At 39.9% G+C, this 121896-nt stretch overlaps 3 protein-coding genes and 1 long non-coding RNA gene across 7 annotated transcripts; 2 read left to right on the top strand and 2 right to left on the bottom strand.

The window, feature by feature from the left end:
- Positions 1–19995: 19995 nt before the first annotated feature.
- IER5 (immediate early response 5) lies at positions 19996–30196 on the bottom strand. The gene is made up of 2 exons (XM_083360709.1): positions 30056–30196; positions 19996–21428 (listed from the first exon to the last, which is right to left on the bottom strand). The coding sequence occupies exon 2, from the start codon at positions 21347–21349 to the stop codon at positions 20552–20554; it is 798 nt and encodes a 265-aa protein (XP_083216835.1). The 5' UTR covers positions 21350–21428; positions 30056–30196; the 3' UTR covers positions 19996–20551.
- Positions 30197–44135: 13939 nt separating this feature from the next.
- On the top strand, positions 44136–70195 carry STX6 (syntaxin 6). 3 transcript variants are annotated; one of them, XR_014491886.1, is made up of 10 exons: positions 44136–44380; positions 48480–48649; positions 49203–49297; positions 51520–51582; positions 54026–54142; positions 54648–54754; positions 56552–56646; positions 57379–61849; positions 63494–63612; positions 68153–70195. XR_014491886.1 is itself a non-coding variant. In XM_083357518.1 (9 exons), exons 1-9 carry the CDS (start codon positions 44346–44348, stop codon positions 68159–68161), a joined length of 738 nt encoding a protein of 245 aa, XP_083213644.1. In that variant the 5' UTR covers positions 44136–44345; the 3' UTR covers positions 68162–70195. The 3 variants fall into 3 exon arrangements, 2 of the variants coding, with proteins under 2 accessions (XP_083213644.1, XP_083213643.1); XM_083357518.1 differs by lacking the exon at positions 63494–63612 and having other exon boundaries at positions 57379–57425; XM_083357517.1 differs by lacking the exons at positions 63494–63612; positions 68153–70195 and having other exon boundaries at positions 57379–61932.
- Positions 70196–77212: 7017 nt separating this feature from the next.
- On the top strand, positions 77213–90908 carry LOC310637901. 2 transcript variants are annotated; one of them, XR_014491990.1, is made up of 3 exons: positions 77213–77320; positions 77738–77787; positions 90260–90908. It is a non-coding gene; the product is annotated as an uncharacterized lncRNA (long non-coding RNA). The 2 variants fall into 2 exon arrangements; XR_014491991.1 differs by lacking the exon at positions 90260–90908 and adding an exon at positions 89518–89582.
- Positions 82277–121574, bottom strand: KIAA1614. The gene is made up of 9 exons (XM_083358507.1): positions 120605–121574; positions 118437–118500; positions 107336–107479; positions 104064–105652; positions 99306–99492; positions 94057–94315; positions 91570–91697; positions 89946–90130; positions 82277–83871 (listed from the first exon to the last, which is right to left on the bottom strand). The coding sequence occupies exons 1-9, from the start codon at positions 121557–121559 to the stop codon at positions 83678–83680; spliced, it is 3705 nt and encodes a 1234-aa protein (XP_083214633.1). The 5' UTR covers positions 121560–121574; the 3' UTR covers positions 82277–83677.
- Between the last annotated feature and the right edge of the window lie 322 nt (positions 121575–121896).

Below are 121896 nucleotides of genomic sequence, written 5' to 3' on the forward strand. Positions count from 1 at the left end.
CACAAACTGAGGGTCACATTTTTTTAATTCATCAGTACACTAAAGCCTTCCTGCAAATAGCAGCATGGGAGATGCAGTTTTTCTCCCCTAATGTGTGAGTCATCCATCTGCAGGAAGGATAATCGGTGAAGCTGGCTTTCAATACAGAAGAGTGTTTAGTCCTGCTTTTGGTGGGATTCATTTATCACCTCAGGACTCCGCCATCTCACATTACAAAACAATTTTTGCTACCTTGCTCGGCTTTCTGAGGTCTCATTCAAAGGGCATTTTCTCACAACACTTGGTGATAATCCTGGGTTCACTTTGTAGGAAGCATTTTAGCTCTGAGTTGCAAAGATGCAGCCCAAATGAACAAAGGCTGATTATCCTTCCTCTCTTCGAGGCTCTTTCCTTTAGTGGCTTCAGCTGCTGGCTTGGAGAGGTTCTGGGTTCCTCCCTGCCCTGGAGAGAAATGCTTAGTTCTGGGCCATGCCTGGCACTTCTCCCAGCCCTGTGTTGGCTTCCCACGGCAACAGTACCCAGACAAAACAACAACTCCTCCTTTTTCCACACCCAGCCAGCCTGGCGGGCCAGCCCTGATCTCCTCTTCCTGCATGCCTTGACCTGCTCTGATCTGCTTCAAAAGTCTGGCTCCCAGGTTTCCCTGGTAATAGACTGTCAGCAGCCAGCGAGGGAAACTGGAAATGGAAAATAGAGGAGCATGGTGGATGACACCAAAGAAGCAGTCCCTGAGGCCTAACACCGGAGCCAAAAGCCAGGAAGGGCAAGACGAGGTGCCACTTGGGATGTGGACAGGAAATTCTACTCTTGCACCAGCCAGCAGGCTAGCCCCAGCTCACGGCTGCAGGGAGCCAGAGCAAGTGAGGGAGACAGTTGGAATAATATTGTTTCTTCCAGCAGCTATACCTCATCCTTCCTCTCAAACCTGCATGAGAACCAAAGACCAAGATGAGCTGTGGCCAAGGGTACACAAAGCTATCTGAGGCTGCATGTGAGCCTTGCGTGCCAGGTTAATTTGTCCAGAATAACATTTTTCTGTAGTGGCATTACTATACATACTGCATTCAAGCCACTAAACTGTTGTTGTTGTTTTTTAACACATACTCAGCACTGAATGAGCGTTCAGATTTATATCAGTCACACTGGATTTGCCCCATTTGCCCCATCAGTACTCCCGTGTTATTTGTTTTATTTGTTGTACCTGCTAAATTTGTTGTTGTTAGCTGCGAAGTCGTATCCAACCCATCGCGACCCTATGGACAATGTTCCTCCAGGCCTTCCTGTCCTCTACCATCTTCTGGAGTCCTTTTAAGCTCACGCCTACTGCTTCAGTGACTCCATCCAGCCACCACATTCTCTGTCATCCCCTTCTTCTCTTGCCCTCAATCTTTCCCAGCATTAGGCTCTTCTCCAGTGAGTCCTTCCTTCTCATTAGGTGGCCAAAGTATTTGAGTTTCAACTTCAGGATCTGGCCTTCTAAAGAGCAGTCAGGGTTGATCTCCTCTAGGACTGACCGGTTTGATCGCCTTGCAGTCCAAGGGACTTGCAGGAGTCTTCTCCAGCACCATAGCTCAAAGGCCTCAATTCTTTGGCACTCGGCCTTTCTTTATGGTCCAACTTTCACTGCCATACATTGCAACTGGGAAGACCATAGCCTTGACTATATGCACTTTTGTTGACAGAGTGATGTCTCTGCTTTTTAGTGTGCTGTCTAGATTTGTCATGGCTTTCCTCCCCAGGAGCAAGCATCTTTTAATTTCTTGGCTACAGTCTCCACCTGCAGTGATCTTGGAGCCCAGGAAAATAAAATCTGTCACTACCTTCATTTCTTCCCCATCTATTTGCCATGAATTGAGAGGGGCGGATGCCATGATCTTAGTTTTCTTAATGTTGAGTTTCAACCCAACTTTTGCACTCTCCTTCACCCTCAACAAGAGGCTCTTTAGTTCTTCTTCACTTTCTGCCATTAGAGTGGTATCATCTGCATATCTTAGGTTGTTGATATTTCTTCCGGCAATCTTAATTCCAACTTTTGATTCATCTAGCCTTGCCTTTCTCATGATGTGCTCTGCATATAAGTTAAATAGGCAAGGCGACAATATACAGCCTTGCCGGACTCCTTTCCCAATTTTGAACCAATCAGTGGTTCCGTGTCCAGTTCTCACTGTTGCTTCTTGGCCCGCATATAGGTTTCTCAAGAGACAAATAAGATGGTCTGGTACTCCTATCTCTTTAAGAACTTGCCACAGTTTGTTGTGATCCACACAATCAAAGTCTTTAGCATAGTCAATGAAGCAGAAGTAGATGTTTTTTCTGGAACTCTCTAGCTTTCTCCATGAGCCAGTGTATGTTGTCAATTTGATCTCTAGTTCCTCTGCCTCTTTGAAATCCTGCCTGTACTTCTGGTAGTTCTCGATCCACATACTGCCAGAGTCTAGCTTGTAGGATTTTAAGCATAACTTTACTAGCATGAGAAATGAGTGCAATGGTGCGATAGTTTGAACATTCTTTGGCACTGCCTTTCTTTGGAATTGGAATGTAAACTGATCTTTTCCAATCCTGTGGCCACTGTTGAGTTTTCCAAATTTGCTGGCAAATTGAATGTAGCACTTTTACTGCATCGTCTTTTAAGATTTTGAATAGCTCAGCTGGAACACTGTCACCTCCACTAGCTTTGTTGTTGCTCAGCTTTTCTAAAGTCCACTTCACTTCACATTCTAGGATGTCTGGCTCGAGGTCAGTGACCACCTCATTGTGATTATCAGGGACGTTAAGCTCATTCTTGTATAGTTCTTCTGTGTAATTTTGCCACCTCTTCTTAATCTCTTCTGCCTCTGTTAGGTCCCTGCCGTTTTGGTCCTTTATCATGCCCATTTTTGCATGAAATGTCCCCTTTATCTCTCCAATTTTCTTGAAAAGATCTCTGGTCCTCCCTATTCTATTGTTTTCTTCTATTTCTTTGCACTGTTCATTTAAGAAGGCATTCTTATCTCTTCTAGCTATTCTGCATTCAATTGGGCATATCTTTCTTTTTCTTCCTTGCCTTTTGCTTTCCTCCTTTCCTCAGCTATTTGCAAAGCTTCCTCAGCCATTTTGCTTTCTTGCATTTCTTTTTCTTCAGGATGGTTTTGGTTCCTACCTGTTGTACAATGTTGTGAACCTCTGTCCATAGTTCTTCAGGCACTCTGTCTATCAAATCTAGTTCCTTAAATCTATTTGTCACCTCTACTGTATATTCAACAGGGATATGATTTAATTCATACCTGAGTGGCCTACTGCTTTTCCCTACTTTCTTCAGTTTAAGCCTAAACTTTGCAATGAGAAGCTCATGGTCTGAGCCACAGTCAGCTCCTGGTCTTGTTTTTACTGACTGTATAGAGGTTCTCCATCTTTGGCTGCAGAGCACATAGTCAATCTGATTTCTGTGTTGACCGTCTGGTGATGTCCATGTGTAGAGCCATCTCTTGGGTTGTTGGAAAAGAGTGTTTGCTATGATCATCGTATTCTCTTGGCAAAATTCTATCAACCTGTGCCCTGCTTCATTTTGTACTCCAAGGCCAAACTTGCCTGTTATTTGGGTTATCTTTTGGTTTCCTACTTTAGCATTCCAATCCCCCATGATGATAAGGTCATCATTTTTGGGTGTTAGTTCTATAAGGTGCTGTAGGGCTTCATAGAACCGGTCAATTTCATCCTCCTCAGCACTGGTGGTTGGGGCATAGACTTGGACTACTGTAATATTGAATGGTTTGCCTTGGATTCGAACTGAGATCATTCTGTCATTTTGGGGATTGTATCCCAGTATTGCTTTTCCTACTCTTTTATTGACTATGAAGGCTACTCCATTTCTTCTGAGGGATTCTTCCCCACAGTAGTATACCTGATGGTCATCTGAATTCACCCATTCCTGTCCATCTTAGTTTGCTGATTCCTAAGATGTCGATGTTCAGTCTTGTCATCTCTTGTTTGACCACGTCCAGCTTTCCTTGATTCATGGATCTTACATTCCAGGTTCCTATGGAGAAAAAATCTTTATAGCATCAGACTTTCCTTTCACCACCAGACACATCCACAGCTGAGCGTCCTTTCGGCTTTGGCCCAGTCGCTTCATTCTTTCTGGCGCTACTAGTACTAGCCCTCTGCTCTTCCCCAGTAGCATATTGGACGCCTTCCGACCTGAGGGGCTCATCTTCCAGCATCATATCGTTTTGCCTTTTGGTACTGTCCATAGGGTTTTCATGGCAAAGATACTGGAGTGGGTTGCCATTTCCTTCTCCAGTGGATCACGTTTTGTCAGAACTCTCTGCTATGACCTGTCCATCTTGGGTGGCCCTGCACAGCATAGCTCATAGCTTCATTGAATTACGCAAGCCCCTTCACCACGACAAGGCAGTAATCCATGAAGGGGACCTGCTAAATTACAGGACTCTTATATTGGTGACTTTATGACAATAATATACAATATATTGTCCTCATGAATTCAGTTTGGATGTTATCAAAGGATTTCTAAGAGTAATTCTGTCTTTATTACTTTCATGATACTACCACGTGTATTATCTGAAAAATTAGCAATTTACTGTCAGTTATTTTGGAAGTTGCTTGAATGCACAAGTACTGTAGGAGTTCTATAATTGAGGCAGTAGACTTCAGTGACTGCCTGAACAAGACCCTGCAGTTTTCTTGGCATGATTTCAGAAGTGGTTTGTTATTGCCTGCTTCCCAGGTCTGAGAGAGGGTGACTGGCCCAAGATCCTCCAACTGGCTTTATGCCTAATGCAGGACTAGAATTCACAGTCTCCCAGTTTCTAACCTGCCTTAACCACATCGTCAAAATTTAAGTAGGGTGAAATTAACATACAGCATTCATCCTTAATCTATAGCTACTCAGCCCCCTAAGCCAGTGGGAAAGGATTAAATATTACGGAGTTGTCATATAATTTAAATGAAGAAATCCCACTGTGGAGTGCAAAACCGTCAGGCAGAAAGAAACTCACCATCCAAGTCGCTGTACATTTACTCAGAGTAAATCTCACTGAAGTCATTGGGGCTTACTCCTGGCTTAGGGTGAATAAAATTAGAGCAGTCTGTCCCAGAGACATGTGGCTTCTTCCAGTAAACCTCATCTAGGACAAGTCATCTGCTGTAGCCCAGCCTTGGGAGGCTCTTGGAAGAATTCCAGTCACACTACTGTACATCCATCTGACTATGAGAGATTGGAAAATTAATTTGCCTGCTGGAAATTCAAACGGAATCTGAGTTGCAGCCTTCAGGCAAAGGAGCTCTGTTTCATATTCCAGTGCAGAAGATACAGACCCTTCCAATCAGCTGGAAACTAGGGGGAAAACAACTAGCAAGGAAAAGGAATAAAGAGAGATGCATAAGGAGGTGGCACTGAAAGTATTTCTTCCTTTAAGTGAAATCATAGGCTGCTTTTCCATTAGGGACTTATACCAACTTCAAGTGTCATCTCTCTCTCTCTCTCTCTCTCTCTCTCTCTCTCTCTCTCTCTCTCTCTCTCTCTCCCCCTCCCATCACTGTATATGGCCACCCACTCACCAAGCAACCCTGGATTGCTAAAAAGAGCATCCAGCACAAGGATAACAATAACAAAACCTAATAATGCAAAACATACTGCACCAGCAACCAGACGCACAAATTGGTATTCTACAGGCAGCGCATCCAATTTCCTGGCCCAGAGCCTGGGGGAAGAATCAGATTTCCAGGGCCTTGTTAAAGGCCAGCAGGGACAAGGCCAACAACATTACAAGGAAGAGGTTCTTCATAGGGGAGGTACTATGACAAAGAAGGCATACTCACTGGGTCTCATAAAGTGGTAATGTTTAAATGATGGGAACCTGAGCATCCCAACCCCGTCATTTCATATTAGAAGAGACTATTGGAATCTAATGGTCCCACAAATAACCAGGGTCACTGAAGGCCTTTATAGGTGATCACCAGCACTTTAAATGATACCAAAGCCCATCAGTAACCAGTGCAGCTCATTCAGAATTGGTATTACATGGGCATTGAAAGATGTGCCCATAACTACTCACGCCATTGCATTGGGGACCAGCTACAGCTTCTCAGGGGGCTTCAAAGGCAGTCCTATGTGCAGCACATTGCACTAATCCAGGCCCAAGGTGACTAAAATATAAGTAACTACCGTATGCCCCCCTCAATCCAGTAATAGCTGCAATTGGTGCAAAAGATGAATTGGGCAAAGGTCATCTAGTCACAGATGCTACTTGCTCTTCCAACAGGAGCCATATCTGAATTGTGCACCATTTGCAGCTGCAATAGTGCCATTCCACCCAGAATTATTGATGGAAGGTCGCAAAGATTGTTGGCACCAGAACCCACAGCCTTGTCTTGCTGTGGTTGAGACTAAACCTATTCATCCCCATCCAGACTTTCATAGCCTCCAAAATCTGAGGGAGAATCTACAGTAGCAGCATTGCTTAGTCAATCTGGGCTGAGATATATGCAATAACTGGGTGTTAATAGCATATGGATATCAGCTCCATGCTGCTGGATAACCTTGCCAAAAGCATTTTCCTCCTACCATCTCAAATAGAACTGGCCCCAGAGAAAGGAGGAAAATCACCGCAACTCTATGTACGCAGAGCTATTGAGCTAACCCTAGCTCCCTGAGCCGGTCCAGAAGGATACCATGATTGATGGTATCAAAAGTCTCCAAGAGACCAAGAAGGATCTGTACAGATACACTAACATCAATGCTACTGCCGAGTGTGTCCAGCACTGACTCCTGACTAAAATGAGTTCAAATAACCCAATTCCTCCAGGACTCTGGGAAACTACAGCCCAACTGTATTCTAACAGCATGGTTTCAGCAAATCCCACCTGTGATGGTTTCTTGAGCAGGAAACAGATTACCACCTCTTCAAGAATAAATTTGCCCCCATTTGAACAAAGCTGAAATAGGACGATTTCTGAATATAATCTTGGGATTATAAAACCTGCCTTAGCATCCTAGGCTCATAGGGAGTGTGAAGATAACTCCAGGGCAATTATGGCGTAAGCCCTTTAGAGATATGGTTCCTTTGAAATCTGAAGGTCTCAAGTCATTAATTGCTGGAAACCAATAGAGTGTTTTTTCCTGCCTGGGATCATGAGAAGCAGATGTAGAAAATATATTTTCCAAGGAGCCATGGGAGCTGGCAATCTTAGTAAGAAGCTGGAGAAGCAAGTAGAAAGCTACTGCCAGCGTATTTTGTGCATCAAATCAAGCTCCTTGTATATATGCTAATTCTGGCCAATCTCAGCAGTCACAAAGTCTTTCCATGTGAGGACTCAAAAGCAGCTCCATACCTCTGGGGCCCCATGCCAGTGGCCTCCAGCTGCAGGGTAATACAATGTTATATTTGAAAAGGTGAAGCAGTGCAGAATTTATGGGCAGCCCCTTTTCTCTGAGCCTCTACCTCCCAAAAGGTAGAAAAGAAGACATTCCTCTCTCTCTCTCTCTCTCTCTCTCTCTCTCTCTCTCTCTCTCTCTCTCTCTCTCTCTCTCTCTCTTCCCCCCCTGTGTGTGTGTGTGTGTGTGTGTGTGTGTGTGTGTGTGTATGTTTGCTTCTTCCATTCTGTAGCGCAGGTGCAAAGCTCCAGGCTGCATGTGTTTTTATTTCCCTTCCTTTTGTGTGGAGTGAAAGGATTGGGGTTACCTCCGCAGAGTCTAAGAGTGCCCTTGCAATAAGTTCTGATTTCTGTGTAATCCAAAAAACTATGCATTTTGTTCCACTTTGAGAGTGGGCAACTAAATTTCATTTTTGATATGTGCCATTGTGCCCACAGTAAAAAAAAAATGACAATAAAGGTTATCTTATCTCTTATCTTATCTAACTTGCCTGTTCTTCCCCATTTCAGTTGCTCCTCCACTCTGCAGATATAATTAAAAGCACTAGGGACAATGTCTGGTGCAGAACTGTGGACACGTTATCATAACACCTTCAGGACTTGGGAGCCAGACAGCATTGCCCTGCTCCAAATTTTCAGAGGGGGGGGGCTGTTAAATGAATGCACCAGAAAGGTACTGAAAACCTTGGCTGAGGCAAGGTACCAATTTATTTCATTTCTTTTCTGGATGGAGTGCAGCTGTTGCTGCCGCTGTTGTAGCTGTTGCTCAGGTCTTGCAATTATACAAGTCAGGGCACTGACTAAATGCCCTTTTTTGCGGGCTTCTATTAGCCAACTGGAGAGCAAACACTGTTTGGCCCACTACATTTTCAGTGTTCTAAGGTCTACAAGAGAGACAGGTCAGTTTCAAACTGTCTGAATAGGACTGATAAGTGGAAAAGATGTGCCCATAATGGCAGTTCTTGCATATCCGTATCTTTTCTTGTTTCCACAGAAAATCCTGCTATCCAAAAATATCTGGTTTGGGAATCTCATCTTCAGATAAGCACCAGTTCTGGCAGTGAATGATGCACCCCAGACAAAAAAATTGAATTTTGAATTATGCTTAACCCTAGAAAGCTTATGCATTCTTTTATTTTTAAGTGAGTACAGACATCCCTGAATGTTCAAAGGTCTAAGAATTAATTGCAGAAAATATCATGCAGATGTTCTATGTCAGGGGTGTCAAACTCAATTTCATTGAGGGTCGCATCAGCATTGCGGTTGCCCTCAAGGGGCCAGGTGGGTATGGCCAGGGTGGGCGTGGCCTACTGGGTGGGTGTGGCTAGAGTGCATATGGCCTACTTGGTAGGCGTGGCCAGCTCTACATCATTCGCATCAAGGGTGCCTATGGGGGCAGGAGTGGGACAGATCTGAGGGTCTCTGGCAGAAGGAGGGTCTCTGGGCCAGGGCCAAGGCAGTGGGGGCCATTCCCTCACTGTTTCCAGGATGGCTTCACAGGCCACATGAAACCACTTTGTGGGCCAGATTCGGCCCCCGGGCCTTGTGTTTGACAAGTCTGTTCTATGTCGTTATACTTGGCTACTTGTCCTACCCCGTCCTTATAGATGTCACTAAGGGATATGTGTGCTGATAAACAAGACATTACAGGTGCAGGCAGTAGCATAAACTTCACTGTCCCCTTTTCCAAACATGAAAAGCATCTGAACAGGACCTTCCCACCTGCAGGGTTTTGCACATTTTTCAAAGTATCAATTTATGTAATGCATTTCCACCAATCAACACTTACACTATAATCCTCTTTTTAAAAACACTCTGTGCCAGGCAAGATTATTATCCACATATTTCAGATGGAGAAAGGGGAAACTGAAGACCAAAAGCTAGTTTTTGTTAACCTGCACCTCCAGATGTGTTGGAAATTCAGCTCCCAGAATTCCCAGTCATGATGGCTAGGCATTCTGGTCCACAGACTGGGGGTTGGGGACCCCTGGGTTAAAGCACCAGGCTAGAAACTGGGACACCCTGAATTTTAGTCTTGTATTAGGCACAGAATCAGCTGGGTGACTTTGGGCTAGTCGCTTTCTGTCTCTCAGGTCTAGGAAGGAAGAAATGGCAAACTACTTCTGAAATCTTGCTAAGAACAGTGGCGTAGCGTGGGTTGTCAGCACCCGGGGCAAGGCAACCGGAAGCGGAAATAGAGGGGCGGGCAGGCGGTGACGTCACGGCACTGCTGAAAAGACGCGCCCCGCAGCGGCGTAGACTTTCCAAGAAGAGTCGCGCGCATGCGGGATGCTTCCGGGTCCCTCTCGAGGGCGGCTGGGCGGGGCTCCGACCTGCAAGAGCCGCTGCATTCAAGCTCGCACATGAGCCCCGCTAAATAAAGCCACGCATGCGCACGAAGCTAGGCCGGCCGGCCAGCGGGTCCGTCTTCGCTCAGCCAAACCTGCCAGGGCGCCTGCGGGGCGCTTGCGGTTGGCCTGAGCCTGGGCGGAGAGTTGGCCGCTTCTATTTATTTTATTCAGTTTATGTGGCCGCCCATCTCACCTGCCGGACTCATTTCGCTTTGCAAGAAAGAGCAGCTCGAGAGCGGAGCCAAGCCAACTCTGTGCAGCCCTTGGGGCTCCCTGAGCAGCTCAGTGCGAGCGCGCCCCCCCAGATGTTGCGCCCGGTGCGGCCGGCCCCCCCTGCACCCCCCACGCTACGCCACTGGCTAAGAAAACTGCAAGGACTTGTCCAAGCAATCATTTGGAGTCAAGACTGATTTGAAGGCAACTCCCACCTTCAAAGGGAGGTAAACTTGGTGAGGGGCAAAATTATAGCCTTTCCTCTTCCTCAGATATCCTCCTTTTAATTTCTTACCTTCGTGCACACTTCCACACTTAACTATAGTTAAAATTAGATTTAACTATAAAGATCCGTCTGATCTGAGAGCGGAGGCTACATCTGCCTTCTAGCCCACACTATGTCTCATCACCCATATCCCCTTTGCTGACAGCAGTTTGTGCAGTTGCAATAAAATGCTCCATTGTTCTTCCAATCTCAGTAGTCTTTCCTTCACATTAGACATGTCCGAACCTATCCCTAGGCTCAAGATTAATCCCCTCCAAAAACAGATGACAGCTGAGGTCAGACAATGTTGGCAGAAAGTGTGTGTGTGTGTGTGTGTGTGTGTGCGTGCACGCGCAGTGTGGATGGAGAAGGGGAAAAAATCCCCAGGAAGCTTCGCGTGTTCCCCAAGCTAGAACCATAGCTGCAAAGAGCAGATGGCCGGGTGGGTTGTTGTTTTTTTATGGCTGTCTTATTAACTGTTGGCAACAGAGCAAAAACCTCACTCGGCCCCAGCACAAATGTGAAGGCAGGGGATACACAGTGCCAGTGTGTGCCAAAATATAGTATCTTTGCTTTTGAACCAAAAAAGGGGGGGAGGGGACTACAGAGCTATTGTTTTCTTGGCATCTGAGGTCACTTTGAAAGCTGGAAAGGAACCTGTCAGGAGTACCCCTGGGTGGCATTAACTTGAGGGTTAAAATCATCACTGTTGGCAATAACAAACAGGTGTAGATGGATGCTGCTGTGTCTTAGAACTGTTTGTTTCACAAAGATTAAAATTGGGGACAGGGGCTAAAGTGTTTCTTTCCCAGAGATATAAGCAGTGCAACCTGGAATACTGTGAAAATACAATTTCTCACTATTTATTGGATCTGTAGAGGTCATGTTTTGGGAGTATTGAGGGGTGTGGGGGGGTTCCACTATTTTAACAGGAATTCAATAATGTTTAATTGGCCCTACCATGTGGCTGATCCTATCTGCTCTTTGTCAGTTAATGGGATTTTTGCTTGTATGCATTATTTGTTTCTAAGGCAGAACTACGTGCTGCAGGATTATGCCGCTGAAATGGGGTGAAAAAAATGGCAATTTGGGTAGCACATTTTTTCCTGCTCCAATTTAAGGCTTTCAATCATCACCTACTTTATCTGAAGAAAAAAGTCAGCTCCAATGACATCAGTCTTTAGCTGTCCATATCCCTGTTTCTTAGAAGCCAGCCAAGAAAATGTAGTCCCTGACCACAAATGTTTGCCCACCTATTTTGTGTGAATCTAATCATATGTGGCTAATTCTATAAACTGATTTCGCACTAAGAGTGAGCTCAGACACTAATTCCCTATCAAAATTTCTTCTCCAAATTAGTCTTTGCCATGCATTCTTCTCATGTGGAACAGGATTTGGATAATGACTAAATAATAGACTATTTTCATGATCAGCTGCTGTTTGATGTAATATACTCCTTGATTAAAAGACAATCTACTGCAGAAAAAATCCTGATAACTCAACTTTTGGGTTGAGCAAGTCATAACCATTGCAGGCATCTGCAAGGAGAGTCCCAGGGACAATGGCTTTGTTAAAGCTGACAGATGCCTCCTATGCATTTTCATCAAACGTGGCTCCCTTTTAGAGCTCCTCCCTTTTCCATTTCTGATTCCAGCTGTTTCCAGGCTAAAATCTGGCACATGCTCTCCAAAGAAAGGAGGAACCTTGCTTTGGGATTCCATATGTGCAATGCTCCGTGTACTTGGGGAAAAAAACCCACCCACCCACCCACTGACATTGTTGAGCAATTTTTTAGAAGTTTACTCCATCTGGTTCATATAGAACTAGAACAGACAGAGGAACTATGGCAAAATCCAGATTGCTTGTGTAGCAAAATCAGAGTCAATCTCATTCTGTTCTCAAGCAACATCCTGGAAAAAGAAGCACTTTCTTCCCTCCTCTCTGCTCTATTCCATTCTACCTGACTCCCGCACTATTTCATGGTTCTTAAGCACATGATCTCATTCTGCTTCCATCTGAGCCGGTTTTACAGTTCCATCCTAGATTTCAATTCAGAATAAGTTCTGCTGAGTTTAACAAGCATCACTCCTTCCCAGAGAATTCAGTGGAGGACTTCATCCTTACTTGTTTTTACTTCCAAAGCCCATATTTAGTAAATTGCCTTTTTGCAAATGAACAGCAGCTGGTTGGAGAGAGGGGAAGATGGAAATGTTTTGACCTGCTCAACCAAGGATTTCTGTTTCTTATTACAATGCTTTGCAGAGTGGATGGGTTCTAAATTGTCAGAGTAGAACTGAGATTATCAGTAGAAGCAAGATCCTCTTTTCTTACTATCCTATCCTAGGTCATTATTCCTTCCTAGGCTGGTACAGAGACTGGCCCAGTTTGTCTTATAGGAGCTTAATCCAGCATCCAAACATAAAAGAAAAGGCTCCCACATCCTGAATTGTTGCAGAAAAGGGAGAGGTTCAGTTATCAGAACTTGGAAGCTACTCCCTAATATTCTGAAAAGCACAGCGGGTCAGGAAAAATCTTCCATTACTACACTTAGGAGTGCTACTCAAAGTACAACCATACCTTTTTTAAAAATGGCAGATCAGTTCTATCACAAATATCACCTCCTCTTCAGTAGCTAAGATTTGCCAGGGATGGTGTTAAATCCTAAAGTGCTCTGAATTTATCTGATCTCTCAGGGAACTCAAATGTGTGTCCCATTGATAATAATGCAAAATAATTGCCACAAATTAGCATTCCTGGGGCAGGGAGGCAAACAGTATTAAGTTAATGAGTCAAAACTCAATGACGGGTATCTCTATGGATGTAATATGTAGATTTCTAGTACTTCTGGAAATCCCATGTCTTTGGACTACCTCTTGTTATTTTTAGCAAATTGGTTAAAAAAATTCCCTAATCCTAATTTTTCTTGTACAAAATTGCCCTCAAGATGATTAATAATAGTACTACAAAATAAAAGAAAAATTAAAAAGAAAAATTTAATTAAAAATTAAATTTAATTAAAAATTAAAAAATTAAAAATATTAAAAACTATAGAATATAGCATTTGGAGCACATTTACCACAGCTTTCATAAATTTCTTAATGAGATCAAGGACGTACTGCTAATAGATTCATTAGTTTCAGTCTTCCCTTGGTGGGGAGTTCCAGATACGGAGAAGATCTTTGAACTTTGCTTAATAATTACACAGAAGTAAGAGGCTTTCTAAAGGTCTTAAAACCTGGCTTATATAGGAGAATATAGTAGGACCTCATGTGGAATAAAGCTAAACATTCAGGTCAAGACTAATCATGGGGCTGAAACCAAATACAGACAAAACTGTATCGATCAGAGACCGTTCTATTTTATGTGAATTGAGCTTCAGTTTGCTGTTATTCTACCAAAGGCACTAATTCATTAAATTCTCTGCATTTACCTGGAAAGAACAAAAAGTATATTCCTGACATTTTGGGAACACCTCAAACACAAACATTAACGGAACAATTTCAGAAAATGGAATGGATTTGATGACACCTTTATATATTAGTGTGATGGATATGGAAAATAATACAAATGTATTTCACATCATGGGGTTAAAAATCTACCTTCCCCTTTTTATTTATTTTATTTATTTATTTTATTTTAATTCCATTTATATCCCGCCTTTCTCCGAAGACTCAGGGCGGCTTACAAGCTTAGCAGTAGCCTTCATTCTATGTATATGCCTGCTTATTAGGGCTTTCATACACCCCCCAAGCGGCATTATTACAAAGTCAGCTTATTGCCCCCAACAATCTGGGTCCTCATTTTACCTACCTCGGAAGGATGGAAGGCTGAGTCAACCTTGAGCCTGGTGGGACGCGAACCTGCACTAATTGCAGGCAGCTGGTGTTACTTAAGGAGGCATCAGCCCACTGCTCCACCATTTTCTCTGGCCAGAAAATGTTTTGCTCCGAAGAACAAAAAGGATGCTACAGAGCAAAGTGACAATATGCTAATATTCCAACTTGATGTCCTTCAAATGTATTAGGCCACAAAACAGACTACCCTGGGAAATGGTGGACTTTCATTCCTTGGAAGGATTTAAACAAAGGCTGGATGGCTGTCTGTTGGGGTTTGCATTCTTCCAAGGTCCCATCCACCATTTACATTTTATGATTCTAGGAACATCTGTTATCCTTAACTAGCACTGTGCCTGGGTGATATCAGGCTGGGAAACTCTCATTTATAACATGCCAAGTAGAGCATACATTAAGCCTAATGTGGGCCCACATAGCACACTGTGCATTTCTGGAGAAGGGTATTTCTTTCCCTCTTTGCTGCACACCACTACAAAGCTCTTGTGCCAAGCTAGCTGAAACCCCAAAGAGAAGCAACTATCCTGCAGAATAGAGATACATCCCAAACTTTTGTTGCCAGGTCAGATTTAATCTTTTCATTTAGAGTGGCCAAAGAACCAAACCACAAACTGATTCCTGTTCAGACAACCCACTAAGTTAACTCTCCATCTCACCAGTGATTCTGAAAGTGGCAGCAACTTAACATTTAACCACAGCCAGAGATATGGCCACCTTCTTAACCCACCAGTAGCTTTACTGTCATTCTCATACCTCTAAAGTGGACAGCCAGCTGTTTTTCAGTAAACTGCAGAAAGGTTGCATAAGGAATGCAGGCCCCTGAAGTTTTGTTTTTTCCCCCCTCTTCAAGAGACTCACAACATTCCAGGCTGCTGAGATAAGCCATAGAGATTTGTATAGATAATGTTTACATTTTCCCAAGCTGGTCACCTAAGGTCATGTCTTTCCCAATAATTGTCCCTAAATAAAGCTTAGCTACATTTTGTGTAATTCCTTGCTAATTTTCTAGCTTCGAGCTCTGGGGAAATTTGTCAGAGGGGATGGGAATGCTTATTCATAACCGCTATCTAGAGATACACTTCTTCAGAACATGGAAGTTCTGCATGTGTAAATTTGATATGGGGGCACCTTTTTCTTAAGACAGGCTGTTGATTCATGAGGGGGGGGGAGGGAGGTTGAAGACCACAGCAAAAGCAACCCAAGAACCATTTGGAACACGTGTGAAAAATCTACGGTTCCTTTCCATGCTGGTTTCTCCTCTTGAAAAATCAGAAAGCATTGCAGTGTCTCCCACAATAAGAGTATAACACGGGGGATGGGGGGGGTGTCTTCCCTTGCTTCACACATAAAAGGAAGACTCCTCAAAGTTGCCAGGGCCTTGATGACTACATGGACACATCCATGAATTTTTGTTGGTAACAGAGCCAGTTTGGTCTACTCTAGTGGTTAGGGAACTAGGCTAGAAAGTTAGAGATTATGAGCCTTAGCCTTGAAAGCCAGTTGGATGACTTTGGGCTAGTCATTCATTCTCAGCCCAACCCACTTCACAAGGTTGTTGTCATGGGAAAAATAGGAAGAGGAAAATAAGTTGGATATGTTTGCCGCCTTGGCTTGTTTTAAAAAGTAATAAAGATGGGATATAAGTAAACAAACACACAGCGTGGAAATAAGTTGCTTCTGTCATCTTTAGGGATATTTGCAGTTACTCATGCAAATAGGTGTGTCTTACTGGATTCCCAAGTGCTAATCAGAATCTGCCCCTGTTTAGCAGTCACCTGATCATAGGTCTGGGCATAGCCTGTGCCTAGTACACATTTATTTTGTTCATCCAAAGTATTTTTAATCTATCTCTACATTAGGCATTCAGGTCTTTTTGTAGTTAATAATTAAGTCTAGTTCAAAGATTTGAAAATCTTAAATAGAAATGGTTTTTGATTTTCTGGACATCAAAGACGCTTGGGGTACTTCCAGGCACAAAACCACCATAGCAGAAAAGCTGAAATGGAAGCAATATCTCAGCCCAAGTTCTTTCAGCCTTCAGTCACAAACTTTCTTAAAGAAATATAAGCAGGGGCCGTTTAATCTGAAGACATTTTTCTTAGCCTAACAGCACTCTTATTTCTGAAAAAAGTAGGCTTGTTGTAATTAACCTGGAAGACAGTCATAATTCACTTTTTGTCATTTTAATTTTACTCACTCTAAGAGACTTTCTTTGTTCAGTTGCAATTCTGTTGATTTTGTTTACCTCTCATGGGGAAGTAATTTCTAGGTCATACTGTAATGAAAGATTTGTTTGCTGTTTCCTTTATACTTTATTTATAATAACCCAATTCTGATCTTAAACCAAATCAGTATTTTTTGAATCAGGGTTGTCCAACCTTGGCAGCTTTTAGACCTGTGGACTTCAACTTCCAGAATCCTCAGCCATCCATGCTGGCTGGGAAATTCTGGGAGTTGAAGTACACAAGTCTTAAAGTTGCCAAGAATGGACCTATCTGCTTTAGATGAAGACTATGGATCACATCATTCCCACCCATAATAATCAGGGATATTTTGGAGGTGGTGTCCAATGTAACTGGAAAACAGCAGGTTAGGAAATCCTTCTTTGCCTTACAAAAAGAAGTATTTTATTCCACAGCTGGAGGAAAATGTTCAATCAAAGATAATTTGCATCCATGTGCTTTCCAGGCATATTGTATTATAGATCCTATCATCCACAACCAGCAGAATCATGAACCTGGGAGTGACAGCTAAGGAATCCATTTGTCATAGGCAGGGGAAGTTTAAACTGAAAGCAGTCGTTAAAGCTAAATGGCACTAATAATACTAATATTCGACATTTTGTGTCAATTGACATCCCCAGATTTCAGCACACACACATACAAATTAGAAAGTCAATTATAGCAAGAGCAGCTAAACCTATTTTGGTGGAATGACATTTACACATAGTAATTGGGTGTACCCTTTTATTTCCTCAGTATCCTTGGTCATTTCCACAGAAGACTCCACCTTTCCCATAGTTATTGTTAGCCTTCCCCCCCCCCCCCATATTCACAGCTGAATAAGAAACCTGATTGAGAACTGTTACTATAGCAGCTTAGCCTACTTCTCACTGAGGTGATTAACTAATATTCTATTACAGATGGGAGCCTACGTGAAGTTCCAGATCTCAACATTTTTAGTCAATAAGGCATTCCTGAGAAAACCAGCTACCCTCTCCTGCACCACTACTAAACAAGACAATAACACAAAAGCAGAACCTTAGAAGCAAACCTGCAAGCCATTTTCTTTTCTCCTCCAAAAAGAACAGGATGCAAAATATCCTGAGATGTAAATTACCTACAATGTCCTTTCATTCAGTCCTCCCTGTTTCAGAGCTAGTAAAATATCAAATGGGCACATTAAAAGATCTCACGTTTACCTAATTACTTTTTTTTAAAGTAACCCTCCACAACATCACACTCTTAGTACAGCTTTCTCCACACAGTTGCTGCCCAGATGTTTTAGATTACAAACTCTACCATTCCCGGCCAATTTGTCCATTAGCATGGTGGAATAAGATTTCTGAACATGATCTGGAATCCCACTTGGTTTCCATGATATTCCACCTTTAACGGAAGCAGCAACCATCCAACTTTTCTTTCTTTCCTGATGTTAGGGAAGAGTGTAAGCAAATCATTAGCTCAATTTGGAATAGAAAACATTTTGCTTCTACTCCTTTCCATTAAGGTATTCCATCAATAGACATGCTAGAATGAAATATACGCTACATCGCTTTCTTTTTCTAAAAGCAAAGGCAGCAATTAAAGATACATAGTTTACAACTTTTTGTTCTATAGTGATAAAAATTACTTTACAAACATCACATAATCAGCCAGCTACACATATTCAATATTCTAAGGCTTAAAATCTCTTATGGTTCTTATGGCTGTCACTAATTTTTCAATCTAATTGCACCCTTAATGGCGGTCTGGCATGGAAAGATGCAGAGAAGGGAAGCTTGGGAAGGAAAATAGTGAAGCTAAAATGTTATTTTCTAAGTAACGTGTCTAGCTTCAGGGTAGAAGTTAAGAAGAGGGAAAATAAAAGTACCGGTATATGGGGCTAACCTACCTTGACTGTCAATGAAAATTATTACTCTCTGAAATCTGAGTTAATTTCAATGGCACAGAGTATATTGAAATCATTGAGTATTGGACCATGACTAACTTAAAACCCTACTAGTCTCTTCTGTCTGAACTTTTTCCCCATAACTTTTACTAAAAGTTTTTGAAATAGAAAAAACAAATACAACTTAAATTCAGACAAATAGAGAATAACGAGTGCAAAAAAAGTATATAAAGTGGGTTCCGATCTTCATCACAAGTATAAATGAATTTGATAACTTCACTCTCCACCATAAGGATACAGATAAATCACTCTTCTTACCATAATCCATCGTTAAAATCCATAAATTACCAACTTTTCAGTCTCAGCAAAGTCAATAAATGGTTACTGTCCGCACTTTTGACTTCTCTCTAGTCCCTGTGCCCAATATAGTGAAATGTAAGTGCATTTACAGACTATTTAGGCAGTTGTTGAATTGTCTTTTTTCTGAGCTTACATATGAAGGAAGGGGTCAAGGAAACACAGCCAAGAATAACCTACACCTGACATAACTTCAAAAAGTTGCCATGGCAATGAGACACCCTGTTAGTCTCTAGGCCACCATTTCAGATAGAGGTTTACATAAAAGGATATTTCCCTCATATATATTTCTGCTCAAAAGAAAAATTCTAGAAAGTATGCCTAATTTCTCAAGAGTTTTGCTTTTATTCTTTGTAATAAATATTAAATAAAAATGAAATGTTCCCAAGTGAGTACAAACTAGTCATTTTGCCTAGTCTACAGTATAGTTAGCCTATTCAAAGCAAGCACTTTTTTCAAGGTACATGTTTCAGGGATGTGTAAAACTTTTCTAAGTAGTGAGAATTCACAATGAAATCCTTGGGTTTACATTGGAATTTATTTTGGTGAGGAAGCCTAGGAGGTAGTTTTACAAGCTTTAAATCCCTCAGGCAGAGATGAGAATTAGTATGAACAGTATTCACTTTCAACTTACACACAACGCAAAGGTTCTTCATTAGCCACATTTAAGATGATGCTGACAGCCTATCCTGTGTCTAAGTTTGCAGCTCTCAGACAGGTATCCCAAGTGGGAAATATTTATGCTTTTCTTTGACTAAAGCCGTCCATGGTACCAATCTGGCCTTCATCCGTTATGCCACACATCAAGAAAGGGTAGCCATTCTCTTGACATAAATGAGAAACTGGCAATGATTAAAACAGCAATCCCATAAGGGACTTTTGAGCAGTGGATGGGGAATTCTGGGAGTTGAAGTCCACATAATTTTCAGGTTGCCAAGATTGCAAAATAGTACTTTGGAGTACCAGACTCTTCATGGACAGAGGTATCCAAGATAGCATCTATCAGTCAGATATAATTCCTTCCTATGAAGTGATTACTTGCATGTAATCAAGGCTTATCAGCAAAGAAATTTTATCTATCACATTACACTCTGAGGCAGGCAATTCAGTCAGTTTCAGTTATGGCTTCTGAAACATAATTCACATATTAAATTTTCCCTTCTTCATCAGATTTGCAAAATGGGTAAGTCAAGGGCTATCATTTTCCAATTCGACCTAAACTATCCTTAAAAAAGGGTTCATCCTAAATTGCCTTTTCCTAGCTGGATGCTCTCCTGATAGTGGGTCTGTCATCAATCCAGTCAGCATGGAGAAGTCTGTTCAACGCCTCTGCTCCCAATCCTTGCCCAACTCCCCATCCCAGATTGCAGAAACACAAGTGTAATGTAACAATGTCAAAATATTTTAATACGTGTCACACACGCAGTTACATTTTCATACAAAACACAACCAGAGAAAGAGCTTACTATACAAAACATCCATTAAGACCCACTTTCTTTCAAGGGCCTTTATATAACAAAGACCAGGAGCAACAAAATGTCCCAGACCCAGAGAACTCCAAACCATCAATTTGTTAACACACCTCAGCAGGACCCATCATCAACACAGCCTACCAGGGTAAGAAAACTCTTCCCCCCCCCACTAAATGTCATTTGAAGACACTTGCAACTCACAGAACATGTTCTGCATGGTAGGATAGCAAGAGATCTACTCTAATCTTTCCAAAAGTTTGCAGGTGGTGGAGAGAGAAAGGGGGAAAGGGAACTTCTGAGCAGATGGAAACAAGCTGAAATACTTTCATGCAGAATGAAACACTGGCCACCAAGGGCATCCAGAAAAGAAGTGTGAAGGGCATCTGGGGGTTTGCTCCAGAACCATCATCGCGACCCCCCCCCCTTTTTTCCAGGACGACAGCACTGGAACCACGAACCCCCATTCCTATCCTACGGGCCCCCGGCGCCTACTCCGTCTGTGTCTGAATCAAAGCTGTCCCACATTGTGTCAGCGGGATCAGTGGGGGAGGAAGGAGAAGTTCAGAAAGCCACAATAGCCGTACTCCAAGGGTTGAGGTTCCGCAGCACCGATTCATCGCAACAGATTTGTCCGGGCTCTGCCTCAGCCGCTCCTGCCTCCTCCTTCTCTTGCCGCCTTCCCCGTTGATCGCTGCCCTCCCTCTCGCCCCCGCAGGACTTTTTGCTGAGTAGTCCCGAGAAACTGGAGCCGAAGATGCTGATGAGGCTGGCCACATTGCCCGTCTCCATGTCCTCCTCTTCCTCCCTGCGGACCTTTTTGATCGGAGCGCTCCCCGGAGACGTTTCCTCAGTCCCGCCGTCGGGCTGCACGGCAGCGTTCCGCTTTCGGGAGCAGCAGAGCGCAGGAGGAGCCTCGGCCGGCCGTTTGCCAGCTTCGCTCACGAAAGAGGAGCAGCCGCCGCCGCCGCAGCAGCAGCAGCGTGGCAACCGCGGAACTTCCCTCTCCGACGACGGCAGCTTCCGGCACCACGCAGAAGTCTGGGGATCAGACGGCAACGTCGCCCGCGCCGGCTGCGGAAAGGCGCGAGGAGAGAAGGGCAGCGGCGGGCGCCTTCCTTCCTCCCCACCATCTCGGAGGGGATTCAGCGCAGCGGCTGCTGGCGAGGAAGAAGCAGCAGCAGCGAGAGGAGGCGAAGGTGAGCAATCGAGTTCACTCAGGTAGGCTTGCCGGGCGCTGCGCAGGACCAGCGACACGAGAAGATTTTTGTGCAATTTCACGCCGCCCCGTTGACCTCGCGCGCTGTACATCTTGCCTAGCGAGATGCTGACGATACGGTGAGCTTCCACCTTGCACTCCATGCCGCCTTTCTGCAGGACACTTGCAGGGAATCGCCGCCAGTGGACACCCACTTCAACGCAGAGGCGAAGGAAGCCTTTCCTAAAAAAAAAAAATACGTTGCTCGAGACACACGCGCGAAAATCGGAGGCGTTTCTCGTTTTTTAAAATTAGCGAGAACAAAAATCACAGCATCGTGACACAGAGACACCCACCTACGTTCCACCGGCCCCAAATGCAAGCCTTGTTCGGGACGCGCGCTTTTTATAGCGCCCCTTTGCGTTCCGACCAATCAGAGCGCGCGGCCGTACCCGCCGTGCTTGAATTGTGTTTCCGCCAACCCCAGTGAGTCTCCGGCGCGCGCCTCCTTGCGCGCTCCTATTCCCGGCCTTTGGCCAATGAGGGAGGTTGCAAAGGAAAAGGTCCAGCGCTGGCTGGTTGTTTTTAAAAGAGCAACGCTAAACCTCGTGGGTTCTTGATTAGACGTTGCGGTTCGCTGCTATGGGAAATTGTGGCGATACCGGGGTTTATCTGGACACGAGTGTTCCCAGTTTTATCCTGGCGACAAAGGCAAAAATATTCGTAAATCCCGCGGCCATCGCATAGAGTTCTTTAATGAAGATTGGATGCGTTGATTTTCACGTTTCTTTTTCAATTAGGCACACTGAACGTGATCCAGAGTTTGTTTACCAATAGAGCGGCGTGGACGGACGGTTGAGGACAAAACTATAATAATTGCAGAATGATTACTGAAGAGTTTGCCACGAAGCTAGAGGAATATTCCTTTATTTCACATGCGCAGTGCTGGTTACTTCTTGTTAGTCCAACCGTCTCCCAGGTTTTCGCTCTAAAGCCGCCTTGTGAATATGGAAGTGGCAAGTTAAAGCCTTTACTCTCACTGTAACAAAAGAATAATAATTCCTTTCCACGGAGATTATTCAGAAGAACAATACTGGTTTTGCATCATTCTGGGAGGAGCTTATTCAAAAAGTTTTGAGTATATTTTGTAATTCTTGGGCAAGCAAAATATGAATAATAAAGTTGGTTGCATTTAACAATACAGTCTGAATTATTTATTTATTTTATTTAGTTATATTTATATACCGCCCTATTCCCTGAGGACTCAGGGCGGTTTACAGGAAATTAAAAAATCCAAAATACAAAAATTAAGAACCAAATTAAAAAATATTAAATTAACCCTGTAGTCAATTAAAAAGAACCCCAAATTAAAAATTCCTCCTCAGTCTGGGCCCGAGAGCTCGAAGAGCCAGGTCTTCAGGCCCCGGCGGAATGATCGAAGGTCGGGGGCAGTTCTCAGCTCCACCGGCAGCTGGTTCCAGAGGGCAGGCGCTCCCACCGCGAAGGCCCTATCCCTGGGTGTCACCCGCCGGCAGTCTCTTACCGGCGGGACCCTGAGCAGACCCTCCCTGTGGGAGCGCACTGGGCGAAGGGCATTTGATGCCGGCAGCAGGTGTTCCCTCAGATATCCCGGACCCAGGCCATGTAGGGCTTTATAGGTGATAACCAGCACCTTGAATTTCACCCGGAGGGCAACCGGAAGCCAATGCAGCTCGCGGAGTAGAGGTGTAGAATGTAGAATGTATCTACTAAAGGCTCAAGAATATATGGAAATCAATAGATTCCTGATTGCTTCAGTTATTTTTGCTTGATTTCATTTTGGATTGCCTCACTTAAGCTTGGGGGGGAGGGGAGAGGTTGTTATAGAATGCATGTTCCACTTACGGGAAGCAAAGTAGCAGAGAGCACTGGATGACCATTTTCTGCATAACGCTATTCCAATTTCTATGGAGCCTCCAAAGCAGATTTGGACCACTTTGTGCTGATAATGCAGGTAGTCCTCAACTTACAACAGTTTAGTGACTGTTGAAATTTCACTGAAGAAAGTGACTTATAACCACTTTTCACACTTATGACCTCTGCAGCATCCTCATGCTCACATGAACAAAATTCAGATGCATGGCAACTGACTCATTTATGACAGTTGCAGTGTCCTGAGATCATGTGATCATCTTTTGTGATCTGATGAGCAAAGTCAATGCAGAATCCAGATTTATATTTGGACTGCAAAGCATAGTTAGTGCAAAATGCAGCATCAATATACTGAAGCAATGTGATAAAATTGAATTTCATATCAATTTTGTATATTGTCTAGGGAAGCACTTCATGACTATATTATACATACATACTCATAAACAAGATTGATAAATTTTCCTAGTTTAAGTAATAAAGCAAACAATGTGTCAATGACTTAATGGACTTTACACCAAAACTCCCTCCCAACCCAGATTTAAATCTATTTTTAAAAAGTGGTCTTAAGAAGAATTTCTGCTTTTATCTGTAGTCAAGTTTCATTGAAATCATTTAACTATTTTTTTCTTATTAAATATTCCAGTGCCATCTATAAAGTGCAAGCCTAGCTGCTTGCTGTCCAGATAATTCATTGCAAAAACCTATATGTATTTACCCAGCGGTTCAGTGGCAATTAAATCCAAATATGTGAGCACAGAATTACACTCTAAATGGAGTTTAGTATTCTTCTTGCTGACCAATACCACATTTCCTCACACATCTTGATATTTTAGCCACAACATTGATTTATTTTTCTAATCAGATTTTATTTCTGATTTGACAAATGTACATAAACAACAGTAGTAAAGCTGGACATAACTTGAAAATAAGAACATAACCGAACTGAGAAGAGATGCCACCTTAAGTTATTTATAAAAAATAAGATTCATTTTCAAGCTTCCTTTTAAATCCCTTCACTCATGCTCAGAAGAATAATCATAAAAGGATACCAGGCTAGAAAGCAGAAGACTGTAAGTTCTAGTTTTGCTTTGGTCATGAAAGCTGGGTTCCTTTAGTTTAGTCACTCTCAGCTCCATTCACCTCACAGGATTGTGGGGAAAACAGAAGGAGGAAGGAGTATTAGGTGTGTTCACTACTTAAGTTAGTTATAAAAATAATAAAGGTGAGGTAAAAATCTAATAAATAAGTTTCATTGGATTCATGACTTAGGGAAGGTGTTTGAACTGCATTTGGGGCCCTGATTGGATCTCCATCGCTTTTCAGCAGAATTTCAGTTGTTCAGAGCTGCTGGGAAGTGCTACATGCTGTAAGTTTTGGAAGGGCTGCACCAAAAAAGTAGCTAGAGCTCTGATTGGTTTGCATTGTATTTGAACTGCATTTGGGGCCCTGATTGGATCTCCATCACTTTTCAGCAGAATTTCAGTTGTTCAGAGCTGCTGGGGAGTGCTACATGCTGTAAGTTTTGGAAGGGCTGCACCAAAAAAGTAGCTAGAGCCCTGATTGGTTTGCATTGTATTTGAACTGCATTTGGGGCCCTGACTATAACTAAAAACCAAAAGCAGCAGCGGTACATTCAGGGCAAGTGCATCTGAGATTTGTTGTAACTCAACATGTCTGACTTAGTTCAGTGCAACACTTGTTTTGCAGCTGTCTTTCGCAGTACCCTTTTCAAACTTGGAAACTGTCCTATCTGTAAACAAATCACTCGTCTACAAGGACAGATTATTTATCTAGGGTCTGTAATCTTTGCTCTTCAGGCAGAAATTAGGTGTCCAGTTCAGCCCTTCTACCCTATTGAGCCTCCGTGCTATGAGCCCCCTCTATCACAAAGATCCTGCAGGAGAAGGACAGTGTGGACAACCGTGGGATCTGGCAGGGTGAGATCTGTGAACCATAAACCCAATGCTTTCGCTGTGTCCCTGCACAACAGATACAGTGCCCTTTCTGACCTTAATAGGGACATTAAGGAGACAGGTAAAGTTATCTGTGATAATAACTCAAATAAGCAGGGGATCGTGGTCCAAGATGAAAAACTTGTTTTCGACAGGGAGAAGTGTGAATCTGGTATTACACACCAGTCATGCAAGAACAGAAAGGCATCCAAAAAGAGAAGCCACCTTCTGGTTGGTGATTCAATTATAAGGGATGTAAATTTAGGAAAGGACACAGAGGTTTTGAAAGAGGTCAGGTGTCTTCCAGGTGCTACTGCCAGTAGGGACAAGAAGCGTATTTCTAAAATAATCAAGAATGCCAGCAAGGACTGTGATGTGGAGGCTATTGTACATCTTGACACTAATGATCTGTCCCAAAAAGATGTACTCTCTGTGCAGAATGATTTCCAGAGCTTGGGGCAGGAACTTAGCAGAATAGGCTGTAGGCTTACTTTTTCAGAGGTTTTACCAGTGTATAAGGAGCAAATTGGAAAAGGCCAGCGTATAGCAGAATTTAATATGTGGCTAAAGGAGTGGTGTAAAGGAGAAGGCTTTGGTTATATTAATCACAATGTCTGTAGCTGGTCCAATGAAAAAATGTATAAAAAGAGATGGTCTGCATCCATCCAAGAAAGGGACTGAGTTACTTAGCAATAAAATCACAGCTTTTTTGGAGGAACATTTAAACTAAATAATGGGGATAGTGAGTTAATTGATACAGAACATCACTGTCCCCGGCAACCTAAGAAAATAGGGGAAGCCAGGCACCACACAAGTTATGCAGCAAGTAAACACAGGGTCAGTCATAAAGGACTCAAATGTCTGTACACCAATGCGCAGAGTATGAACAGTAAGCAGGTTGAACTAGAAATTCAGGTAAATGAGGGCAGATATGATATTGTTGCCATTACGGAAACATGGTGGGACGAAACCTACAAATGGAACACACAGCTAGAGGGATTTAAACTATTTAAAAGAAACACACTAAACAAAAGAGGAGGTGGAGTTGCTCTATATATAAGAAATAACTTTATCTCTACAGAAATAGAGCACAACAATGACGAAAACTGTAAACTTGAATGCATTTGGGTCAATATAAAAGGGGGGGGGAAATGACATTGCCATAGGTGTATACTATAGGCCGCCCAACCAAGCAGAGGAAATAGATGAACTTTTTTCTAGTCAGCTAAGGTATGTAAGAAGCACATCACAATAGTAATGGGGGACTTTAATTACCCTGATATCAACTGGGAAACAAACTCTGCACCAAGTGGAAGATCAAACAGATTCCTGTCAAACCTAGCAGACAACTTTCTCTCCCAAAAAGTAGAGAAGGGAACTAGGGGATTAGCCATGTTGGATTTAATTCTCACAAACAGAGGTGAAATGATAGAAGGTGTCAAAGCCACAGGAACCTTGGGGTGAAGTGATCATGCAATATTGGAATTCAACATTTATTTTTTATTTATTTATTTATTTTAATTCCATTTATATCCCGCCCTTCTCCGAAGACTCAGGGCGGCTTACAAACTTAGCAGTAGCCTTCATTCTATGTATAAGCCTGCTTATTAGGGCTTTCACGCCTCCCCCAAGCGGCATTATTACAAAGTCAGCTTAATTGCCCCCAACAATCTGGGTCCTCATTTTACCTACCTAGGAAGGATGGAAGGCTGAGTCAACCTTGAGCCTGGTGGGATGCGAACCTGCACTAATTGCAGGCAGCTGGTGTTACTTAAGGAGGCATTAGCCCACTGCTACACCAAGGCTCATTCTGGAGGCACAAGCAATAGAACACAGCCAAACTAGAGTCTTGGACTTTAAAAGAGCTAATTTCAATAAACTTAGAGAGACCATGGGAAGAATTCCATGGATGAGAATCCTAAAGGGGAAAACAACTCAAGAAGCTTGGGAAATTTTGAAAAGTGAGATAATAAAGGCCCAGTCTAGTACAATACCAACAAAGAAGAAAAATAACAGCTCTCAAAAGAAACCAGCATGGCTGTATAAAGAACTCTCTGCTAAATTGAAAGATAAAAAGGACAAGTATAAGAATTGGAAAGAGGGGCACATAACTAAGTCAGAATATCAGCAAATAGCCCGTGCCTGCAAAGATGAAATGAGGAAAGCTAAGGCTCAAAATGAACTAAGGCTTGCGACCAAAGTCAAAAATAACAAAAAATGTTTCTTTCATCATATAAAAAACAAGGAAAAAATTAAGGAAATGATTGGTCCATTAGTGGGGGAAAGTGGCAAGAAGGTGACAAGCAATAGGGAGAAAGCAGAACTATTTAACTCGTTTTTTGCATCTGTCTTTACACAAAGGGAAAAAACAGTCCAACCTACCAAAAACAGTGCCATAAAAAACAATAGAAATGCAAGTTAAGATAGGCAAAAAAATGGTAAGTGAACACCTGTCCAGCCTAGACTAGTTCAAATCACCAGGACCAGATGGATTACACCCCAAAGTTCTCAAGGAACTGGCAGACGTGATCTCAGAACCACTGAGCTATATTTTTCATAGATCCTGGAGCACTGGGGAACTACCAGAGGACTGGAAGAGAGCTGATGTAGTTCCCATATTCAAAAAAGGGAAAAAAATAGATCCAGGAAACTACAGACCTATCAGCCTGACCTCAATACCTGGGAAGATTCTGGAAAAGATAATCAAACAACAAATCAGCAAACACCTTGATACAAACAAAGTCATCACTAAAAGTCAACATGGGTTTGTCAAAAACAGATCATGCCAGACAAATCTTATTACATTCTTTGACCAAGTGACAAAATTAGTGGACCAGAGGAATGCTGTAGATATAATTTACCGTACTTGGACTTCAGTAAGGCATTTGATAAAGTAGATCACAACCTACTACTTGATAAGATAGAAAAATGTGGGTTAGATAGCATCACCACCAGATGGATTCGCAGCTGACTGACAGGCTGTACTCAGCGTGTGGTCCTCAATGGAACTACATCTACATGGAAGGAAGTGTGTAGTGGGGTGCCCCAGGGCTCTGTTCTGGGCCCAGTGCTCTTCAATATCTTCATTTACGATTTGGATGAGGGGATAGATGGGGAACTCATCAAATTTGCAGACGACACCAAGCTGGCAGGAATAGCCAATACTCCAGAAGATAGGCTTAAGATACAGAAGGATCTGGACAGATTCAAACACTGGGCACTATCTAACAAAATGAAATTCAATGGTGAAAAAAGTAAGGTTCTACATTTAGGCAGGAAAAATCAAATGCACAGTTATAGTATAGGTGGTACCTTGCTCAATAGTAGTAACTGTGAGAGGGATCTCAGAGTCCTAGTGGACAATCATTTAAATATGAGCCAGCAGTGTGCTGCAGCTGCCAAAAAAGCCAACACAGTGCTAGGCTGCATTAACAGAGGGATAGAATCAAGATCAAGTGAAGTACTAATACCACTTTACAATGTTTTGGTAAGGCCACACCTGGAATACTGCATCCAGTTTTGGTCACCACAATGTAAAAAAGATGTCGAGACTCTAGAAAGGGTACAGAGAAGAGCAACAAAGATGATTAGGGGGCTGGAGGCTAAAACATATAGGGAACGGTTGCTGGAATTGGGTATGTGTAGTTTAACGAAGAGAAGAGTGAGGGGGTGACATGATAGCAGTGTTCCAATATCTAAGGGGCTGCCACAAAGAAGAGGGAGTCAAGCTATTCTCCAAAGCACCTGAAAGCAGGACAAGAAGCAATGGATGGAAACTAGTCAAGGAGAGAAGCAACCTAGAACTAAGGAGAAACTTCCTGACAGTAAGAACAATTAACCAGTGGAACAACCTGCCTCCAGAGGTGGTGAATGCTGCAACACTGGAGGTTTTTAAGAAGAGACTGGACAGCCATTTGCCTGAAATGGTATAAGGTTTCCTGCCTGAGCAGGGGGTTGGACTAGATGACCTCCAAGGTCCCTTCCAACTTCTTCTTATTATTATTATTATTATTATTATTATTATTATTATTATTATTATTATTATTATTATTATTATTGCAGTAGAGAATTGCACTGTTGCTCAGTTAGGAAAGACTAATCGTGTTCAAAATAATCACGAGCCATGAGAAATGTTTATTTTAAGGCACAAGAATCCTTTTCCCAAACCAGATTCTGGGTTCTTTGCATTAAACAGGGCAAGAAAGCATGGAAATACTGTAAGCCATCATGATATTTTCTACTTATAAAAAACAAAACCAATTCACTAAGAAAACAGAATAGAAATTTTTCTATCAATATAGTCTATAAGATAAATAAACTTAGTGGGAAAATGTAATGACAGAATGTGCTAGATAACATCAAATGTATCTAAGATGCGTTTTATATGTACAGTATATATATAAAAAAATTAAAATAAACATATTAGTAATCAAGAAACAAATTCCATGAAAATGGCAAAAAGGCAGTGGTGGGATTCAGCTGGTTCGCACCAGTTTGGCAGAACCGGTAGCCAGGGCTTTTTTTCTCATAGAACGCTCAGAACGGAGTTCCAGCACCTTTTTTGGATGGAACCTTGTAGGGTAGGCAAGGCGGGTTCTATGATGTGTGTGAGTTCCGGCACCTTTTTCTTTTACAAAAAAAGCACTGCTGGTAGCTAATTTTTTTGTTGCCCAGGCCCAGAACAGACTTCCAGAAGTGGCATCCACACAGAGAACAAGTTGTTCACATATTCGAATCCCACCACTGCAAAAAGGTAACAGGTAACATTGAAAGGGCAGAAATGCCCCTATATTGGCTGTTTTCTTTGAAGCGATTGTAAATGGGAAAATGTTAAAAATTGATTGAAGGAACAAGATTCTAGCTTGCATTTAATGTACATGTAATCAGGAAATACCAGAGACAGATAGATTGCATCCTAAAATAAAAGAGAGAAGTTGCTGGACCTAATGCTGTTGCTTAATCTCTATTATTCTAAAGAAATCCTGAAGGATGAGTGAAATAGCCTACCTTGTGACTAAAGATGGCAAATATTCCTTTCTTCAAAAATTGGAGAGGGAAGGAAATGTTTGGGAGGTATAGAATACTCAGTTTGGCTCCATAGTTGGGGCGATTCTACAGAAGATAGATCTGTGAGCACCTTGGGAAAAATGCAATTATTACCAGAAACAATCAATTTGAAAAGAACAATTCTTGGCAAATTAATATTTTTAAATAAATAGTATGAATGCTGTTTGCATAATTTATATTGATTATAAGTCACATATGTTGATTTTAGCAAACATGTAGATATTCTGACTGGTGAAATAGTTAAATCCAGTAGGTTGGTTGGCATGTCTATATGAATCTAGAATAATTGGAAATTCACACTCAAAGAGTACTCATAAAAGTGAAGTGATATGCCACAAGGTTTGGTTGTAGGCCCAATATGCTTCAATATTTTTATCAATGACTTGAATGAAGAGCTGCAGGCAGTGTTTATCAGATCAGCAGATGAAACGAAACTGCGAAGGATACCAAATATTCTAGAAAATAAAAGCACAATTTGACATAACATTGACATATTTAGAGAAATAAGCTAAAAATAACAGACGAATATAAACATTCTTCAGTCAGGTAATAAAAGGCTCAGATATAGCCTGAGTATAACTGATTTGATAATAGTATATGAGAAAAAGAATTTTGGAACTGTAGTTGATCACAACCAGAATATAAATTAGCAATAAAGCGCCTGCCAAAAAACACGTAGTTTCCAGCTGTATCAGTGTAACTGAAAAATTTCAAATCATGGGAAGGAATATTTCACTCTATTCTATAGTGGTCAGACTGCATCACAAGTGTGTCCAGTACGGAGTTCCATATTGTAATAAAAATTCAGACAAACATGAATAGGTGCAAAGAATGACAATGAGGATGATTAGGGGATTGAAAACATTTTGCAGGAAGACAGTGAGCTAAGTTGTTAACTTTAGCTTTAAGAAAAGACAGCTCACAAGGTATATGATAGCTGTTTCCATGTACCTGAAAAAATATGATACAGATGATGGTCAACATCTGTTCTCTTTCATTCCATTGTGGAGGACTCAGAATATAGAAGATGGATGTTGGTTGACTATTAGGAACACTTCTAATTAACAACAGTGGGTCCAATTACTGAAAAGAGAGGTGAGTTCACTGGTTATGTTCAAATAGAGAATGGAAAAACATCTGTCAGGGATACTTTAATTTGGATTCCAGTATGCACCAGAGGTTAGGCAAACAGGCTCAATTACTATGCTCTTCCAGTTTTGCTATTCTTTTCTTCTTAATAAATATGCCTAACAATGCATTACAGTACAGGAAAAAATGATAATAGGGGAGTCCAACAGTCAAAAACAAAAGAAAATGCAAAAAGACTGTGACATATACAGTATATGCAAACTTCAACCACTAGAACCTGTGGAAAGGGTTAGCAGCTTTAAGGAGTTACATCCAGGTACTCCCACAGTCCCCACATATGTAAGGTTCTGCTTCTTCTTCACCCCATCATTGTAACAATCAGCTTTGTTTTCTAAGACTAAGGGACAATAGGCAACCAATGCGGCACCTTTCAGATCCTTAAGACTGAAATTCCCTCCTAGCATCTTGAAGGAACTATGCTGAATATCTGACAGACATGAAGTGCTCTAAACAATTGCAGAAAGGAATAAAAAGGGAAGATAAATATTGCAGAAAACAGGCTGTGACATTACCCTTTTAAGAAGACAAATGTTTTTGTTCTAGATCCTGCTCCTCTCCCCTGTGATTTCATCCTCCTCCTTCCTTCTCCCCCCCCCCACCTTCCCAGACTGATGTAATTCTTTAGTAAATTTCAAACAGAGGCAGGCAGTCACATGGCTGCTTGTGAGGCCAACATCCTCTTAGGCGGCTGCATTGCCTTCCCACTTTCTTGCCCCTGTGTGACAACCTGCTTTGATTTCCAGGGTGTGCACAAAAGGGTTGTGGTTGCAGGCACACATGTGCCAGTGTTGCTCTTAAACAGCGGCTATGATTGGTTGTAGACTGTTTTTGTCCCTGTACCATGATTGGCTAAGATGGCTTACCACACACAGACCCGCAGGGGAATGTTGGAGATGAGTAATCAGACTGTCACCGTATCATAATTCTTCTCTTTCTGGTTGCTTGTTTTATTCTATGGGGTCTCTCTGGATGCCTCTATTTTCCCATAAAAATGGCCCCCACCCACCACCCTTGCTTAGCTGGGGTCACAGAGCAACACAGAGAGAGAACAGGCTGTGAGAAAGGATGTATATGTGTGCTAATCTTGCTGGTCTGGAAAGATTTGACAAACAATTAACAACAGCCTTTCTCTCCAGCAGCTCAGTGCTGATTCCGAAGACAGCTCCTTGGCAGAGGGAGGAAAGCAAATCAAATCTGATTTAAGAGATGGCTTCTATGTATTCATTTTCAATTCCATTTGATTTTTAGGGGGTGACTGCAGAACAGGTGATGATGGAGAAGGGAAAACCTTTTCAAAGATGGGCTACATCAAACCTGTAGGGAACCATTCCCTTTTAGGAAGGGGAAACAGACAACCCTGCAAAAAACAGGGAACAGGAAACAGCTTGTGAAAGTCATTTACAATTGTCAAAGGTGTGCCTGCTGCCCAAGAATGATTTGTTGTTCTGAGTTTATATTTATCACACACTGGGAAAGCCCTGAGTATAACTATTACGGAGTGGATATGGCTTGGTAGAACTGTGCAGCATCATATCCTGGCTGCTCAATAACCAAAGTTCACAGATAAAGCCTGTGAATTAATGCAAATGGGTGGATGCAAACTATAATTCAAGATGGGCAGTTCTATTCAGCAACGTGTTGAGTGCTTTATATACAAAGCTTCCACAATACTGTACTTACGCTGTTAGGACTAGATTTAAATTCCCACACCGATGAAGCCCAACAACATACTGTTCCATCTACTTACAAATCAAATTTACAGGATTAAGGAGGTCAGGTCTGAGTTGAGATGGTTGCTTTGACCATATAGCTCTCTTGGCAACAATACATAAATGATTTGACATACCTTCTGGGGTATCTTTTCAATTTCCCTGTCTAGCCCACTATGTTCATATTTCTTACTAGTCTGTCACACCTACACTCAGTTTGGTGGGTTCAAGGTTGGACATGTCCTGGGCAGCCCACTTTCTCACACTTTTCAGATTGGACCCTAATTCAGCTTGCTGACATCAACCAAAGTTAGCTAAGTGCTGCTATGAAGATACAAAGGATGATTATAAGAGTCTTATAAGAACAAATTTTAAGCAGCCCTCCCAATGAGAGTGATGATAGAGAGGAGGGCCATCACTGGCCAAAATGGCTTAGAATTTTAGGATTTCACATGGAGGGCTACTTCCTTAATTTAAATTGGCCCCTCCCAAATATTTGTCCCTTTGAGACATATACAGGTGAAACTCGAAAAATTAGAATATTGTGCAAAAGTTCATTTATTTCAGTAATGCAACTTAAAAGGGGAAACTAATATATGAGATAGACTCATTACATGCAAAGCAAGATAGTTCAAGCTGTGATTTGTCATAATTGTGATGATTATGGCTTACAGCTCATGAAAACCCCAAATCCACAATCTCAGTAAATTAGAATATTGTGAAAAGGTGCAATATTCTAGGCTCAAAGTGTCCCACTCTAAACAGCTAATTAAGCCATAACACCTGCAAAGGGTTCCTGAGCCTTTAAATGGTCTCTCAGTCTGGTTCAGTAGGAATCACAATCATAGGGAAGACTGCTGACTTGACAGTTGTGCAGAAAACCATCATTGACACCCTCCATAAGGAGGGAAAGCCTCAAAAGGTAATTGCAAAAGAAGTTGGATGTTCCCAAAATGCTGTATCAAAGCACATTAATAGAAAGTTATGTGGAAGGGAAAAGTGTGGAAGAAAAAGGTGCACAAGCAGCAGGGATGACCGCAGCCTGGAGAGGATTGTCAGGAAAAGGCCATTCAAAAGTGTTGGGGACTTTCACAAGGAGTGGACTGAGGCTGGAGTCAGTGCATCAAGAGCTACCACACAGAGATGGATCCTGGACATGGGTTTCAAATGTTGTATTCCTCTTGTCAAGCCGCTCCTGAACAACAAACAACGTCAGACGCGTCTTACCTGGGCTAAAGAAAAACAGACCTGGTCTGTTGCTCAGTGGTTCAAAATCCTCTTTTCTGATGAGAGCAACTTTTGCATCTCATTTGGGAACCAAGGACCCAGAGTCTGGAGGAAGAATGGAGAGGCACACACTGCAAGATGCTTGAAGTCCAGTGTGAAGTTTCCACAGTCTGTGTTGATTTGGGGAGCCATGTCATCTGCTGGTGTTGGTCCACTGTGCTTCATTAAGTCCAGGGTCAACGCAGCCGTCTACGAGATTTTGGAGCACTTCATGCTTCCTTCCGCAGACGAGCTTTATGGGGATGCTGACTTCATTTTCCAGCAGGACCTGCCCACACTGCCAAAAGCACCAAAACCTGGTTCAATGACCGTGGGATTACTGTACTTGATTGGCCAGCAAACTCGCCTGACCTGAACCCCATAGAGAATCTATGGGGCATTGCCAAGAGAAAGATGAGAGACATGAGACCGAACAATGCAGAAGAGCTGAAGGCCGCTATTGAAGTATCCTGGTCTTTCATAACACCTCAGCAGTGCCACAGGCTGATAGCTTCCATGCCACGCTGCATTGAGGCAGTAATTGCTGCAAAAGGGGCCCAAACCAAGTACTGAGTACATATGCATGCTTATACTTTTCAGAGGTCCGCTATTGTTCTATGTACACTCCTTGTTTTATTGATTGCATGTAATATTCTAATTTACTGAGATTGTGGATTTGGGGTTTTCATGAGCTGTAAGCCATAATCATCACAATTATGACAAATCACAGCTTGAACTATCTTGCTTTGCATGTAATGAGTCTATCTCATATATTAGTTTCCCCGTTTTAAGTTGCATTACTGAAATAAATGAACTTTTGCACAATATTCTAATTTTTCGAGTTTCAACTGTATGCACAAATCTGTCCTGCCGGAAAGTCCCTGTTACTTATTCATTTCTACTTAAATGGAGTAAAGTAAATGTTCTGCAATATTAGCAATGCTCTGCATAGTTTAAAAAACAGCTTTGGGATGGATAAGATGCCACTCCGTTGTATCCAGTCTTCTTAAATGTGGTTGGATTATCTTTGGTGGACAAAGATCTTCTACAAGATACAGTATGAAATTCACTGTTAATTTGTTTGTTTTTTTAAAAAAAGGATTAAACTGCTTTGGATTTTTGAAGTTATTTTGCATGGATGATTGTCAGATTTGCATGTATTCTTAAATCCATTCCACCTTGTTTCCACCTCTAGCTGCAAACTTTTATTGTTTTAAAAAAGATACTCAAAGACTGCATTAAGATACAAAATACATAGGACATATTTTATCCTAAACATTTTTATTAGGGTGATCCTTAAACATGAATTTTTGTATGCCATTTTGCATTCTCTTCCATATATTAATCAAGGAAACATAAATCCAATCAATCTACTTAACAATGTATCCTAAATGAATTATTGAAGTTCTACACTCATAATAGCATGAAACTTCTATCTGTGGAAGTATTCTCTCACTGTTTACTAAAGCAGGGAGCAACATCAGTTCTTATTTTTTTGCATTTTTCAGAGGCCTTTTTTTGGCTGCTGTCGATGGCAGAATATTATATAGAGCACCTAACAGTTGAGCAGAATGAAAATTTTGTCTGCAAGGGTTCACTCTTGCATTAAAATATCACGTTCTATTAGGACTAAAGTCACAACTTCAATATTGTATCCAAGAGTGTCAGTGATGTATTGATGCCCAGAAGGCCCAGAACAATCTTCTTATAAATCTTCTCTCAAGGTTTGCTCACAGGTTTTAGTTACTTGGTCAGTGGGTTTCAAAGTTTCAATTTATTGATGTTGCTGCCAAAATAGATCCTCCTCTTCTCTCTATAAAACCCACTAGAATCAACCAGAAATTAAATATGTCTTAAAACCAGCATGAACTGCATAACACCACAATGTTAGTAATCTAGATATATTGGATTTCAGTTCCTATAGTTGCTCTCCTGCAGGCTTGTGGTTATTTAAAATAAACTGAAGTAGCCGAAGGACCACTCGGGACGACAGGCTAGTAACAACAGGTTTATTAAGAGCAAGGCAAACATAGAATAACTTGTCCGGCTTTTATAGCCGGCAGCTGGTAGCGAGGACCAATCAGAGGTGTTTATTTTGGCGCCGTGTCAGGCAGGGACCAATCCGCGTCGTCTTCCGTTGACAGCTCCGGCTTCCGCGTGGCTTGGTGTTTTGACAGCCGCGAGCTGTCAGTGGTCGCGCCTGCGCTGTGCGGTGGATGTTTTGACAGCTCAGGCTTCCTCGTAGTCCGGAGTTTGACAGCCGCGAGCTGTCAGTGGTGGCGCCTGCGCTGTGCGGGGAACTTTGACAGCTGTCAAAGTTCCCGCGTGTTTTTCTGTCAGGAGGCTTTTTAGTTTATACACTTTGCTGCTGCAGTATTATTTGAACTGTTAACATATCTACATATCTATTATGGGACTGTTTACAAATATAACACACCCCTTACCCCTCCCCTGGTGCGTTTCTTTCCTCTTGGATGTTTGAACCAGCCCACTGATAGTCTTTTAGGTAGGTGGGTGGTCTCCGATTCCTGGTTGAGCGGCGAAGGGGTGGAGGGTGGTCTGGTTCTGGATCCTCGTTTTGGTGTTCTTCTTCCTGGTTTGGGATAGGCAGCATTTCCGGTGGTGGTTGTATGTCGGGATTGGTTGGTTGCTCAGAATTGTGTGGTGGTTGTCTGGGTCTGAGCTGATCAATATGGCGGCGTATGATGCCCTGTGTTTGCGTAGCTATAAGGTATGAGATGGGCCCTGTTTGTTTTATTACTGTCCCTTGGGCCCACTTGTTTTTATCTGTGTATGATCGTGCCCAAATCAATTGACCTGGGTTGAGCGTGCGGGCGGGGTGGGGGTGCTGTTTTTCTTCTGGATATGTATCGGGGTGTAGTCTGTCCAGACGTGTTATTAGCCTTCTCCCCCATCTCAATTCCGCCGGTGATTTGCCAGTTGTAGAGCATGGAGTTGTGTGTTGTGCTAAGAGGAACTGGCTGAGGCGCCTCTGCCAGTTCCCTTTAACGAATTTTTTTAACGCTTCTTTTGTGGATCGTACCATAATTTCAGCCATTCCGTTCGACGATGGGTGGAACGGCGCCGACGTGACCAGCCTAATACAATTCTTCATAGCGAAGATCTGAAATTCACGAGAGGTGAATTGAGGTCCGTTGTCAGAAACTATGGTATCAGGTAGGCCGTGCGTAGCGAATATTTTTCGTAAAGCTTGAATAGTGGCTTGGGACGTTGTTTTTCTAAGGGGTGTGACTTCCAGCCATTTAGAGTGGCTGTCTACTACAATTAAGAAACTTTGGCCCTGGATGGGTCCAGCAAAATCTATATGTATACGTGACCAAGGGTTCCTTGTAGTCTCCCATTTATGGATTGGTGCCTGGGGTGGTTCATTCCTGGTCTCTTGACAGGTATAACACCCACCCACATACTTTTCTATTTGTTTATCTATGCCTGGCCACCACACATAACTTCTAGCCATCGCCTTCATTTTTACAATTCCAGGGTGACCTTCGTGTAATATTTGTAATGTTTGGTCAATGTTTTTCTCGGGTATGATGACCCTATTCCCCCACAGTAGGCATCCTCTATGTGTTGAGATCTCATTTTTCCTGTTATAGTAAGGTTGGAATTGAGGTTGTGGATTTTGAGCTGGCCATCCTGTTGTGGCCCATTTGAGGATTCTGGCAAGTATTTTATCTTTAGCTGAATTATTAGCTATAATGTTTGCAGTCAGGGGGCATTCTGGAAGTTGGGAGATTGCTAAAATCTGGCTGGCTGGGGCTGGGTCTGAGTCCCTGGTTTGTATGGGTAGTCTACTGAGGCAGTCAGCATGTCCCAATTCTTTACCTGGTTTATGTATTAGTTGATAGGAATAGGCTGCTAAGAAGGTTGACCATCTTAGCATTCTCGGGGAGAGAATTTGTGGAGTAGTTTTGTTCCACGTGAATATGCCTAGCAGGGGTTTGTGATCTGTAATTATAGTAAATGGTCTTCCATATAGGTAATCATGAAATTTTTTGACCCCTGCTACTATTGCTAGGGCTTCCCTGTCAATTTGTGCATAGTTTCTTTCAGCTTTGGTTAGAGTGCGTGAATAGAAGGCTATGGGTCTTTGTGTACCGTCCTTGAATATGTGACTTAAGACAGCCCCGATTCCATAGGGAGAGGCATCGCAAGCGATGCATATTGGGGTGTCCTCCCTGAAAAGGGTGATAGTTGAACTGTGACAGATAATCTTTTTTAACGATTGGAAGCTACTCTCATGTTCTTTGGTCCAGGACCAAGTTGTACCCTTGTCTAGGAGTCTATGCAGAGGCTCCGCAATAGTGGCTTTATGGGGGATGAAGGCGTGGTAGAAGTTTAACAATCCTAAAAAGGATTGAAGCTCTTGTTTATTCCTAGGGCTGGGTGCGGTCTGAATAGCCTGAAGTTTTTCTGAGGTGGGGTGAATGCCCTGGCTATCTATTTTGTACCCTAGGAATTCAGTGGATGTGACTCCAATAGAGCACTTTTCCCGCTTAAGTTTGAGGCCGGCTTCTCTGAGCCGGCTCAGCACAGCTGACAGCCTGTCAGCTAAGTTCGCTTCGTTTTCTCCGGCGATGAGAACATCGTCGAAATAGGGGCAGACCCCGGGTATTCCCTTCAGGGTCTTCTCCATGATACCCTGAAATATACCCGGGGCCGCCGATAAGCCAAATTGGAGCCTCTTTACCTTAAAGGCACCGCGGTGGGTGACAATTGTCTGGGCCTCCGCCGTGTCCTCAGTGACAGGCAGCTACAAATACGCCTGTGTGAGATCAAGCTTGGCGAAAAGGGCGCCAGAGCGGATGGAAGCAAATACGTCCCTTACCGCTGGCACCGGGTAGGCATGGGGGCTGAGGGCTAGGTTGACTGTCGCCTTATAATCAGCGCACAGTCTCACTTCACCATTAGGTTTGATTGGGGTGACAATAGGGGTCTCCCAGGTTCCCCCTTCTGTTGGCTCAAGCACCCCTAGTCCTACGAGGCGATCAAGTTCGTTTTCGATTTTTTCTTTGAGGGCAAAAGGTACCCTCCTGGCTCTTATCTTAATTGGTTGGATTGCAGGGTTTAGCTGTAAGGAGATGGGGGGACCCGTGTATTTCCCTAAAGTGCCATCGAAAACGTCGGCGAACTTATCGCAAACGGCTTCTAGGCTGGGTGTTAGAATGGTGTTAACCCCTGTTAAAGCGATGCCTAGTGGACTGAACCAATTTAGTCCTATCAAATTGGTGCGGTTCCCTGGTGTAACTAAAACCTCCAGGGGACCCTTGAACCCCTTGTACTGCACTACGACCTTGGCTTTCCCTTCCAACGGAATAGGGGTTTTCTGGAAGTCAGCTAGGTGTACCTGAGTTTGTTTCAGGGGAATTTGTCCTCGGCCTTTCTGACAGATCTCCTGATAGGTTGTCAGCGAAATTAAGGAAACTGCCGACCCAGAATCTACTTCCATGTGGCAGGGCACCCCCTGAATTCTGACCCAGATCTTAACCTTGGAGCTTATGCTGTTTACCCTGTCCACTGTCTCTACCAGGGGACCTGGGTGGGGTTCTCTGCTGGCCTGGGCAGCCGGCCTACCTGGGGGGTTTGCCTCCACCTCATTGATGTTGTCCCGGCCCTTGCTGCGGCACACCGGCTTGATGTGGCCAGTCTTCCCGCAATTGTGGCATTTCGCGTTCCTAAAGCGGCAACTTCCTCGGCCGTGACTTCAGCTCCGGAGCGATCCCATCCTCGTCGCCAGTGAAGTAGCCGAAGGACCACTCGGGACGACAGGCTAGTAACAACAGGTTTATTAAGAGCAAGGCAAACATAGAATAACTTGTCCGGCTTTTATAGCCGGCAGCTGGTAGCGAGGACCAATCAGAGGTGTTTATTTTGGCGCCGTGTCAGGCAGGGACCAATCCGCGTCGTCTTCCGTTGACAGCTCCGGCTTCCGCGTGGCTTGGTGTTTTGACAGCCGCGAGCTGTCAGTGGTCGCGCCTGCGCTGTGCGGTGGATGTTTTGACAGCTCAGGCTTCCTCGTAGTCCGGAGTTTGACAGCCGCGAGCTGTCAGTGGTGGCGCCTGCGCTGTGCGGGGAACTTTGACAGCTGTCAAAGTTCCCGCGTGTTTTTCTGTCAGGAGGCTTTTTAGTTTATACACTTTGCTGCTGCAGTATTATTTGAACTGTTAACATATCTACATATCTATTATGGGACTGTTTACAAATATAACACATAAACCATGGTTTATTATATTTGCTTTTGATATGTTGAGCTGCTTTGATATGTTGAACATTTGGAATCTTAACAAAAGTGTCAGGGAAGCCATCACCAAATGGTTCTCTTAGGAGCTGACTTCACAAATTCACTGTTGCAAACCCCAAAGCCTGCAATAAACTTCTCTGAGTGCATGAATCTTTTTCCTTGTGAATAACAAAGAGTTATTCAAAAAGATTTCTGGTAGTTGAAATCCATGTCAGTCTGAGGCATTTCCATCTATCTAAAAAATAATAATGAACCCCTAGTTTCCACAGGTCACTGCAGAAAAGTAGGAAATGTCTAGAGGCATGTGGACTAATCCTGATTTATCAAGAACCTAACTTCCTTATTCTGCAACCTGCATTGTGACCCTAATAATCTCCTAGTATTATTAATATTAAAGTTTTCTCTGTATTGTCTCTTGTAGTAATACATTCTGGATCTGTAAAGAGAAGGGCAGAATCAGCATGAAAGGCACTGATCAGTAGTGTAGTATGATAATATAGGCAAGGTGAAATCTATATCCCTATGCTGAGAGAATTCCCTTTTTCCACAAAGGCAAAGAAAATCTTTGCTGCCTGAAGCAACCTTGCAAAGAGAAGAGGCTGCCTCAGGGCTTAATGTAAAAAAAATCAATCAGTTTTATCCAGCTAATAGAAGCTATTGCTTTGCAGGGCAAAAGCCTTCTAGCAAGCATCTTTGGTGGATCAAGTCTGATTGAATGAGCTTGCATGGGCTTCCATGGTGTTTGTACATCTCTGAGAAGATGAAAGAATGATCTCTGGCAATATGTCAACAACCAAGATCTTTCCTACCAAGTCCTTTCTGTAATGGAAAAAAAGTTTTAGAACCAGATCAGAGCAGCGAACACGAGGCTCTTCTTGAACTGCTGCTGGGTTTTGTTGTCTCTCTTACCAATGAGAGGAATCTTTGCAGTTTTGTCATCCCTTGAAAGCATATTGCAGTAATGAACAGAGGCCCAAACAGAGGAGACTGTTTTTGGAAGATAAAGAGAGGAAGGAGTTAGACAGTCCCCCTCTCTTTCAACTTTACTTGGGAGGAAAAAGCCTTAGTAACAGTTTTTCTGCTGTTGATAACCTAGTGCTAGGTGACAATGGAATACCTGAGGGAGAGGACAGTGGGACCCAGGCCCTAGGAATTCTGCTTCAGTTCACAGCATAAGCAAATAGGTCAGGCAAAATGTATCAAAAGAAGCTAACAGAATAGACAGTGCTCTGCAAAATGAAGGAAGGTCTAGCCATTTTTGGGTTTTTTTTAAAAAAAAGGCACAAAGAGACCATTTTTTGTTTTATGTCTCGAAATGCAATGACAGTGTAGCCTCCTAGTAAAAGTAGGAATCTCATTCAGAAATCCAAGCTGCTTAAGGTGGGGGGGGAGGAACAGAGAAGAAAGTGAGTGAGAGGGTCTCAGGAATTTTTCCTTGGTATGAACAAGAAACTGGGGCAGCCTTGGTGCTGCATGGTGGAACTGCTCCTGATGCAGGTTTAAGGACTGAAAAGTGCCTTTCATGTCAAGAAACAGCATATCTATGCATTGGTAAAAGATGGACATACAGTCAAGGCTGTATGCTGACCTTCTTGATGAATGAGAGTAACAACATCTAGCAAGATACATCCTACAGTGTAACAGTTTGGTCCTTAGTTTTTATTGATGATGAGAGACATTGATGTTGTAATATTAATTTTAGCAGGCTAGATGTATTTTGTGTGTGGGAAAGAGGTATGAAGCCCTGAGGCATATTGCATTGTGCCAGTGGGTTGAGTGGATTCAGTATGGAGATACAATTGGATAAGGTAGGTTTTTATAATTTCATAGGGAGAGCAATCGGTCTTCCTTTTTCCCTGTAGTGCATTTTATTTAGAGAGCCATTTTGATATAGAGGTTAAGACATCAGGCTAGAAACCAGGAGATTGTGAGTTCTATTCCAATCTTAAACACAAACCTAGCTGAGTGACCTTGGGACAAGTCACTCTTTCTCAGCCCTGGGAAGAAGGCAACGTAAACCACTTCTGAAATGTTGCCAAAAAAACTGCAGGAATGAGCCCAGTCGTCAGAAGCCAAAAACTGACTCAAAAATGTGTATGTGTGCGCACGCACGCACATACACACAGAGAGAAAGAATTAGTATGACTTACCACGAAGAATGAGTGTGTGCAGTATCTTGATGGTATGAAGTAGCTCAAGAGGCTAGTCTTATTATAATGTTGAACCAGGCCACTATGATTTCTAAATCGTAATTTATAACTTAATGTGTTAGGCAAATGCGTCCAATTTAACAAACCATAGCTAAACAAACCACAGGTTAGTGAAACAAAGATGTAAAAACAATGTATATTAAAAATAGGAAATTCTCTTGCTTTATGCAAACAAAATTTGAAGCCAGTAGTTGCTGAGGAAGTAAACATAAATGGAGAGAAGCATTCTGTTGCAATGATAAAAGGCCTTTTAAAATGCAGGGGGAGGAAAATATTAACAAATGGAACTATAATTATTAGATGAAATCAAAAGGAGGGAGGGATTGCTCATTTTGTTATTTTAGTCTCTCTACATTTTTCTTAATTCTTATTTAATAGTCCACAAATGCAGGTAAGTCTGAGAAACACTTACATAGATTAAATCCATTTCCACAGAAGCATCACCCTGAGTTAGTGGGTAAATATCCAATACATATATCCTCTGGTTGGATGAGTTGTGATAATGACAGCAGCTCTTTACAAAAGTACGTTTGCATAATATTCTAAGTCAAAATATGTTGGACAGTATTGTGCAGATTTGGCTATTGCAGTTCATAAAGTAATTGTATGAATCAGCTGTGTGATTTATTCAATAAACCATGCTTAAAATATACCATGGTTTATGTATCAGAAAAGAGAGACATTATAGTAGAAAAAATAAAACTTTCAAGAATTCCCCCCCAAATAATTTAAAGAGAGATGATTAAAATGTCTAATAAAGATACCATATTTGGGCAACAAAAATGAAAAGTAATTTTCAAAAGTACTTTTAAGTCCCTGCTGTCAGCTAGTAGTCGAGAATTTTGCAAGTACGCTACGGTAGCCCAATTCCAGGACTTATCAATTACCTTTTCCTTTTGAGATACAGTAGTTTTGTATTTGGCTAGATAAATTGTTACACTAGGACACAAGAAACCCAGATTCACTTGTAGTCATGGAAACTCACTAGGACTAGGTGATTCTCTCTTAAGTCCACACAGGGCTGTTGTCCTCCTGAACATAAAACTGGAAGAAATGCTTTATACTAAGCCTAGCCCTAGGCGGAAAGGTGGGATATTAATGCAATAAATAAATATAATAATTGCCATTGGGGCCCTAAAAGTTCTTTTGGAAAAAGAACTTTTCAAAACCTGCCTGCATGTCACAGAAACCCAAAAAACCGAGATTAAAACAAACACCTCCTCCCCCACCCCCCCACCCCGATTATTTACAAACCCCTCCTTTCCCCGGCGCATTTCATTCGGCCACACGCTCAGACGGGAAGGCGGGGCCTCCCGTGTTACCTCGTCACGTGGGGCGAGGTGGACGTTCTTCTGCTCCAATAGGGAGTGTCGCTTTCCCTGCTCACGTGAAAGGGGCTCCTGAAAGGGGCTCCTGGAACCCGTTGAGAGTGGAGAGAAGAGTGAGCGGGCGGGCAAAGAGAGGCATAGCTGCCGCTGCCGCTGCCGCTGCCGCTGCCGCTGCCGTTGTCGCCGCCGCTCCAGCCCGTAGGAAGAGGCGAGCGGGGTGGTGGCGGTTGCAAGCCTTGGAAGCTCTGGGCACGGCGTGGGGGACAACTTCGAGCCAAGCCTGCTCGGCGACGGGCGCCAGGCGTCATGTCCATGGAGGACCCCTTCTTCGTGGTGAAAGGGTGGGTGGACAGCAAGGAGGAGAGGGCGGTGCGGTGGCGGAGGACGAGGAGGCTTTGCCAGGGTGTGGGTGGTAGTCCCGGCCTAGTCCAGCTTGCCTCTCCCCTGCGTCTTAGTCGAAGGAAGATCGGTCCTCTTCTTTGAAATTGGGCCAGTTTTACTTTGCACCCCTTTGGACGTGAAGCCATTGTCTTTATTTCTCGGAGGGTTTTCCTGTTCCCCTCCCTGCAGGATAATCTTCCTGCTGTGCTGGGTTTTTTTCTCTTCCGTGTTACAGTGTACGGTGTGTCTGGCTAGTTGAAGAGGTAGGGGAAATGTTGTAAAAATGGTCCAAGCAGTTGTAAGGGGTCACTTCCTTTTCGGTGAATCGGCTCCCTAGTACTGTAGAAGCAAATCTTGGGTCTGTCGAAGCCAACTTTCCATGCTATCTGGCAAACACCTTGATAAACGTTACAGGCACAAACTTGTCTGCAGCAATGTTAGCTAAAATCCTAAGGAGGGTGGTAGGTTGACTCTGTTTTCCTTGATCTATTAGTATGTGTTATGAAGCATGGAGATGTGTACAAGAACCGTTGACTACCTTAATGCAAGATTTAAACAATGAAGAGGAATGGGGGGGAATGGGTGAGTTCTCTCAGTTAAACTGGGTAATAGATGATCCAGGACATACCAAATTATTCAGTTTGATGTAGCAGTTTATTTTCCTAAAGTGGTTGGATGTATGCAAGAAAGTTTCAGTAAATATCTACTAGAGATAGTTAAATGACAGTGCTGTATCTGGAGACAATATTTCAGAATGCCACACTGTGGAATAGGGTGGTACCAGGGCTTCGTATGTCCTCTTACTCCCTGTTTTATACCACTCGGCCTTCTCCTTATAAGGTTGCCAAAAATCAAAGAATGATTTCCTGACCTTTTGATGTGTAATGCGTACAAATATAATTCAACTCCCAAAATGATTTAAGAGAATTAAAAACAAACGCTGCACCTCTTCCCAAATCTCCCAGGAAGAAAATCATGCTCCTGCCTCTGTATCATTCCAGTATGAGTCTTGTTCTCATCCAACAACATTGTTTGGCTTCATGTCAGCAGAAGGTTACTGATCATTGTGCTACAATATTGTCTTTAGGCCAGGTTTATGAGTTTTCCATTTGCACAGCAAGATACATTTATATCCTGGTCACTTTCAATGGCATACACATAAGTATAAAACTTTAAAGCATATCTTTAAATATGCCTTAAAATGCTGTTATAGCTGAAGTATTCATACAAGCTTCTGAAAGAAAGAAAGATAGGTACATTCAGAATGCATTTAATAGAGTACAATATGTGAACATATGCGGATAGGAAAGAAGATTGCATATTGTTCAGTTTTAATCAACCTTTCAATTTTTTTATTTTCCATAACTGTATTAAGCTTTCTTAACCTGATCCTGTCCAGATGTGTTGGACAGCAACCCTCACCATCCCCAGCCAACATCAGTGTGTTGGTTGGGAATAATAAACGTTATAATCTAACACTTCTGAAAGACATTAGGTTGAGGAAAAGCTAATAAAAAACTTATGTGCAAGAATATATTAAGAGAAGTAACAATAACATTTGGTAGCATGATCATCATGTGTCTTCTAAGCATCGCAATCTGTCCTCTTATGAACTGAAGCAGCTTTTGTGCTGAAATAGACTATAGGATGTGCTTCACATATAGGCTGACATACAGCAAATTCTTTGAAATTAATGTTATAATGTAAATGTACAGTTAACATGTTTTTATTGCCTCTTCAAATTTAATTTAGCAAATGCTATTTTCTCTTTCCATATTTTGAAATAATATATTAATTTTCAATATAATTTTCCAGGTGAAAATTTGTATGGTGCAGTAAAATATACTAATTAGTTATTTGTTGCATGTTCAGTTGTCTTTTGCACAAGTTATAATTGGTTGTGGAATGCTATTATTGCCCCATACTAAATGCACTATCATTGTTACTAAAAGGTACTGTACTTTGTTTCCTTATTTCACATGCTGAATTCATTACAGTATGTGCATGACAGCCATAAGCTACTGTGTAAGTGGCGTTCTGTGAATGTTTTGCTAATTTTGAATGAGTCCTTTTGGAACTAAAGGCTCTGTGTTATAAACAGAAGAAGCCTTTTTTCTAATTTGTTACCAAGGTCCCTAGTCAAAGACATAAAGGGGAGGGGGAAATGAGAAAAGTCTGTACTGTACTTTGTTGATGTGGGAAAAAAGACATCCTTTACTGTTGCTTTTTCCCCTTGCAACCAAGATAATTGAAACTGATGAGAGCATTTGCTTTTATGTGTTCTCAGAATTACCGGTACTTCCATAGGATTGAATTGATCTGACCAAGTTCTTTCTTGGCATTCCTGTACATTATGTCATTGTTTCTTAAGAAAGGACTTCCATGAGACCCTTCCAACACACTACTGATGACTGAAAAAGTATAAGACACATTTAACCTTTTAAAGTTGTTCAGTGAAATCTTATACAAAAAAGTTCAACAAAATCTTATACAATAAAATGAGTACTGGGAATTTTCACCATTAAAGTTTTACTTCTTTAGATAAGCCATCACTTAGATGAATGAAAATGAAACAGTTGCGGAATACGGCTGTATGTTTTTTGAAAGTTTTATCAGTTGTGAAATACTTCAAAACTTGTAAGATAGGCTCAGTTGAACAGTTTTCAATAAGTGAACATTTATTAATAGATATCATTAAATGCTGGAGCTAGATGAGATGACAAATTTGACTGCTTTCCTTAAAGGCAATAACCTGACAAAGTTGCTTGTTACTGGGAGACCACTATTAGATTTCATACAACATGAAGAGAAAAATCATCTTTGGACTTTAGGGTTTGAGGATTAGATATGATTTGACTACATGAATATTGTGTTTTTTAAAAATATGGTTATTATATTAAAATTAAGAGGATATAATATGAATATTGATCTTTTAGGGTTTTTATTAATATTTAAGACAGTTTAAATATTGATTACGTTTAAATTACAGTTGTTGAATTGTGTTATCTGTGTACTGAAGTATGTTGGAGGTCACTTTTGTTATATATATGATTTTTTGTCACTTTTTAACCTGTCCTGTTACTCTCCTCCCTTTTTTAAAAAAATTGTTATTTTGTATTTTAATGTTTGTTTTTTAAACTTAATAAAGATGTTTGTAAATAAAAAAAAGGACATGAATGGGTACAGCTAGAACGTCCTTTGAAGTGACCCTTTCCCTTTCTTTGCCCTTTCTGGAGAAGTGAGGAAATGGAATCTTTGTCCTCCTAAATCCAAATTTGGGGCTTCAGCTGCTGTGTTATGGAAAGTTAATAGTGTACAATCTGATTCAACTGCATAAAACACTGTGCACCATTTGAGTTTTCTGACACAAATTTGTCTAAAATTGGCCCTTATATTGAATTACTAACATGTCATATCAATCTTTATTACTTTCAGAGACCAGTATGATCAGCAACATGTTATCTGCAATCAGAAATATTCAGTGTGTTCCTTGGACTGCCATAGCCTAGTCTATCTGATATCAGTGCATTCCTAGTCCCTCCACCCCATCCTTTCCTTGCAAGAGATATTTAAATTACGGCTGATATGTTTTTAAAGCCACTTTAGAAACTTCAGTAGCATTATAGGAGTTTAAAAAGGGGAATGATAAATTCTTCAAATCATTTCCCTCCACCAAAAAGATCATGGGGATAATTCATACCTACTCAGCACTATACTTTGTGTAGTAGAGAGATAGAAGAGTAAAATATCAGTTCTGTCTGATTCTTAGTTATGATATAATTTCACCCTTCATACATAGGGAAAATATATACAAATTAAACTTAGAAATGTGCCATTATATAGATGAGCTACTGTAAGTCCCGTGTACATTATTATGTATATGAAAAATGGCTGTATGCATGCATTTCACATTCAGACTGAAGGATCGGGTTTTTTTATTGATTCACTAGTCTATAAAGTGAAGTTTTACTGGAGACATATAGTCTCATGTTATGATACTTAAAGTTTTTATGATGATACCTTCATCACTCATGAAGATTTTCCTCCTTTCACTTCCAGGGAAGTTCAGAAGGCAGTGAATACTGCTCAGGGGTTGTTCCAGAGATGGACAGAACTCCTACAAGATCCGTCAACAGCTACAAGAGAAGAAATTGACTGGACCACAAATGAGCTAAGGAACAACTTAAGGAGTATTGAGTGGGATCTTGAAGATTTAGATGAAACAATTAATATCCTTTTTGTTCTTGGTGTGAATAGTTAAATAAACTCACATAGTATCTACTCAAGCAACCAAATGGTTTTTCCATAAAATTATTCAACAAAATAATTACTAGTTCTCAACTAACTTATTTTGGAGCAGTTGTTGAACCCAGAAATATATAACTTCTGTCCTTTATAAAAGTATAAGACATGCACTCTATAAATTGATACCTTTGTACATTTACAAAGTATAAAGCTGTGTGTGTGTGTGTGTTGCTTTCCTTTTACACTGTAGTCACAAATGGAACATTATTAGAGGAAAATACTTTTAATAGTGTAACTCTAAGAAGCACTTAGTCAGCAAAAGACGTCAAAATTGAATTCTGTAGCATTGTTAATAATGGTTTTAGCCCAGGATCTCACAAAACAGAAAACAAAGCAAGTCATAAGAGCATAGCAGTTTTAAAAATGCTGATAGAATAGTTTTTCCTTGTGTACTAACACTTAATTTTTAAAGGTTTCATGAAAATATATAAGTAAAAATGCATTTGAAATGTAATCCCTTAACTGATTATTCTCAACGCATTGTTGAAGCAAATCCTCGGAAATTCAACCTTGATGCCACAGAACTAGGTGTGAGAAAAGCGTTCATCACAAGCACTCGGCAAGTGGTCAGGGTAAGACACTTGAGTTTCTTGAGGCAACACTATGATATAGCGCAAAAAAATTCTACCTATTTGTTACAGCATAAACAGTTTGGTTCACATGAAATTAAACGGAAAATGAAGATATCTCACAAAATTGCTTCTTCATGAACAAAAACAGAATTGTGGTCGTGCAATGCAGTGTTTCTGAGGGCAGGTCATGAAAATAGCTTACAATATTTATCTCTGTTTTAATGAAACAGGATTTTTGTCATTTTCTACAATGACAATCCATCACTTCCCTCAACACTATAGGGCAGAAATCATGAAAATACAAAAAGCAAAATGCCTTTATATCAGATAGGGAACATTGGGTCTCTAGATTGTGCCATTACAGTAGTTCTCAAGATGCCTGCTTTAAGTATTTTTTAAAAAGTATTTTATTTCTGGGTTTCCATGTTTGTGGTGATTTGCTCATTTGTCAGTCATTTCTAATTATGTCACAGTGAACATTATTTCTCCAAGATTGTCTTTAATAGTGATCACTCCTTTGAGTTCTTGTAAACAGAAGGTATCAGTGATAATAACTAGCCAGCTTGCTTTTTGTCAACCTTTTTTAAAAAAATCTGGCTGTGAGATCTTCAAGAAGCCATGTCAGGATTGAGAGATCACGAGAAATGCTAGCATTTTACTTTATTGACGTAGGCCAGAATAACGGAATCTTAAAAGCCTGAGAGTGTTTCCCCTTTCTTCCCCTTGAATTAAAGAGTCAGGTGGGGGAGGGTTGAGTTCCTTTCCCTTGGTTTCTTGTTTTCCTGGCTAAGTTGTGTTTTAGTAACAGATACTGAATGTTGTAAACAACTGTTGTATGATACTGTAAATGGTCATAAGCACAGGCCAGTTGCCATGTGCCCCAAATGCAATGACTTGATGTTGGCAGCTATTGGAACTGGGTCATAAGAGCTCTTTGGGGACTCTGTCATAACGTTGATCAGTCACTAAGCGACCAGTTATAAGTCAAGGATTACGTGTACTTATTGTATGTAATATTTTATCTGTATCTTTATCATGTTGTAAGATGTTGAACAGAATATTTCATTGATTTCTAAAGCTTTAGCATTAGAAATAATTTTTAGGGTTCATTTAACTTCACTGACCAGAATGTTTGGCTCTAGTTCCATGATCAAACCTTTAGACATCAATTTTGAGATGCTTTTTGTGGAATTTTTCTGTACATTTATATTACCTCTTTTCTGTGAATTTTATCTTTTGTTTTTATTCTGTTTCCGGCTTTGTTTTGTGCACCAAGGCCAAATTCCCCCATTATTTCATATGTTATTTCATTTCCAACTTCAGCATTTTGGTCTCCTGTAGCTAATATGATGAGTCTTTTTGGTGCTTTTTTTATCAAGATGTTACCAGACATGTAGAACTGTTCCACTTATATTTTGTTTGCATCTGTAGCTGAAACATAAATTTAGAATTATAACACTGACTAGCTTGCCTTGGATTCAAATTGAGATTATTCTGTCACTTGGGAAGTTGTGTTTGGGTACTATGTTTCATATCTTTTTCTAATAATGATAGCTAAATTGACTACTCCTTCTGTTCTATGTTTTTCTTGTTCACCAAGAATTTGACACTGATGTGCACTGCATTCCAAGTTGCCAATTCCTACACTGTCAGTATTCAATCCTGACTTTGCTCTGCAATATCAAGTTTAGTTTGACTATAAACTTGGCAACATTCCATAAACCAGTGATATGCATATCTTTGCAGCATCAAACTTTTTTTTCCCTCTTGCCATATCAGCAGTTTGGCATTCTTTCAGCTTTAATCCAGCCACATCATAAACACTGGGGCTGCTTGTACTTGTCCTCCACTGTTCCGCAGCCCTTGTGAAATAGTTTCCTAGCTGAAGGGCCCATCTTCCAATATCATGTTGACATTGTCCTGTTTATGAATGTCCATTTGGTTTTCTTGGCAAAATGCTGGTATTGCATCGGCATTTCCTTTTCCAGTGGATTATATGTAGTCTGATTCCTGAAATAAATATGCAAATGAATATCTGCTTATTGACCCTGAATTAATACTTACAAGGTTTTTCGTTATTGGAACATTCCCAAAGAAAACAAAGCAAGAAAAAGACAATGTAGTTGGGTTTTATTTGTCACATAAATTATTTTACGGCAATTGAACTACCGTATCAGTCAATTATGCTAACTTATATTATTTATTTATTTTTAAAAAAATAGGATATGAAGGATCAAATGTCAAATACTTCTGTTCAAGCGCTGGCTGAAAAGAAAAACAGGCAGGTAAGTACTGTTAACTGGATTACCTTGCAACTTGGATGCCAACTTCGTTACTTGTGACTGGAGTGTTGATATTAGGTGTTTAGTTGTAACATTAGCTACCCAACGAAAAGGGAAGGTTCCCTTAGTTCAGAAAGCATACTGGACTTGGTTCATGCTTTCCCCCTAGATTAATGGATGGGAGGGAATTATTGTTATGCTTACATTGATAATCCATCAAGGAGTGAATGTTGGGGCTGCTGAAGACAGAAACCATGAATTTCCAAATATAGACATAGCTTTGGTGGAAGATGAGTTTGTGTGGAGCAGCAGTACCTTTGTCTTGCTGTGGAGAACAGATGCTGGTAAGCCAATCAGTTCCCTGAGCCTCTCCTGGACATACTAAGAGCTCAAGACTGATTGGATTTCAAGTGAACAGACATCTATTTGTGTGCCCTTTAAAACTATGTAAACAGAATATTATTCTTAAGTATTGCCTATACATGTTAAACTGTGCAGACACAAGCTTTTCTAAAAATTAATAGTCAAAATCTTGCACGTTCATACTGTTCTGGGTCTGACATAGCTCTGAAACAGCAAAGTTAAGATGTAAACGTAGATTAAAACAAGCAGAGCTTTCTTCTTGGTCATTTGTCATTACTATAGTTCATCTTCTCTTTAACAACTTAGTTTCAAATTGGTTTGATTTTTTTCTGTTGCCACTGTTCTTTTTATAGAGGAAGAAGGAGATTGCTTCTTCACAACCTGCTTGAAAACTGAGCTATAGCAGCAGCATTGAAAATAGAATCTTACTGAGTCTTTAAACCTCTGATTTTGGAAATGTGATGAAATCAGTCTGAGTCATAAGATTTATATGTTGTATTTGTCCATTTGCTTTACCATTCTTGCATGCCCCATATTCAAGTATACATTCTGGAGGTTTTAAATAAAAAAATACGATCAAAATAGCTAATAAACAGTTTAAAATAACAGAGTGGGTTATTTTGTTAACAGTGTTAATAGTCCATCCCCCTTAATAGAGACTGAATGGAATACAGCAGTCAAACAACCCCCCCCCTCCCCAGAATTGATAATGACTAAAAAGTCTCTGTATTTGCGGAGCAGCAGAGGTAGAGGACCTGGCTCACATCTTATTTGACTGTTGTCTGTATAAGAGGGTGAGAGACAGGTATCTTGGTCTATATACCAAACGAATGACCCGTTGGGATCCCCATATCAAAATAACTTACCTTATGTCCGGTCAGAACTTGCAAATAACATTTAACGTAGCACAGTATTTAAACAAAATGATCCGGTTAAGATCTGCATATGTGGGACTGATTGGGGTAGATTGCAAGGGCGACTCAGAAATATAATGTTATCATATTTTATCTATATCTTAAATTATTGTACATTATTACAATTTCATTTTAGATTGTATTTTATTACTATTTCATCTTAAATTGTATTTTATTTTAATTCCATTTTAAATTGTATTTTATCAAATTCCATTTTAAATTGTATTTTATCAAATTCCATTTTGGATTGCTTTTATCAATTTTTGGTGACGGTTTGTTGCTGGAACTTTGCACTTTGATATGGCCCAAGGGCTAATCAATAAAGTTGTTGTTGTTGTTGTTGACTAAAAAGCGTCAGTAAACAAGAAAAGAGCACTCCTCACTGATATCCGATGGTAATAGCCCTGAGCCAAAATTTCTGTTAAACAATACTATTGTAATGGCTTTCTAAAAGAAAGCTAGTGAGCGCCTAATAAATCTTATCCGGAAAACATTATTCAAAAGCAAAGGGGCTGCACAGAGAAACATTGCTTCTGTTTCTCCATTCTCTCCCTCCTCCCCGCCCAACTTCTTAGATTGGGAGAATGTTAAAAATCCCTTCTTGGGATGTGCGGATGGTATTCCTTGAAAGAGAGACTCCGGTAGATAGCAGAGAGGCATCTATGTTTTATGTTATGCTTCATGTTATTAAAAGAAGCACTTTGAATTGAACCAAGAAGTCAACTGAAAGTCAGTACACCTGTAGTAGGTATTACTCTCACATGTCAGTATGTGGGCCACCACCTTTTGTACCAGTTGCAGTTTATAAATAATATTTGGAAGCATCCCCATTAAAGCATGTTGCACTAGTCTAACCCAGAGGTGGTGAGAGCATGAGTTACTGGCACCAAGACGTCTCACTCAAGGTTGGACTGCAACCAGAGCATCAGTCAAAGCTGAGCAAAGATCCCCTCACCTTAGTCTCTTCCTGCGAATCCAGCAGTAGCTATGAATCCTGGAGAACCCTCAAATATAACATCTGCTGCTTCAAACGAGTGCCAGCCCATCTAGAATCTAATCCGGAGATGACAGAGATCCATGTGTTTTTGGACAAACAGCATCTATGTCTTGCAAGGGTTCAGTTTCAATAATATGCAGTAACTGACCTTGTATTTCCAATTCTTATGCAGGTGCTTCTGGGAGAAAGTAGAAGTTGGAGTTCCGGGGCGGATAAATACAGCCGCTTGGAACGAGAACTGCAGTCCGCAAATTCACACTTCATTGAAGATCAGCAAGCACAGCAGCAGGTAGTTTGGATCTGTCTGTCTGTGCAAAGATTCCAACTAGCCACTTACAGAGTGGGATCTAGATGAGGCTTTCACCCAGGAATCTCACAGACTCTTAAGATAATAGGTGAGATTCATATGCAACCTCAGGATACATTCACATTTGTATTTCAGATTGGGGGAGTCAGGAGGTGACAGTGAGCATCATACCTTCAAGGTGATATGAGCATTTCTTTCCCAAAGAGTGTCTGGGAGTGGCCAGTTGTATATTTTCATTTTCAGATCTTGTCAGGCCTGTAAGATGGGATTTTTTTCTTTAGGAAAAAATGTCCAGAGTGGGGAAGGATAACTTTTCAGTCATTTTTTATGGCAAGATGAACTTTTTCTTCAAGGTAGTCTATGGATGCTCAAGAAGATAGAGCATTTTGCAGTCAGAAGCCAATTATCTTTTCAATGCATAATTTGAACTACATAACTCTTTCTTCTCTTCCTGTCCCCTTACCCACCTCCATGTTCTGTCTTCCAGTTAATCATTGATCAACAGGATGAACAGTTGGAGCTGGTCTCTGGAAGTATTGGAGTACTAAAGAATATGTCCCAACGCATTGGAGGGGAGTTGGATGAACAAGCTGTGTGAGTATTAAGCAAATTGAACCCCTGCTTGCATAATATAAATTTATTATTAGCAGCCTTCTTTGCAGCTAAATCCCACTACTGTATTGACTTCTTCTTGAACAATCATCCCTTGGATGTCTGAGAGTCAGAAAGAAAGTTATTGAGTACGTGCATGATATTATTATTATTATTATTATTATTATTATTATTATTATTATTATTATTATTATTATTATTAATATGCCTTGGGTGCAATCCCAAAACAACTGGAGCACCACTTGAACACCACTGACATTGACAAATTCGCCATTAGTCAATTGCAGAAGGCAGCCTTACTAGGAACTGCTTCCATCAAACATCCACATCTGCCTATCCCAGGTCCTTGGTAAGGACTCGATTGGTAGACATAAATGCCAAATCCAGTCTGAACATCTGGCTCACTGTGTGATGTTCAGTAATAATAGAGTTGGAAGGGACCTTGGAGGTCTTCTAGTCCAACCCTCTGCTCAGGCAGGAAACCCTATACCATTTCAGACAAATAGTTGTCCAGTGTCTTCTTAAAAACTTCCAGTGTTGGAGCATTCACCACTTCTGGATGCAGGTTGTTCCACTGATCTATTTTGTGTGTTTATGAAATGGAATCAGCAGCATGAGTCCTTATCTATACAAACCAAAATAAATAAATAAAAGCAAAGTCGTTCATCCTTAAAACACATTTTGGAATGAACAAATGGAACTCAAAGAAATATTCATTCAGGGTGGTAGACATTGATAAAAAGTACCAATGCAGACAAAGGGGAAATTTACTAAATGAATCTGCCATTTAGAATGATAACATTTTTTATTTCTGTAGATAATTGCTTCTCACAAATACACTCAAGCAATCAGTTTGCTTGCTTCTTAAAGAGTTTCAGTAATTCATTATTGCCGTTCTCCCAATCCTGTCCAGTTAACTTTAAGCTTAAAAAAACAAGATTGCTGCTTTTCTATTACATCTGAAAAAATAATGTTTGAAAACAAACATGTATACTACTCCTCAGTTTGTATTTTTGTAATGTCAGTTATTTTCCAAATTAGACAAGTATATAAAGAATTTTAGAAAATAAAAATAGTTATAGGATAGGAAGTTGGCAGTATGAACTAAGAAATTATTTCTCGTTTGAAATTATCCCTACCCTTGTTGCTCTTCTATTCATCAGGAAGACAAAATATTTTTGAACATACCTGCTGATTACTCCAATAGACAAGATAGGATTAGAACACTAATTAACAGACAGATGGCTGAAATGGGAAAGGGTTTCGTATCCTTACCATTACTAATACTGTTAGGAGATAATTACGTATGTCTTACGTAACTTATAGTTGGAACTTTTTGTAATAATTGATTTGGAAGGCTGTAGTATGAGAAAAATTATATATAAGTGAAAGATCATATGAACTTTGTGTGAGAGAGAGACAAAATGAATAAATGAAGAAGGGAAAATTGTGGGGAAGGTAATGACTGAAAGAGAGAAAAGAGAAATGATAGCTACAATCGAGTCTCATGAGGAAGTAGACTCTAAGACTCTTCCAAATTATATCTACTTCTCTATTAGGTAACAACTTTTTGTAACACCTTGCCTAACTTTTCTTATGTCAAATTTCAACGCATAGGCCATTGCATCATAGGGATCTCAGGCTTCTAATATTCAGTTCACGTTTATGCCGTTATATCAGTAATGAACACAGGAGCAGTGTTAGGCGATGCTATAAAATGCTAGTGAAGAAACAACATTCGTCCAGAACATAATCAATGCACTGTTCCTATGCTTGCAGCATGTTGGATGATTTCTCTCATGAGGTGGACAGCACCCAGACTCGACTAGATAATGTTATGAAGAAACTTGCAAAAGCATCCCATATGACTAGTGGTAAGTGGCCTGAAATCTAACAAAAAATGAATAAAATGTCAATTTTTCCATCATGCAAGGCAAGACCGTTTTCAGCAGCTGCAGCCTCTACATCAATAGGATGTCTCAAACCATTGTTTCAGACCTGCAAAGTCTGTACTGTTTGAGAAAATAAAAGTGCAATCTTCAAGTCAGAAGGTAGAAAATTAAAATAATAAAAAAGAGATTAATTTGGCACCTGACACTTTTGCAAAGCATGGAAGACGTATGTGCTTCACACCACAAGAGTCATAGGTTTAGGCGGTCCAAGCCTTGCCTACTGGCTTTAGATTTTTTTTCTTGATGTCCATTATAAGTTTTTAGGTTTTATTGATAATGCTTTTATTGTTTTTGATGTGTTGACAGCTGCCCAGTGGATCTATGAGATGGGTGGCCATATAAAATGATGTCATAAACAAAGAGCAATTAATAAAAAATTCTGCTAAAAAGTAATATGCTGCCATTGATTCAGGGGATTGATATATCAAGGAGTGAGTTGTTTGTGGTGCATACCGTATTGATTGACGTGTCCCAATGTGTAAGTGGGTTGTTTTGCAGAAGGTCTCTCTTAACACACCATGTTTTTTCTTATTGCTGTCTCCCCCTCCCCCCAGTCCTAACTTAACTCTAGCATTGTTCTCGGTGAAAAGAGCTAGCATCTCTGGAAAGTATACAACTAATTTCTCTTCCTCTTGATTTTGTTTCTACCGGCAGATCGAAGACAGTGGTGTGCGATTATCATCCTCCTTGTTATCCTTGTGGTAGTGCTTATTCTGTTTTTTGTGCTGTGATAGTTTGGGGCTCGGATTCTTTTATGGGCTCCTTTTATGCGGACATCTTAGCACTGTTCCTGTACGCCAGAGAAAACTCTTACAGAAAGCGCCCTAGGAGAGTTTGATACTGTGTTCTGCTGTGGATGGCTATCAGTGACATAACTCTGTCCTCATGGTTCTTCTTCTCATGATCCTCCTCATCTCGCTCAAGGAAGAAATGGAGCATTCACACACACAAATACTAGTTACCCTGGAAGTGGTTTCCCTGGGCTGTAACCTTGGACTCTACAAATGCTCTGCTGTGGGACAGGTGGTTTAGACTGGAAGAAACCCCCGTGTGATCATTCCCATCATGTCGCAGACCCACCAGAGGCCTTTTGTCTGCTTGTCATAACAGGACTCTTGCCAGTGTTAAACAAACATAGATATAGGTGTCGACTCACAAGCAGATCTTGCAGAAATTATTCCATCGTCGCCTACAAGATTCCTTTCCCAGGCCTTTTACACAGCCGAGCCTGCCAAATGATCGTGGATCTTTAAAGGAGGAAAAGCCACTGATACTGTGAATATTTGTTTTCCTCCAGAGCAGAACTGTGCACTTGGAAATGTCAAGGGTACGTAGTTCGTACCCACTGTTGTAATGCTAACTAATGTTAAATAGAACAATAGAATGTTACACAGAGAAAGCTGCAGAACTAAATCGAAACTAAAGTCAGTCTCATTACTCCTGAAAATAGAAGAAATGGCAAATAGAGTCCTAGCAAGTCTGGGCATTGGGCTGGAATTCAGTTTTGCTTCAGGGAGGCCGACTGGCCCTAGCAGGCTAATACAGGCCGTAAGTAAAATGTGTGCATGTTTGTGTTGTACATCAGACAGCTGTGGTGACTCTACTTTTCAGACCTGTAATCTCAGTTTTACTGCAGTGTAGAAGACAAAAGTCAGTAGGCATACTGTGGTTGCTAAAAATCTTGTGTTTTTGTGGCTTTGATTATCTGAAAAGAGAAGCTTATATTTGAGTTCTGCTAATTTAAATGCTTCTGCTGGATAGATGTCAAGATTTAAATGCAGGAATGGGGGGAAAATGGCAAGCTGCATCTTCCTTCTGTCTTGTGTTTACATCTTGGGGAGAATACATACTCCTCTAGATGCACAAGCGCACAAGGAAACAAAATTGCACCACTCCTTTATTGTTTTCAGAACTTAAAAGTGTGTAGCAAAATTCACTCCAAAAGAATATGGAAGTAATGAGGACCCAGATTGTTGGGGGCAATAAGCTGACTTTGTAATAATGCCGCTTGGGGGGGGCGAAAGCCCTAATAAGCAGGCATATACATAGAATGAAGGCTACTGCTAAGCTTGTAAGCCGCCCTGAGTCTTCGGAGAAGGGCGGGATATAAATGGAATTTAAAAAAAAAAGTATTCCCGTTCTTTTATGATAAAATAATGTTGCCATTATTTTACCATTTTGATAGTTTGGTGGAATTAACTGCAGATTAATAATTAGATGGGATCGTGGTTTCTCCTGGATCTTACCTTTGGACATTTCCCCACTATGGCCTGTTAACAGAGAAAGCTCCATTTCCCTTGATTCTGTCATAAGGTGGTTTACTTGAACTCTACAAGATCATCACTTTCTTTCTAAAATGTATCTGATATGAAATTTTGGGATGTCCTGTCCAGACATCATGATAACAAGAAAGGGAATATTTTGGAAGGTAATGTGTATTTCTTTGCTAACTTTTAAAGTGTGTAAGCTTGCCCTGCTGCTCTTTGTGGTTCCCTTAATGCTTATTCTGCTGGGAGTAAGAGATTTTGGATTTCCACCAAAGTTCCTTTAAGCATTAATATGTCTCATTTGGACTCCTTTTCCATTAGGAAACCCCATGGTAAAAGTTGTCAAGGCCCAGCACAATGGTTGATGTCAAAAGCTGAGCTTCATTTGCACCCAGTTCCCTAACACCAATGAGATTCAAATATTGCATCTGTAATATCTTAATTATCTGAAGATTTTTATCTGAGCACATAGAGCCTGTAGGTTCTTGTTTTTCTGCTCTGATCTATTGTTGTGTTAGGCTAATTAGGAAGGAGCATTTGTATGAAGTTTTCCTGATTACATTTCTAACAGAATGTCAGTACTGCAATTGCTAAACTGACTTTGGGTGGAGATACATAGATTGAAAACATGTTTCTTCCAGCATTTGAGTGGGAGAGGCTTCTGATCTCCCTATTTAATTCCCCAATATGAAAGCCTGGTTTCTTCAAATCGTGATGAGTGTTGGTCTTCTTGAACAACTGGGAGCGTTGTAGGCCCAGTTTTCAATTTCTTATTGGCCTGCTGTTCAGAAGCATGTGAAGAAGCTCAGTATCTGTGAGGTCTAGTTAATGTCCATATTCTAATGATTTAATCAGAAGTTGATTGAGGCAAATCTCAGAGTAGCTGCCTAATCTTCTCTGCTCCCAAAAATGATCAGTAAGAGCAAGAAAGGAGTATTCTGAGCAGAGTTTAAATAGTTGTTTCTCAACTTTATTATCAGTTTTAATATATGTGGATTTCAGTTCTCAGAATTCAAGTTGGTTGGGGAGTTCTGGGAGTTGAAGTCCATATATTTTGAGATTGCTAAAGTTGAAAAACATTGGTTTAATCCTAGCCAAATGGGATAGCATTTATAGCTTGAAAAAAAGAGATATTTTGGAAGCCAATCGAGACACTTCTATGCATATTTCTCTATTAATAGGGAAATAAAATCAAAAGAGTATCTGTGATACTGTTCAGTGCTCTGTGTGCTCCAGAATCTTTTGCAGCATGTTGAAAGAATATACCATATCCAAATTAAGTGAGGGCAACAAGTGAAACACTGCCAGCTAAGAATCGTATGGATTCTTGCAGGATCAAAAGAGCACCCCTACTGTCAGACTTCCCTAGCAGCCATAGAGAGGTGTTTTTTTCGTTTAAGGAAACTCTTTTGGGAGGGCTTCCTAAAGAGAGGAAGTCTGGGATTTTATTTATTTGCCATAATTTCCCCTTCACTCACGTAATTTTAATTTTTCACACTCAACTGCCCATGTGTTGCAGTAAATCTGTCTGGAAAATAATGCTTTGAAACATGATCTCTTGAATGTTTTGTAGGGATTGAGTTTAAAATCCAAGAGTGCTTTCTTAACCATTACTTAAAGGTATAAAGCTAGTCCTCAGTTTATGGCCACAATTGGGACCAGAATTTTGGTCGTAAGCCATTGCGACCAGAAGTCAACGCACTACTGACTGACCTGACTTTTTCCCCAATGGAAAAATGCCAGAAACTGGCAAAAAAAACATTGCAAATTGAGGTCACATGACTAGAGGATGCTGCAACTGGTGGCAAATGTGAACCGGTTGTTATGTGGCCTAAATGTGGTCATGGGACTGCAGGGAGGCATTGCAACATTTCATGATGGCTGTAAATGCTTCACAAGTTGTAAAACATCCTTTCCGAGGCCATTGTAACTGAGTGGTCGTTACATGACCAGCCATAAGTCGAGGACTATCTTTTAGTCAGTATAAGAATTGAACCTAGTTCAAAACTTGTGTTTTTTAACATTCTGCAGCATGTGTCACCAGAATATTTTAATGCTTTTTTTAAAACAACAACAACAACACGTTTTTTGTAACGCTTAAGCTCTTAATATTTTCAGGGGAGTGCTGACACTCCAACATTGTGTGAATTATGTGGGTTTTGACTTGAAGTCTTGCTTGTACTTAATCTCTCTTCTGCCCTACTCCCTTACCCTTCTCTAAAGATGGAAACCATTGAGCTAACAAAAGTCTCTCTGAATGTCCTCCTTTGAATGGCTACCTTTTCAGTACTGCCATAACAAAGGATATCTTTGTGTATCTGGACAATTCTGGCTGCGGCCACTACTTCAGAACAAGCTGGGTTTTTGTTTTGAACTAAATTCCATGAAACGACTGTTTTGAGACGCGAGACTAGAAGTGCTGCCTTGAGAAACAAAAAGAAGCATCTTCACGCCGTGCCACCTCCACAGGAGGACAAAGCTTCATGGCTCCAGGTGCTTCCAGGCAGAGGATGCAAACTGATCATCCAGTCTAAAATATGACAGCCTACATGGACCCACTCCGAAGAAAACGATTGTTTCAATGTTCTATGTTTGGAATTGAACAATGGATTCTACAGGAAAAAACAACAACATGCTTTAGAAACAAATACTCGTGTCCAGGTTGTGTGCCAGGTCATTTAAATATAACTTGCAGAAAGCACTACTAAACTGGGAGAATGACATCATTCCAGGCTTGGAGTGTGCTGGCCTCTTTCACATCAACTCCCTAGTGACAGATTTTGCAGGATTTTTACTCCAGGAGTGATTATATGATTCAGCCCCTTTTGCTGCAGAGATGTGCCAGATTATTTGCAAAGGTAGCTGACATCTTCATACCTGCTGAAGGATCCGCTAGGGAAATGCCGTTTTCCATTAAAAATGAGGCATACGCGTGGCCTCTAACTCTGAAATGGTGACTGCTTGGTAACTTAAAACATGTGAGTCCTTAGAGTTATGTCAGGCAATAGAACATAGGGACAAGCAGGAACATCCCAACAGTTTAATAAAAGTATGTTCGTGCAGATTTCTCCGAAATGTTAAGGCATGGTTGGTGTATTAACATGCATTAAGCAATCACTGGATGGATAGTTGCTTATTTATACCGTAGTTTTCCACCCTCCCCTTCCCCTTTCTCTCATCATTCATTTAGAACAGCACTATTGTTTCATTTACTTTATATATCAAAAGACTACCAGCAGTAGTAGACGGCAGCTGTTCATTCTTGAGTGAGGCCTTTTATGTTATATTCTTGATTATAACAGAAGGAGCATGTTCCCAGTGCCATTAGGCTGAATTGTGACTGAGAGGTTCTCTTGCAAGATGATTACTGCCTTTGAAGATCCCACAGAGGAGAGCAGAGTTACCTTCTCATTCAATTGGATTCAAGAAAATGTGACCAGGTGCCAGGAGCAGCTATAGAAGTGGGGGTGTCTTTTCTCTCATTTGCCATGTTCTAGGTGTCTTCCCACCTAGCTGGATAGAAAATGTCAATAGAGCAGAGAAAAGTTCTTATGAAATTTTCAAGACGTTGACAAGTATGATTCCTTCAGCTTGCCGTATGGGAAATAGAAATGCTACACCTGCCAAAGTTGCCTTAAGAGCTGGTGTAGCATAGCAGGTAAGGGTTTGAAATATCAGTTTGTGCAATCCTGTAAGGGTTGCAAGCTGCTCCTAAAAGTAAAAGTCAAGATTGAGCTTTGGTTCCTTCACGGAGATAATCATTTACGACTGACTTCTTCCAGATGTTTTGCAACTATTCAGATTGTTGTGCAACCCTAGAATTTCTTTCCATTCAAGTATTAAGCTTTTCCTTGGCAGGGGGAGAGGGGTCAAGTGTGGCTAGATACTACTACATATATAAGATGCTGTCAGGGAAAGAAATTGCTTCTTTCTTTTATATATGTACACCTGACATAAAAATCAAGAGTTCAGTGGGACTTCAAAGTTATCTAAATTGACCTCATCCTTAGAGCAAGGATGTAACATGTCCAATAAATGAGACAGTTCAAACAAAATAATATAACAAATGGCTGTTCAGGCTCTGAATACCTCCAGTGAATGACATAATACCACTTCCTTGGGCAGTCTATTCTCCTGATTGGTTACTCAGTGCCAGGAAATTCTTCCTAGTTATCTAATCTGAATCCTCTGTTGTTCTACCTACCACATTAGGTTTTACCCTCCCTACTGGAGTGTTCGGAGAATAAGTCTCCTACTTCTATATCATAACCATTTTTATAAATACTTAATACTGCTTTTGCATCTCTTCTGCAGCTCCTTTATTTGGGATTTGGTTTTAGCTCCTTCACTATCTTCACGGCCTTCCTCTAAACTTGCTCTAATTTGTCCATGTTCTTTTACACTGCAGTGCCCAGACCTGGAGTTAGTATTCCAAATTGGGCCTGGTCAAAGAGGAAAAGAAAGAGATATGTGACTTGAATCCTGTGTTTCTGTTAATACAGGTAGTCTTTGACTTACGATTGGGACTGGAATTTCTCACAGGTCTCCTGGACTTCTCAAAGATGATAGTTAGCTGTCCTCAGATCTCCTATACTACTTTCTTGATGAACTCAGATGGAAGGTGGGTCAGCTTCATCTGGTCCTGGAAACCCAAATTAATTTAAATTAGTAAAAGATTCTTTTTTTTCATGTATTCAAAATTGAAGCTCTTTTCTTTCACAAGACATGTACACTGATGGCCTGTTGGAATTTTGTTTCCTGAGAGAAACAGCAAGTTAAGATTTTCTGCTTTTTCACTATCACTCATTTCCAGTTCATCCCATTTACCTTACAAAAACCCTATAACCTTAATCCCTTTTGTTTCTGAGTATCTGAAAATGTTGCTTTGTCGGTGGCGTTTCTTACAAGCTTAGCTTAGATTCAATTTTAGCTTTTCTGACATAGTCCCTGTAGTTTGTTTTTGTTGTCTGTTTTTGCAATTGCCTTATATCCCCCTTGGGTTACATGTCCCTTTTTTCTTTTAGCATGTTAGAAAACGTATGTGACCTCACTGGTCACTTTTCCTTCTGGTAAGAACTGTGCATGATTGCATTTTCCATAGCTTATTTTTCAGGATTTCCCATCTTCCCTGAACACTTCTCTTTCAGGATCTGACCCACCTTCCATCTGATTTCATTAAAATCTGCTTTTCTGAAATCCAATACACAAAACTAACCACTAGTGTTTCCCTTGTAATTATGAAACTCAATGAAACATTCTTCCAAAGTTTCATTGACTTTCACTTTCCTCCCTGTTGGTTACATGCATAAAGACATACATTTATTTTTAATTTTTGATGCCATCCAACTCTGTTCTTTCCTTGTTTTGACAATGAGGTGGCCAAAAAAGGATAGACACAGATCTCCAGCAGATATCAAGTCCACCAGAAATCTATCATCCTTGTTGTGTGCCTCTTTGAAAATGTGATCATCTGGCTCAGAAAAGCTTCATCCATATTTTCTATCTGGATAGTTTACAATAAGCTTTTTTATAATTTTTACAACCCACCTCAGTCCAAAGACTGGGTGGATTACAATAGAGTAAAACGATGAAACATACATATATAACCAACCCGTTTATATATGGGTTGGTACAAAATGAACACCATTAAATCATTGAAGGCTCAAAAAAGAGAATTTTGGCATGGCAGTGCTTGAACTAGCCAGTTGGCACGCTATTTAAAGCTTTGTAAGTTGTAGTCAGTCCTTTTGAGGGGGAGGGGAAGCTGATTGGTAATCAATGCAGTAACTTCAAAAGGAGCAAAGTTGCCAGCAATCTCGCCACTGTTCTGGACCAATCAAAGTATATTGAAAAGTTGTTGCACAGTACACTTTTTTTTTTTTACTGAGCCTGTTCCTTTTGAATAAGCTGTCTTTTCCCAGACTCTTCCAATCGTGGCATCCCACCAAGTTTCATCATTCCCTGCTGGCTTCACATTTGTAGTTTCCTGCCAATTTCTAAGTCTCCCACTCCAGTCTTGCACTTTTTCCTTTCTCTCCTGTGGTTGTTGGCCATGGATTTAACAGTATAGTAGGTTCTGGGCTGCTGCCATCCTCTTCCATTTGCTGCTCTTTAACACCCTTAATGATGAGCACCATGTGGTGCCTATTGAAAACATCCTTGTCAGTCTATGTGATACAACCTTGTTGAAAGTCCATCATCTAATAGCCCCATCTATAATCATGGAACCCAAACCCTTCTCAGCTGCACTACCTACTGTATGTAGCCAGTTGTTCACATCCAAGATCCTGGTTTTTTTCTTTTTATGTCTTGATCCTCAACTGGAAGAATTCACCGACACTTATCTGCTCCCAATCTTCTTAATGCCCATAAAATCATAGCCTATGGAAATTGATACAAGACCTCTTCTGGCAGTGTTGTTTATCCCCCCCAAGAATCATAAAGAGATAGTTGAAGAGTTTCACCAGCCTATTGCATCATGAATACAGGCATATTGGAAGACAATACCCATCAGCCTGAGCTATCTTCAATTCCTTTTAAAGGAGAAGACGTTAGTTAAAATTTGGAGACTAAAATCTTTCCCTTCCTCCCTCGCACATAAAAGAACTTCAAATTCATTAATGTTTTTGTAACAGTATTATGATCTCCCCCTGCATATCTTTGCTGGGAGCATTGTAGATCAGGGCTTTTCAACCTTTTCACCCATTGTACCACTTTTAGGATATGTCAACATCCAAGTACCACCAGTCGTCTAGCAAGGTGTCAAAAACTTGATGACCAAAAAAAAGAAAAAAAATGATAAAGTACAGGTAGTCCTCAACTTACAACTGTTCGCTTAGTGACTATTCAAAGTTACAATGGCACTGAAAAAAGTGCCCCCCAAGCCACAGCCGAGCAAGACATCTGCCTGCCTGTCCAGCAGCGCTCTTCCTCCTGTCTGAGGTTTTCATTGTTGTGAGCATTTCTGTTGAGGATTGGCAGCGGGGGTGGGGTGGGGTGTGTTTGGTTTTTATTCCCCCCCCCCCCCGTCTGCTGGATAGTTGCAGCAGGTTTTGGTCACTTCACATGACCCTAGGACACTGTGACCGTCATAAATATGAATCAGTTGTCAAGCATCTGAATGTAAATCACAAGACCCTGGAGATGCTGCAAGATTCCAGCTGATCGGCGCTTCTGGGCTCAGCAGAATTGCCAGGATCAGTGCTGAGCTCCAGCTGGAGCCTGGCGCTTCCACTGAGCCCTGACAGCCCTGCAGCTCCAGCCATCTCTCGCTCAGGCTTGTGTGGTGCTGCCATCGGTTCAGCTCATTCCCCTCCCCCGCTACCACTTTCCTAGGATGGTTGTATACCACCTGCCAGTGCCAATGTACCACAGGTGGTACCCGTACCACTGGTTGAAAAGCCCTGTTGTAGATCATACTGTTGTATTTATCCATTATATGGCAAGCTAATTAAGTATGCTGATTAAGGTTGTGATGGTGCAACTTATGTGTTGGCTTGCATATGTTTGTTTTAATTTGCTTTACTACTGGGAATACTGTTGTTCTTTTAATTGGTACTTAAGGTTCACCCAAAAGAACTTGAGAGGAGCCTTCCATTTGTCTACTTTGCATTCTAAATCTCTTAACAGTGAATTCAAACATGGCAGAAGAAACATTCACAGAGTTAAACTGTAGCCAACATTTCTAGTGGGAAAATCTGGGTAAGAGATATAAACACAGCCTTGTTATCTTTGGTGAAGACAGAGAACTGCAGCATAGGTGAAAACATCCTGACATGAAGGCAAAGAAGCTGCTCCCTAAATAGCACAATTTTTAATGTGTAATGTGTATCCATATACTTGTCAGAAATCCCATTCCAAAAGCCAGGCCAACATTTAAAAAGCATTACCGATTAAAATTGATTTCCTGAAAAATAAAGTACCCCATTATTACAATTGATATCTGCACATTTTCTCCATCTGATATGCACAAACTGTTGTAATATGCATGACAGAAATATGGAGAGGAACTGGGCAGCTGCCCTGCGAAGGGAATATAAAATGGGGAGTAAACGTGAATGGAGGTGAGAAAAGGATAACTGAATTGCGGGGTGGGGGGGAGGAAGGGTTGTATTTGTATCTTCTAGAAAGGTTTAACATTCAATAGACAAATAGCACTTATCAAGCCATAGTCAACCACCCAAAGTTCCCAGGCTTTTTGGAAGCAGAGTGCATTCATTTGGCCTTCCCACCCATTTGTCATTTTTCCTCAGCTAAGAGTCTCTACCCTCACCATTCATGAGTAATTGTTTTCATTGTTCATTTGTGTTGCTTTGGTGTTTGGATTTTTAGAGGAGGTGTATTCCTCTAAAAAGAGCAATGACAAAAAGTTAAAGAACCACTTCCCTAAATGGACCAATCTGGCCTTTGTGCCTGTTCACCACCATCATCCATGGATCTGAACATTGTAAATAATTTCATTTACATATCCACTCTCTAAGCAAACATACAACAAAAAGGTACTTACTAAACTTATCTAAGTAGCAAAAAATTAAACCCCATCTGGGTGCAACATGCAGGGCAACAGGTGACCTTGACTTATCTCAGAGAAACCTAAGCAGCATTAAACTGGGTTCCCACTTTGATGCAACACCACCACAGATTCCAGTCTGTAAACTAGATTGATGGCAGTGGCAATCTGATTCCAATTGTGAAGAAACCTGTGTGACTACAAGTGAAGGGCTCTAGAATGTGTGGGGAAACCAAAACGGGTCTATTGCTTTGCAACTGGATTGGGTCATAGGTCAGAAGACAAAAATCCCTTTGCTCACATCTCCCACAGAAAGATGACAGTCGGGTGCTTTGCAAATCAGCTAAGTGAGCGGAACATTGCTTGGGCTGCTGAATTGTTTCCATAATGCAAATGATGTGGCAGGGACCTGTGGAGAAATCTCAAGGAGGACGCCCACCCAGAAACAAAAGCCATTGTAAAAAGAGCAACATTAGAATGATTGTTATGGGGGGCAGTCTTTGTGGAGAGGAAGAAATACTGGGGCATAAGACATTTGACACTTTTCTTCTGATTACAGTGTTACAAAACTAATGGGGGGAAACATGTCTCAAAAGAACCTCAACCACTCATTTTGCAGTTATTCTTATTTTTTTATGCCTCACATCTCTAGGTCCACTGAACATAGGAGCAGGCTGTGCAAAGCATCTGAAGAAAGTACTTCACAAAAATGCTAGGAGAACAGTGTTTCTCATTGCAATAAAACAGACCAGTTCACATGTCTGGGACTGCCAGCAAAGCACTTGTGGATAACCAGAATTGTCTTCAAAATAGCCAAGCAAGCTTTCAAAAGGACAGGGCTGCTTTACTGATTCAAGGAGAACTGCTTCTCTTTTTTTTTTGTAAATATTTTATTAGAATTTTTTAACATAACATAAATCATTATAAAACAAGGTTGTCTGGGTAACATTTATAAGACAGTCCTTAACAATTAATTTCAATAATCTATATTCCATATGTTAAGTTCATTTGATTTTCCCTTTCCCCAACGTATCTTTCTTTGCAAAACATTAGATTAAGACAATTTTATTTGCTTAACAACAGTTAAATATATAATTTCAATAATCCTGTGTATCGTTTTAGTTGCCTTATCATAAATCCTGTCACCATGTTTATTTCAGCTTATTTCTCCCCCCAAATTCTAAATCTTTTTACAAGTGACAATCTTTTTAACACTTAACTATATTTACATTGGTGGATTTCATTCTGTTTTTTCCATACAAACCCTCTCATGCTTTTATATTTCCCAATCAATAAGTAAAAAAGTAAAAAGAAACAAACAAAAAAGAGCAGCTTATTTCTCCCTCCAAATTCTAAATGTTCTTACAAATAACAATCATTTCAACATTCAACTATATTTACATTAGTGGATTTAGTTCTGTTTTTTCTATATAAACCCTCTTATGCTTTTATATTTCTTAATAAGCAAAACAGCAACAAAAGAAAGAGAGAAGGAAGAGAAACAAAAAAGAGGAGAAAAAAGACGAATACTAGACTACAAAACATAACATGAAAATATGTATTTCTCCTAATTTAATATATATTTATTCCCTCAATTTCTCATTCTTTTTAACCATAGCTAAGATTGTATTTAATCTATTTAAACTTTGAACATTCCATTCAATAGTTCTAATCATCTAATCTTTTAAATCTCATTCAAACACATTTTTTATATTTTCCTTATCATCACATTTAAATAGCTAAAACATTTGCTTTTGTTTAAATCATTTCAGCTTAGAACAGAAAAAAAAACAATTATATTAAGAGGAAGAAAAAAAAGAAAAAATTTCCCACTAAGAGTAGTACATTTCAAAATTTTCCCATTTCTTAGCCATATTCAAACAAATGTTTCTTTTTGAAGTATTCTTTTCGATATGCTCCATCTCTTTCCTGAAGTTTCATTTTAATCTTTTTTCTCTGGTCGTTGTCTTTCTTAATATGTTTTGCTGCATCATTTGTTTCCCTGAAGGGAATTTTTTCTCATTCTTTTCCTTATCTTCAAAGTTGTTTAAACGTATTAAAATATTTCCCATTTGGATTAAATCATAATTTTTTATTTTATATGATTCCATCTTCAAGTCTCTATCTCAAAATTATATTTAATCATCTGTGCTATATTTTCCTGAGAAAGTTCTTGAAGTGAAATTAAGTTGAAAATAAGTTGATTCATGCTCTCAAGGTTCTTCTGCATTTCCTTGTAGTTTAAAGTCATTGTCCTTTGAAATTTTTGCTGCTTATCATATGCTTCCTTTTGTGAAATGAGCGTTTTATAAGGTTCCTTCTTTAAGTCTCTATCTTCAGAATTTTGTTCAGTCATCTCTATTTTCCTGAGAAATTTCTTCGAGTGAAATTAAGTTGAAAATGAGTTGATTCATACTCTCAAAGTTTTTCTGGATTTCTATGTGGTTTAAAGTCATTGTCCTTTGAAATTGTTGTCGCTCATCACGTTTCCTTTTGTAAAGTATTCATTGCTTCAGCTGTGTTATCTCCATTTTGTTTAAACAGGTGCATTTTCTAAAAGCTTAATAGTTCAAAGGGGGGGGGAAGAAAAGAAAAAAATCGATCCACCAGCAGGTGTCAGTATTTGTTCATTTTTCATGTCTTTCTAGTTGTTTTCTTTCTCTAAAGGGTAAATTTCACCACCCAACTGAAAGAGCAAGCGAAGTCCCCCTCCCCCTTTCCTTCTTCAGAGATCTCTTATTTTGGGGGATTTTCTTCTTCAGGAAAGTAGGTAGGATAGAGAAAATCAGTATTCTTACCCAGATTCAAGCATGCTGTTTATTATTCACTTAGTTTAATCACTTATGGCTTCCGTTGCTTCAGCTATGGCTAGACATGGCGTTAGCCAGCCTTTTCTTCCATTGGTTTCTGGGAGGCTTCTCCTGGACTTTTCGGAGAGACTGCCGTCTCTCCTAAGTCCCTGGGATTTCCTTCCTTCATTCCACCCCTTCAGGGTGGATTCTGGCCCCTTAGGGTCCCCAACAAAAAGAAATTTCAGCCGGAGGATCCGACGTTTCGAATTCTCCAACTGCTTCGCTGAAAACAGGAACCGGAAACCGAGAACTGCTTCTCTTCTCATACACACGTGCTTTGCAAAGCACCTCTTTCAAATTACTTGCACAGCCCTATATATTAATAAAGGTCTCTGCAAAATAAGAAGCTTTTTAAAAAAATCTGACCATGTTGCTACTGAATTTTGGTAGTGTGATCTTGGAGCCCTTTGGAGGGCCATAGATATGAGGCACAAGGCAACATGAAGTCCACAGGATAACCAGCCTATCCTGAATAGGTGATAAAGGAGAGATTTACTGTATTTGCACCAATCCAGGGTCTTCCCAGCAAAATCTGGCTTATTCCTGCTTATTCCTGTTGTTAAACTCCAACAGATCTTAAATGCCAGACAAAGAGTCAAGGCATCATTTGAGTTGGTGTGTATTTTCTTCTCTCCCTAGGTGTCCGTATGAGTCAGTCAATCCTACCCTTTCTATGTGTGCATCCAAAAGAGAGAATTTGAGGGGGAGATGGCTGCTGGAAAGCAAGGGGGAAATAACCCATCCTTTGTGAAATTAGCAATTGTTGGAAAGGAAACTGGGTTTAAAGAGCAGTTTTGGATTTTGGATTTTATTTGTCACCTTTGCCTTACAATCAAGTTTACTTAGCTTTCAGTTCACCGATTTACCTTCTCTGAAGTGGAAATAGGATAGCCAAATCCACCACAGCAGTCTCTAATAAACTCTACAATGGCAATCCTGTCCTCCACCCCCACTCTTTCTCCAAAGGTAGTTAGAGGGCTTGAGTTCTCTGCCCTCCTGAGGGCTTTGCTTGGCAAAAGCCAAATGTCATTCAAGGGAAAAGTGGGAAGCAATTATGTGCCAGTTCACAAGCTCTGCTCCCAGAAGAAAAGCTTCTCAAGAAGCCAAAGGCGGTCCTGTGCTCTGCTTCCTCTCCACACACTTTGCAGGCAACCGGTCCAGACACACTGAAGTAATTAGCATTGGAAGAACAAAAGGTAAAGTTACTCATCAAGGGAACCTTACTGCTGGGCTGGGGGGGAGGGAGAAAGGCAGCTGGAAGAGCTATAGCACAACTGGGGCTGGGCAGGTGGCTTCTTGGCTTGGCTGCCAGCCCAATATTCTTGGCTGCATCACAACTCTCTTTTGTGTTATTGGAAGCCTCTGGCAATTGCAGCAAGATGCTCGCCTGCCATTGGGCCTGCTGGAAGAGCTTTGAAAAATACCAGCCAAAGTGGGGAAAGAAGAGAGAGAAAAAGTATGTGAGAAACAGCAGCTCAAATGGTGCTGCCAGAGGGGGCAACAAGAGAGAAAGGACACTATTTAAGGAACCTCCTAGCTAGTGGGGAGAGACTGTATAGCCCTGCAGTCATTGGGTGCAATTCATTCACAAGAGAAGTCATAAAGCCATCTCAGAAGAAGCTATTGCCAAGAAAGCTCCACAATCAATGCAAAGAGATGTGTTGCAACAATTTTCTCCAAAAATGTTGCCTCCTTCTTAGGGCTGAGAGAGAGGAACTGATCCCAGGGTCACCCAAACATGTGCCAAAAATGTGATTACAATTCAAGTCTCCTGGTTTCTAGTCTGGTGCCTTAACCACTACATCAAACTGGATCTCTAGGCCACTGAGTTTAAAATAAACTTTGAGAGCAAAAAAGCTTGTTCCAGTCTTTGCTCTGATAGTAAAACACTTTAGTTTTAAATGGAGGGGGGGATTTTAAAAGATACTTTTAATATCTTCTTGGCCTCAGCTAATTTGTATAATGGTGTGTCCACTGTGAAGCAAAGGAAAGAAGGAAGGAAGGAAGGAAGGAAGGAAGGAAGGAAGGAAGGAAGGAAGGAAGGAAGGAAGGGAGGAAGGGAGGGAGGAAGGAAAAGCTGCCCAGTTAAAGATTAGAAAAACCAGTGGTTCCTTGATCCTACCAGAAAAAGACTGATAAAACAGTATACAGCTATTGCATAACAGCACCCATACCATAGCTTGTTATGGCATTTTCAATTGTTATGTTATCCATAAAGTTAAATTATCTATTGAGCAATTATTCAGTTCCCAGAAATATATTTATAATAAGTTTTTTATTAGAGAATTCAGCCTTCAATACCTTGAAAATATGTAAAAAATTGAATTCTGGATGCATTCTACTGTTTGTTTATGCTTCTTACTTTTTATAATATTCTCTTCCAGAAAAGTACACCTTTTTCACTTATTCATCACATATCCGTATGGGGGAAAATCCTTTCTCTTGACAACTTGTCCAAAATTTTATTGAATAATATGTGATATTTGCTCTAGTTTTACTGGAGTTAAATGCCAAAATATAAATCTGCAATTCTTATATAAAGCTGATAGAACAACACCCTGATTTCCAGAATTATTTCCATTTCATCTTGTCCATTTGTTTCCCTAAGTCTATGACCCAAACGGAATCTTATGTCCTTATTATTCAAAATATTTAAATATAAACCAAGATAAATGCAAACCAAAATAATTGACAACTAATCTATGATTCAGTCTCTCTCTTACTATATTGCATACCGTATTTTTATTATAAAAATATCTTCTGTAAAAGCTGTGATTTCTTAAAGACTTTAATTGAACATTACTATATTTAATTTAAAGTCCTAGATCAGGGCTTTTCAACTGGTGGTATGCATACCACCTGTGGTATTTTGCCACGTGGTATGCGACTGCTAGCCAAGTGTAGCAGGGGAGGGGAATGAGCCGAAGCAATCCAAACCCTCTTATCTTGAGTCTGTCTATGGCTTTTAGAAAGTTTTCTTTGAAGGTAAACAGGTTTAATGTTAAAGCTAAAGCTTTTTGTAATTGCTGGACCCTTTCAGTCTTGGCTTGCAACATTGTGACACATGACCTGCCTGAGGCAGCTTAAAGGGGGAAAAAGTGTTTATCTGTTTATTTTGTGAGCCTTTCTTGCTTTGCACTTGATTCCTGTGTATTTAAGGGTAACGGAAAGGGATGGGTGGGTGCATTTTTACCACACTGTGGAAGGAAAGCTAAGAAGGGCCAACCAGCTAGCTCAGGGGCCTACAAACCTAGCAATGATGGCTGAGGAATTCTGGGAGTTGAAGTCCACAAATCTTAAAAATGTCAAGTTTGAAGACCCCTGAGCTAGCTGGTAGTGGTGCATATTAATAAACATGGATAAATTCATCATACATTTGTCAGTGCAAAGGAAAAGTGATTCAACAAAGGAACAGCTACAGAGGAAATTAAAACTGGTACTTTTTTTACTTTTTTCCTACAGTTTGTAATATTTTATTAGATTATAAAATAAAATACAAAAATATAAAAGCAAATAGTAGGACACAGTGGGGAGGAAAAAGGGGGGGAAAGTGAGGGGGGGAGAGAAAAAGAACAGACTTCCTCTGTTGCAGTAGAAGGAAGCATTAACATCGAACCTCAACTTTTTACTTTTCCATAATATTATAAACTAGCCATTTCTATAACAATAAATGAATCTAATCAGTAAAACCCAAAATCCCCCCCTTTTTTTTAGTCATCAAGTTTTTGACCCCTTGCTAAGCACTGGTGGTACTCAAATATTGTCGTGTCCTAAAAGTCATACAATCTGTGATAAGGTTGACAAGCCCTGTCCTAGATTGATCATTAAGGATATAAAGGGGAGATAATCTCAGTGTTGCATATCACAGTCTTCAAACCTGAAACATAGCTTTTGTGAATGTATTATTTATATTATTTAATTTTATAGGCTCCTTAGCAAGGAAAATGATTTTGATATTTAGATTTATCAAGCTGTTACATGGTTTCTATCTATATCCATTGCCTTGAATCTTCTCATATAAATGAACTATGTCTCAAATGTGCTGCTTGATTGTACAATTTTAGACTTAGAAACTTGCATCCTTCTTGTTTCTCAGGCATTTAAAGACTCAATTAACTTACTTTTCTAGTATTGTTGCAAATGACCTTGATTTTTCTTTATCATAGCATCAATAATTTATACTGGAAAAGTTGAAATAAAAATAACATTGAAAGAGTCACCTGTTAACTGTTGCAATTCAATCAATTCAGTATTTAAATATTTCTTATTCCAGATATTTTTATTTTTCTTTCTTCTTTTTTCTCCAAACTGAAATAAAGTTGTTGTTGCTACTGTAATATTTATGCCTAGATATTAAAGGCTTTCTATAATTGCAGTATATTTAAAAAGCTATGTATCTCTCCCTGTGTGTTAACTTTAACCTGACATTTCTGCAAAGTCTGCTAACTCCATCCTAAGACATGCTGAATTTCTGGAATTTGAAAAAATAAATATATTGTCTGTGGTGTATTCTTAATAAATGCTATGCAGCTAAATAAATCTTATTTTATATAGCTATTTTGAGGGGGGAGGTGTCAATTGTGACTTGAGATTGCAACATGCTTCAGAAAGCCTATGCTTCTCCAGATTGACTAACAGATAGTGGGGTCAAGGTCTGGTTATATTTCTCAGTTAAAAGAAAAGTAAAAATATTTTCTTAGGAAAAGAGATGGAAGCAAATACCGGATGTAAGGCAACTAAATGTTATTCTAGTTGGATAGGTAGATCTAATGATAGTGTCAGCGCTGTGACACTTGAGAAACTATAGCCATTTTACCTTTTGCTTTCCTTGTGCTTTTTCCTGTTATTTGGGATTCTCCGATGGAGAAGGGGGGGGTGCTTGAGCGTTTTCTGTTAGCCATAACATTTGCAGCTGGGTGAGGACCAAGGTCAATGTAAAATAAAAGTTTTGGTGGGTTGAAAAGTTGGGAGGAGAGCCTGAGTTTTAGAATAATTGGTGAATGTGATTTATGATAGCCTTTCTGGGGTGGGAATTGCAACTTGTTACTCCGTATCAGGGGGAGGGAACTTTAGTCTTGGGTTCAACTATGTAAGTGCCGGTACTTTGTTTCCTGAATAAAATGTTCTTTGAGGAATAAATCTTTGCCTTGAAGTTCTTTTAAAAGGTTTCATCTATCGGAACCATGACAGATATAATCTAACAGATTTTTTGGGGGGGCGGTTAATCTGGCTTTAAAGCACAACCTCTGTATTAAAAACTTTGCTTCTCATTCCAGGAAGTGTCATCAGTCAATCATTAGAAGTACTGTATAATGTAAGATTATTTCTTCCTTCATAATAAAATGAAAAATTATAGGTACACTTAAAAGTCACACTCCCTATCTGGGAATTCTTCATTATGACCTCTTACTACAGAACCAGTCTTGCCTATTTCAATGCATAAATAATATTTCAGGTCCAGGACATGTTTATGCAATGTTCTTGTTTGCCAGGCCCACAAATTGTGATACCATGAGAGATGAAAAGATCCAACAAGGGAAAGATCATAATTATCCAGGATTCACAATTATGTAGGTACAGTAGCAGCTCTGATGTTATAATTAATTACCTACTCACCAGTGAAATATTTTGGGTGATTTAGACCAAACTGTCTCTTAGTGTTTATACCACGTTGCTCAACAGTGAGTGAGTTCAACAGTTGAAATTTTTTTTCTAATATGTCCATTGTCTATTTATCCCCCTGAGCTATATTGGATATGACAAGGACTGTATTCTTATTCAAAAGAATCCCTTGTCAACTCACAATAGAGCAAGAGTTGTAATATAATTGATAGCATCAGTACTTGGCTTTTTTACATTTGTAAAGTTAAATCACTCCACGCAATTTGAAAAATTGAACTATCAAGCTTTCTACTGACTATAAAAGTTAGAATGAATCTGTAATTTTAAATAAACAAATAATCTTACTGAACTCGATGAAATCTGCATAGGCAGTAAATCCTTCTGAAAGGACAATCTTGGCAAATTTCAAATAAATTTACATGCAGGGCAGGGAATGCAAGGCTCCTTTCTAAATATTTGGTTTTTTTTAGAATTGGGTCAAATTTGCAGACGTAGTTGGTTGCTATAGAATAAAGATTGTAAATACTCTTCTACCAACAAGGGGTATGTTTATAGTTTAGCAATGGCTAAAAAAGTTAACAAATCCCTCCCTCTAGTGTTTGAAGAATAATTTCTGTCAAAACCCTGTACATTTTATTCATCAAATTACAAGGGGAGCGCACAGCTTTAGAGTAGGCACGTAAGTTGATTTTGCAGCAGGAAGCCAAAAAAGGACTTAATGCTCACTCACATCACTTTGTTCTGTAATGGAGGGCATGCAGCCAGCTTGTGTGACAACGTGGAACTTGAGACAGTCTAACAAATACCAGCAGGAATAATTAAACTTCTAGAAAATAAATTAAGAAAGGCTGTGAAGGAATGGAATAGAACAGAAAAGGAAGTTAGGGAAAGGATTGGTGGGAACTTCTAAAACAGGGTGGTAATAATTTAGGGCTTAGAGTTGTACTCTGTGTGCTGTGCAGCACTCCCAGAAGAAAATGGGCAAGCTCAAAACCAAACAACAGTTGGTTAGTAATGGATTGATTACAGGCCATCAAGTTGTTGACAATTCTTAGCAACAACATAGATTTTCTCCATGGCGATCTATCCCTAATCTGTTGTTTCAAGTCACTCAATGGTGCTCTCATTACCACTGCAACTGAGTCCACCCACCCTGCTTCTGGTCATCTTCTTCTCTTTGCTTCCACCTTTCCCAGCATTGGAGCTTTTTCCAGTCTTTGCCTGATGTGTCCAAAAGTGTCTGGATTGCAATGGATTAAATATCTGAATAAATATTTATATTGACTCTTCCAAAAGATCCTGAAGGAGGACATAAAAGCCTCTGCTGACAGAATAGTTACTGTCAGGTATGTATGTATGCAAGCATATGTATATATGTGTATACATAATGCACAACGTGGCCTATATTATCCAAGAATGGAAGATGTACTGTTCAGAAATACACATACTAGATTTTGGGAGGGGCATTTAAAAGGCAAGAGAGATCCGATTTAAAATTCGTGCTATCCTATTTCTTGTATTTATCGCTTTTTTAACATAGCGCCAAATATTATATTTTTCACTAACAAACGAAGACAGTTCTGCCATCCATATTAAAGCTGGGGGAAAAGCTTTTTAAAGAAGAGAATATACCATGCATATCTGCTGACCCAATTAGATGACAATTGTAAAAAGGTTATTTTATTTGACATGCGTATGATGTTCAGAATGTCAGCATGAAGATAAGTCCATACGTTCCCTTCCTTTTTCTCCTACCATTACAGGATCACTGAAAGAGACAGAAGTGATCAGTGCCTTTCCATGTTGTAGAGAGGTAGGTTATTGGCTGTTGCTGTTGCCGTGTGGGGTCTTTCATAATCAGCACTGTCCTTCTTTGGGTTAGCAAGTCCAGGTGGGAGCCTGCTGGTAGTTGTCAAAGGTGGGTGTTTTTTTCAAAAGGCAACTGGACTGTTTTTTCCTTGAGGAAGGAAAAAACAGTCCAGTTTTTTCTAGTGGCTGGTTCATCTGTGGCACTGGTGTTTTGTACTACTGTTAAGATTTTTTAGTCAGTAGTTGATATATATGAACAATAAACATAGACGTGCTGTGGAAGCTAGGAGGAAAGAACTGGAGAATGAAATAAAGGAAAAAGAAAAGGTTTTGATTTTGAATTCAGAGGATGTGAAGACTAAGGAGGCTATTAAACTGTTAAGAGGACAATTTGATAAATTAATGGCTGACCAAGTGGCAACCAATTTGCGGTTTGCCAGGCATAATACCTTTTGCAACGCTAACAAACCAGGTAGATGGTTAGCTTATAGACTGAGGAAAAAGCAAAGGGCTTCTAATATAGACAAAATTGAGCATAAAGGAAGGGTTGTGTTTCAACAGGACCTTATCAAGGATGCTTTTGTGGATTTTTATTCTAAATTATATGCTAAGGAGAAGATTAATGAAAAAGACATTGATATATATTTGGAGAATGCTAGCATCCCGGTTCTTACGCAAGTACAAAAAGAGGGGATTAATCAATTGATTACAGAAGAAGAAATTTTTACAGCAATTAAGGAATTGAAGGTGGATAAAGCACCAGGTACGGATGGTTTGACTGCGGCTTACTACAAAAATTTACAATTAGAGATGATAAAACCGCTAAAGGAACTGTTCCAGACAATCCAGAGGGGGGGAAAGGTGCCACCGTCTTGGAGAACAGCTTTTATTTCCTTGATTCCGAAGGAAGACCAAGATGCTACTCAAGTTAAAAATTATAGACCGATATCGCTTTTAAATACAGATTACAAGATATTTGCTAAGGTGTTGGCTAATAGACTGATGAGGGTTCTGCAACAAGTGATTCATGGGGACCAAACGGGGTTTATTAGTGGTAGGCAAATGAAAAATAATGTGAGGCATATAGTTGATGTGTTAGAGTTTTTGGAAAGGAACAACCAGATCCCTGCGGCGCTAATCTTTTTAGATGCTGAAAAAGCTTTTGATCAATTGAATTGGCAATTTTTGATGAAAGTTTTAGATAAAATGGATTTTGGGGAAAAATTTTTACAACCGATTAGGGCATTATATCAAAAACAAACTGCCCGAATTATAGTTAATAATAGCCTGACAGAAGCATGTAATATTGAGAAGGGCACAAGGCAAGGGTGTCCGTTATCGCCCTTGTTATTTGTGTTAACATTAGAGATATTATTGGTTAAAATACAGAATTCGGAAAAAATTAAGGGTATACAAATTAGAGATCAGGATTATAGATTGAGAGCATTCGCAGATGATCTGGTTGTTACAGTGACCCAGCCAGAGAACTCTGTTGTGGACCTGATGGAGATAATAACACAATACGGGAAGGTTTCTGGATTTAAAGTTAATATACAGAAAACCAAAATTTTGGCCAAAAATATGACAGTTTCGCAAAAGGCTCTCTTAGAAGGATTAACTGGATTTGAGATTGTTAAAAGGGTTAAATATCTGGGGGTGCTTTTGTCGCCCTCTAATACAAAGTTATATAAAAATAACTATGAAAAACTATGGGGGAAAATTCAAAAAGAATTGGAGAGTTGGGAAAAATTGCAATTGTCTTTGTTGGGACGGATCGCAGCAGTGAAAATGAATGTCCTGCCTAAATTTTTATTTTTATTTCAAATGATACCGATTCTTAAGAAAGATTCTAATTTGGAGGAATGGCAGCGAGGTATCAATAAATTTATTTGGGCAGGGAAAAGGCCACGAGTTAAACTTAAGATTATGCAGGATACTCGTAAGAGAGGTGGTCTTAAAATGCCCAATCTTAAACTATATTATGAAGCTGCTGCATTAGTAGGAATAAGTGATTGGATTAATTTGACACAAGAGAGATTATTAAATCTTGAGGGCCACGATTTGTTGTTTGGCTGGCATGCATATTTGTTGTATGACAAGAAGGTTGACAATGTGTTTAGAGTGCATATTTTAAGACAGGCATTGTTGAGAGTTTGGAAGAAGTATAGACATAAGCTAGATTGCAAGATACCACTGTGGGCAATTCCAAAGCACGCAATAGAAAATATACATGCTGGTTTCAAACATGATGTGACTACGTATAAGGAGATTCTGAGCTTGGAAAGAAATGTCTGGTGTTTGAAATCATATAGCCTCTTGCGAGATGAGAAGGTTGTTCAAACTTGGTTTCAATATATTCAGTTACGGGCCAGGTGGAAAGAAGACCAGAAAATTGGTTTTACAATGACTGATGAAAATCTGATAAAGCAAATTAGAAATCAGGGTCCAGCACATATCAAACGGATATATCTTGCATTGATAGAAATTGACTCAGAAACAGAGCTTGTTAAAGATTGTATGATTAAATGGGCCCAAAATATCCAAGAAGTTATTACAATGGATACGTGGGAAAGGATTTGGGTGAGGAACGTAAAATTCACACAAGCTCAAAATCTAAGAGAGAATTTTTATAAAATGTTTTATAGATGGCATTTAGATCCTAAAAAGCTTGCAAGTATGTATCCGAATTATCAGCCTAAATGTTGGAGGTGCGGTGACGAAGACGCAACATATTTTCACATATGGTGGACTTGTAAAAAGGTTAAGGCTTTTTGGATAAAAGTCTGGTGGAACATGCAGAAGATTTTTAAGCAGAGGATAAAGTTTTGTCCGCAACTTTTTTTGTTGGGAATAATTACAGATGCTACAGTTGTGGACACTAAGTTGATGTTGAATTTAATTACGGCAGCAAGACTCTTAATAGGTCAGTATTGGAAGAAGGAGGAACTGCTGACTATAGAAGAATGGACTTTAAAGGTTTCTGACCTGGCAGAGATGGCAAAGATATCGGCCTATTTGAAAGATCATTCGCAAGAACGCTATATTATGGAGTGGAGAAAATGGATTGAGTATATCCAGAACAAATACGGGACTAAGAAGTTTCATGTAGCATTTGAATAAGTCTTCCTTTCTTTTTTCCTTTTTTTATATATATTTTTATATATTTTATATTAATAGTGTTTGTAGTTATCCTATATGAGCTAGAGAGTGATAGATTTTAGAGTTTACGGTTGTTAGCATATGGTTGTTTATGATTCTTTTTTTTTGTTTTTTATACCTTGTACTTAGCTCTGGGAAGTCGGGGGGGGGGGTTGGGGAGGGGGGTAGGGGTAAGGAGGGAGGGACAGGGGAGGGGTAGGGGGGTTTGTTAAAGATAAAATGTATGATAAAACTTTTCAATAAAAAAAAAAAGATAAGTCCATACGTTCCCTTCCTTTTTCTCCTACCATTACAGGATCACTGAAAGAGACAGAAGTGATCAGTGCCTTTCCATGTTGTAGAGAGGTAGGTTATTGGCTGTTGCTGTTGCCGTGTGGGGTCTTTCATAATCAGCACTGTCCTTCTTTGGGTTAGCAAGTCCAGGTGGGAGCCTGCTGGTAGTTGTCAAAGGTGGGTGTTTTTTTCAAAAGGCAACTGGACTGTTTTTTCCTTGAGGAAGGAAAAAACAGTCCAGTTTTTTCTAGTGGCTGGTTCATCTGTGGCACTGGTGTTTTGTACTACTGTTAAGATTTTTTAGTCAGTAGATGTGGATCATGTCCTTGCCAAGTGCTATCCAGCTTTTCATGTTCTTGACCTGCTGGTTTGCTACACATGGTCTGCTACAGATAGTCCTCATTTTACAAACTGTCATTTTATAACCATTTGAAGCTATAATGGGCTAGAAAGGGTACGAAGGCCTCCTGTCTAGGAATCTGTTTGATGGGTGTAAGCTGAAGCCAATCATACCCAATATTGGGGTGCTACTACAGGATTTGTAATCAACAGTCCTCCCACTATAACCATAGTGTTGCAATTCTTTTTCAGTGAGGCTGATTTTGTTCCCACTGAAATTTGCTTTATCTGAAATACAAAGAATATTTTAAAATATGTATTTTAGGTTTTCTGCCCAAACACAAGAATATTTTGAGTTTGCCTGCCCATCGGCAATTGCTTCTTACTCATTCCTTCCTTTTCTAAGCTGATAGAAAAGGCCATGGTTTGAAAGTTCTTATCTCCCTTGGGAAGAATACAGAAATATTTTGGTTTCCTCTAAATCATGCCGAAGGCCACATCCCCTTGAATTAATCTGATGGGGAAAGCATATCCCAGTTGGACATGAAGCGAGCAAGGCTAAGGCCAAGGATAAATGGATTAGGTCACCACTCCCTTTCCTGAGTGCTTACATGGCATTCTTCAAATTAGTAGGGGTGGAAACCATCTAAAAGTAGGCCATCCTGTTTTTATATAACTCTATATGATTCATTCACTTCACAAATCAGCTATCCCATCATAGATGCAAGCCAAGAGTTCATAACTGCTTTTAATAAATAATTTAATCAGAGAAATACAGTGAAACAAGGTAGAGAGGCTTTCCAACATTGTCAAAAGCAACCCATGGTTGTGGGTCAGGGCTGAGTACATCAAAAAGAGAAGCCTCTCCTGTCACATTCATGTTCTGGGTACAAAGCTCATGAGATAACCTAGTCTTTGCAGCTATAGAGACCAGAAGATGACTCTTAAGATAGACACAAAAGATGATGAGTGGTGACAGGCCTGGCTGTGAACGCTACCATTTCAGATTGCAGCTAGAAACTGATGTAACTGAATATTCCTACAACCAAAACAAAGATCATCTCATCTTGTGAACTCCATGTGCATTCTAGAATGGTACATTCCAGGCCCAGGATTGCTGCTTTATGAGAAACAAGCTTTGAAAAGAGCTGAACGTGAGAGATACAGGAATATGAAGTTCAGACTGACTTGAAAAATTGCAAGTTGGAGAATTTCTCTGGTAGTAACTGAGAAATCTTTCTCCAAAAATTACGTTCAATATTTTTAAGAAGCTATGGGAATCTGTAAGCATCAGGAATTCTCAGCTCTGGCCTGCTGAAGGAGCAAAAACTCCAAAGTCAAATAGCTTTCGCTGCAAACGTAAAACACTTAAAATAGAACCAATAGAATTGTCTACTGATAACTGCGGCATGAGTGAGTTTGGGCATATATATATAGCAGTAGCAGCACATAAGCTGATTCAGAATTTATGGATGCCTGTAAAGACTCTTAAGGTTTGTAAAGGAACTGTAGATTTTTTTGGTAAAGAGATCTAACTTCTTCAAAGTCTCTCAAGTCATAGAATCTTTCCTTGTAAATAAAGAGTGGGGAGGGGAGAGAAGGTTTCCATATTAGGGATTACTTATACTTTAGCAGCTCTCCAATTCAGTCAATAACTTCTGCATTTCTAGAAAAACTATACAGCTTGAATGTTTTAAAAAAGTTTTTATGAACACACCCGACTTGTTATGGGTACTTTAACTTTAATATAAGTTAAAGAATTAAGATGATCCAGCATCCTCCAATTTTTAGGTAAAGAGTTTGTGGGGATATTGGTGGTCAAAAGATAGGTCTTTAACCACAAATTGTTACTTTCCCTCCCCTGATCCTTTGCATAGTGAGGTGCCAGATAACTAATTCCCATTCCTTGACCAATCTTTGCATAAATTAAATATTCAATAGGTACCAGCTTCCATTACAGAATAACCCATGGGGTTGGTTTGTGCCTCCATCCACATCCAAGCACTGAGACAAGGATGCAAACTCCAAGTCTCAGGTAGGCTTAATAAGCACCAGAACTGTCTTGCCCTGTTCACAAGGCAGGCTGCCCCTTCAAGCTTCCCTCGCAAGGGTCTCCTCTTCTGCTACTGCCGAACCGGTCTCTGCCTCAGCACTCTCAGGGAGAGCGTCTCCGCCCACAACAGCAGTTCGTTGATCCGGGCTAGGCCCAGCCCAGCAACCTTGGCACCGTTTACTTCAAGTATCTCATCCCCAACTTCTAGGAGTCCAGCATAGAGTTTAGCTGTACTGGTGTCTGCCATCTCCTGGACGTAGATACCTGTTAAGGAAACCAAATAACATAAAACTACATTTAGTGTTATGATAGCCTTGCATTGAAATGTTGCAACCATGGAATGGGGAAAGTGTTCCTTCTGCAAAATCAGAAAAGAGTTCGAGGGAAAACTGAGAGACAGATAAAACAGTTCTTCACTGAACCTAACCTTATCAGACCTTTATTAATCATTTAGAACTTGTTATAGAAAATCAGTTTTCCCTGCTTCGCGTGAATCTGCTTTTATGCAACTGAGCATTTTCATTCAAGAATCTGCTGGATTTCTTTGCAACAAGAAATTGCAAAAAAAAAAAACTGCCACTAGGTTTGTTTCAGCATAATCAACTTGCACCAAAAATCTGGAAGCGTGCCAAAAGTTTTTGCCATCAAAACCATTTCTGCCTTCATGCATTTACTGTTGTACTGTGCAATTACTACCACTGTTTCTACTGCCATGATGCATTCCAACCCATGCATTAGAAATTCATCAATTAGAAAAACTGTGTTTTCACCATACACTAGAAAACATGTTGGAGTGATGTATTGCTTAAGAACAGGCCTCTAAATGTGCCTTATTAGCACATTTGGGTTAAAAAAATTTAATCCTATATCCTGCAATTAGCCATTTTTATCCACTGGTTCAATGTCTCACCTTATGTAAGGTTTTTGAGGACTATAACCCCAGTTTAAAACAAGGGGAACCTGTATATTATGCTAGTTCTGACCAAACTGTGTTTTGTCATGCAGTTGCCACATTAAAGCTGTTCTTAAAGGGCAAAATTTCAAATCCCATTCATGCTAAAAGGTCAAGTGATGCACACTAACCATAATGCTATGGATTCTACATCGCAGTATAAATGTCAGCCAACACTGGGGTTATTTATTTAGAATACTTGCACATGGCCACTCAAACACCATATAAAAAGAATAAAAATAACAAGAATAAAAATAATGAAACAATAACCCACTCACCCCCATCCCAGCAACAACACACATTCATACCAGCTGTTTAGTGGGCTCCATCCCGCTCTGGGTTCCACAGGCCCACTGGCAGAACCACGTCTTCAGTGCCTTCCTAAAGAGTGCCAGAGTGGGGGCCAGTCTAATCTCGGGGGGGCAGGAATGATGTTCCAGAGAGAGGGAGCCACCACGGAGAAGGCCCTTCTTCTGGGTCCCACCAGATGCATCTCCTTAGGGCAGGGGTAGGCAACCTCGGCTCTTTTCTGACTCATGGACTTCAACTCCCAGAATTCCTGAGACAGCATAGCTGACTCAGGAATTCTGGGAGCTGAAGTCCATGAGTCAGAAAAGAGCCGAGGTTGCCTACCCCTGCCTTAGGGGAAAGGACCCGCAACATTCCTTGCCTCCATGCTCTAATGGGTCAGGTAGATGTGACCGGCAAGAGAGGGTCCCTCAGATATCCTGGTCCCAAGCCATGAAGGCCTTCAAAGGTGACAGCCAGCATCTTGAATTTCACCCGGAAGCAAATCAGCAACCAACCAATACAGCTCCCGCAGGAGAGGTGACACATGTACACACTGAGGTCTGCACAAAACCATGCAGGCTGCATTTTGCGCCAAATGGAGCTTTCGGATGGTCTCCAGGGGCAGCCCCATGTAGAGCGCATTTCAATAGTCAAGACGGGAGGTGACTAGGGCATGAATGACCGTGAGTAGGGAAAGGGTATAACTGTCGCACAATCCGCAGTTGTGCAAAGGCCTTCCTGGCCACAATTGCCACCTGCTCTTTGAGCAGGTGTCACGAGTCCAGGAGAACCCCCAGATTACACACAGGATCTGTTTGGGGAAGTGCCACCCCATGCAAGACCGAAGGTGGCAATTCTCCATGGGCCAAAGAACCCCAAACCCAGAACCACTTGGTCTTGCCAGAGTTCAGTTTCAATCCATTGCTGGAAAACTGTACACTTTATTCAGAAATACGTTTCATTTTAATTCAAGGTGCCCAGCCTTCAATTTGGATTAAAATTCCTAGAAATCTGGAGGTTCCTATTAACAAGATGGGCAGCAATACACACCTTTTAAATAAATGAAAAAATACTTCTGCAATGATGAGCCCTTTTTCAATAAGGCAGGATTTTCTATTATAAATTAGAACATCCAAAATGTTTATAACCCTAGATCCCCAAATAGAGCAGAACATAAAGAAATTATGTTTTGCTCTCTTAACACGGCTGTTGCCAAGCTATTAAAATGAGTTTTACATTTGTCAGGACATCAATACACAACTTATATTTTTGTTTGTGCTGGAAGCCATTTTATAGGTAGTTACTGGCAATTTATAAATGAGGACTGAAGTGTACTAGCACAAGCAAACAGGAAAAATATCCATCCAGAGAAGCAGCACAATGACTAAGAAAAAATAGTCTAAATCCATTTGTTAAATGTAGTTATTACCGTAGTTATTCAAGGCTTCCTGGGAAGGGATAACTCAGAAGAAGAATTTGTTTAATAGAAATATATTCCAATTTATTTTGAAATATTTTTAGGGTGGAGGTGTATTCTTGGAACCAGAGTGTTTAAAGCCAGGACAAACATTTGTCAACTCAGTCGCAAAGATTGCAACATTCCCAGGAGCTTGCCTGGGGCAAAAAAATCCCTAAGAACACACGTTCCAAATTATTCCCGCCATTTGACCTACTTTAGATAGTCTTTGTCTTAAGAAAAAAAACCCACAGAAAACATTAAAACAGTGAGATCCTACCAAATATCTGGTTGTGTTTCAGAGCCTACTTTTAACTAGTGCTGTAGAGCAGGATATCAAAGTAGATTTGTAGCCTAGTGAGAAGCACATATGTGGCTGAATATTTCAAATCTATTTCTTCAGAAACAAAAAAATAACAGGGAAATGATTTCAGTGAAGAAAGCAATAACACGTGTGCCCCAAACAATATAACTCAGTGGTTCTTAACCTGTGGTTGGCGGATCCCTGGTCGTTATGGGGGGTCCACGAAGGCTTGAAGAAATGTTATGATTTAAATCTTGAATTAAGTCTTGGAGGTACGTGGCCGTGGTACGTGGACACAAAAGGTATTTAAAGGGAGTCCACGGTGACAAAAAGGTTGCGAATCACTGGTATAACTGATACAGGCAACTCTGGTTTTGAATGACAGGGCTGCTTTTACCTTCCATTTGTGTAGCATTCCTATTTTTTGGTATAGCTGCATGGTTTCCTGGATATACATGTGGTTTGTCAATTTCAATACTACACCAAATCATAAATAGCAAGGATTGCAAGGGTTCATGCAGCCATGGCAGTGCAGATGATGCTACATTAAAAAATGATATGCTTTTGAGAGGATGCTTTTTGGTGTTCTGGAATTTTTTTTAAAAAAAATGAATTAGGTTTGCTGTGTGTTGTGGCACAACTGTTTTATTTGAAAGAGCAACATCACTGTGTTTTGCTGCTGTAACTCAGAAAAGTTATCTAAGGATAATCTTGGCATTACAAAAACAGTGCTTGGGTACATATATCTTGTGGCTAATTTGTGATTAGGAAGTTACCATCCTTGGCTTTCAGGGCAAAGCAATTGTAAAAGAAGCAACACTATCATAATTGGCATAAGACCTAGCTGCAGAAGTCCATGTGCAAAATAAAATAAAAAATAACTTCCAGATCCAGAAAAATGTTTTAAGTCTAAGTTAACTTAAAATGTACAAATCAACAAAGAGACTAGATCAGACATGTTAAAACACAAGGCCTGGGGGCCAGATGCAGCCTGAGAAGTGGTTTCATGTGGCCCGCGAAGCCATCCTGGAAACAGTGAGGGAACGGCCCCCACTGCCTTGGCCCTGGCCCAGAGACCCTCCTTCTGCCAGAGACCCTCAGATCTGTCCCACTCCTGCCCAGGCCCCCATAGGCACCCTTGATGCAAACGATGTAGAGCTGGCCACGCCCACCCAGTAGGCCATACGCACTCTAGCCACACCCACCCAGTAGGCCACGCCCACCCAGTAGGCCACACCCACCCGGCCCCCTGAGGGCAACCGCAATGCTGATGCAGCCCTCAGTGAAATTGAGTTTGACACCCCTGGACTAGATTGAAACTGGTTATTTAAGAATGCCTCTGAGGAATGCCCCTTCCTGTTTTTCTATCTGTAATATGAAAATGAAGAAGACAAGGCAGAAGGGGACAAAAAGTCTATCACAAGGAGGAGCGTCTTTGCTGCTCGGCATACTAAGCAAATCTCCCTCTGGAAGATGTTATAGGGAGCAGGGAATGATATATATAAGACCTGCTTTAGCATCTGAGCTTCCAGAGACTATCGACAGTCCTTGTAGACCGGTTCTTTGGCCTGTAGTTGTGATAAGACGTAGAATTCCTATTTCAAAGTCTTATATTCAGGAAGTGGTAGACATTCTGATAAAGAAAAATAGGCAATTCTTACTCTGTGGGGTCATGGCATGTTCACAAATGTCATGAGAATATGCAAGAGAAGAGGAATTAAAGTCATGGAGACGAATTTCAGGAAGGTTATGTAATTCCAAGAATGCACTCTCATACGCACACTGGCATTTATGATTTAGGAATCACAGCCTCTCTGAACCTGTCAGGGTATGTACAAAGAACATTTTGTGATATTATTACAGCCCTACTCTTTCTCTGTTGCATCCCGTGCCCACCATAGGCTTTCCATTCTCTCAGATCAGTGGTGGCAAACTTATGGCACACGTGCCAAAGACGGCACTTGGAGCCCTCTCTGTGGGTACGTGCACCGCTGCTGCCAGCAGCTTGCGCAGGTCCATTAGGCCGCCGCCCGGAGTGGCAGCTCCACCCAGCACAAAGGAGGTGAAGCGGCCAGCTAGCAAGCTGGAGTAGAGGTGGTAGAGCACACCCACACCCAGCAAGCCAAAGGCCACCCCGAGCAGGGAAAGCCAGATCCCATTGGTGCCATGACCCCCCCCCAGTCCCAGCTAGGATTGTGTGCCTCCCCCCATTTATGCTGGGCCTCCTGCCCACCGCCCCACCCTCCAGAGACCCCCTGGATCTCCCCCAACCCTGCCCGGCCCCCATAGGCATCCCCCCATGAGCAATATTGAGGTGGCCTTGCACACCCCAGCCATGCCCACCCAGTCTGCCATGACAACCGCAGCCATGCCAACCCAGTGGGTCATGCTCCCATGCCCCCCCTGAGGGCACCACAATGCTTATGCGACCCTGGCACTTTGCGATAAATGGATTTTTGGGTTGTGGTTTGGGCACTCGGTCTATAAAAGTTTCGCCATCACTGTCTCAGATCATGACTTTGATTTGTATGTCTGCATGGGTGTAATACCATTGCTTTATCTTTTACAGCAAGGGGTTCTAAAATAGGAATAGATAATGCCTGATAAATCTATGGTATCTATTCCCAATCTTTCTTTTATCTCTTGTAGTACCTCCACACGAATCTTCCCTGCATGAGTTGCACTTCCTATTTGTATAATTGGACAAAATCATGCCCTAGTACTTTTTTATATAACTTTAAAAATAAAAAAGGAAGAATGTATATTTAATACAGTAAACATACATAGCGGATCTACCAATATTGTGCTAACATGCTTTTATGATACAGTTAAAATACAATATGTTTTCAGGAATGAAGTATGTAATAAGTGACCTGCAATTATAATTTCATTCCTAATTAACTGTAGATCATCAAAAATATCAAGGACAATAAATGCTAAAGTGGAAGAATAAGAGTTCCCTTCTATCACCCAAACCAGCTGAAGTCCTAATACAGATGAAGTGTTACATATCCTGCTCCCTTTCCTTTATCTGGAAAGCTACAGTGGATAGAGACAAAATATTTTGACTATTCATGGATTCTTTATACTAAAAATATATAAAGCTAGTTTTTTAAGTTCGCAATGTTAAGTCTGTTTTTGTTTCTCAACTGAAAGATTAAGGGTACAAATTGTAAAATAAAACAAATGTTAAGCCAGCATCCTTCCCCACCCCAGCAAAGAAAAAAAGTGTACAATTTAAAAAACTATAGAGATACTCCAACACCATAATTTTAAAAAGTAAGCCAGGGGTCTACCTGTTCAAGGTTTCGGGCCATTGGTTACCAAACTCATACCTGTATCAGGACGACCATTCCCTGAGGAAACACGAAACCCAAAGTTGCCTTGTTGGGACCGCTGCAATTCTAACTGACTAGTTCCATCTGGAAAAACTGCTACCACCCGTCCAACAGTTCTCGCCAAGTTAGGGGACCCAATGTCCTCCACGCTGAGGGATCTTCCAGGCTGAGTCCTTGTTTTCCTAAGAATGGGGAAAATATTGTCATACTCAGACAAATATATAATCTGAAGTCAAAGAACAGGGTGGTGGTTGTTTCACTTATCATCTAATCTAACTTCTTTATAACATCTTGGTTTTAAATGAAAGCAGATTTACAGCTCACGTGATGATGGGAACTCTGAAAAAGTGAAGCTGACACTTACAGCGTAAGGTAGTTTGGAAACTATCTTGCTTGGCCTTGGAGACCAAGTCTATGCATGTCCCATGTGTGCAAGGAAAATTTCTACAAAGGAAATATGCTAAGTTTACAGCATTATTCATTAGTAACTTTTCAACTCTGCAAATATACTTTTTGCTATCCTACGTTTAAAATTCTGACCACATCATCCACCTATATCAGGGCATTTTTTGTAATTGCTTGAAGTCAATTTTAGAAGCATTTGATTGCAAAAAGCAAAATATGTATGTTATTCTAGCAATTGTGTGTTCTGCTTACGGATGCCTGAGAGTCCATCTTTTTGAATTCCCAATATAATTTGATTTCAGTTGCATAACCATGAATAGCAAGCAAATCAGACTATTTAGCCACCAAACTTCACATTCTCAAATACTCTGATATGTATCTCTAGAATGAGAAAATATATATTAAAACACACCTTTTCAGACATATTTGTATGGATTTGTTCAAAGATACTGTGTGGTCACATTGAATTATGTAGCATTATAAGTTTTCTTCTTCCCAGGAAGTTATCATGAAGCAATCATAATGTCTGATGTGGTTGCTATATTTATGATAGACCAAAATAAACCAATTTTACTCTGTTTATGAAAACTCCAGATAATTTCCTATAAATCAAAATTAGTATTAATAATTCAAGGTTCACTTTGAATTCACAAAGTTACTATTAAATAGATGTAACTCTAAAAGTGAACTTGAACTTGAAAACTAACAGCAACTTCCATAACTTATTTACATCTGTATCAGAAATTAAGCACAGGACCCCACATTCTGTGCATAGAACACTAGACAGTAGATTAGTATTATAGCTGAACCTGGAAAATACAGATGTCCACGTATGGATTAGTTCTGCGTACTAAAATGAAAACAAGATGAAGCTGCCTTTATGACAAATCACATACAACAGAAACATGAAGAGAAAACAGAAGGATGCGACCAAAGTTATCTAACTTCAGTATGGATGTATTTAAAAACTCTGCTTTTCTCCTGTGGAACAGCAGTGAGGGACAGGATTGGATCTCGATTCATGTCTACTACAGAAAAGCTAGCCACTCTTCAGGATACTGTGAACTGAATATGCGAAGGTCCTACAGGATCTACAGAAGGAGGTGAGTTGCAGCAATCAGTGTCTAAAAACAGACTGATTATCCACCATCCAACACATAAAAAGAGCCATTTAGGATATGGTCACAACAGTCACCTAAAGTATCCCAATTCTCACCTGTTAGAAGAAGCTTCTTCATCCTTAGGTTCTGCCACCAGGTAGACGTTGGACCGATTATTCTTGCCCAAAAAGGAATGCAGATTTTGAATAGAAGAGGCTTTTCTGGGCTGGCTAAAAGGTGACACCTAGTGGGAGGAAATACTGCAAATCAGAATGAGTGTTAAAGAATCAAACCGCAGACAAAGAGGAATAAAGTTTTCTGACTGCAAGCTTGATTTATCTTGATCCTTCTGAAAACCAAAAGAAGTAAAAACGAAAACAAAAAAGAGGGGGGAAGTGCTACTGGATTTGTTTTCATTAAGAAACATATTAAATATGTTTCAAAGACCTAAATTCTAATGTTTCAAGAGCATTGAATTGCCACAACATAATCACATAATTAAATACCATGCACACGGACTTATGAAATTTTTACTTTTAATAAATAGTAGATATTTAGTAGGGGTCAATAACTCAGTGGTTTTTTCCTATTTTGTAATAATTTTATCAAAGATTACATTACGCAGAAAAAGCTAACGCAAAAGTCTAAAATGAGAAAGAAAAGTAACTTCCTCCTTTGTCCCAGCATGTACAAAATTTTTTAACAACTTATCAAAATCTGTTAAAATAGAACAATATCTTCAGTTCATTCTTAATATCAAATGTTTATAACCTCATCATCCATCCTAATCAGCAAATGTCTATTAAGGATTAACAAAAATAATAGCCTATGTATTATAAACTTGATCTAATAATCCCTCTTGAATTTCTTCCTTTTATGGCAGGGGTCCCCAAACTGTGGGCTGCGGCCAGGTACTGGTCTGTGGCCTATTGGCCACCAGGCCACGGGAATGGCTGGCAAGTGCACGCACATGTCCACACACCCTCCCCACTTGCTCTATTGCTGCAACGCAGGGGCTAGAGGCCCTATTTGTGCATACACATGGACATTAGTGGCCCATTCATGCATATGTGCAGATATTAGCGGCCTGTTTGCATGGGTGCGCAGGCGCCAGCGCCACCACCAGCATGACCAGCTGTGGGTGTGCGCGACCCACTTGTGCATGTGTGTGGGCACTAATGCCACCACCATGTGCATGCCCTTTTTGCGCAAGTGTGGCACATGTGCACGCACACACATGCACTTACATTTCCATGCTCCTCCCTTTCCCTCCAGGCTGCCAACTCGGAAAGGTTGGGGAGCTCTGTTTTAAGGTGTATTTCATTTTTTATAATAAAACAATTCTTCCAAACTCATCATTCAAATCCAGAATACACTAAAGGTACCAGATAACCTAACAGTTTTAATCTTACTCAGATAAATTTTAAATAACAGCCAATAAAATTTTTCCCATATAACTTTTAATTATAAACAAAACCTTAAAACATCATTATCCAGTCCTGGCCAGAAAATAAACATCCATTAAAATTTCCAGAAATAGCAACTAATCTATTTTAATCTTGGTCAAATAAACCAGTTTCATATTATACAATGCCACTAGAACATCCTAACAAATTACATCAATGTCACCTGGCAAACAACCATATAGTTGTTTGTTCTTCCCTTCTCACTTGCCAACTGAAGAAAAGTATTCCCCACCCCCACCCTGGAAACTCTGCAATTATTATCATTGTTTTGACAAATAGAACTTCAGCAGCACTTTCATAATCCTTAGAGATGGTCTTGTTAAAACATTTCCTATCGGAGTGGATTCTTGCTGTGCCTTGTATTTATTTATGGACAGCTAGACTTGGATAATGGAATGAGCTCGTTTTCTGTAATAGTCCTTTGATTTGGTAGAAAAGTCCCCGGGTTTGAGATTTGAAAAGCAGGAACTACAGAAAAGTAGAGAATCAATATACAGAATGTTTGAATCAGTGAATAACTAGGATCGTTGGACTTCATCACTGTCTCAATAAACTGGGAGCAGTACAAACTAAGATGGTCTAAGATGGATTTCAATGGTGTCATTATACTGTAAAAAAATGAAATGGATTTCTAGATGCACACTGGGCTTACAGGTGGACTTCAGGATTTAAAATATTTAAACATTCACGATGCTGTTTAATGCAAAATGGATTGAATAACAAAAAATATTTTATTGCTAATAAGTCGTCACTGTAAGGCTAATATTCCTCTGGAAAATAGTTTTAAAACTGTACCATAAAAACTAACCTAGTTTACTGCTACCTTTCTCATAAAACAGGACTGTCGCATGAGAAACTGGGATTGTTGTGGAGGACCACAACACAGCACCCTGCCCTCCACTAAAGCCCCACAGCCCCCTCCACTGATGCTGCCCCACAGCCCACAGCCCCTGCCGCCAATGCACTGCCACTGATGCTGCCCATGCCATGGGCTGGACTGGGGCCACTCATGGGCCAGATGGTGCCTGCAGGCTGTAAATACCCAGGTCTGTCACGCAATAAAAACACAGTTTCAACACTAGCTGTAAAATACCCAAGTTTGTTATACAATCGAATAAAAACACAGTTTCAACTCACCATCTGCAAGGATTGTAAGGAAGATACTTTCTTCATTTTCGGAGAACAAATGGTATCTGGACCAGTTTCCATGTTGGGCTTGGCAGCTCCTGATTCTAGCATAGAAATCTGTTCCATGCTATAACATCGGAATCTGCCCAATTTTTGTCTCGTGCTCTGACTCAGAGTGGTGAAGAATTTTTTAAAACCTGATGTAGAAGAGACTTCTTTCTTGGTGGATTGCTGTTTATTTGGCTGCGGGTAGACTTCTAAGTGTTTGCTGGAAGGCAAAACAAACCAGCCAAGAGAATTACAAATTAAAAAGCAAGAGTGCCTTCAACTTTATTTACAATTTGCAGTGCCCCAATGGACCAGTTTGGTGTAGTGGTTAGAGAGATTTTAAGTTTCTGTCACTTTCTCTCAGCCTTAGGAAGAAGGCAACAGCAAATCACTTCCAAAAATCTTGCCTGACTTGAAGGCACACAAAAACCCAAGGACAATAAATGATAAAAGGGTTTTAAAAGGATTTACAAATATTAAATAAACAGTTAATAGACAAAGTAGACATATTTACCTATACTTTCAAATTAACGACATTAATACCCAAGAAACAGAGAAACTACTGTTACTATTATCAATATATTTCACAATTCTAACCTAAAAAACTCCTTTCCCAGCTAATATTAATTTATTTTTATTTTATTTATGCACCACTTTTGCTTTGTTTTTGCTTTAAAAACTATAGAGAAATTCTATAAGTGGAGAATTGTAGCTTATTTTTCTGTGAAGTTCATTCTTTGTGTAATTAAGTTTTTCATTTTACTATAACTAGGATTTTTCCATTTCAAACTGCAAGAATTGCATATATGAGGTATTGAAAAGTGTAAGGGAATTGGTCTCCAATCTTATCAATAGTAAAAGAGAGCAGCTATACTCTACTGTACCTCTGGTAAACATGCTTCATAGACAGCTATATACTGTGTGGTTATCGTCAAAGAAGAGTAATATATTGGGGTGCTGTCAAAAAAATGAATACTCAAAAATATATTGCAGCAAGTGGCTTTTGATCAGAATATTGTTTATCAAAATCAGCCTTTTTGACTAGGAATTATGGGAAATGAAATCCAACACAGTTGGTGAACAGTAGGTTGGGAAAGGCTGACGTAAACCATGTAGTATCCTTAATATGTAGGGAACTTCAAAGGTCAAGGATAGAGGTATATCCCAAAGAGCTTATAAGCAGCTTGAAAATAGGATCACTGGATCTCTCTGAATATCTGAATCTGCTGATCGCTCTATTTTTGCTTTTTTGCTCTGTATCTGCACAACTGTGTTTTTGACCTCTGGACCGGTAAGAAGACTTTGTATTTTGGAACACTAACTGGACTGTTATTTTTGTGTATGACCTGGACTGTTCATTTTTGACCGTGCATTTTTGTTCTTACACCACCTCAAAGTAAAATACTTTTTGCTTTTACAACTCAGTGTACTCTTGTGGTTACTGTGTGACTCTTACTGCTCTCAGTACCCTTCCTTGTCTGTGCAATTCTTTGGTAGCACAAGGAGACCTCTGCACAACAATTTCCTAACAGCTTATAAGCAGCTTGAAAATAGGAAGAGAAAGGAAGAAAGAATACAAGGCATTATCAATAAAAATAAATTCATATGCCTCACTCAAAAATTTGAAGGTTGAGAGACAGAGAAAGGGGTTCAACATCAAGCAGGTATTTTGAAAGAGTTTAAGCTTTAATTGAGGCTCTTTTTTAATACAAGCCAACAGAGCAAATGGCACATCATTGTGATCTTTTAGGTAAGAAGGAAAGCCTACGTGGCCCAGGAAAGATAGGCTTTGTGAGCTTCAATGTGCTGTTCTTCCTATTTGCTCCTATTATAGCAATCTTCCATCTTTCTTACAATCCAGTGTCACATGTAGTTCAATGGGAGCTGAAAACTGTGTAGATCCAACTGCTACATTGTGTTGTTAGTTGCACAACAAATGACTTGCAAATCCAATAAAGAAATAAATGAATAAATAATAAATATAAATATGTTTCTTTACATCACCCTGCCTTGAAATGTGTTTCTTTCTTTACTCTTGGAAACTCAGACTTAATAACTCCCCATTTATATACATTTTTCAGATTTGTAAATCAGGTCTTACAATACTTCCAAAATAGCTGCTTCTATCAAGGCAGGTTACACTATGTCAAGGATGAACAGAGTAACACTGTCCCCAAAGGCAATAGTTTATTTTCTTTGCCTTCTATAAGACTAAATTATAGACATTTAGCCTCCAGAATGACAACACTTAAGAGTCATCACTAGAGTTAAGGGATGCTATTGAGAACCAAACTTCACCCTCTCATTCCTGGTATTAAAGAAATAGCAACTGTTCAACCAAATTGTACAAACAGTGGCCAAAAAGAAGTAAGCCCATTATATTAAATTATGCTTTTTAATTAAAAAAAATGGAATGTTGTGCCCTGTGTATACAAAATAATCTCTCTTTCCCTTCCCCCCCTCAATCATCTCTATTCTCAACCTACTTTTCAGTAAATCTGTCAAGCTTGTGCTGGCTTAGATTAATTTGTTTCTGGCAATGCTGGACAGAGTCTCATCAGATCAAATTATTTTATTTATCGGGTTAACTAATAAGAAAGCAGTAGAATCCAAATTAATAACATTGTTGATGTTATTAAGGCAGCTACTCGAGTTATCAAAATACATTTTAGATGTACTGAAGAAATCAATAATATGCCATTTTAACATTTTAGATATAATTCCTGGATTAGAAAGAGGCGGCTTAATTTCTGTGAACTGAGATAGCTAGCCATAACAAGAACTTTCTGAGGATTTGGGCAGGAAGGGAGAAGTAGGTCAAAGCAGATTTCAGAGCTCAGAGGGAGGAGGAAACAGCAGGGAAGGCAACGGGGCTCTAAGCCTGCTGGCAGCATCAACAAGGCAGTACTTGCCTGCTGTGAGAGTGAAAAGCCAAACCCGAAAAAGCAGAAAGCACCCATGGGGAGAACTGCAGCAGACCTCGGTGGAGTTCAGCAGAGGAGAGATTGTATCACAAGAGAGCTGAAAGCAGACACGCGGGAAGCCTTTGTTGCTAACAAACTGAAAGTGCTATTCAGTCTGCACCGCTACATTCCCTGGGAGAAAAAGGGGTCTAAGAAGAGATTGGACATCCATTTGTCCAGAATGGTAGGGTATTCTGCTTGTGGAGGGGGCTGGACTAGAAGACCTCCGAGGTCCCTTCCAACTCTGTTATTCTGTTTTGTTAAAACCAGCACAATGAATTACAGGACAGAACCCGGGAGCCTTATCAACATAGGAACTTGAGGTTCACTCTTAGTGAACACATAAATAAACCTTCTCCAGGATAATGTTTCCCCAATGTGGCCCTTCAGTGATGCACCCATCACCCCTGTAAATGACTCCGTCTGTCTTGTTGCTGATCACTCTTCCTTTTCTTTCAACTTTTTCTCGTCAGAGAGCCAGGTCTTTGCATAATCATGTGTTGAAAATACGATAAATCGAGCCTGGTCATTTTAATTGATTTAAAATTTATTTATTTAACTGTGATGTCCAGGTACATAGATATCATTTTGGTTGTTTAAACACTGTGTAGTAATTCAGAAATAATTAGATTGGAAGAAACTGACAAATCATTCTCCACCTTACCCATTTCCTAAGGCGGTACAACTACATTTTCCTCTTTACTATTTCCAACTAGGACTAACACTAGGACTAACATTCTAGTGTCCAACTTCAAGTAAGGAAGCTTGCATAATCTGTTGATTTCAGATTGAGCTTTTCCTGCATGACAATATCAGCACCAAGATATCAGAAAATATTTAACATGACTGCACTGTAAACACTGTTAACACTCTGAAAGATCCTCAGTTCTTCTTCAAGAACAATCCAAAGGGCCACCATCTGGCACTATATTACGAGTCACTTTCTATTGTCTATCCATGCACTTTTGTTGGAAAAATTACAGGAGTTATTTACCACTGCTTTATCATGTGTAACAATGCCTTTGCTATTGTCACTAAAGCTGTCATCTGCCTATTCATCTTCTTCCTATTTTACTGCTGCCAATATAGGTCCCTGTTTGCTTTAACTGTAGTGGTTTAAAAGACTTGGATGACCCCGATGGGAGTAATTATTCTTGGCATACATTCCCTGCATTATTTCTTCATCCCTCCTATGAGCCCCTCCCACCATACGAGACAGTGTAGCAAAACATAAGGAGGTTCAATCAATCCACTCTGCCAATTAACTGAAAATGTACCGGTTCCTTTTGAAGGTAAATGTGTATCCTTCCTGCATGGAAAGTATATCTTTCACAAATAATGTTCAGATGCTGGGTAGTCTTGGAGAAGTACCTGAAATCCTAACTCTACCTTGCAAAATTGTTCCAAGGATTAAAAACTGGGGAAACACAAACTAAAAAGCATTTGGTTAACTTACTAGCCACACCAAATAGAATTACTTTCCTCCTGGCAACCTTTTCCACTTCCAACAAGTTGGTAGTCTGGAGGGCTTTCCTTTACAAAAGGGAGGGAGGGAGATATAAGGATGAGATAAGGAGCAGTAAATTAACTAGCTGCTGTTTATTTTCTTTAGCATGTTTCTTATATTTTTCCTCTGTTTAATTGTGTCTGATTCTTGAAGACTGCCTGGAGAAGTCCCTCCAGTTTTCTTAGCAAGGTTTTTCAGAAGTGGTTTGCCCTTGTTTTCTTCCTAGGGCTGAGACTGATTCACCTATAATCACCCAGCCAGCTTTGTGTCTAAGGCAGGAGTAGAACTAAACCAGCCTCTTGGCTTCTAGCCTGGTGCCTACAACAAACTACAACAAACTGGCTCTTCTTTAGTATATGCCATTGTAAAGAAAGAGCTTGTGGTAGGAACAAAGCAAAACAGTTTTGCTTAAACTGTGTCTTGGTCATCAAAAACCAGTTTTGGCTAACCTTCATCAGAAGGGATTATTAAGTGGCAGTAATAACCCCTCATTTGCCAGACTTGTGCGAGATGAAGTTCTATTAACCTAAAGAATATCAAGTTAGGAAGGCTGATGGGAGAGGATCTCTTAGTAGCAGATCATTTGACCACGCTGGCTGAGAAATTCCAACATGTAAAGAGGGATTAATTTGGGAATTAATTAATTTGTTTTAGCTTTAGAAAAATGACATTTGATCTTACAAACAGCCCTGTTCTATGAGATCCCCACTTAACCTTTCTAACAATATATTTCTACTCACCGTTGAATAATATTTGCTTGCCCAGGTTTTATCTTCGGCATAGCTGCTACTGGAGCTTCTCTACTGATTGACTGAGTGGAGGCGGTGAAGTTGGTCTCTTCAGTTGTCAGGGAGATATTAATAGCAGTGGAACTGATGGCATTGGGAGCAACAGGGGGAACACCACATGTTGAGGATGATGGACCTACTGCAACGATACAGATACGTCCAATTGCTGTTCTTAGAACACCTTTGGGGTGGACTTCCACCTTCAGCTAGTATGACAGGACATAACAAGTAATTGTGGCTTAGCACATAAAATAATGTCTGATATACATCCTTTTATCAAAGAAAATGTTCTTAACATATATCAGATGCCAACCGTGTACAGTGGCACAAAACAAATTGGAAAATCTAGGGAGAGATCTTACATTTACACATACTGTACCTCTTTCCCCCAACCCAAAATGCTAAGAAACGGAGGTTCTTTGAAGATACTGAGAATTTCATTAGATCCTTCTGAATTCTCTACATTCTTTAGAAATGTAGTAATAATTCATCCAATTTGACAATAATATAGGCATGACATTAAACAGTCACCAAAACTTTCTGGCTTTTTGATTTCCAGATTGCTCTAGAAAAAAGCTTAAGATGAACTTGTTATATAGAAGGCTAGAAGAAGTAAAAGAAGTTACACTGATGATGTTACCTAGTTTGGTAATGAAACATCTGCAAGAAAACAACCAAGGTCAGAGAGCACTAAGGACGCCATAAATATTCTCTTCTACTGGTAAAAGAAGTCATTTTATTATATCATATTTTTAATTTTCACCTATCTTCCATATTCTTTAAGACATAATGCTAGTTTTCGTAACTGAAGATAGCAACTTAACTAGGATATTACAATAGTTTAACAACTCTCCTGCTTATAAAATTTAATGCAAACTACATAACCATCAGTATCATCACAACACATATAACAGTTGTGGCTTTCAGGATGATAACATAAACAACCTACAAGCATATAGAGAAATTTCTGGCAGCTAATTCTAAGTATTCTCTTCCATGGAATAGAGGAGTAATAAGCCTGAAGAAAAATTAGTTGACAAAAAAAAATCCCATTAAAATGTTTTCAGCTGAAGTTTCTTTTTAAAATTCTCTGAAGATTGGGAAATAAGTAAGTCCATCCTGATTCAAGTTTGCAGACCGAGGGATGCATAAATGCAAGACGTTTATGACTGAAGAAAATTGGACAATTAATTTTACAGTTTGGCAAGTGTAAAATATTATATAGAAAATATTAGTATATAAAATTTCATTGAAGTCTAAAAAGTTTCGCAAATGTTTAGCATAAGGAGAAGAATGGGGAAAGTTCCATTACCATTTGTGTGGCCTCATATAGTATCCTGGGGGCTGGTGTTCTGTGGAAAGAAACCCCTTTTCTTGATTTAGAATTTAGATAATCTAATTTTGAAAATATGTACAGTTCCTACACTCAAGCAGAAAGGGTTTTGCTTTGCAAAATTTCAACCTCCTACAAATGGAATAACCAGAAATAGCAGGATGATTTATTTATTGATTCAATTTCTACAGCCACCCATCTCAAACTGGTGACACTGGGCAGCAAACAATCATAACACTGATAAATTAAACATGGATTGAACTAAAACATGTTAACTGAATGTAGGTGAGGGAAACTAATACAGGTAATCTTAACTTATGACCTGGAATTTTGGTTCTAATCATTGTGGTTGTTAAGTGAGATGCCCAGATGAGAGCTTCGCTCAACAATCACAATCCTGGCTCTTTCCGCTGTAGTCATTAAGCGGGTGGAGCAAAGGAGCTGCCTGCCCAAAATGGGCAGGCAAGTCCCCTCCATGCACAGAAGAGAATTCCTGCACTGGGCTGTAGAAAAGGAGCTCAGATCTTTGTGATCTAAGTTTTGTTCCTCCAGTCCAGTGCTGAGGTTTCCCTCCCCTCTAAGCCACAGAAGGGAACCTAGAAAGTTAGATCTTGGTGATGCAAACGTTGTTTCTCCAACCCACCACAGGCCCTTCCCCTTCCCTCTGTGTGCAGAAAGGAACTGCTATACTGGGCTGGAGAAAGGAAGGTCAGATCTTCAGAATCCAAGCTTCCTTTCTCTGCCCTGCTCCAGGAGTCCCCCTCTCCTCTGTGTGCTATGCTGTCTACCCTTCAGAAATATTTTCTGGCTGGAAAGCTAGGGAAGGCAACGTCTCCGAAGGGTAGAAAGGCTTCTCTAGCCTTCAGAAACATTGTGTTCATTAGCTGTTTGTTCGCAGCTGCACAAAAAGGCAAAGGTATGTGGACTTGGGAACGGAGGGGCATGGAGAAGGCCAGGGCCTTCCAAAGGTGGGATAGAGAGAAGTAGGCAGGGAGCAGGCTGAGACCTCCAGGGCAGCAGCAACTTTGCATGTGCTAGTGGGCCAGGTGGGCAGCTGAGATGTGGAGTAGAGATAGGTAGGGGAAGAGTTGAAGCAGCCATCCAGTTGTAAGAGCCAGCGTGCTGCCCAGCACCCAAATGTTGATCACACGGCTGCAGGAGAATTGCAATGGCTGTAACTTCGGGCAGGGGTCATAGCTCTGTTTGTTCAGTGCTGTCATAATTTTGAATGGTCACTGAACGAATAGTCATAAGTGGAGAACTGCCTGTATTTGAATATTTGTATTATTTTTTAATTTTGAGGAAAGATAAGAGAAGATGAAGAGAAGACAAGACAATATATTTATTTATTTATTTATTTATTTTTGGCCAGGTGTTTTCACTTTTATTTTCGCCTAAGATTATCCCTGCAGCAAATAATTTTACTAACCTATTTTAATCATAGCATTGTGAAGATCTTTCCACTGGATTGGGACTGACTTAGCTTATCGATGATTTGCAGTTTCTCAGTGATTCCAGTCTTACAGTTTCCACCATACATTTTCATTTAAGTAGGAGAATCTTTGCTGTCAACCATTCCTTCATTTGACAGTGTTCATCATGGTTCCTTTCTAGGTACCCCTTTGTATAAAGATTTTCTGCTTTCTTTTCATCGATAACTAAAAATAATTATCATATTTATGCCAATGACATCCAAGTGTATTCTTCTGCTCCAGTCCAGGATGATGCATTATAGTTTTCCCTCTACAACTACTTTACTCAGATGGACATGTTCCTCCAGCCTTAAATTAGATTTAAAAACAAACTATTGTTTTTCCTCCCAATTGACATTCTTTTTTCCTTTTTTTAAAAAAATTGAGAATTGTCAATTGTAGGCATCTTCTGTGGGAAAATATTTGGGAATTCTTATTAATGGGAAACTTACTTAAAGTTGATAAAACTACAAGGGTTTTTATGTACAACTTCTGAATTCATTTATTTCTTACTACTGAAAAGGCTAAGAATACTGAAGTAGCTTTTTGACAGCTGTTCATGAAGTTGCTCTGGTTGGGTCTAGAATGGTCTGTGTAGTTTATGGACCTCTTTTAAATCACCCTTAATTTTTTTTTCATCATTTACACTGGCTAGGACCTCAGAAACATTATCAGTTTAAATTGCTTGCGTTGACAAGAACATCCAATTCTTGAATAACCTAATATGAAATCATGGTTCTGTGTGTTCAGTTCACACACAGAATCAGCACTGTCCAGTTCTTTTCTGCCTTAAAATAGCCACCTCGTGTTTCTGAGCTCTTCCCCATCTAGCTCCTCCTATTTGGAAGTTATTCCCCCTTGAACTACACTGAGGATCTGATCTTCCAAGGCTTAAAAATAGTTTAAAATGTTTCTTTTTTCAGGACCTTTAAGAAATTGAAAGAACTTTTCAATATCAGTAGATGATGTTAATTAAAGTGTGATAGTGTTGGGATTTGATATTTTAAATTGATTATGTTGTTTTATTGTTTACATCGGTTTATAAAGTATTACAAATTATTTCCTTCTTTGTACTACGCTTAAGAGCATACTAAATAAAAATACCATTACTGCTATTTGCATTTATAATCCATGAAAAGATAATCACTTTATTAGATTAATAACCAGTTAATCTTTAAAGACCTATCATATTCCTTCTTTTTGCTACATCGGACTGATGCTGCTAACTACCTCTTTGAATATTGAACTCTTAAAATTTAATTATCTTCCATAGTCTGACAGATGTGCAATTTTTAGTTTAGCTCTTATTCTTTGATTAATGATGAATGATTACCTTTCTAATCATTTTGGTTGTAATAAAATTGGGAAACCATCAAAATACTCAATAAAACTGCATTGTTTAATGTACTTGCATAGTATATGTAGTACATAATTACATAACAGAGTATGTTACGACAAGAATTAGCAGTAAATGACACAAATTAATGGAGGAGAAGACTACCAATGGCTACCCATTGTAATATCTTCAGAATCCAGCTGCATGGCCTCAGCATTATGGAAATCAACAGAAAAAGGAAGTTATGGCCTTCATGTTTTGTTTTGGGGCATTCTTAAGATTTTGTTTATCTACATTGGAAAGTAGATGCTAATTAGATATGGGATTTACATTCTTTTAAATATTCTTCCAACTACTCTATGTTTTACTAACTTCATTTTCTCACTTTTGCTTACCTCTTATATACCCTCACTATTTCTTCCTATTCAAATTTGTGGAAATATCCCAAATATTCACTTTCAGACCAAATAGCTATCGTTCAATAAAACAATGTTAACTTGAGCACACATTTTTAATGTCCTTGTTGGAGAGATTCCCTTTTTTACAGCCAAGTCAACATGATCTCTTACCTTGATTTTTTCCCATCTTCTCACTCTCCTGAAGTTGCTCATCTCTGCCAGTTATTATGGTTTTGGCCTCTGACTTGGTAGATATGTTATTGTGATTATTGGAGGATGAAGCCAAATGTTTGGAGAATATCCCTGGATTCTGCTGGCCATTATGCTCCTCTAGCCCAGATACACCCACATCCTGGAAACCAGGAGAGGCAGCTGAAACTGATAGTTTGTTGGTTTTATTTATATGCCCAGGGTCCTGTTTGATCAATTTGTGGCTGCCTGTTAAAACAGCTTTCCTGTAAGACATTGGGGAGGAGTGGACTTTTCCAGTAGCAGGGGGTGCTGGTATTAGATTCATTAAATTGTTGGTAGTGGCCATCTGCTTTGTATGTTGCTTGGTTTGGCATAAATTAATGACTGGTCTGTTCATAGGAACTTTTATACCACCTTGAAAAAACAACTGCTGAGAATAAATGGAAGATACAGATTCTCTCAATTGGGCACCATGTGCCTTTGTATGTGCTTTGTCTTTGTCTTCCTTCTCCTTTTGACACAGATTCAATAGCTGGTTGCTTCTTGGAATGGCTGTTTGAGTCTCCTGATCTTTTACCTCAGAGCCCCCCTGCAAGCTACAAATTTGTGCTTCGTCAGTACCTGACCCAATTTCCAATCTGCTTACGTTAGGAACGTTACCCCAAATAATTTCTTTACTATTTTTGCAGCTGCCATTTCCCCATTCCATGTCCCTGTTAATAGTGTTGGCTTTCTTCTCTGAAGAACACAATGGCCTAGGGACACCATGGCCATTTCTGATTACAAATTGCTGACTGCTGATGCCAGTTTCTTCACTGTCTGTCCTGCAGCTGTCTGATGTGTCAGTGGTGCTACCTAAAGCTGAGTCCACATCTTCAGCACTAGTAATTTCACCAATATACGTCTCCCTGATGCATTCTGCAAAAACACGCTGCCGAGAAGGAAGGATCCACAATGGAGTCCTTTTGGGACCTAGAGGCTTTGTCCGTGAGTTCTCCTGGGAAGCACCAAGCTCTCTGTTTCCATTAGTATAAACAGTATCACTGCCTCCAGGAAGGACAGTGGCAATTTCATATTTGCCATTCCCATTTTGGTTGTTTCTAGTGTCTGCTGAATTGTTGATATAAGACCCGCAGGCACTACACTTCCTTTCTTTATTGGCTTTTTCAAAACATCCACCACTGCTCTGGTGAGTACGCATTTTTGCTCCCTGTGCCATGCTTTGATGTTCCCAGCTAGATTTCTTGATGCTATTCTCTTTATGCTGGAGGTCACCATTTATATAGCCAGCAAGATCTGGTTTGGAGAGCAGTGGGCCCTGGCCAAGAGATAACGGAACTGAATCTAAGGGCCGTTTCTGACGTTGCTGCAGGCGTTCCAAATAGCGAACTTCAGCATCCCTTGCAGATTCATCCTCAAAACGCACTCGAGAAGATAGTCCTTGCTTCCTCTGCTGCCCATAGCTGGACTCACCACTGGATGAATCACTCTGGTTCCCACTAGTGTGTAAATTTTCATCCTTCAAAACAAAATCTTTTGCATCTGCAGCAGAGGATCTACAGGTATCCCTAATGAACAAAAAAGGATTATTTTTTATTACTTGGTGAAATTATCCACTTTGCTACTCTTTTCACCTATCTATAAACCTTTAGCAGAAGGCACTGTTTGTCTTAATGGCCACCTACTGCAGCCTAATGAAGAACCAAGCTGTCTAGTATTGCTCAGGTCTTCACTACCTAAACTTATTTTGCCAGTGAACAAAAATAAAACAAAAAATATACACCTAGCTTCTTGTACAGTCATCAGATCAACAAGAGATCTAGCGTTTTGTTACAGTCCTAATAATGTGGGAAACTGCTGACTCAAATAACTGATTGGGTCAGGAGCATTGCTCGCATTCTAAAACTGGTCTTGATACTGTGTAACAAATCAGCAAGATGAATGTATACTTCTAAATGAAGAATAAGGTAGGATTGGAAAATGGCTGGGATATGCTGTGGAAAGTAACAAAACAAACAGTTGAAATCGCTTGGAGATTATATAATTTATAAATGATAATATAATTTTTGTCCTCAGATATTACCTGACTATGTCTTATATTATAAGACATAATCAGGCAATATCTGAGTACAAAAATTAGTCTCAAGTAGGGCTCACATTCAGCTGCAAACCAAATTCAGATCTATTTACTTTTATAGGCAAAAGTAAATAATTATCAGACTCTGGTAGAATATATGTTACAGTGGTGAAAGGGCAATGCTTGTGATTGCATTTAAAGAAGTGTATTTTACAGCTATACAGTACATTAATTTGTTTTTAACAATTAGCTGGGCTCCAAAATATTTTTCCCAGGAATTGAAGTGTTCTGTCAATTTTTAAAGTAGGGGAAAAGGGGGAAAAACATGGAAACCAGTTTTTTCACTAGCTGCTTTGTCATTGTAGAATATACCATCTCCTGAAATCCATATGGCCTCCCCCTTCTGTAGATGCTTTTAAGTATTAGCATTTGGAGTTGTTAAGATATTCAACAAGGATTATCTCTAATATTTGTTTTTGCCAATTCCTTATCCTTATATTATTGCAGTAATTATGTCACGATTATTTTATGAGTTTACTTGGATGATAGCTGCCCAGAGTCTCTGGAACTGAATGAGATATAAGTATTAGCAAATAAATATTTGTTTTATTTGTGTTACATTTTGATGCATTTGGTGTATGAGAAGGTTTGTACAGAAAGGAAATTGAACCACTAAAGCATGTGGTTCACAATACAAACAGCAATTTTTATAAAGTTTAAACTCCACTATTTTTGAAAAACTGAATTTTATAAAACTTCTGTGATGTCAGAAAACATTTAATTTTTATGCATCCTCATCATTAAATATTATTGCAAAGGACATGAAGCAAACATGACAAATAATTTCATTTGAATCTCACTCTATTCTATAGCAACATTTGAATCAAATGTTGTATGTTTACTTTCACTGTTTCTTTCAGGTACATAATTTTTGAGCTCTGAATCAACACACACACATTTCTTTAATCTATCTTTTTTATTCTTGTACAGCATTTCATTTGTAAGATGAAAACTTGAAATGGTTATAGATGTCAAGAACAAAGAGGCTGGAAAGCAACTAGAACCGAATGGCATATACTGGAAAAATAACTCACACAGCCTTGACTAGCTTCTTCCTTTTCATGTCAATCCAGTTCAGATCTTCAAGACTACCAAATGAAATGACCACACTTACCTCTTTTCTGGGGGGGCAGTAAGCAGGATGCTATGGCTAGCTCGGAGTGGGTTTGTCCTGGCCTTCATACGAGCTCTTTGTAGCAGCTGCTTGGCCTGTTCGTGCCTGGGGCTGAGTTCCAGCTTTTGGTTGGGAACAAAGACCCTGCAGGCAAGGCAACAGGGAACAAACAATGGTGGATTAGTGGGGAGGGGGAAAAATACAGATTAAGAATGATTTTATTTATTTATTTATTTATTTATTTATTTATTTATTTATTTATTTATTTATTTATTTATTATTTAAACTTGTATACCGCCCTATTCCCGTAGGACTCAGGGCGGTTTACAGGGAAAAATTAAAAATACATACATACAAAGTTAAAATCGATTAAAACTAAAATTAAATTAAGTCCCTGAATTTAAACTAAAACCCCATTAATAAATAATTAAAACCCCTCAGTCTGGGCCAGACAGCTCAAAAAGCCAAGTTTTCAAACCCCTGCGAAATGAGCGAAGGTCGGGGACAGTCCTAAGCTCCGTGGGAAGATGGTTCCACAGGGCCAGCGCGCCCACAGAGAACGCCCTTCCCCTGGGGATAACCCGCCGGCATTCCTTGACTGGCGGTACCCTAAGAAGGCCCTCCCTGTGGGAGCGCACGGGACGATGGGAAGTTGATGCCGGCAGCAGGTGTTCCCTTAGATAATCCGGACGCAAGCCATTGAGAGCTTTATAGGTCATTACCAGCACCTTGAATTTCACCCAGAGGGCAACCAGAAGCCAATGCAACTCACGGAGAAGAGGTGTTACATGGGAGTATCGGGAAACTCCCATAACAACTCGCGCAGCTGCATTCTGCACCAGTTGAAGCCTCCGAGTGGTCCTCAAGGGCAGCCCCATGTAGAGAGCGTTGCAGTAGTCTAGCCGGGAGGTCACGAGCGCATGGGTGACTGTGCGTAGGGCATCTCGGTCCAGATAGGGCCACAACTGGTGCACCAGACAAAGCTGGGCAAAAGCCCCCCTGGTCACGGCTCCTATATGGTCTTCAAAATTGAGCTGTGAATCCAAGAGGATGCCCAAGTTGAGAGCCCTATCGACATGGGGTAACACCTCACCCCCCATCATTAGTGGTGGAACAACCTGGTTTATCCGAGATGCCGGTATGTACAGCCACTCAGTCTTGGCAGGATTGAGACAAAGCCTCATCCAAACCCGGACCGCTTACAGGCAACGGGACATCACGTTGAGTGCATCACTGGGTTGGTTCGGGGTGGAGAGAAAAAGTTGGGTATCATCAGCGTACTGATGATACCCCACCCCTAAACCACGAATGAGCTCGCCCAGTGGTTTCATGTAGATGTTGAACAGGAGGGGAGAGAGAACCGACCCCTGGGGGACTCCACAACAAGAGACCTCGGGGCGGACCTCTGCCCTCCCATCAACACAGACTGCGAGCGGCAGCGACTGAGAGTGGCAGCATTGTGGAGAGACAACATAGTTGTAGAAGATGGTATTTTTAATGGCCAATATATTCCCAAGCAAATTAATGATCTGACAGCAGGCTAGCCAAAATATCAACAGTAGGAAGACAGTAGCAATGCTAAAATGTTCAAGAAAGATATATGCAAAATATTAATAAAATAAACATAAAGGCAGGCATTTGTTCATGTACGAGTAAAGAGATGCATGATGGTAAAAAGCTGTTATTCTATGTAAAAAGGTCAAAGTAAAAGATGGCCCAAAGTTGGCTTTGACTACACACACACACACACCCACACACACACACACACACAGAGAGAGAGAGAGAGAGAGAGAGAGAGAGAGAGAGAGAGAGAGAGAGATTTGTTGTTGTTGTATATATAATTTAGCAATTATTTGTAGTTAAAAAGGTAAAGGTAAAGGTTCCCCTGCACATGTGTGCTAGTCGTTTCCGACTCTGGGGCCGGTGCTCATCTCCATTTCAAAGCTGAAGAGCCAGCGCTTGTCCGAGGACGTCTCCGTGGTCATGTGGCCGGCATGACTAGATGCCAAAGGTGCACGGAATGCTGTTACCTTCCCACCGTAATGGTCCCTATTTTTCTACCTGCATTTTTATGTGCTTTCAAACTGCTAGGTTGGCAGAAGCTGGAGTGAGTAACAGGCGCTCACTCTGTTACGCGGCACTCGGGATTCAACCTGCAAAACTGCTGACCTTCTGATCGACAAGCTCAGCGTCCTAACCCACTGAGCCACTGCGTCCCTTTATTTGTAGTTACCAGGGCTCTAAAAATGGGACTTATGAGCCAGTTTCAAAGTACCAATGTCTGGGCTCTACTTGAAGTCATGTGCACTTAGCCTGCATTTATATTTATGGCTGTTTGTAGCCCCCAGAGTGATTGCAATTTACAACATATTTACTGGAAACCTGACATTTACTTCCAGTTTCCTACAAAAATTGTCACATAGCAAACAATGGGTTACCTTAACAACTGTGGCATTGTTAAGGCCTTAGGATCAATCTGATCACATGGTGAGCCACTTAATGGCAGTCATGACTTACGACCATTATTGCAGGCTCAGTTACGGATAGAAATATTCTTTGGCAGGTATTTTGCAGACAATACTATCTAAATATGCCCACAACAGCCAAAGAGACAACCAAACACAATATGCTGAGATTGCTTAAGAGAACAAATATAAAATAGTGGATAAAACTGAAAAACAAATTGTTTTCCCACAGATAAAATGTAAAAGAGAACTTCCGAATATTGCCTGTTTCTACATTTTGTCTAACGAGCAAAATATAAACAGCATAGTACAGTATTTTCATTTACTATGTCTTTTTATAATTATAAATTTATTATAATATCCTTCTTTCTTCAGGGAATTAATTCCTCCCCTACCAATATTACCTCAGCTTTTCTTTATTCCTAAAACATATAGAAGCTGATATTGCTGCTTTTTTAAATATTTGCCCTATAGTGGTTTGCCATCTTATCATGTGACCCATTTTCACCCCTACCAAGCTTACCAGTATACTCAGATATTTCCCATTTGTCTTGATCACAATCTTTATAATTACTTTAACCAGCTTAGTGAGTCACTTTGGTTGATCCACGTTTAACTCTTTCACCTCAGAATGTGATTGCACATGGAGGCTAGTAATATGCATACTGCTTGTTTTTGCACGTCTCGTTCAGACACGAACAGATAAAGCATGTCTCCAATGATGCTTGGCAACCTATCTGAAATATCATACTTCCTTTAAATTCTTCAGACACTGATCCCAAAGAAACACCTCCAATGCGTCTAGGAGGGCCTGATTATTTATGCATGTTTATTTAATATTTAGCCTTTTATTCAGCAGCTCAAGGTAGAATGGAGGATGGAGGCCATGCTGAGAGAAAGAATGGCCCAAAGGCATTCTGGTGTCTTCCAGAAGGCTAACTAGATGGGAGACATAGTCTTATCATCCGAATGCATATGATGATACATTTTGTCTCAAAACACTTTGTTTCAAATACCTTTCTCTCTCTCTCTCTCTCTCTCTCTCACACACACACACACACACACAAACACATAAACAAAAAAAGCATACAAGAGGCTCTAGTCTAGATCATATTATGACTTAATTTCTAGCATCATTTGTACTATCCAGATCTCCAATCTTCTTGAATGTATAGTTTCAGAAAGCTTCTTTTCACAGAGTTCATCTTTAGAATTACATGTACAATCTACCTGCCTTTTTGTAATCTCTCAGATCCTACAGAAGTCACATATATCATGCCCTTGTTTTATGAGATTTTATGTGACTTCCGCTTTCCTTCTTGGGGAGGGGGGAGGAATTTCTCCACTTTCAAACACAGTGGACCCTGTGAGATGGTTTACTTATACTGGTCACCAGGAGGCAAAGCATATGACAGCTACTGTCCTTACTTGGGACTCATCAGGCATACATAGCCAGGGATCTTTCTATGGGGCGTAAATCTCTGCCAAGAATTGAATTCATGGTGTACTGTAGATTACTTCCTTATAGGGATTCACAAAGAGAGAAAGAAACAATCAAACAAACATCTCTCCAGAGAGACACCCAATCTCTGCAGCACTGCACTGCTGCTATGTGTGCTTTATTAACTTTGAGATAGGTGTCAGGTTTAGAGGTAAGAAGAAGAAACAATGGAGTCAGATTTTTGGAATTGTTCTTTATATGAAATGAATCTCTGGGCCTCTTTTGCCTTCTCCTTTTTTAATATATATATAATTTTATTAGCTCTGCTTAGCTCTCTTTATTTAGTTTGGGACAATAAAATACCTCTAAAGCAGCGGCTCCCAACCTTTTCTATACACCGCCTCCTTAGAACACCTCTGATCTATTCTTGCACCCCTTACAAAAGTTCAAAATAACGGCAACGAATTATGCATATACACTGTAATTTTGAAAACCCATGTTTTTGCACCCCCTGGAATATCATCTCGCACCCCTGGTTGGGAACCCCTGGTCTAAAGTCAGTGTTGACTCCTGGCAACTGCCTAGCTAGTCCTTGCAGTTTACTTGGCAATTTTTCCAGAAGTGGTTTGCCCTTGTCTGCTTCCTATGGCTGACAGAAATTCAGCTCACTTCATACCTAAGCTGGAATAGAACTCAGTTTCCCAATTTCTTACCTCTTGCCTTAACCAGTACATCAAACTCGGCCTGATCAAACACTTAGGATGAACTTCATATAAAGTCAAATTTCAGAAATATTTTAGAACTGACCTTTCTGCCTTCTAAGTGGGACGTTTTCTAGTTTTTCAAATGCCCTATTTGATGGATAGTGGCTATGTTTGATTTTTATTTTGAATATATATTTCAACTTCAATTATATATAATACTTGAACATACATTAATACATGTATGTATTAATGTTGATTTCTGTGCTAAGAATTTTATGCATTTCTTCTGGATAATTTGGGAGCATCAAAAATAAATATGTTTATATTTATTACATAGTAATTTCTAACCTGTACTCTTTGCCTTATTATTTCCCCACCCCCCACCTCCAATCCAACTCTGCCCTGCTGATTTTTGATTAGGCCTATGGCATACTATGCAAAATAGAATGCAACCAGTGACTAGTGATCACAGAATGTGACTAGTACTAGCATTACAGGAATGGGGCAAGTGATTAAATCTATTTTGCAATGTCACAACACAAGTACAAAAGGGCGAAACTTGTATTGTAATAACACAACAAAGATCTTGTTATTTCTGCATCATTGTATTTAGGAATGGACAATTATACATGACCTTTCACACAAAATGTTTATTTCCTTTAGGCCTACAGAATGATTTATCATTAGAGTTGATGTAGCATAATAATTCAAGAAGTCTTGATTGAAATTTTGCTTTGGCCATAAACCAGCTATTGTGGTATTTGGCAAGCTATTGCTTCTAGCCTCAGCTCTTCACAGCAATATTTTTTGGATAATGCTGACCTAGAGTGATATATACCGAATATTACACACTGAAAAGATCTGCACCTGCAAACTTACATGATTATCAGAGGCGATTTAAAGACTAAAATAGGCCTTTCAAATGAGGTCATTTATGCATTTTCAAAATTGGTTCCCAGAGCTGGCAAAGGGCCTACTCCATCTTCAAGGTCCTCCCTAGACAATAGGAATAATCTACCATATGGATTGTGCAAATGTCATTCAGACTAGATTTATTTATTCTGAATGAAGTTATTCTGAGTGACCACTCTGGCCAATTCTCATTCTTCTCAGATTATAAATTGTCAGCTGCAGATTACAGTATAATTTATTACAGTGCAGTGTCCAAATCTATCCATCCATAAATTTTAGCTTGGACTGAGAGTGATCACCTACCTTTAGCAACAAAATGTAGTTCCCAAATGGTACCTCATGAATCTTTCTGAGATACCATCCTAATGGAATCATTGTAATCTAGATCTGTGAGGTTAACATGGAATGGGCAAACTAGAGAAAAGAAAGTTAACAGGTATAATTCAAGATTACTGATTCCTTATTGCTATTACGAAAAGTTGTGAAACTTCAGCCTTGAGGGAAGGTATTGGCTTGGTATAACAAATCAAATTAGTGTTTATCACACTCATAGATCAGTATAATTTATATGACAAGTTGGTGTAGGCATAGGTCATAAAAAAATCCCAGTGCAGCCAGTAGAATATTTTAAGAAGAGGTGATTTGACTGAATATGCCTAATGGCCCAAAAAGACCTGATCAATGCATTCATCAGTTATTTAAAAATATCCTTCAAAGAGTTCTAACACAGCTATAATAGAAACCCAAAAGAAATATTGTGATCAGTGCCATGTCAGTACTATACCCAGGCCTAAAGCCTAACTAAAAGGGGTCTACATAAATCATTTACTCCAGGGTCTTCTGAAGCTGCAGCCCTATCCCATTCTCTCCAACCCATTCTCCAAAGCGCCTGAAAGCAGGACAAGAAGCAATGGATGGAAACTAGTCAAGGAGAGAAGCAACCTAGAACTAAGGAGAAACTTCCTGACAGTTAGAACAATTAACCAGTGGAACAACCTGCCTCCAGAAGCTGTGAATGCTCCAACACTGGAGGTTTTTAAGAAGAGACTGGACAGCCATTTGTCTGAAATGGTATAGGGTTTCCTGCCTGAGCAGGGGGTTGGACTACATGACCTCCAAGGTCCCTTCCAACATCATCATCATCATCATCATGTTATTCTTATTTTATCATTATTATTTTGTGTTGTTGTTGTTGTTATTATTATTAACCTTCTTACCAAAGGGACCGCTGCCTCTTTAAGAGACAATGGAACGACCCCTTCACTCAAGGCTGAATTCACAACCACTTGGAACTGAACAATTACCTGTCTCCCAAGATGCTTTAACCAACCAGGAGAGACATGGAGCTAATAAATAGGTGTCCATTATCAAAGCCTCAAGGTCTCAGGGAGGATGGTGTTCTACAGGAATGGTGTTGCCACAGAGAAGGCATGATTCCTGGGTCCAACAAGGTAACATTGTTTGCTAGAGAGGATTCCACTGAGCTGTTTACAATAGGCACAAGGGGGGGGTGAACATTAAAAGTAAACTATGTTCTTTTGTCACCTGTTTTTCCTAATATTTGAGCTGGATAAGGCCAAAGAAATAATTAAGCAATGGATCAACACTACTGAGCTTCAAAATGAGTTAAGCCAACCATTAACAGGCCTTCTTGCAAGCTCTTTAACTCTTTCCCCTCAACAATCTTGGAATGTGGATTCAGAAAAAATCCTTTATATGGTGATTATGCCCATTTGACTCAAGCAAAACTGAATTAGGAGCTTTAGGAGCATTTTCTATGGTGCATATTTTATTTTAATTAAAAGAAATATTACTTCAGTAACTTTTAAAAAATTGCCCAAGATATTTTACAGTGTACATTTTACTTTATATGAGACAAAATACGAAAGCTACCTATAAAGTTGTCAAATTCTGCTACCTATTGATAAGGATATCCCATTAAATCTTGGGTTTTAATGATTTGACTTGTTCATGATGATAGAAGTACTGTTTGTTAGATAATATAACATGTTATATAATACACACCCCAATTTTGTTTTTTCTCTATCCCTCCCTCTTACTTTTTAATTCTTTTTTCTTTGCTTGTTGTATGTTATACCTTTTTGAAATTTAATAAAATTTTAAAAACAGATAAAGACATGCCATCAGAAAGTAACCATTTTATGACCGGTAACTATTTGGGTAAAATTGGATACTAATATTTCTCCTTATGTATTATTTGGATAAAATTGGATACTAATATCTGTAATTTTACTGTGTCTAGTCTATCAACACAATGCAATTTTCTTTTTGTTGGATTATCACATGAAGTCATTACTAAAATTTAAAGCACTTTGTAAAATGTTCAAAGTCCAAGTATTAGTCTAATCAATGTTACACTTTAGATTTAAAAAGGAAATTTATTTTATTTATTTATTTTATTTTAATCCCATTTATATCCCGCCCTTCTCCGAAGACTCAGGGCGGCTTACAATTTAAAGCACAAATCAATGTGCTTAGCAATAGCCTTCATTCTATGTATATGCCTGCTTATTAGGGCTTTCGGAGGCCGGAAGCGGCATTATTACAAAGTCAGCTTATTGCCCCCCAACAATCTGGGTCCTCATTTTACCTACCTCGGAAGGATGGAAGGCTGAGTCAACCTTGAGCCTGGTGGGACTCGAACCTGCACTAATTGCAGGCAGCTGGTGTTACTTAAGGAGGCATCAGCCCACTGCTCCACCAAGGCTCCATATATACATGATACACATGTATATATTTTGTTGGAAGCTTTGCTAGTTTTCAAGTATAAATATTGAAGATATTTATAAATTCAAGATGGAAGGGTGCTTGGATAGACAGACAGCTATGCATGAATTATGTAATTTTAGAGCTACAGTATATTTGATTTGACATTTGTTTATATATTAGAAAAAATGTTTCAATTCAAATATTCTACCTACATTTCCTAGAAATGAATGCTAAGTATTTGCAGCATTGCATATCCTTTATTTCTAGAATACTACCCTTTGCTCATTTTGAAATTGTTTATATTTCACACAAACCTCTTATCATATTCATAAATTTGATATGAACGTCACAGAAGTGTCATTAAACTCAGTAAACACATATCAACACCAATGTTCCCTTGTCTCCCAAATTCAGAAAATGAGTCCATAAACACCTGAAGTGTTTCTAACCCTTCCCTGTCCTTATCCTGATTTTTCCTTGTTGCTGTTTCTTAGTTCAAAAATATTAAATGGGAAACAGGTATGATACAAAACAAAATATCAACAACTAGGACAACATCTTCATTTATAGAATGGCTGTGGATTCAACCTAAATTCCTTAAACATTGCTAAAATGCATAAAAAGTGGATGGCTTCAATTCAGTGCTTAGTTTGGAAGTGATGCTATCTGTCCAGAATAAAATGACTGAAATAATCTGGAATGACATCCCAGGGAGCTAGATGCTATTCATGAAAAGGCAACTTTGACAGTTCATAATGATGCCAGTATTTTGGGCCTGCCAACCTTATGTGGAGGCCAATCTGCAAGCAAATCTACATGCTCTCAAAATTCTGTACATGCTTTCTGGTATCAAAGCTTTGCCTATAGCTGTTCTATGGTGCTACTTTGCAAACATTTTCTCCCATTTATTTTTCAATTATTTCAGTTTAGTCAATTTATTACACTCTGAAAGAGGTACAATGTGCCCATGAGTGCTCTGTGAGTACTTATAAATTTATTTTAAGAGACAATATATAAATTTTAAAACAAAATTAAAATACATCTACTAGAATCCCTGAGCAAAGTCCAAAAGGAGCAATCTATGTTTAGGTTTTAAGGAAGTATCTAAAGTTATATAAAATGTGGTAACATCTAAAATTAGAAATGTGATGGTATTAAAATCCATATAAAATGTGACGTGTAAAATTACATAAAACTTGATAAAATCTAAAACCACATAAAATGCATCCGTGTCGCAGGAACTTGGAATAGCAGATTCCAGCAGATGTTATATGCTGCTGTACAAAACCTAACCACATGCTCTGTAATGAAAGAGTTCTATCAGCAGCATCTGGACATAGGTCAAGTCTGAATGACCAGGGTATCTGCTGATCAGAGGGAGGATAAATCTGTGTGTCTCTGTAAAAGGAGCAATAAGGAGGGACATATTAAGTGGTTCCCACCCTTCCAGAATCACAGGAACAGTCTTTCAGCTCTGTATTAAAATGTAGAGTTCTATTTCCCCCCCCCTTCCCTAGGATTAGGTAAACAATCAGAAACAACAAGGCTGAGCGGAACATAAGAAAACAAGTAAGTTGTGCCCTTTGGACCATCAGTCTCTCTTTTTTCAGAATTCCTAATGTGGCCTGAAAGAAGTTAAACATTTTTTTCTGCATGTATTTTGATAAATGTATATTTAGGGCAAACGCCAAGCTGAAAAACTTTTAAAATATTGCAGGATCCAATCTGGATCGGTCACCGGAACCAGAGGTTTAGTTTTCCGAGCTTTCAGACTTGTGCTGAAGTCCATCCTCAGGGAACTTCTCTCTCACCAGGATGCGTCCTGGTGACTGCACATCCTGGTGTGAGAGACGTTCCCTGAGGATGGACTTCAGCATGAGTCTGAAAGCTCGGAAGACTACATCTCTGGTCCCGGTTCCCGACCCAGATTGGATCCTGGGATACGTATATTTGCCTTCATTAATGAGTTCTAAGATATGTTGGTATAATGGCCACTGCCATTTAGAAAAACTCTTTTTTTCCCTAACAGAGAACTGGAAAACCCGTAACATCTTAGCTTAGTTGAAAGTTGGACTTTGGAAAAGCAGGACAGAAAGAATGTTGACGTTTTTGAACGTTGTATTGGAAAAGGTTCCTGAGAATATTAAAGGTAAAGGTTCCCCCGCACATGCGTGCTAGTCATTTCCAACTCTAGGGGCCAGTGCTCATCTCCATTTCAAAGCTGAAGAGCCAGCGCTTGTCCGAGGACGTCTCCGTGGTCATGTGGCTGGCATGACTAGACGCCAAAGGCGCACGGAAAGCTGTTACCTTCCCACCGTAGTGGTCCCTATTTTTCTACTTGCATTTTTATGTGCTTTAGAACTGCTAGGTTGGCAGAAGCTGGGACGAGTAACAGACGCTCACTCTGTTATGCGGCACTCGGGATTTGACCCGCCAAACTGCCGACCTTCTAATCGAGAAGCTCAGCATCCTAACCCACTGAGCCACCGCATCATATTATGGACAGCCAAAAAAACAAATAAATGGATCATTGAACAAATCAATCCAGAGTTCTCACTCAAGACACAAATGACCAGGATCAAATTAATCTATTCTCAATACATTATGCAAATACTGGAAAAGGCTCTAATGCTGGGAAAGGTGGAAGAAACAAAACAAAAGGGGCAATCAGTAGCAGAATAGATAGACTTAATTACAACTAAATTAGGTGCAATAGATGCACTATTAGAAGATCTTAAAGACCATGTTAGATACAGATTTCATAGAAAAAAATCTACGTGGTCAAAATGACTTGATGGCATATAATCAAAAAAACAAACAACCTTAGTTTAGTAGCTCTGGAATCTTACCGATAGTCTTCAGAATCCCGTAAGGAGACATTAGAATCCCAGGCTCCATCTTTTGGCACAATCTCTGTAATCATGTGACAAAAGAAGTACTTAATTAATTTTGTTAATTTTAATCCGAAGAAACATAGCAGGACATTCAAAAGATACTCTTTGTTTCAGTGTTCTTCAATGCCAATATGTTTTATCCATTTTTTTCATGTGAATGTGGACCTCGTGAACTTTCTGGCCATCTGCACTCAATAATTTCCCTACAAAGGAGGTATTTGACACCAACAATAATTAATTAAATCATTTATTTATTTACATTAAGATTTTTTAAGATAAGGAGAAAGAAGGAAAAAAGGAAAAATAAAGTACAAAATAAACAAACAAGGAATGTCTAAGTTTCCTAGAATTAGGTTACCCATGTCCATATTTCATTAATAGCAACAGCATAGTCAATACAATATAAATTAAAAATGTGAAAGTAAGTTTTTTCTGAGAAAAAGATTTTAGAGTAAAGAGAAACTTAAATTTCATATAGTACAAGCTGATATATAACATTATAACTCCAAAATGTGTTCAAATTTGTATCAGATTTAGTTCTGAAATACAAAGTTATTTTAAATATTGAAGCATACTCTCACAGCTTAATTAATCATTCTTCTGCAGTAGGAATTTAGCAAACTTTTCAATAGTACCCTTATAGCACTTGCCATACAGAGCTAATTCACTATACTTTGTGGGAATGTCAGATTTAGTAACATGTAATAGAAAAATAGAAGGTTTGAAATTCAGCTTTTAAAATGTATGTCAATCTATTATAAATAAATTTCCAAAGACTGTTTAATTTTACCATGTTGCTATCAAATTTGGATAAAATTATCCAACCCATTACCTCTACAAAAATATTTAAATAATAAAATGTCAATTTTAGCAATCATCTCTGGAGTAACATACCACCAGTAAAACAGCTTGTATCAGTCCTCCTTCACTTAGCAGATATTTCTTTGTGCTCTGATGAAGAAACATCTGTCACTACCTAGAATTGAACTCTCAACCTTCCAAATGGAAGGCGAGTGTCTTCACCTCTAGGCTACCACACCACTTATCTTTAGACAACGAATATGCCCATTGAAATTGTTATTGGAGCTGTTCATACTTCAAAAATTATTCAGAAGTGCTTCAGATCTTTCAGAATTTACACTGTAATATTTAAAGCAACTCATTTTTTTTCAGACTACTGTGTACCTTCTTTAAGTCTTGCAGTCCTGGAAAACATTTGGCTATTTGAATGCTTGGACATGGACAGAAGCAATTATTTTGAATAGTTTTTGAATGATATGAATTGAAGCATCATGCAAGTATCAAATTAGAACATTATATGTCAATTGTCAAGTCAATAAATAAAAATTCAAACAGCAATTTACACTTTTATTCACTTATTTTCAACATCAGATCTAAAAGTTTCACTCAAATTATCTCAAGTAACTGCACAGTTATACTTTCTTATCTCATAATCCTATTTGAAGGATGCTGAAAACTCTCGTGTGTGTGTGTGTGTGTGTGTGTGTGTGACCATGCCCATTAGAAAGAATAGAAAGATCTTAACCAATTGTTGACATTTTCAAGTATTCCCCAGATATAACATGAAAAAGATACACAGGGAAATGTCAGGATTCAAGTTCATAATGTCTACGCGTTGCCCTCCCTTTCCCTACCTATTGAGTTTAGAACCAAACATTTTTTTGTCTTTTTTTAAATGGACGGATTGGTCAGAACCACAATGAACATGTAATTACTTTCACATTTTTTTCTTTTTTACAATGCCACAGAAAATCAATGACTATTATTAATAAATGTAAGGAATGAGAATAAAACACACGAGAAAAGGTCAAATGCAAGGTAAAATGGATTCTGCTTTTATCATCAGATTTTACTTCTCTTGGAGATTCAGAGAAAGAGGTAAAAAACTCCCAAAGTTTAGATCAAAACCCAACAGTAGAATAATCCAAAAGATGAACTGTGCAAAAAAGAGAGAGAGGGAGAGAGAGAGGGAGGGAGGGAGGGAGGGAGGGAGGGAAGGAGCTGGTTATGTTACAGATTTTCTATTGTAATAGTTTCTGAGACATTTTATCACCTATCCAAACTTCAGTTTTTATCACCCCATTTTCATCACACCAACATACCATTATTAGGCCCATTATTTCCAAGGTCTTGGGTTTCCTTCCGGTAAGTATCCAAAGTATGTGGTTCCTGTGAGCAACGGCTGCTCAACTGTGATATGCTCAGCATCTCCTGCAACTTAGTCCGGTTTCTTTCCACTCTCTCTGCTAAAGATAAAGTACTGACATTGCTGCTGCCGCTGCCAAGACTGTCCCAGCTCTCTGTTCTCCATATCCTCCCAGCTGATGCCATCTCAGAGGTGTCATTCTTTTTAATAAAAGAATTGCTGTCAAACTCCTTAGGGCGAATTAGATGGTTTTCTTTACCATTTGTTTCTTCAAAAGACTTTGGAATAAAGGAAAGGTCCTTCAAAGAGCCAATTCCAGAGATAGCGCTTAAAGATGCCTTTTTTGTGGCATTTTCTAAAGAACACTTTTTATCTGGTATGTTTCTTCCGGGCAACCTCCTGAATTCTTTTTGTAAGCTCATGCCTGTGGGCTCTCCTGTTTCCATAGATTGTGTTTCAAAATCATTGATGTATGGATCTGGAAGGACTGTTCCCTGAGATTCCACCTGCATCTGTTGTGGAGGATACTCAGTGCTGTCCAGCAGCACATCTGTCAAGTAAGTGTGGATTTGAGCTTGTGGTTCCACTACTGCATTTTGAAGAGCAGGATCTATTGGTGGCTTTCCCTTGCATGCTTTAAGCTTCTTTAGAGAAGCCTCTTCCATGGATGTTGCTTCAGTTCGCCTGTTTATGAGGTTCCTTTTTTCTTTAAGAGCTTTAACCTTGGACTCCAAAACAGAGGTGGACTTACTTACAGACCCTTTGTGTCCCACTGGAATCCAAGTTGGCCCACTAAGAGAAAAATTATTTACATGTTCAGGGCACTTGTCAGGCTGCTTGGGTCTAGAAGTATTTTTAGCACACTGCTTTATGCTGCCTATTCTTTCTTCAGGAGAGAAATTTTCCTCCATCGTCTTGTGTCCAGCTGATAACAAACCTTCTGGGGGGAAAACAAAAATTGTTTGAGCAAAACCTGCTTCCTTTGCTTGGGAACATTTTCCAAAGTTAATATCTGCTAGAATGGGCTGATACCTTCTGTCTGGGGAAAGACCTTTGCACAGAGCTGTATACTAAAAATACTAATACTCCCCAAAGTATGAAAAGTTCTGTACAATATAATCTGACCTCCAACAAATTCACACGTCATTAATTATTTACACTGTATTCTAATTTCCTTAAAGGGAAAACTGTGGTGCCCTGAAGACCTCTCTCATTATTGCTGACAACAATGCTTCTACTGCATGCTAA

This window comes from Vipera ursinii (genome assembly GCF_947247035.1).
Source record: "Vipera ursinii genome assembly, chromosome: 3".
Lineage (NCBI taxonomy): Eukaryota > Metazoa > Chordata > Lepidosauria > Squamata > Viperidae > Vipera > Vipera ursinii.

Bases quoted from the DNA above. Each gene is read 5' to 3' on its own strand.
- KIAA1614 (XM_083358507.1), bottom strand. From the start codon at position 121,559: ATGGAGGAAAATTTCTCTCCTGAAGAAAGAATAGGCAGCATAAAGCAG. The intron at 118,501-120,604 runs GTATGTTGGTGT...ACATGATTACAG, and splicing joins AAATAATGGGCCTAATAATG to AGATTGTGCCAAAAGATGGA. The intron at 90,131-91,569 runs GTGAGAATTGGG...CCCCATTCTTAG, and splicing joins GAAGAAGCTTCTTCTAACAG to GAAAACAAGGACTCAGCCTG.
- STX6 (XM_083357517.1), top strand. From the start codon at position 44,346: ATGTCCATGGAGGACCCCTTCTTCGTGGTGAAAGG. The intron at 48,650-49,202 runs ATATCCTTTTTG...ATTATTCTCAAC, and splicing joins AGATTTAGATGAAACAATTA to GCATTGTTGAAGCAAATCCT. The intron at 49,298-51,519 runs GTAAGACACTTG...TTAAAAAAATAG, and splicing joins GCACTCGGCAAGTGGTCAGG to GATATGAAGGATCAAATGTC.
- IER5 (XM_083360709.1), bottom strand. From the start codon at position 21,349: ATGGAGTGCAAGGTGGAAGCTCACCGTATCGTCAGCATCTCGCTAGGC.